Source organism: Coffea arabica, chromosome 7e (assembly GCF_036785885.1).
Source record: "Coffea arabica cultivar ET-39 chromosome 7e, Coffea Arabica ET-39 HiFi, whole genome shotgun sequence".
Classification (NCBI taxonomy): Eukaryota; Viridiplantae; Streptophyta; class Magnoliopsida; order Gentianales; family Rubiaceae; genus Coffea; species Coffea arabica.
This window is the reverse complement of record NC_092323.1, coordinates 31,772,948-31,917,126: the sequence shown is the minus strand read 5'-3', so window position 1 is coordinate 31,917,126 and position 144,179 is coordinate 31,772,948.

Genomic DNA, 144,179 nt, shown 5'->3' with positions numbered 1-144,179 from the left:
TTCATTGCTGCCACTTATGTTGGGTGATGCAGACAAGTGTGTCAATCAAGACCCGAATGTTGTTTTTACCTCACTGGTTCATTCTTCCACGGAAGTGCAACATGAATGGCTCATTGTTCTATCTCCAGATGGGCAAGTAGTGCCAAATCAGCAACAACTAGGGTCGAATTATACTACCTTGCACAATCAGATTCAAGATTTTTCTAAGCTGAATGAGAGTCATCATGAAGATCCCTATCTAGTGCATGTGAAACGTAAGTTGTCGAGTAGTATTAACCCTACATATACTAATTGTGTGATTTGTTTTATGGGTTTGAATTTGACATGCAAACGACCGAGGGTTGATGAGAGAGTTTTGGAGTGCTACATGGAATTTTCACAAGCTTTATACAAGGTGTTTCTTGTCTTGGCGAATGTCCTTGTTCAAGAGCATCATGAGGTTGTCCAAGCGACATGTGACGTGGCTGGTGCTCATTCATCTCGCTCCCACATTGCATGGAGTACCACTTTTTCCCAAGATTTAAGGACAAATCCTTTTCAAGAGGAGGGGAATGATACGAATGAGCAAGCCTCAAAGGGAGGATTGGGCCTCGATTAAGTAGCTCTTGTTGAGCTTAGCTTCGGCCATGTGGGCCTTAGGTCCAATAGTACTTTAGCTAGTCATTAAGCTAGTTAATTAGTAGGTTAGCTTTCGGCCAAGAGAGACCCAATGGGCTGGCCGATTTTCCCTTCATGCTTTCCAAGCTTTATTAGGTTTAGTCAAGGCTAGAAATAGCCCTAAAGCTGATGGTACATTTAGTTTTTGCGATGTTATTAATAACATTCCAGAATTTCGTCTTCCATTAAGCCAAATTCCTCTAGCTTGTGAAAGCTAAGTTGAACATCCTAGTGTGGTTCCTAGGTTGTTTATTGACTTATCAATCAAGCAAACACACTTGATTGTGGCATCCTCTGCCGTTGAATTCGTTCTTGAGTGGTCCGAGTTTGGGTTCAACTCCGTCGATTCCGTAACGTGTCCTCTAAGATCCTAAGTTGCTTCCGCGACCGGGCAGCGAGACCCTCGACAGCTCAGCGGAGGTCGAAGACCTGATTGACTAACACCAAAGCAACACCAAAATACCACCAAACCCCCGACCAAAAGGCCGAGGACCAGCACGCTCCGCAAATTCCAGAATTTTGGGTTGTCGGGTAGAGTACTTCTAGGATTTTCAAAAATTCAGCCTTGAAGGCATTTTGTCTTGCCTTCTTTTTCAGTCATTAGTCCTAATCTGAGTTTTAGATCGCGTCTAGGCCTTCATTCACCTCCATTCCTCGCTGCTGTCTTGTGTCACTTGTTGACTAGTCAAGAACGTACCTTGCGGTGACGCCTAATTTGTTCAACCCGAGCAACTAGCAAGCCAAGGAATTGCTTGGTGAGACTATTAGAGAGTGATACACTTGAGTGAAACACAAGCGTGAGTGACCTATACATTGTACCAAAAAAAAAAGAAGGAGAGAAGAGGTCGTTTGCTTATTTTCTTTTGGAGGTTTACCTAAGCATGTCTAGTGGAGTTGGTGACCAAACAATGGACTTTAAACTACACATGGTGGCCATGATGGAAGAATTCAAGCAGAGTTTGGATGAAGCTTTCGAGCCTCTTCATAGACGCCTTGACCGAATGGTGAATAAGGATGTCAAGAGGAGGGGTTCCCCACAATTTCATCCTGACGTCCAACCTACCTCTTCAAAGTCATTATATTCAAGGAGAAGGGAGGAGGTTCATTCGACAACAAAGCATGCAAATACTTTATCCATAGATGAAGGAGTTAGTTGAGTGCAGGAGACATGTCAACAACTCTCCTCCAACAAAAACTTGAAAAAGAGCGAGTTGAGTATGGTGGTGAGAGTGCACTTGAGGTAAAAGTTGAGGAATGTGAGATTGAAAAAGAGGTAAAAAAATCTGAGGAGATGAGTGAAGCATCAAGTGAGCTGATTGTGCATGGGAAGGCGAGTGTTTATAGTTTTCCTAACGAACTTAACTTTGCCTTGTTTAGTGTTTCTGCCTTTGTACAGATTGAGCGAAGTCGAGTGAAGTTAGTCATGCAATGTTCCATTCCAAAGTTGCTTGTACGATTCACTAGCTTCCATGGAGTTTGTCTTCTAGGAGATAGATCTATTTGGTATCACTTCATGGAACAACCCGAATCTGTCCGCACCAATGGAGAATTAATTCGAACTCCATATTTCTATTCTTGTTTGTTTCCCACGGTTCATTCATCATCTTTACCTTCTTTTGAGCATTATTTCCATCCTCACACATGTATTTCCTATGCAGATTTTGAAGGAAAATGTAAAGAGCCATCAATGCAGTCTCAAGTTGAATCGATTGATGGAAGGAATCACGTGTCACAGGGAGTTTTTGCATTTAACTCTTATTCTACACCTTCTTACCACTTAATTAATGACGTTCCATTGCTTATGTATCCAATTTCTGGTTCAAAACAAGCTGAGACTCATTTTGTTTTTGTAGGTTGTAAGGCTGCTCGAAATTTTCCAGCTTTGATTAAAGAGTTGCAACCTGGTTTCATGCTTGTGCCAGCTGCTTGTAATCTTCCATGCATATTCATACATCCAAAAGCTGGTCACCATGAGATCATTTTATCAACTCAAACTGGCGCAAATTCAAGTGACTCGTCTGGAGTGTGACCTTCACTTCATTGCTGCCACTTATGTTGGGTGATGCAGACAAGTGTGTCAATCAAGACCCGAATGTTGTTTTTACCTCACTGGTTCATTCTTCCACGGAAGTGCAACATGAATGGCTCATTGTTCTATCTCCAGATGGGCAAGCAGTGCCAAATCAGCAACAACTAGGGTCGAATTATACTACCTTGCACAATCAGATTCAAGATTTTTCTAAGCTGAATGAGAGTCATCATGAAGATCCCTATCTAGTGCATGTGAAACGTAAGTTGTCGAGTAGTATTAACCCTACATATACTAATTGTGTGATTTGTTTTATGGGTTTGAATTTGACATGCAAACGACCAAGGGTTGATGAGAGAGTTTTGGAGTGCTACATGGAATTTTCACAAGCTTTATACAAGGTGTTTCTTGTCTTGGCGAATGTCCTTGTTCAAGAGCATCATGAGGTTGTCCAAGCGACATGTGACGTGGCTGGTGCTCATTCATCTCGCTCCCACATTGCATGGAGTACCACTTTTTCCCAAGATTTAAGGACAAATCCTTTTCAAGAGGAGGGGAATGATACGAATGAGCAAGCCTCAAAGGGAGGATTGGGCCTCGATTAAGTAGCTCTTGTTGAGCTTAGCTTCGGCCATGTGGGCCTTAGGTCCAATAGTACTTTAGCTAGTCATTAAGCTAGTTAATTAGTAGGTTAGCTTTCGGCCAAGAGAGACCCAATGGGCTGGCCGATTTTCCCTTCATGCTTTCCAAGCTTTATTAGGTTTAGTCAAGGCTAGAAATAGCCCTAAAGCTGATGGTACATTTAGTTTTTGCGATGTTATTAATAACATTCCAGAATTTCGTCTTCCATTAAGCCAAATTCCTCTAGCTTGTGAAAGCTAAGTTGAACATCCTAGTGTGGTTCCTAGGTTGTTTATTGACTTATCAATCAAGCAAACACACTTGATTGTGGCATCCTCTGCCGTTGAATTCGTTCTTGAGTGGTCCGAGTTTGGGTTCAACTCCGTCGATTCCGTAACGTGTCCTCTAAGATCCTAAGTTGCTTCCGCGACCGGGCAGCGAGACCCTCGACAGCTCAGCGGAGGTCGAAGACCTGATTGACTAACACCAAAGCAACACCAAAATACCACCAAACCCCCGACCAAAAGGCCGAGGACCAGCACGCTCCGCAAATTCCAGAATTTTGGGTTGTCGGGTAGAGTACTTCTAGGATTTTCAAAAATTCAGCCTTGAAGGCATTTTGTCTTGCCTTCTTTTTCAGTCATTAGTCCTAATCTGAGTTTTAGATCGCGTCTAGGCCTTCATTCACCTCCATTCCTCGCTGCTGTCTTGTGTCACTTGTTGACTAGTCAAGAACGTACCTTGCGGTGACGCCTAATTTGTTCAACCCGAGCAACTAGCAAGCCAAGGAATTGCTTGGTGAGACTATTAGAGAGTGATACACTTGAGTGAAACACAAGCGTGAGTGACCTATACATTGTACCAAAAAAAAAAAGAAGGAGAGAAGAGGTCGTTTGCTTATTTTCTTTTGGAGGTTTACCTAAGCATGTCTAGTGGAGTTGGTGACCAAACAATGGACTTTAAACTACACATGGTGGCCATGATGGAAGAATTCAAGCAGAGTTTGGATGAAGCTTTCGAGCCTCTTCATAGACGCCTTGACCGAATGGTGAATAAGGATGTCAAGAGGAGGGGTTCCCCACAATTTCATCCTGACGTCCAACCTACCTCTTCAAAGTCATTATATTCAAGGAGAAGGGAGGAGGTTCATTCGACAACAAAGCATGCAAATACTTTATCCATAGATGAAGGAGTTAGTTGAGTGCAGGAGACATGTCAACAACTCTCCTCCAACAAAAACTTGAAAAAGAGCGAGTTGAGTATGGTGGTGAGAGTGCACTTGAGGTAAAAGTTGAGGAATGTGAGATTGAAAAAGAGGTAAAAAAATCTGAGGAGATGAGTGAAGCATCAAGTGAGCTGATTGTGCATGGGAAGGCGAGTGTTTATAGTTTTCCTAACGAACTTAACTTTGCCTTGTTTAGTGTTTCTGCCTTTGTACAGATTGAGCGAAGTCGAGTGAAGTTAGTCATGCAATGTTCCATTCCAAAGTTGCTTGTACGATTCACTAGCTTCCATGGAGTTTGTCTTCTAGGAGATAGATCTATTTGGTATCACTTCATGGAACAACCCGAATCTGTCCGCACCAATGGAGAATTAATTCGAACTCCATATTTCTATTCTTGTTTGTTTCCCACGGTTCATTCATCATCTTTACCTTCTTTTGAGCATTATTTCCATCCTCACACATGTATTTCCTATGCAGATTTTGAAGGAAAATGTAAAGAGCCATCAATGCAGTCTCAAGTTGAATCGATTGATGGAAGGAATCACGTGTCACAGGGAGTTTTTGCATTTAACTCTTATTCTACACCTTCTTACCACTTAATTAATGACGTTCCATTGCTTATGTATCCAATTTCTGGTTCAAAACAAGCTGAGACTCATTTTGTTTTTGTAGGTTGTAAGGCTGCTCGAAATTTTCCAGCTTTGATTAAAGAGTTGCAACCTGGTTTCATGCTTGTGCCAGCTGCTTGTAATCTTCCATGCATATTCATACATCCAAAAGCTGGTCACCATGAGATCATTTTATCAACTCAAACTGGCGCAAATTCAAGTGACTCGTCTGGAGTGTGACCTTCACTTCATTGCTGCCACTTATGTTGGGTGATGCAGACAAGTGTGTCAATCAAGACCCGAATGTTGTTTTTACCTCACTGGTTCATTCTTCCACGGAAGTGCAACATGAATGGCTCATTGTTCTATCTCCAGATGGGCAAGTAGTGCCAAATCAGCAACAACTAGGGTCGAATTATACTACCTTGCACAATCAGATTCAAGATTTTTCTAAGCTGAATGAGAGTCATCATGAAGATCCCTATCTAGTGCATGTGAAACGTAAGTTGTCGAGTAGTATTAACCCTACATATACTAATTGTGTGATTTGTTTTATGGGTTTGAATTTGACATGCAAACGACCGAGGGTTGATGAGAGAGTTTTGGAGTGCTACATGGAATTTTCACAAGCTTTATACAAGGTGTTTCTTGTCTTGGCGAATGTCCTTGTTCAAGAGCATCATGAGGTTGTCCAAGCGACATGTGACGTGGCTGGTGCTCATTCATCTCGCTCCCACATTGCATGGAGTACCACTTTTTCTCGAGATTTAAGGACAAATCCTTTTCAAGAGGAGGGGAATGATACGAATGAGCAAGCCTCAAAGGGAGGATTGGGCCTCGATTAAGTAGCTCTTGTTGAGCTTAGCTTCGGCCATGTGGGCCTTAGGTCCAATAGTACTTTAGCTAGTCATTAAGCTAGTTAATTAGTAGGTTAGCTTTCGGCCAAGAGAGACCCAATGGGCTGGCCGATTTTCCCTTCATGCTTTCCAAGCTTTATTAGGTTTAGTCAAGGCTAGAAATAGCCCTAAAGCTGATGGTACATTTAGTTTTTGCGATGTTATTAATAAAATTCCAGAATTTCGTCTTCCATTAAGCCAAATTCCTCTAGCTTGTGAAAGCTAAGTTGAACATCCTAGTGTGGTTCCTAGGTTGTTTATTGACTTATCAATCAAGCAAACACACTTGATTGTGGCATCCTCTGCCGTTGAATTCGTTCTTGAGTGGTCCGAGTTTGGGTTCAACTCCGTCGATTCCGTAACGTGTCCTCTAAGATCCTAAGTTGCTTCCGCGACCGGGCAGCGAGACCCTCGACAGCTCAGCGGAGGTCGAAGACCTGATTGACTAACACCAAAGCAACACCAAAATACCACCAAACCCCCGACCAAAAGGCCGAGGACCAGCACGCTCCGCAAATTCCAGAATTTTGGGTTGTCGGGTAGAGTACTTCTAGGATTTTCAAAAATTCAGCCTTGAAGGCATTTTGTCTTGCCTTCTTTTTCAGTCATTAGTCCTAATCTGAGTTTTAGATCGCGTCTAGGCCTTCATTCACCTCCATTCCTCGCTGCTGTCTTGTGTCACTTGTTGACTAGTCAAGAACGTACCTTGCGGTGACGCCTAATTTGTTCAACCCGAGCAACTAGCAAGCCAAGGAATTGCTTGGTGAGACTATTAGAGAGTGATACACTTGAGTGAAACACAAGCGTGAGTGACCTATACATTGTACCAAAAAAAAAAAGAAGGAGAGAAGAGGTCTATTGCTTATTTTCTTTTGGAGGTTTACCTAAGCATGTCTAGTGGAGTTGGTGACCAAACAATGGACTTTAAACTACACATGGTGGCCATGATGGAAGAATTCAAGCAGAGTTTGGATGAAGCTTTCGAGCCTCTTCATAGACGCCTTGACCGAATGGTGAATAAGGATGTCAAGAGGAGGGGTTCCCCACAATTTCATCCTGACGTCCAACCTACCTCTTCAAAGTCATTATATTCAAGGAGAAGGGAGGAGGTTCATTCGACAACAAAGCATGCAAATACTTTATCCATAGATGAAGGAGTTAGTTGAGTGCAGGAGACATGTCAACAACTCTCCTCCAACAAAAACTTGAAAAAGAGCGAGTTGAGTATGGTGGTGAGAGTGCACTTGAGGTAAAAGTTGAGGAATGTGAGATTGAAAAAGAGGTAAAAAAATCTGAGGAGATGAGTGAAGCATCAAGTGAGCTGATTGTGCATGGGAAGGCGAGTGTTTATAGTTTTCCTAACGAACTTAACTTTGCCTTGTTTAGTGTTTCTGCCTTTGTACAGATTGAGCGAAGTCGAGTGAAGTTAGTCATGCAATGTTCCATTCCAAAGTTGCTTGTACGATTCACTAGCTTCCATGGAGTTTGTCTTCTAGGAGATAGATCTATTTGGTATCACTTCATGGAACAACCCGAATCTGTCCGCACCAATGGAGAATTAATTCGAACTCCATATTTCTATTCTTGTTTGTTTCCCACGGTTCATTCATCATCTTTACCTTCTTTTGAGCATTATTTCCATCCTCACACATGTATTTCCTATGCAGATTTTGAAGGAAAATGTAAAGAGCCATCAATGCAGTCTCAAGTTGAATCGATTGATGGAAGGAATCACGTGTCACAGGGAGTTTTTGCATTTAACTCTTATTCTACACCTTCTTACCACTTAATTAATGACGTTCCATTGCTTATGTATCCAATTTCTGGTTCAAAACAAGCTGAGACTCATTTTGTTTTTGTAGGTTGTAAGGCTGCTCGAAATTTTCCAGCTTTGATTAAAGAGTTGCAACCTGGTTTCATGCTTGTGCCAGCTGCTTGTAATCTTCCATGCATATTCATACATCCAAAAGCTGGTCACCATGAGATCATTTTATCAACTCAAACTGGCGCAAATTCAAGTGACTCGTCTGGAGTGTGACCTTCACTTCATTGCTGCCACTTATGTTGGGTGATGCAGACAAGTGTGTCAATCAAGACCCGAATGTTGTTTTTACCTCACTGGTTCATTCTTCCACGGAAGTGCAACATGAATGGCTCATTGTTCTATCTCCAGATGGGCAAGTAGTGCCAAATCAGCAACAACTAGGGTCGAATTATACTACCTTGCACAATCAGATTCAAGATTTTTCTAAGCTGAATGAGAGTCATCATGAAGATCCCTATCTAGTGCATGTGAAACGTAAGTTGTCGAGTAGTATTAACCCTACATATACTAATTGTGTGATTTGTTTTATGGGTTTGAATTTGACATGCAAACGACCGAGGGTTGATGAGAGAGTTTTGGAGTGCTACATGGAATTTTCACAAGCTTTATACAAGGTGTTTCTTGTCTTGGCGAATGTCCTTGTTCAAGAGCATCATGAGGTTGTCCAAGCGACATGTGACGTGGCTGGTGCTCATTCATCTCGCTCCCACATTGCATGGAGTACCACTTTTTCCCAAGATTTAAGGACAAATCCTTTTCAAGAGGAGGGGAATGATACGAATGAGCAAGCCTCAAAGGGAGGATTGGGCCTCGATTAAGTAGCTCTTGTTGAGCTTAGCTTCGGCCATGTGGGCCTTAGGTCCAATAGTACTTTAGCTAGTCATTAAGCTAGTTAATTAGTAGGTTAGCTTTCGGCCAAGAGAGACCCAATGGGCTGGCCGATTTTCCCTTCATGCTTTCCAAGCTTTATTAGGTTTAGTCAAGGCTAGAAATAGCCCTAAAGCTGATGGTACATTTAGTTTTTGCGATGTTATTAATAACATTCCAGAATTTCGTCTTCCATTAAGCCAAATTCCTCTAGCTTGTGAAAGCTAAGTTGAACATCCTAGTGTGGTTCCTAGGTTGTTTATTGACTTATCAATCAAGCAAACACACTTGATTGTGGCATCCTCTGCCGTTGAATTCGTTCTTGAGTGGTCCGAGTTTGGGTTCAACTCCGTCGATTCCGTAACGTGTCCTCTAAGATCCTAAGTTGCTTCCGCGACCGGGCAGCGAGACCCTCGACAGCTCAGCGGAGGTCGAAGACCTGATTGACTAACACCAAAGCAACACCAAAATACCACCAAACCCCCGACCAAAAGGCCGAGGACCAGCACGCTCCGCAAATTCCAGAATTTTGGGTTGTCGGGTAGAGTACTTCTAGGATTTTCAAAAATTCAGCCTTGAAGGCATTTTGTCTTGCCTTCTTTTTCAGTCATTAGTCCTAATCTGAGTTTTAGATCGCGTCTAGGCCTTCATTCACCTCCATTCCTCGCTGCTGTCTTGTGTCACTTGTTGACTAGTCAAGAACGTACCTTGCGGTGACGCCTAATTTGTTCAACCCGAGCAACTAGCAAGCCAAGGAATTGCTTGGTGAGACTATTAGAGAGTGATACACTTGAGTGAAACACAAGCGTGAGTGACCTATACATTGTACCAAAAAAAAAAAGAAGGAGAGAAGAGGTCGTTTGCTTATTTTCTTTTTGAGGTTTACCTAAGCATGTCTAGTGGAGTTGGTGACCAAACAATGGACTTTAAACTACACATGGTGGCCATGATGGAAGAATTCAAGCAGAGTTTGGATGAAGCTTTCGAGCCTCTTCATAGACGCCTTGACCGAATGGTGAATAAGGATGTCAAGAGGAGGGGTTCCCCACAATTTCATCCTGACGTCCAACCTACCTCTTCAAAGTCATTATATTCAAGGAGAAGGGAGGAGGTTCATTCGACAACAAAGCATGCAAATACTTTATCCATAGATGAAGGAGTTAGTTGAGTGCAGGAGACATGTCAACAACTCTCCTCCAACAAAAACTTGAAAAAGAGCGAGTTGAGTATGGTGGTGAGAGTGCACTTGAGGTAAAAGTTGAGGAATGTGAGATTGAAAAAGAGGTAAAAAAATCTGAGGAGATGAGTGAAGCATCAAGTGAGCTGATTGTGCATGGGAAGGCGAGTGTTTATAGTTTTCCTAACGAACTTAACTTTGCCTTGTTTAGTGTTTCTGCCTTTGTACAGATTGAGCGAAGTCGAGTGAAGTTAGTCATGCAATGTTCCATTCCAAAGTTGCTTGTACGATTCACTAGCTTCCATGGAGTTTGTCTTCTAGGAGATAGATCTATTTGGTATCACTTCATGGAACAACCCGAATCTGTCCGCACCAATGGAGAATTAATTCGAACTCCATATTTCTATTCTTGTTTGTTTCCCACGGTTCATTCTGATACGCTCCTCGATCCACGGTCGAGACACGTAGCACGTTTGCCCAAGGATCTAGCGGGGATGTCCTACGCTTGGTGTGCGGAACCTCTAACCAAACGGACAACACGATTTGATTTGAAGGTGGTAGACGACACTCCAATGAAGGTGAATACTCCAGGGGAATAGGTCGGATGAACAATCAAGGACAGGACGCGAGATTGCTCAATAACCCTTGCCAAGCAAGTTAAAAGGCTCGAATTCTCTTTGAAAGAAAACGAATGCACTAAGAATTTTATTCATCAAAAACTAAGTTTTAACCTTACAAGACTAGCCTATTTATGGCTTAATGAAATAACAAAACCCTAAAGAAACCTAAAGGGGAGGTCGGCTACCTTGTCATCAAGGTGGGCCGGCCCATGCCTTCTACGAACAACGAATCCAACTAAATTGAAAACAATGACTAAGGCCCTACTCGGCCGCTTCGTAAGGAGGCCCACTGGGGTCTTCTTGGGCTTGGACCAAAGTGTAAGTTGCTTGATTGACCCTCTCCAAGCCTTCAATATCTCTATAGGCTCCATGTTGATCGTGGACAGCTCGAGCAAGGGCTTGGAGTGATTCCTTGAAGAGCTTGGCCCGTGCACGTGTGACTGGGCCCAATGGAACTTGGACTGGGCCCTGGCCCTGGTTCACATCAGTCCCCTCCTCTTGAGAAGGATTTGCCCTCAAATCTGGATCCTCCTCACCAAGAAACGGGCTCAAGTCCGCGACATTGAAGGTCGCGCTAACATTGTACTCCCCAGGTAGCTCCAATTTGTATGCGTTGTCATTGACCCGTTGGAGTACACGAAAAGGTCCATCCCCTCTGGGGGATAATTTGCTTTGTCGCTGCTTGGGGAACCTCTCTTTGCGTAAGTGTAACCAAACCCAATCACCAGGCTCGAAAATCATTTTGCGGCGGTGCTTGTTAGCCTGCTGGGTGTATTGCTGAGTACGCCTTTCAATGTTTGCTCGAGCGGCTTCATGTAACCTGCGTACAAAATCGGCCTTCTTTTTCCCATCTAAGCTTGTGTGCTCAGAGGAAGGTAAGGGTACTAAATCAAGAGGGGTCAGCGGGTTAAAGCCATAAACAATCTCAAAAGGTGAGTAGTGTGTAGCACTGTGAACAACTCGATTGTAGGCGAATTCAACATGAGGCAAACACTCTTCCCAAGTCTTAAGATTCTTTTTAATCAATGCCCGAAGTAGTGTGCCGAGTGTGCGATTGACAACTTCAGTTTGTCCATCGCTTTGTGGATGACTGGTGGTGGAGAATAGTAACCGAGTGCCAAGTTTAGACCACAGAGTCTTCCAAAAGTAACTTAGGAATTTCACATCCCTATCACTAACAATGGTCCTAGGCATACCATGCAGACGGACAATTTCCTTGAAGAATAGAGTAGCAATATGAGATGCATCATCAGTTTTGTGACAGGGGATAAAATGAGCCATCTTAGAAAACCTATCAACCACCACAAATATAGAATCATTACCCCTTGGTGATCGAGGCAAACCTAGTATGAAGTCCATAGACAAGTCAACCCAGGGATGGTGAGGGATAGGTAACGGGGTATATAAGCCATGTGGGTTTGTCTTGGACTTAGCTTTGTGACAAGTAGCACACCTACCAACCATGCGTTCAACATCCCTACGCATATGGGGCCAGTAAAAGTGCTCTTGTAACATAGCCAGAGTCTTGGCAATGCCAAAGTGGCCCATGAGACCACCACTATGTGCCTCGCGAATCAAAAGATCACGAATGGAAGAGTTAGGCACACATAGTTTATCTACATGGAATAGGAATCCATCATGCAAAAAGTACTTTCCCTGTGGATTCTTAACACACACAGCATAGATAGCACCAAAGTCATGATCATTGGTGTAGAGGTCTTTCACCATTTCGAACCCAAGTAACTTGGCATCAAGACAGACAAGTAAGGAGTGTCTACGTGACAAAGCATCAGCGACCACATTCGTCTTGCCAGTCTTGTACTTAATCACATAGGAGAAGGTGTCAATGAAGCTTACCCATTTGGCATGGCGCTTGCTTAGCTTGGGTTGGCCTTTGAGGTACTTCAATGACTCGTGATCAGTGTGGATCACGAACTCCCGAGGCCGAAGGTAGTGTTGCCAGGTTTCCAAGGCCCTCACTAAGGCGTACAACTCCTTGTCGTACGTGGGGTAGTTCAGTGCAGCTCCTCCCAATTTCTCGCTAAAGAAGGCGCACGGCCTCTTGTCTTGCATGAGGACTGCTCCAATACCTACACCAGAAGCATCACAGTCAATTTCAAACGTCTTATTAAAGTTTGGTAATGCTAACACAGGTGCATGTGTGAGTGTGTCCTTAAGGGCGAGAAACGCTTGTTCTTGTGATTCCCCCCAATGGAACTTGTCATCCTTCTTTGTCACGGCGGTCAATGGGGCGGCAATAGTGCTAAAGTTTTTAACAAATCGCCGATAAAAACCCGCCAGTCCAAGAAAGCTGCGCACGTCAGGAACGGATGTGGGAGTTGGCCATTGTTCGATGGCCTCAATCTTGGATTTGTCTACCTTGATGCCCTGCGAACTTACCACATAGCCTAAAAACACAAGCTCGTTAGTAAAAAAGGTGCACTTCTTGAGGTTAGCGTATAGACGCGCCTGTCGAAGTGTCTCAAGAACTAATCGTACATGCTCCAAGTGCTCATGCTCACTACGACTATAGATCAGGATGTCATCAAAGTAAACAATGACAAATTTACCAATAAAGTGTCTCAACACATGGTTCATGAGTCGCATGAAGGTGCTAGGGGCATTTGTCAAGCCAAAAGGCATGACCAACCACTCATAGAGACCATGCTTGGTTTTGAAGGCTGTCTTCCACTCATCGCCTTCCTTCATCCTAATTTGATGATAACCACTCCGCAAGTCAATTTTGGTGAAAATAATAGCTCCATCGAGCTCATCAAGCATATCATCAAGTCTGGGAATGGGATGACGATATTTGACAGTGATAGCGTTCACAGCCCGACAGTCAGTGCACATGCGCCAAGTACCGTCCTTCTTGGGAACAAGTATCACAGGTACCGCGCAAGGGCTTAGACTTTCCTTAACCCAACCCTTACCTAAGAGGCCATCAACTTGCCTTTGAAGCTCCTTGGTCTCCTCAGGGCCCATGCGGTAAGCAGGTTTGTTGGGCAATGGTGCTCCAGGGATGAGGTCGATTTGGTGTTCAATTCCCCGAATGGGTGGTAAACCGTCAGGGACCTCGTCAGGAAAAACATCTTCAAATTCCTGCAAAAGAGCAACTATGCTCGAGGGCAAAGCCTTGTCGAGCTCAGCAACATCTAAGAGCACATGCTTGCAAATCATGAGAAGTATAGGCTGATTAGAGTGCACCACTTTTCGAACATCTTTAGCCTTAATAATCATGTTGTGCTTGGGCGGAGCGGCCGGTGTTTTGTCGCGTATGCCCCTAGGTGTGCTCCCTTGACCCTTGGTTGGTGGCTCAGTCGTAGACGTGGAGTTGTCACCAGGGTCGACCGCCTTGAGTTTCCTCTTTTGACGGTCTTGTGCACACTCCCTTTGCAAAAGTAGTTGGTCCTCATAAACTTGTGCAGGTGTGAGAGGTGTAAGGACCTTACGTTTGCCATCGTGCAAAAGTGTGTACTTATTTGCTCTTCCATCGAATGTGACGTGTTTGTCGAATTGCCAGGGCCTTCCCAAAATGATATGGGTAGCATGCATTGGCACCACGTCGCACACGATTTCATCAGTGTAAGTACCAATGGAAAAGGGAATGCGTGCTTGCTTGAAGACTCGTACTTCACCATCCTCACTGAGCCATTGGAGGCGGTAAGGGTGTGGATGCCGGGTAGTGGTGAGTCCTAGACTTTCAACCATGAGCAAGCTGGCCACGTTCGTGCAACTCCCACCGTCGACGATGAGACTACACACTTTGTCGCCTACCTTACAGCGGGTGTAGAATAGGTTTTCGCGTTGTAGCTGCTCGTCCTCTTTGACGCGGGCGGTTAACACTCGTCGTGCTACCAAGCAACCTACTTCGCCACGTGTAGGCGAGCATGCCTCCCCAGCTGGCTCTACTTCTAGGCAGTCGTCTTCGACCAGTTCGGGCATGTCCTCACATTCGTCATCATCCGACACGATTTCGCCAGTGTGAGTGATCAGCATTACCCGTTGGTTTGGACATTGAGATTGAATATGCCCAAACCCTTGGCACTTAAAACACTTGATGTCCCTACTCCTAGCTTTAGGAGTCTCTTGCAGTGCCTTTGAGGTAGACCTGGACACATCAGAAACCTTGTTAGGTGTAGAATAGGCATTACGGGTAGAAGCATTACCTTGGAAGCGGTTAGAATAGGTTGGTGTTGTCGCATTTCCAACTTCGTGGGTCACTCTTCGTGGTTGGTTGCCTTTCCACGAGGTGGTGGTAGGAGATTGGAAAGTACGGGCTCCCCGTCTTAATTTCTTCCCCCGTTCGGCCTTAATGGCGAGTTCTAGAAGGTCGTGCATGTCCAAATAATGTTGAAGCTCCAAGGCATCCTGAAGGTCAGGATTGAGTCCCCTAAGAAACCTAGCCATTGTGGCTTCGTTGTCTTCTTGAATGTTGGCCCTCATCATGGCCATCTCGATTTCCTTGTGGTAATCCTCCACACTCATGTTGCCTTGCGTGAGTGTTTGAAGCTTAGAGTGGAGATCACGATTGTAGTAGCTAGGAACAAATCGCTTGCGCATTAGTGCCTTGAGTTCTCGCCAAGTCCGGACACGTGGTTCTCCCATCCTCCTCCTCGTGGTCCTCACTTGGTCCCACCAGACTAGTGCGTAGTCGGTGAACTCGACGGTGGCAACCTTCACTTTTTGCTCCTCGCTATAGTCATAGCAGTCGAAGACCATCTCGATACGGCCTTCCCACTCCAAGTAAGCCTCAGGGTCACTTTTGCCCTTGAATGCGGGAACTTGAATTTTAAGCCCCTTGATTTCGTTTTTGGGCATGTCCCTTGTAGGCCTCTCGGGTCGTTCCTCATCCTCACTAGCGGAGTAGTCTTCGCCATTTGTTTCTTTGGTGCCATGGTTACTCCGGTTATGGGACCTAGAACGAGAGCCTCGCGTAAGGCTCCTAGACAACTCCTCAAAACGAGTGTGTAACGTCTCCATTTGTTGCTCACTGATTCGTTTGAGCTCATGCCTCATGGCGGTGAACAATAGAGAGTAGTCTTTTGATGGTGGTTGTTGATCTTGCTCCATGTCTCTTTTGTGCCCCTGCAAAGGTTAGTAACAAGCAAGAAAGTGCAAATATAATCCTCACTTCACTCCCTGAGTGTATCTCTCGCGCTCGTGTATAGTGCTCAAGTCACTCTATAAAACTTACCAAGTACCTTACCTGTTGGTTTAGGTAGTTGAGTAATGTTGCTCGAGTCCAATAATTGTCTCCAACTTTTCCCACAAGAGTAAACAAGAGTGAAGGATGCAAGTGGATGATATTTTGGTGTAGGAAAGGACGGTTTTGGAAGGCTTAAAGGTGGTGGACAGATTTGGAAATATTGCCAAGAAAGGAAACTCCAAGAATTCCTAAGATGTAGGAGTGGTTTCCTAAAAAGGATGATAAAATATAGGAGGATATCCTAAAATGGAGGAGAAAGTGTAGGAAGGTGTCCAAGTGTTATCCAAGTGTGGTACTTAGTCTCCTAAACTAAGTTAGAAAACAAGTTAGAGTTGGTAATCCCCTTGAAGTCCTTCTTTAAGCAACTTCTAATCCCCCCCCAAACAGATTCGGTTCCCTCTCTCTCCTTTTACCGCAATTTTCCAGAAATCTTCCCTTTATTCCCTTGCCAAAGTCGGCTAAAAGAACCCTTATAACCCCCCCCTTGAGCAGCCGCACACTTTGCTCACAACACCAACCAGATTTGGAACTCTGAAATTTCCAGATTTCCTCCTCTTTGAAGGCCTTCCCAAAGTCGGTTATACTCCCTATAAGACTCCCTCTTCACAGCCGCAATTTACCCAAACAATTCGGCTCTCCCTCTACTCCAAGAACAAGAAGTTCGGCCCTCTCTCCTTCAAGGCAGATTCGGTTCTTGTGACTCCAGAAATTAACTCTTGTGATTCCAGAAATTCGGCTCTAATGGACTCCCAAGGGCATGCGAGTGATGCTACTCAAGAATCTCCCAAGAAATTCACCCCTCAACCAAGAAAGCCACGTATGGATGCAAGGGCTTACAAGAAACTCTTTGTGCGAAGGGAAGTGCAAGTGTTTAAAGTTCAAGATAATCAAGAACCTCAAACAAAGGTTGCTCAAGTGATCAAGGCTCAAGATAACCAAGAATTTCAAGAAGAGGTTGGCCAAAACTTTTGAATTCCTTTTCTTTTCTTGATGTAATTTTCTGGTTGGCCAAAAACTTTTGAATTCTTTTCTTTTCTTGATGTAATTTTCTGGTTTGAAACAAGAAATAACAAGACAGATTTGACAATAAAGAGTTACGGCTTCCTTCTTGGTTTCTTGTTGGCCGAATGTTCTTCTTGTTTCCCTCTTGCCTTTTGCGTTTCTGTTTTTTTTTTTTTTTTTTAACTTAACAACTGCAACTAAACCTGGACGGAAGAAAGGTTCACAAACCAGATTTCTGGGCAGCTCTACGTACTACAACTAATCAGCCAAAAACTCCAAGATTTCCCAAGAACTCCCAAGAACTTCAAGATTTAATTCCAAGAACTCAAGAAACCCTAGATGGTTGTAGTTTCCTTCAAGATTCTCAACTCCAACAAGTTTTAACCCCAAATCAGTTTAGACAAGATAAGTAAACAACTTGAATAAGCTACTAAGATTTGGACAGATTTGGCCACAAGGCAAAGCCCTAGCCGCAACTTGGAACCCTAGCCGCAACTTGCTTCTTCTTTTTTTTTTTTTTTTTTTTTTGCAGATTCGGCAAGGCTAATTGCTGGGCAGAATGGATGTCACTAGAGTATGAAATCTGGGCAGATTGGGACTATCGACAATAACACACAACTGTCCAGAAATTGACGCGACAAACAACGAGAACTAGCGGACAGAATTTTTTTTTCTCTTTGACAAGCGATGCAACAGATTTTGTGTGTTTTGTTTTTTTTTGTTTTTTTTTGACTAACAAAGCAGCAACGGACAGACTTGAAGACACAAACGGACGGACTCAATTAAGAAAAGCAATGACCAGAATTTCTAGACATCAAACGAAAGGAAACGGCACAACAAAATACCAAAGCTAGCGAACAGAATTTTTTTTTTTTAACAAGGCAGCGGAATTAATGAAAACTAAGACACAACTACGGATATAACGGAAGATACCTCCACCAAAGCTCTGAAGCCAACTGATACGCTCCTCGATCCACGGTCGAGACACGTAGCACGTTTGCCCAAGGATCTAGCGGGGATGTCCTACGCTTGGTGTGCGGAACCTCTAACCAAACGGACAACACGATTTGATTTGAAGGTGGTAGACGACACTCCAATGAAGGTGAATACTCCAGGGGAATAGGTCGGATGAACAATCAAGGACAGGACGCGAGATTGCACAATAACCCTTGCCAAGCAAGTTAAAAGGCTCGAATTCTCTTTGAAAGAAAACGAATGCACTAAGAATTTTATTCATCAAAAACTAAGTTTTAACCTTACAAGACTAGCCTATTTATAGGCTTAATGAAATAACAAAACCCCAAAGAAACCTAAAGGGGAGGTCGGCTACCTTGTCATCAAGGTGGGCCGGCCCATGCCTTCTACGAACAACGAATCCAACTAAATTGAAAACAATGACTAAGGCCCTACTCGGCCGCTTCGTAAGGAGGCCCACTGGGGTCTTCTTGGGCTTGGACCAAAGTGTAAGTTGCTTGATTGACCCTCTCCAAGCCTTCAATATCTCTATAGGCTCCATGTTGATCGTGGACAGCTCGAGCAAGGGCTTGGAGTGATTCCTTGAAGAGCTTGGCCCGTGCACGTGTGACTGGGCCCAATGGAACTTGGACTGGGCCCTGGCCCTGGTTCACATCACCCGAGCAACTAGCAAGCCAAGGAATTGCTTGGTGAGACTATTAGAGAGTGATACACTTGAGTGAAACACAAGCGTGAGTGACCTATACATTGTACCAAAAAAAAAAGAAGGAGAGAAGAGGTCGTTTGCTTATTTTCTTTTGGAGGTTTACCTAAGCATGTCTAGTGGAGTTGGTGACCAAACAATGGACTTTAAACTACACATGGTGGCCATGATGGAAGAATTCAAGCAGAGTTTGGATGAAGCTTTCGAGCCTCTTCATAGACGCCTTGACCGAATGGTGAATAAGGATGTCAAGAGGAGTGATTCCCCACAATTTCATCCTGACGTCCAACCTACCTCTTCAAAGTCATTATATTCAAGGAGAAGGGAGGAGGTTCATTCGACAACAAAGCATGCAAATACTTTATCCATAGATGAAGGAGTTAGTTGAGTGCAGGAGACATGTCAACAACTCTCCTCCAACAAAAACTTGAAAAAGAGCGAGTTGAGTATGGTGGTGAGAGTGCACTTGAGGTAAAAGTTGAGGAATGTGAGATTGAAAAAGAGGTAAAAAAATCTGAGGAGATGAGTGAAGCATCAAGTGAGCTGATTGTGCATGGGAAGGCGAGTGTTTATAGTTTTCCTAACGAACTTAACTTTGCCTTGTTTAGTGTTTCTGCTTTTGTACAGATTGAGCGAAGTCGAGTGAAGTTAGTCATGCAATGTTCCATTCCAAAGTTGCTTGTACAATTCACTAGCTTCCATGGAGTTTGTCTTCTAGGAGATAGATCTATTTGGTATCACTTCATGGAACAACCCGAATCTGTCCGCACCAATGGAGAATTAATTCGAACTCCATATTTCTATTCTTGTTTGTTACCCACGGTTCATTCATCATCTTTACCTTCTTTTGAGCATTATTTCCATCCTCACACATGTATTTCCTATGCAGATTTTGAAGGAAAATGTAAAGAGCCATCAATGCAGTCTCAAGTTGAATCGATTGATGGAAGGAATCACGTGTCACAGGGAGTTTTTGCATTTAACTCTTATTCTACACCTTCTTACCACTTAATTAATGACGTTCCATTGCTTATGTATCCAATTTCTGGTTCAAAACAAGCTGAGACTCATTTTGTTTTTGTAGGTTGTAAGGCTGCTCGAAATTTTCCAGCTTTGATTAAAGAGTTGCAACCTGGTTTCATGCTTGTGCCAGCTGCTTGTAATCTTCCATACATATTCATACATCCAAAAGCTGGTCACCATGAGATCATTTTATCAACTCAAACTGGCGCAAATTCAAGTGACTCGTCTGGAGTGTGACCTTCACTTCATTGCTGCCACTTATGTTGGGTGATGCAGACAAGTGTGTCAATCAAGACCCGAATGTTGTTTTTACCTCACTGGTTCATTCTTCCACGGAAGTGCAACATGAATGGCTCATTGTTCTATCTCCAGATGGGCAAGTAGTGCCAAATCAGCAACAACTAGGGTCGAATTATACTACCTTGCACAATCAGATTCAAGATTTTTCTAAGCTGAATGAGAGTCATCATGAAGATCCCTATCTAGTGCATGTGAAACGTAAGTTGTCGAGTAGTATTAACCCTACATATACTAATTGTGTGATTTGTTTTATGGGTTTGAATTTGACATGCAAACGACCAAGGGTGTCTTCCATTAAGCAAAATTCCTCTAGCTTGTGAAAGCTAAGTTGAACATCCTAGTGTGGTTCCTAGGTTGTTTATTGACTTATCAATCAAGCAAACACACTTGATTGTGGCATCCTCTGCCGTTGAATTCGTTCTTGAGTGGTCCGAGTTTGGGTTCAACTCCGTCGATTCCGTAACGTGTCCTCTAAGATCCTAAGTTGCTTCCGCGACCGGGCAGCGAGACCCTCGACAGCTCAGCGGAGGTCGAAGACCTGATTGACTAACACCAAAGCAACACCAAAATACCACCAAACCCCCGACCAAAAGGCCGAGGACCAGCACGCTCCGCAAATTCCAGAATTTTGGGTTGTCGGGTAGAGTACTTCTAGGATTTTCAAAAATTCAGCCTTGAAGGCATTTTGTCTTGCCTTCTTTTTCAGTCATTAGTCCTAATCTGAGTTTTAGATCGCGTCTAGGCCTTCATTCACCTCCATTCCTCGCTGCTGTCTTGTGTCACTTGTTGACTAGTCAAGAACGTACCTTGCGGTGACGCCTAATTTGTTCAACCCGAGCAACTAGCAAGCCAAGGAATTGCTTGGTGAGACTATTAGAGAGTGATACACTTGAGTGAAACAAAAGCGTGAGTGACCTATACATTGTACCAAAAAAAAAAAAAGGAGAGAAGAGGTCGTTTGCTTATTTTCTTTTGGAGGTTTACCTAAGCATGTCTAGTGGAGTTGGTGACCAAACAATGGACTTTAAACTACACATGGTGGCCATGATGGAAGAATTCAAGCAGAGTTTGGATGAAGCTTTCGAGCCTCTTCATAGACGCCTTGACCGAATGGTGAATAAGGATGTCAAGAGGAGGGGTTCCCCACAATTTCATCCTGACGTCCAACCTACCTCTTCAAAGTCATTATATTCAAGGAGAAGGGAGGAGGTTCATTCGACAACAAAGCATGCAAATACTTTATCCTTAATTAATGACGTTCCATTGCTTATGTATCCAATTTCTGGTTCAAAACAAGCTGAGACTCATTTTGTTTTTGTAGGTTGTAAGGCTGCTCGAAATTTTCCAGCTTTGATTAAAGAGTTGCAACCTGGTTTCATGCTTGTGCCAGCTGCTTGTAATCTTCCATGCATATTCATACATCCAAAAGCTGGTCACCATGAGATCATTTTATCAACTCAAACTGGCGCAAATTCAAGTGACTCGTCTGGAGTGTGACCTTCACTTCATTGCTGCCACTTATGTTGGGTGATGCAGACAAGTGTGTCAATCAAGACCCGAATGTTGTTTTTACCTCACTGGTTCATTCTTCCACGGAAGTGCAACATGAATGGCTCATTGTTCTATCTCCAGATGGGCAAGTAGTGCCAAATCAGCAACAACTAGGGTCGAATTATACTACCTTGCACAATCAGATTCAAGATTTTTCTAAGCTGAATGAGAGTCATCATGAAGATCCCTATCTAGTGCATGTGAAACGTAAGTTGTCGAGTAGTATTAACCCTACATATACTAATTGTGTGATTTGTTTTATGGGTTTGAATTTGACATGCAAACGACCGAGGGTTGATGAGAGAGTTTTGGAGTGCTACATGGAATTTTCACAAGCTTTATACAAGGTGTTTCTTGTCTTGGCGAATGTCCTTGTTCAAGAGCATCATGAGGTTGTCCAAGCGACATGTGACGTGGCTGGTGCTCATTCATCTCGCTCCCACATTGCATGGAGTACCACTTTTTCTCGAGATTTAAGGACAAATCCTTTTCAAGAGGAGGGGAATGATACGAATGAGCAAGCCTCAAAGGGAGGATTGGGCCTCGATTAAGTAGCTCTTGTTGAGCTTAGCTTCGGCCATGTGGGCCTTAGGTCCAATAGTACTTTAGCTAGTCATTAAGCTAGTTAATTAGTAGGTTAGCTTTCGGCCAAGAGAGACCCAATGGGCTGGCCGATTTTCCCTTCATGCTTTCCAAGCTTTATTAGGTTTAGTCAAGGCTAGAAATAGCCCTAAAGCTGATGGTACATTTAGTTTTTGCGATGTTATTAATAAAATTCCAGAATTTCGTCTTCCATTAAGCAAAATTCCTCTAGCTTGTGAAAGCTAAGTTGAACATCCTAGTGTGGTTCCTAGGTTGTTTATTGACTTATCAATCAAGCAAACACACTTGATTGTGGCATCCTCTGCCGTTGAATTCGTTCTTGAGTGGTCCGAGTTTGGGTTCAACTCCGTCGATTCCGTAACGTGTCCTCTAAGATCCTAAGTTGCTTCCGCGACCGGGCAGCGAGACCCTCGACAGCTCAGCGGAGGTCGAAGACCTGATTGACTAACACCAAAGCAACACCAAAATACCACCAAACCCCCGACCAAAAGGCCGAGGACCAGCACGCTCCGCAAATTCCAGAATTTTGGGTTGTCGGGTAGAGTACTTCTAGGATTTTCAAAAATTCAGCCTTGAAGGCATTTTGTCTTGCCTTCTTTTTCAGTCATTAGTCCTAATCTGAGTTTTAGATCGCGTCTAGGCCTTCATTCACCTCCATTCCTCGCTGCTGTCTTGTGTCACTTGTTGACTAGTCAAGAACGTACCTTGCGGTGACGCCTAATTTGTTCAACCCGAGCAACTAGCAAGCCAAGGAATTGCTTGGTGAGACTATTAGAGAGTGATACACTTGAGTGAAACACAAGCGTGAGTGACCTATACATTGTACCAAAAAAAAAAAGAAGGAGAGAAGAGGTCGTTTGCTTATTTTCTTTTGGAGGTTTACCTAAGCATGTCTAGTGGAGTTGGTGACCAAACAATGGACTTTAAACTACACATGGTGGCCATGATGGAAGAATTCAAGCAGAGTTTGGATGAAGCTTTCGAGCCTCTTCATAGACGCCTTGACCGAATGGTGAATAAGGATGTCAAGAGGAGGGGTTCCCCACAATTTCATCCTGACGTCCAACCTACCTCTTCAAAGTCATTATATTCAAGGAGAAGGGAGGAGGTTCATTCGACAACAAAGCATGCAAATACTTTATCCTTAGATGAAGGAGTTAGTTGAGTGCAGGAGACATGTCAACAACTCTCCTCCAACAAAAACTTGAAAAAGAGCGAGTTGAGTATGGTGGTGAGAGTGCACTTGAGGTAAAAGTTGAGGAATGTGAGATTGAAAAAGAGGTAAAAAAATCTGAGGAGATGAGTGAAGCATCAAGTGAGCTGATTGGGCATGGGAAGGCGAGTGTTTATAGTTTTCCTAACGAACTTAACTTTGCCTTGTTTAGTGTTTCTGCTTTTGTACAGATTGAGCGAAGTCGAGTGAAGTTAGTCATGCAATGTTCCATTCCAAAGTTGCTTGTACAATTCACTAGCTTCCATGGAGTTTGTCTTCTAGGAGATAGATCTATTTGGTATCACTTCATGGAACAACCCGAATCTGTCCGCACCAATGGAGAATTAATTCGAACTCCATATTTCTATTCTTGTTTGTTACCCACGGTTCATTCATCATCTTTACCTTCTTTTGAGCATTATTTCCATCCTCACACATGTATTTCCTATGCAGATTTTGAAGGAAAATGTAAAGAGCCATCAATGCAGTCTCAAGTTGAATCGATTGATGGAAGGAATCACGTGTCACAGGGAGTTTTTGCATTTAACTCTTATTCTACACCTTCTTACCACTTGATTAATGACGTTCCATTGCTTATGTATCCAATTTCTGGTTCAAAACAAGCTGAGACTCATTTTGTTTTTGTAGGTTGTAAGGCTGCTCGAAATTTTCCAGCTTTGATTAAAGAGTTGCAACCTGGTTTCATGCTTGTGCCAGCTGCTTGTAATCTTCCATGCATATTCATACATCCAAAAGCTGGTCACCATGAGATCATTTTATCAACTCAAACTGGCGCAAATTCAAGTGCCTCGTCTGGAGTGTGACCTTCACTTCATTGCTGCCACTTATGTTGGGTGATGCAGACAAGTGTGTCAATCAAGACCCGAATGTTGTTTTTACCTCACTGGTTCATTCTTCCACGGAAGTGCAACATGAATGGCTCATTGTTCTATCTCCAGATGGGCAAGTAGTGCCAAATCAGCAACAACTAGGGTCGAATTATACTACCTTGCACAATCAGATTCAAGATTTTTCTAAGCTGAATGAGAGTCATCATGAAGATCCCTATCTAGTGCATGTGAAACGTAAGTTGTCGAGTAGTATTAACCCTACATATACTAATTGTGTGATTTGTTTTATGGGTTTGAATTTGACATGCAAACGACCAAGGGTTGATGAGAGAGTTTTGGAGTGCTACATGGAATTTTCACAAGCTTTATACAAGGTGTTTCTTGTCTTGGCGAATGTCCTTGTTCAAGAGCATCATGAGGTTGTCCAAGCGACATGTGACGTGGCTGGTGCTCATTCATCTCGCTCCCACATTGCATGGAGTACCACTTTTTCTCGAGATTTAAGGACAAATCCTTTTCAAGAGGAGGGGAATGATACGAATGAGCAAGCCTCAAAGGGAGGATTGGGCCTCGATTAAGTAGCTCTTGTTGAGCTTAGCTTCGGCCATGTGGGCCTTAGGTCCAATAGTACTTTAGCTAGTCATTAAGCTAGTTAATTAGTAGGTTAGCTTTCGGCCAAGAGAGACCCAATGGGCTGGCCGATTTTCCCTTCATGCTTTCCAAGCTTTATTAGGTTTAGTCAAGGCTAGAAATAGCCCTAAAGCTGATGGTACATTTAGTTTTTGCGAAGTTATTAATAAAATTCCAGAATTTCGTCTTCCATTAAGCAAAATTCCTCTAGTTTGTGAAAGCTAAGTTGAACATCCTAGTGTGGTTCCTAGGTTGTTTATTGACTTATCAATCAAGCAAACACACTTGATTGTGGCATCCTCTGCCGTTGAATTCGTTCTTGAGTGGTCCGAGTTTGGGTTCAACTCCGTCGATTCCGTAACGTGTCCTCTAAGATCCTAAGTTGCTTCCGCGACCGGGCAGCGAGACCCTCGACAGCTCAGCGGAGGTCGAAGACCTGATTGACTAACACCAAAGCAACACCAAAATACCACCAAACCCCCGACCAAAAGGCCGAGGACCAGCACGCTCCGCAAATTCCAGAATTTTGGGTTGTCGGGTAGAGTACTTCTAGGATTTTAAAAAATTCAGCCTTGAAGGCATTTTGTCTTGCCTTCTTTTTCAGTCATTAGTCCTAATCTGAGTTTTAGATCGCGTCTAGGCCTTCATTCACCTCCATTCCTCGCTGCTGTCTTGTGTCACTTGTTGACTAGTCAAGAACGTACCTTGCGGTGACGCCTAATTTGTTCAACCCGAGCAACTAGCAAGCCAAGGAATTGCTTGGTGAGACTATTAGAGAGTGATACACTTGAGTGAAACACAAGCGTGAGTGACCTATACATTGTACCAAAAAAAAAAAGAAGGAAAGAAGAGGTCGTTTGCTTATTTTCTTTTGGAGGTTTACCTAAGCATGTCTAGTGGAGTTGGTGACCAAACAATGGACTTTAAACTACACATGGTGGCCATGATGGAAGAATTCAAGCAGAGTTTGGATGAAGCTTTCGAGCCTCTTCATAGACGCCTTGACCGAATGGTGAATAAGGATGTCAAGAGGAGGGGTTCCCCACAATTTCATCCTGACGTCCAACCTACCTCTTCAAAGTCATTATATTCAAGGAGAAGGGAGGAGGTTCATTCGACAACAAAGCATGCAAATACTTTATCCTTAGATGAAGGAGTTAGTTGAGTGCAGGAGACATGTCAACAACTCTCCTCCAACAAAAACTTGAAAAAGAGCGAGTTGAGTATGGTGGTGAGAGTGCACTTGAGGTAAAAGTTGAGGAATGTGAGATTGAAAAAGAGGTAAAAAAATCTGAGGAGATGAGTGAAGCATCAAGTGAGCTGATTGTGCATGGGAAGGCGAGTGTTTATAGTTTTCCTAACGAACTTAACTTTGCCTTGTTTAGTGTTTCTGCTTTTGTACAGATTGAGCGAAGTCGAGTGAAGTTAGTCATGCAATGTTCCATTCCAAAGTTGCTTGTACAATTCACTAGCTTCCATGGAGTTTGTCTTCTAGGAGATAGATCTATTTGGTATCACTTCATGGAACAACCCGAATCTGTCCGCACCAATGGAGAATTAATTCGAACTCCATATTTCTATTCTTGTTTGTTACCCACGGTTCATTCATCATCTTTACCTTCTTTTGAGCATTATTTCCATCCTCACACATGTATTTCCTATGCAGATTTTGAAGGAAAATGTAAAGAGCCATCAATGCAGTCTCAAGTTGAATCGATTGATGGAAGGAATCACGTGTCACAGGGAGTTTTTGCATTTAACTCTTATTCTACACCTTCTTACCACTTAATTAATGACGTTCCATTGCTTATGTATCCAATTTCTGGTTCAAAACAAGCTGAGACTCATTTTGTTTTTGTAGGTTGTAAGGCTGCTCGAAATTTTCCAGCTTTGATTAAAGAGTTGCAACCTGGTTTCATGCTTGTGCCAGCTGCTTGTAATCTTCCATGCATATTCATACATCCAAAAGCTGGTCACCATGAGATCATTTTATCAACTCAAACTGGCGCAAATTCAAGTGCCTCGTCTGGAGTGTGACCTTCACTTCATTGCTGCCACTTATGTTGGGTGATGCAGACAAGTGTGTCAATCAAGACCCGAATGTTGTTTTTACCTCACTGGTTCATTCTTCCACGGAAGTGCAACATGAATGGCTCATTGTTCTATCTCCAGATGGGCAAGTAGTGCCAAATCAGCAACAACTAGGGTCGAATTATACTACCTTGCACAATCAGATTCAAGATTTTTCTAAGCTGAATGAGAGTCATCATGAAGATCCCTATCTAGTGCATGTGAAACGTAAGTTGTCGAGTAGTATTAACCCTACATATACTAATTGTGTGATTTGTTTTATGGGTTTGAATTTGACATGCAAACGACCAAGGGTTGATGAGAGAGTTTTGGAGTGCTACATGGAATTTTCACAAGCTTTATACAAGGTGTTTCTTGTCTTGGCGAATGTCCTTGTTCAAGAGCATCATGAGGTTGTCCAAGCGACATGTGACGTGGCTGGTGCTCATTCATCTCGCTCCCACATTGCATGGAGTACCACTTTTTCCCAAGATTTAAGGACAAATCCTTTTCAAGAGGAGGGGAATGATACGAATGAGCAAGCCTCAAAGGGAGGATTGGGCCTCGATTAAGTAGCTCTTGTTGAGCTTAGCTTCGGCCATGTGGGCCTTAGGTCCAATAGTACTTTAGCTAGTCATTAAGCTAGTTAATTAGTAGGTTAGCTTTCGGCCAAGAGAGACCCAATGGGCTGGCCGATTTTCCCTTCATGCTTTCCAAGCTTTATTAGGTTTAGTCAAGGCTAGAAATAGCCCTAAAGCTGATGGTACATTTAGTTTTTGCGATGTTATTAATAAAATTCCAGAATTTCGTCTTCCATTAAGCAAAATTCCTCTAGCTTGTGAAAGCTAAGTTGAACATCCTAGTGTGGTTCCTAGGTTGTTTATTGACTTATCAATCAAGCAAACACACTTGATTGTGGCATCCTCTGCCGTTGAATTCGTTCTTGAGTGGTCCGAGTTTGGGTTCAACTCCGTCGATTCCGTAACGTGTCCTCTAAGATCCTAAGTTGCTTCCGCGACCGGGCAGCGAGACCCTCGACAGCTCAGCGGAGGTCGAAGACCTGATTGACTAACACCAAAGCAACACCAAAATACCACCAAACCCCCGACCAAAAGGCCGAGGACCAGCACGCTCCGCAAATTCCAGAATTTTGGGTTGTCGGGTAGAGTACTTCTAGGATTTTAAAAAATTCAGCCTTGAAGGCATTTTGTCTTGCCTTCTTTTTCAGTCATTAGTCCTAATCTGAGTTTTAGATCGCGTCTAGGCCTTCATTCACCTCCATTCCTCGCTGCTGTCTTGTGTCACTTGTTGACTAGTCAAGAACGTACCTAGCGGTGACGCCTAAGTTGTTCAACCCGAGCAACTAGCAAGCCAAGGAATTGCTTGGTGAGACTATTAGAGAGTGATACACTTGAGTGAGACACAAGCGTGAGTGACCTATACATTGTACCAAAAAAAAAAGAAGGAGAGAAGAAGTCGTTTGCTTATTTTCTTTTGCAGGTTTACCTAAGCATGTCTAGTGGAGTTGGTGACCAAACAATGGACTTTAAACTACACATGGTGGCCATGATGGAAGAATTCAAGCAGAGTTTGGATGAAGCTTTCGAGCCTCTTCATAGACGCCTTGACCGAATGGTGAATAAGGATGTCAAGAGGAGGGGTTCCCCACAATTTCATCCTGACGTCCAACCTACCTCTTCAAAGTCATTATATTCAAGGAGAAGGGAGGAGGTTCATTCGACAACAAAGCATGCAAATACTTTATCCTTAATTAATGACGTTCCATTGCTTATGTATCCAATTTCTGGTTCAAAACAAGCTGAGACTCATTTTGTTTTTGTAGGTTGTAAGGCTGCTCGAAATTTTCCAGCTTTGATTAAAGAGTTGCAACCTGGTTTCATGCTTGTGCCAGCTGCTTGTAATCTTCCATGCATATTCATACATCCAAAAGCTGGTCACCATGAGATCATTTTATCAACTCAAACTGGCGCAAATTCAAGTGACTCGTCTGGAGTGTGACCTTCACTTCATTGCTGCCACTTATGTTGGGTGATGCAGACAAGTGTGTCAATCAAGACCCGAATGTTGTTTTTACCTCACTGGTTCATTCTTCCACGGAAGTGCAACATGAATGGCTCATTGTTCTATCTCCAGATGGGCAAGTAGTGCCAAATCAGCAACAACTAGGGTCGAATTATACTACCTTGCACAATCAGATTCAAGATTTTTCTAAGCTGAATGAGAGTCATCATGAAGATCCCTATCTAGTGCATGTGAAACGTAAGTTGTCGAGTAGTATTAACCCTACATATACTAATTGTGTGATTTGTTTTATGGGTTTGAATTTGACATGCAAACGACCAAGGGTTGATGAGAGAGTTTTGGAGTGCTACATGGAATTTTCACAAGCTTTATACAAGGTGTTTCTTGTCTTGGCGAATGTCCTTGTTCAAGAGCATCATGAGGTTGTCCAAGCGACATGTGACGTGGCTGGTGCTCATTCATCTCGCTCCCACATTGCATGGAGTACCACTTTTTCCCAAGATTTAAGGACAAATCCTTTTCAAGAGGAGGGGAATGATACGAACGAGCAAGCCTCAAAGGGAGGATTGGGCCTCGATTAAGTAGCTCTTGTTGAGCTTAGCTTCGGCCATGTGGGCCTTAGGTCCAATAGTACTTTAGCTAGTCATTAAGCTAGTTAATTAGTAGGTTAGCTTTCGGCCAAGAGAGACCCAATGGGCTGGCCGATTTTCCCTTCATGCTTTCCAAGCTTTATTAGGTTTAGTCAAGGCTATAAATAGCCCTAAAGCTGATGGTACATTTAGTTTTTGCGAAGTTATTAATAAAATTCCAGAATTTCGTCTTCCATTAAGCCAAATTCCTCTAGCTTGTGAAAGCTAAGTTGAACATCCTAGTGTGGTTCCTAGGTTGTTTATTGACTTATCAATCAAGCAAACACACTTGATTGTGGCATCCTCTGCCGTTGAATTCGTTCTTGAGTGGTCCGAGTTTGGGTTCAACTCCGTCGATTCCGTAACGTGTCCTCTAAGATCCTAAGTTGCTTCCGCGACCGGGCAGCGAGACCCTCGACAGCTCAGCGGAGGTCGAAGACCTGATTGACTAACACCAAAGCAACACCAAAATACCACCAAACCCCCGACCAAAAGGCCGAGGACCAGCACGCTCCGCAAATTCCAGAATTTTGGGTTGTCGGGTAGAGTACTTCTAGGATTTTCAAAAATTCAGCCTTGAAGGCATTTTGTCTTGCCTTCTTTTTCAGTCATTAGTCCTAATCTGAGTTTTAGATCGCGTCTAGGCCTTCATTCACCTCCATTCCTCGCTGCTGTCTTGTGTCACTTGTTGACTAGTCAAGAACGTACCTTGCGGTGACGCCTAATTTGTTCAACCCGAGCAACTAGCAAGCCAAGGAATTGCTTGGTGAGACTATTAGAGAGTGATACACTTGAGTGAAACACAAGCGTGAGTGACCTATACATTGTACCAAAAAAAAAAAGAAGGACAGAAGAGGTCGTTTGCTTATTTTCTTTTGCAGGTTTACCTAAGCATGTCTAGTGGAGTTGGTGACCAAACAATGGACTTTAAACTACACATGGTGGCCATGATGGAAGAATTCAAGCAGAGTTTGGATAAAGCTTTCGAGCCTCTTCATAGACGCCTTGACCGAATGGTGAATAAGGATGTCAAGAGGAGGGGTTCCCCACAATTTCATCCTGACGTCCAACCTACCTCTTCAAAGTCATTATATTCAAGGAGAAGGGAGGAGGTTCATTCGACAACAAAGCATGCAAATACTTTATCCTTAGATGAAGGAGTTAGTTGAGTGCAGGAGACATGTCAACAACTCTCCTCCAACAAAAACTTGAAAAAGAGCGAGTTGAGTATGGTGGTGAGAGTGCACTTGAGGTAAAAGTTGAGGAATGTGAGATTGAAAAAGAGGTAAAAAAATCTGAGGAGATGAGTGAAGCATCAAGTGAGCTGATTGTGCATGGGAAGGCGAGTGTTTATAGTTTTCCTAACGAACTTAACTTTGCCTTGTTTAGTGTTTCTGCTTTTGTACAGATTGAGCGAAGTCGAGTGAAGCTAGTCATGCAATGTTCCATTCCAAAGTTGCTTGTACAATTCACTAGCTTCCATGGAGTTTGTCTTCTAGGAGATAGATCTATTTGGTATCACTTCATGGAACAACCCGAATCTGTCCGCACCAATGGAGAATTAATTCGAACTCCATATTTCTATTCTTGTTTGTTACCCACGGTTCATTCATCATCTTTACCTTCTTTTGAGCATTATTTCCATCCTCACACATGTATTTCCTATGCAGATTTTGAAGGAAAATGTAAAGAGCCATCAATGCAGTCTCAAGTTGAATCGATTGATGGAAGGAATCACGTGTCACAGGGAGTTTTTGCATTTAACTCTTATTCTACACCTTCTTACCACTTAATTAATGACGTTCCATTGCTTATGTATCCAATTTCTGGTTCAAAACAAGCTGAGACTCATTTTGTTTTTGTAGGTTGTAAGGCTGCTCGAAATTTTCCAGCTTTGATTAAAGAGTTGCAACCTGGTTTCATGCTTGTGCCAGCTGCTTGTAATCTTCCATGCATATTCATACATCCAAAAGCTGGTCACCATGAGATCATTTTATCAACTCAAACTGGCGCAAATTCAAGTGACTCGTCTGGAGTGTGACCTTCACTTCATTGCTGCCACTTATGTTGGGTGATGCAGACAAGTGTGTCAATCAAGACCCGAATGTTGTTTTTACCTCACTGGTTCATTCTTCCACGGAAGTGCAACATGAATGGCTCATTGTTCTATCTCCAGATGGGCAAGTAGTGCCAAATCAGCAACAACTAGGGTCGAATTATACTACCTTGCACAATCAGATTCAAGATTTTTCTAAGCTGAATGAGAGTCATCATGAAGATCCCTATCTAGTGCATGTGAAACGTAAGTTGTCGAGTAGTATTAACCCTACATATACTAATTGTGTGATTTGTTTTATGGGTTTGAATTTGACATGCAAACGACCAAGGGTTGATGAGAGAGTTTTGGAGTGCTACATGGAATTTTCACAAGCTTTATACAAGGTGTTTCTTGTCTTGGCGAATGTCCTTGTTCAAGAGCATCATGAGGTTGTCCAAGCGACATGTGACGTGGCTGGTGCTCATTCATCTCGCTCCCACATTGCATGGAGTACCACTTTTTCCCAAGATTTAAGGACAAATCCTTTTCAAGAGGAGGGGAATGATACGAACGAGCAAGCCTCAAAGGGAGGATTGGGCCTCGATTAAGTAGCTCTTGTTGAGCTTAGCTTCGGCCATGTGGGCCTTAGGTCCAATAGTACTTTAGCTAGTCATTAAGCTAGTTAATTAGTAGGTTAGCTTTCGGCCAAGAGAGACCCAATGGGCTGGCCGATTTTCCCTTCATGCTTTCCAAGCTTTATTAGGTTTAGTCAAGGCTATAAATAGCCCTAAAGCTGATGGTACATTTAGTTTTTGCGAAGTTATTAATAAAATTCCAGAATTTCGTCTTCCATTAAGCCAAATTCCTCTAGCTTGTGAAAGCTAAGTTGAACATCCTAGTGTGGTTCCTAGGTTGTTTATTGACTTATCAATCAAGCAAACACACTTGATTGTGGCATCCTCTGCTGTTGAATTCGTTCTTGAGTGGTCCGAGTTTGGGTTCAACTCCGTCGATTCCGTAACGTGTCCTCTAAGATCCTAAGTTGCTTCCGCGACCGGGCAGCGAGACCCTCGACAGCTCAGCGGAGGTCGAAGACCTGATTGACTAACACCAAAGCAACACCAAAATACCACCAAACCCCCGACCAAAAGGCCGAGGACCAGCACGCTCCGCAAATTCCAGAATTTTGGGTTGTCGGGTAGAGTACTTCTAGGATTTTCAAAAATTCAGCCTTGAAGGCATTTTGTCTTGCCTTCTTTTTCAGTCATTAGTCCTAATCTGAGTTTTAGATCGCGTCTAGGCCTTCATTCACCTCCATTCCTCGCTGCTGTCTTGTGTCACTTGTTGACTAGTCAAGAACGTACCTTGCGGTGACGCCTAATTTGTTCAACCCGAGCAACTAGCAAGCCAAGGAATTGCTTGGTGAGACTATTAGAGAGTGATACACTTGAGTGAAACACAAGCGTGAGTGACCTATACATTGTACCAAAAAAAAAAAGAAGGACAGAAGAGGTCGTTTGCTTATTTTCTTTTGCAGGTTTACCTAAGCATGTCTAGTGGAGTTGGTGACCAAACAATGGACTTTAAACTACACATGGTGGCCATGATGGAAGAATTCAAGCAGAGTTTGGATGAAGCTTTCGAGCCTCTTCATAGACGCCTTGACCGAATGGTGAATAAGGATGTCAAGAGGAGGGGTTCCCCACAATTTCATCCTGACGTCCAACCTACCTCTTCAAAGTCATTATATTCAAGGAGAAGGGAGGAGGTTCATTCGACAACAAAGCATGCAAATACTTTATCCTTAGATGAAGGAGTTAGTTGAGTGCAGGAGACATGTCAACAACTCTCCTCCAACAAAAACTTGAAAAAGAGCGAGTTGAGTATGGTGGTGAGAGTGCACTTGAGGTAAAAGTTGAGGAATGTGAGATTGAAAAAGAGGTAAAAAAATCTGAGGAGATGAGTGAAGCATCAAGTGAGCTGATTGTGCATGGGAAGGCGAGTGTTTATAGTTTTCCTAACGAACTTAACTTTGCCTTGTTTAGTGTTTCTGCTTTTGTACAGATTGAGCGAAGTCGAGTGAAGTTAGTCATGCAATGTTCCATTCCAAAGTTGCTTGTACAATTCACTAGCTTCCATGGAGTTTGTCTTCTAGGAGATAGATCTATTTGGTATCACTTCATGGAACAACCCGAATCTGTCCGCACCAATGGAGAATTAATTCGAACTCCATATTTCTATTCTTGTTTGTTACCCACGGTTCATTCATCATCTTTACCTTCTTTTGAGCATTATTTCCATCCTCACACATGTATTTCCTATGCAGATTTTGAAGGAAAATGTAAAGAGCCATCAATGCAGTCTCAAGTTGAATCGATTGATGGAAGGAATCACGTGTCACAGGGAGTTTTTGCATTTAACTCTTATTCTACACCTTCTTACCACTTAATTAATGACGTTCCATTGCTTATGTATCCAATTTCTGGTTCAAAACAAGCTGAGACTCATTTTGTTTTTGTAGGTTGTAAGGCTGCTCGAAATTTTCCAGCTTTGATTAAAGAGTTGCAACCTGGTTTCATGCTTGTGCCAGCTGCTTGTAATCTTCCATGCATATTCATACATCCAAAAGCTGGTCACCATGAGATCATTTTATCAACTCAAACTGGCGCAAATTCAAGTGACTTCATTGCTGCCACTTATGTTGGGTGATGCAGACAAGTGTGTCAATCAAGACCCGAATGTTGTTTTTACCTCACTGGTTCATTCTTCCACGGAAGTGCAACATGAATGGCTCATTGTTCTATCTCCAGATGGGCAAGTAGTGCCAAATCAGCAACAACTAGGGTCGAATTATACTACCTTGCACAATCAGATTCAAGATTTTTCTAAGCTGAATGAGAGTCATCATGAAGATCCCTATCTAGTGCATGTGAAACGTAAGTTGTCGAGTAGTATTAACCCTACATATACTAATTGTGTGATTTGTTTTATGGGTTTGAATTTGACATGCAAACGACCAAGGGTTGATGAGAGAGTTTTGGAGTGCTACATGGAATTTTCACAAGCTTTATACAAGGTGTTTCTTGTCTTGGCGAATGTCCTTGTTCAAGAGCATCATGAGGTTGTCCAAGCGACATGTGACGTGGCTGGTGCTCATTCATCTCGCTCCCACATTGCATGGAGTACCACTTTTTCCCAAGATTTAAGGACAAATCCTTTTCAAGAGGAGGGGAATGATACGAATGAGCAAGCCTCAAAGGGAGGATTGGGCCTCGATTAAGTAGCTCTTGTTGAGCTTAGCTTCGGCCATGTGGGCCTTAGGTCCAATAGTACTTTAGCTAGTCATTAAGCTAGTTAATTAGTAGGTTAGCTTTCGGCCAAGAGAGACCCAATGGGCTGGACGATTTTCCCTTCATGCTTTCCAAGCTTTATTAGGTTTAGTCAAGGCTATAAATAGCCCTAAAGCTGATGGTACATTTAGTTTTTGCGATGTTATTAATAAAATTCCAGAATTTCGTCTTCCATTAAGCCAAATTCCTCTAGCTTGTGAAAGCTAAGTTGAACATCCTAGTGTGGTTCCTAGGTTGTTTATTGACTTATCAATCAAGCAAACACACTTGATTGTGGCATCCTCTGCCGTTGAATTCGTTCTTGAGTGGTCCGAGTTTGGGTTCAACTCCGTCGATTCCGTAACGTGTCCTCTAAGATCCTAAGTTGCTTCCGCGACCGGGCAGCGAGACCCTCGACAGCTCAGCGGAGGTCGAAGACCTGATTGACTAACACCAAAGCAACACCAAAATACCACCAAACCCCCGACCAAAAGGCCGAGGACCAGCACGCTCCGCAAATTCCAGAATTTTGGGTTGTCGGGTAGAGTACTTCTAGGATTTTAAAAAATTCAGCCTTGAAGGCATTTTGTCTTGCCTTCTTTTTCAGTCATTAGTCCTAATCTGAGTTTTAGATCGCGTCTAGGCCTTCATTCACCTCCATTCCTCGCTGCTGTCTTGTGTCACTTGTTGACTAGTCAAGAACGTACCTTGCGGTGACGCCTAATTTGTTCAACCCGAGCAACTAGCAAGCCAAGGAATTGCTTGGTGAGACTATTAGAGAGTGATACACTTGAGTGAAACACAAGCGTGAGTGACCTATACATTGTACCAAAAAAAAAAAGAAGGAGAGAAGAGGTCGTTTGCTTATTTTCTTTTGGAGGTTTACCTAAGCATGTCTAGTGGAGTTGGTGACCAAACAATGGACTTTAAACTACACATGGTGGCCATGATGGAAGAATTCAAGCAGAGTTTGGATGAAGCTTTCGAGCCTCTTCATAGACGCCTTGACCGAATGGTGAATAAGGATGTCAAGAGGAGGGGTTCCCCACAATTTCATCCTGACGTCCAACCTACCTCTTCAAAGTCATTATATTCAAGGAGAAGGGAGGAGGTTCATTCGACAACAAAGCATGCAAATACTTTATCCTTAGATGAAGGAGTTAGTTGAGTGCAGGAGACATGTCAACAACTCTCCTCCAACAAAAACTTGAAAAAGAGCGAGTTGAGTATGGTGGTGAGAGTGCACTTGAGGTAAAAGTTGAGGAATGTGAGATTGAAAAAGAGGTAAAAAAATCTGAGGAGATGAGTGAAGCATCAAGTGAGCTGATTGTGCATGGGAAGGCGAGTGTTTATAGTTTTCCTAACGAACTTAACTTTGCCTTGTTTAGTGTTTCTGCTTTTGTACAGATTGTGCGAAGTCGAGTGAAGTTAGTCATGCAATGTTCCATTCCAAAGTTGCTTGTACAATTCACTAGCTTCCATGGAGTTTGTCTTCTAGGAGATAGATCTATTTGGTATCACTTCATGGAACAACCCGAATCTGTCCGCACCAATGGAGAATTAATTCGAACTCCATATTTCTATTCTTGTTTGTTACCCACGGTTCATTCATCATCTTTACCTTCTTTTGAGCATTATTTCCATCCTCACACATGTATTTCCTATGCAGATTTTGAAGGAAAATGTAAAGAGCCATCAATGCAGTCTCAAGTTGAATCGATTGATGGAAGGAATCACGTGTCACAGGGAGTTTTTGCATTTAACTCTTATTCTACACCTTCTTACCACTTAATTAATGACGTTCCATTGCTTATGTATCCAATTTCTGGTTCAAAACAAGCTGAGACTCATTTTGTTTTTGTAGGTTGTAAGGCTGCTCGAAATTTTCCAGCTTTGATTAAAGAGTTGCAACCTGGTTTCATGCTTGTGCCAGCTGCTTGTAATCTTCCATGCATATTCATACATCCAAAAGCTGGTCACCATGAGATCATTTTATCAACTCAAACTGGCGCAAATTCAAGTGACTCGTCTGGAGTGTGACCTTCACTTCATTGCTGCCACTTATGTTGGGTGATGCAGACAAGTGTGTCAATCAAGACCCGAATGTTGTTTTTACCTCACTGGTTCATTCTTCCACGGAAGTGCAACATGAATGGCTCATTGTTCTATCTCCAGATGGGCAAGTAGTGCCAAATCAGCAACAACTAGGGTCGAATTATACTACCTTGCACAATCAGATTCAAGATTTTTCTAAGCTGAATGAGAGTCATCATGAAGATCCCTATCTAGTGCATGTGAAACGTAAGTTGTCGAGTAGTATTAACCCTACATATACTAATTGTGTGATTTGTTTTATGGGTTTGAATTTGACATGCAAACGACCAAGGGTTGATGAGAGAGTTTTGGAGTGCTACATGGAATTTTCACAAGCTTTATACAAGGTGTTTCTTGTCTTGGCGAATGTCCTTGTTCAAGAGCATCATGAGGTTGTCCAAGCGACATGTGACGTGGCTGGTGCTCATTCATCTCGCTCCCACATTGCATGGAGTACCACTTTTTCCCAAGATTTAAGGACAAATCCTTTTCAAGAGGAGGGGAATGATACGAATGAGCAAGCCTCAAAGGGAGGATTGGGCCTCGATTAAGTAGCTCTTGTTGAGCTTAGCTTCGGCCATGTGGGCCTTAGGTCCAATAGTACTTTAGCTAGTCATTAAGCTAGTTAATTAGTAGGTTAGCTTTCGGCCAAGAGAGACCCAATGGGCTGGCCGATTTTCCCTTCATGCTTTCCAAGCTTTATTAGGTTTAGTCAAGGCTAGAAATAGCCCTAAAGCTGATGGTACATTTAGTTTTTGCGATGTTATTAATAAAATTCCAGAATTTCGTCTTCCATTAAGCAAAATTCCTCTAGCTTGTGAAAGCTAAGTTGAACATCCTAGTGTGGTTCCTAGGTTGTTTATTGACTTATCAATCAAGCAAACACACTTGATTGTGGCATCCTCTGCCGTTGAATTCGTTCTTGAGTGGTCCGAGTTTGGGTTCAACTCCGTCGATTCCGTAACGTGTCCTCAAAGATCCTAAGTTGCTTCCGCGACCGGGCAGCGAGACCCTCGACAGCTCAGCGGAGGTCGAAGACCTGATTGACTAACACCAAAGCAACACCAAAATACCACCAAACCCCCGACCAAAAGGCCGAGGACCAGCACGCTCCGCAAATTCCAGAATTTTGGGTTGTCGGGTAGAGTACTTCTAGGATTTTAAAAAATTCAGCCTTGAAGGCATTTTGTCTTGCCTTCTTTTTCAGTCATTAGTCCTAATCTGAGTTTTAGATCGCGTCTAGGCCTTCATTCACCTCCATTCCTCGCTGCTGTCTTGTGTCACTTGTTGACTAGTCAAGAACGTACCTTGCGGTGACGCCTAATTTGTTCAACCCGAGCAACTAGCAAGCCAAGGAATTGCTTGGTGAGACTATTAGAGAGTGATACACTTGAGTGAAACACAAGCGTGAGTGACCTATACATTGTACCAAAAAAAAAAAGAAGGAGAGAAGAGGTCGTTTGCTTATTTTCTTTTGGAGGTTTACCTAAGCATGTCTAGTGGAGTTGGTGACCAAACAATGGACTTTAAACTACACATGGTGGCCATGATGGAAGAATTCAAGCAGAGTTTGGATGAAGCTTTCGAGCCTCTTCATAGACGCCTTGACCGAATGGTGAATAAGGATGTCAAGAGGAGGGGTTCCCCACAATTTCATCCTGACGTCCAACCTACCTCTTCAAAGTCATTATATTCAAGGAGAAGGGAGGAGGTTCATTCGACAACAAAGCATGCAAATACTTTATCCTTAGATGAAGGAGTTAGTTGAGTGCAGGAGACATGTCAACAACTCTCCTCCAACAAAAACTTGAAAAAGAGCGAGTTGAGTATGGTGGTGAGAGTGCACTTGAGGTAAAAGTTGAGGAATGTGAGATTGAAAAAGAGGTAAAAAAATCTGAGGAGATGAGTGAAGCATCAAGTGAGCTGATTGTGCATGGGAAGGCGAGTGTTTATAGTTTTCCTAACGAACTTAACTTTGCCTTGTTTAGTGTTTCTGCTTTTGTACAGATTGTGCGAAGTCGAGTGAAGTTAGTCATGCAATGTTCCATTCCAAAGTTGCTTGTACAATTCACTAGCTTCCATGGAGTTTGTCTTCTAGGAGATAGATCTATTTGGTATCACTTCATGGAACAACCCGAATCTGTCCGCACCAATGGAGAATTAATTCGAACTCCATATTTCTATTCTTGTTTGTTACCCACGGTTCATTCATCATCTTTACCTTCTTTCGAGCATTATTTCCATCCTCACACATGTATTTCCTATGCCAATTTTGAAGGAAAATGTAAAGAGCCATCAATGCAGTCTCAAGTTGAATCGATTGATGGAAGGAATCACGTGTCACAGGGAGTTTTTGCATTTAACTCTTATTCTACACCTTCTTACCACTTAATTAATGACGTTCCATTGCTTATGTATCCAATTTCTGGTTCAAAACAAGCTGAGACTCATTTTGTTTTTGTAGGTTGTAAGGCTGCTCGAAATTTTCCAGCTTTGATTAAAGAGTTGCAACCTGGTTTCATGCTTGTGCCAGCTGCTTGTAATCTTCCATGCATATTCATACATCCAAAAGCTGGTCACCATGAGATCATTTTATCAACTCAAACTGGCGCAAATTCAAGTGACTCGTCTGGAGTGTGACCTTCACTTCATTGCTGTTGGGTGATGCAGACAAGTGTGTCAATCAAGACCCGAATGTTGTTTTTACCTCACTGGTTCATTCTTCCACGGAAGTGCAACATGAATGGCTCATTGTTCTATCTCCAGATGGGCAAGTAGTGCCAAATCAGCAACAACTAGGGTCGAATTATACTACCTTGCACAATCAGATTCAAGATTTTTCTAAGCTGAATGAGAGTCATCATGAAGATCCCTATCTAGTGCATGTGAAACGTAAGTTGTCGAGTAGTATTAACCCTACATATACTAATTGTGTGATTTGTTTTATGGGTTTGAATTTGACATGCAAACGACCAAGGGTTGATGAGAGAGTTTTGGAGTGCTACATGGAATTTTCACAAGCTTTATACAAGGTGTTTCTTGTCTTGGCGAATGTCCTTGTTCAAGAGCATCATGAGGTTGTCCAAGCGACATGTGACGTGGCTGGTGCTCATTCATCTCGCTCCCACATTGCATGGAGTACCACTTTTTCCCAAGATTTAAGGACAAATCCTTTTCAAGAGGAGGGGAATGATACGAATGAGCAAGCCTCAAAGGGAGGATTGGGCCTCGATTAAGTAGCTCTTGTTGAGCTTAGCTTCGGCCATGTGGGCCTTAGGTCCAATAGTACTTTAGCTAGTCATTAAGCTAGTTAATTAGTAGGTTAGCTTTCGGCCAAGAGAGACCCAATGGGCTGGCCGATTTTCCCTTCATGCTTTCCAAGCTTTATTAGGTTTAGTCAAGGCTAGAAATAGCCCTAAAGCTGATGGTACATTTAGTTTTTGCGATGTTATTAATAAAATTCCAGAATTTCGTCTTCCATTAAGCAAAATTCCTCTAGCTTGTGAAAGCTAAGTTGAACATCCTAGTGTGGTTCCTAGGTTGTTTATTGACTTATCAATCAAGCAAACACACTTGATTGTGGCATCCTCTGCCGTTGAATTCGTTCTTGAGTGGTCCGAGTTTGGGTTCAACTCCGTCGATTCCGTAACGTGTCCTCAAAGATCCTAAGTTGCTTCCGCGACCGGGCAGCGAGACCCTCGACAGCTCAGCGGAGGTCGAAGACCTGATTGACTAACACCAAAGCAACACCAAAATACCACCAAACCCCCGACCAAAAGGCCGAGGACCAGCACGCTCCGCAAATTCCAGAATTTTGGGTTGTCGGGTAGAGTACTTCTAGGATTTTAAAAAATTCAGCCTTGAAGGCATTTTGTCTTGCCTTCTTTTTCAGTCATTAGTCCTAATCTGAGTTTTAGATCGCGTCTAGGCCTTCATTCACCTCCATTCCTCGCTGCTGTCTTGTGTCACTTGTTGACTAGTCAAGAACGTACCTTGCGGTGACGCCTAATTTGTTCAACCCGAGCAACTAGCAAGCCAAGGTATTGCTTGGTGAGACTATTAGAGAGTGATACACTTGAGTGAAACACAAGCGTGAGTGACCTATACATTGTACCAAAAAAAAAAAGAAGGAGAGAAGAGGTCGTTTGCTTATTTTCTTTTGGAGGTTTACCTAAGCATGTCTAGTGGAGTTGGTGACCAAACAATGGACTTTAAACTACACATGGTGGCCATGATGGAAGAATTCAAGCAGAGTTTGGATGAAGCTTTCGAGCCTCTTCATAGACGCCTTGACCGAATGGTGAATAAGGATGTCAAGAGGAGGGGTTCCCCACAATTTCATCCTGACGTCCAACCTACCTCTTCAAAGTCATTATATTCAAGGAGAAGGGAGGAGGTTCATTCGACAACAAAGCATGCAAATACTTTATCCTTAGATGAAGGAGTTAGTTGAGTGCAGGAGACATGTCAACAACTCTCCTCCAACAAAAACTTGAAAAAGAGCGAGTTGAGTATGGTGGTGAGAGTGCACTTGAGGTAAAAGTTGAGGAATGTGAGATTGAAAAAGAGGTAAAAAAATCTGAGGAGATGAGTGAAGCATCAAGTGAGCTGATTGTGCATGGGAAGGCGAGTGTTTATAGTTTTCCTAACGAACTTAACTTTGCCTTGTTTAGTGTTTCTGCTTTTGTACAGATTGTGCGAAGTCGAGTGAAGTTAGTCATGCAATGTTCCATTCCAAAGTTGCTTGTACAATTCACTAGCTTCCATGGAGTTTGTCTTCTAGGAGATAGATCTATTTGGTATCACTTCATGGAACAACCCGAATCTGTCCGCACCAATGGAGAATTAATTCGAACTCCATATTTCTATTCTTGTTTGTTACCCACGGTTCATTCATCATCTTTACCTTCTTTCGAGCATTATTTCCATCCTCACACATGTATTTCCTATGCCAATTTTGAAGGAAAATGTAAAGAGCCATCAATGCAGTCTCAAGTTGAATCGATTGATGGAAGGAATCACGTGTCACAGGGAGTTTTTGCATTTAACTCTTATTCTACACCTTCTTACCACTTAATTAATGACGTTCCATTGCTTATGTATCCAATTTCTGGTTCAAAACAAGCTGAGACTCATTTTGTTTTTGTAGGTTGTAAGGCTGCTCGAAATTTTCCAGCTTTGATTAAAGAGTTGCAACCTGGTTTCATGCTTGTGCCAGCTGCTTGTAATCTTCCATGCATATTCATACATCCAAAAGCTGGTCACCATGAGATCATTTTATCAACTCAAACTGGCGCAAATTCAAGTGACTCGTCTGGAGTGTGACCTTCACTTCATTGCTGCCACTTATGTTGGGTGATGCAGACAAGTGTGTCAATCAAGACCCGAATGTTGTTTTTACCTCACTGGTTCATTCTTCCACGGAAGTGCAACATGAATGGCTCATTGCTCTATCTCCAGATGGGCAAGTAGTGCCAAATCAGCAACAACTAGGGTCGAATTATACTACCTTGCACAATCAGATTCAAGATTTTTCTAAGCTGAATGAGAGTCATCATGAAGATCCCTATCTAGTGCATGTGAAACGTAAGTTGTCGAGTAGTATTAACCCTACATATACTAATTGTGTGATTTGTTTTATGGGTTTGAATTTGACATGCAAACGACCAAGGGTTGATGAGAGAGTTTTGGAGTGCTACATGGAATTTTCACAAGCTTTATACAAGGTGTTTCTTGTCTTGGCGAATGTCCTTGTTCAAGAGCATCATGAGGTTGTCCAAGCGACATGTGACGTGGCTGGTGCTCATTCATCTCGCTCCCACATTGCATGGAGTACCACTTTTTCCCAAGATTTAAGGACAAATCCTTTTCAAGAGGAGGGGAATGATACGAATGAGCAAGCCTCAAAGGGAGGATTGGGCCTCGATTAAGTAGCTCTTGTTGAGCTTAGCTTCGGCCATGTGGGCCTTAGGTCCAATAGTACTTTAGCTAGTCATTAAGCTAGTTAATTAGTAGGTTAGCTTTCGGCCAAGAGAGACCCAATGGGCTGGCCGATTTTCCCTTCATGCTTTCCAAGCTTTATTAGGTTTAGTCAAGGCTAGAAATAGCCCTAAAGCTGATGGTACATTTAGTTTTTGCGATGTTATTAATAAAATTCCAGAATTTCGTCTTCCATTAAGCAAAATTCCTCTAGCTTGTGAAAGCTAAGTTGAACATCCTAGTGTGGTTCCTAGGTTGTTTATTGACTTATCAATCAAGCAAACACACTTGATTGTGGCATCCTCTGCCGTTGAATTCGTTCTTGAGTGGTCCGAGTTTGGGTTCAACTCCGTCGATTCCGTAACGTGTCCTCTAAGATCCTAAGTTGCTTCCGCGACCGGGCAGCGAGACCCTCGACAGCTCAGCGGAGGTCGAAGACCTGATTGACTAACACCAAAGCAACACCAAAATACCACCAAACCCCCGACCAAAAGGCCGAGGACCAGCACGCTCCGCAAATTCCAGAATTTTGGGTTGTCGGGTAGAGTACTTCTAGGATTTTCAAAAATTCAGCCTTGAAGGCATTTTGTCTTGCCTTCTTTTTCAGTCATTAGTCCTAATCTGAGTTTTAGATCGCGTCTAGGCCTTCATTCACCTCCATTCCTCGCTGCTGTCTTGTGTCACTTGTTGACTAGTCAAGAACGTACCTTGCGGTGACGCCTAATTTGTTCAACCCGAGCAACTAGCAAGCCAAGGAATTGCTTGGTGAGACTATTAGAGAGTGATACACTTGAGTGAAACACAAGCGTGAGTGACCTATACATTGTACCAAAAAAAAAAGAAGGAGAGAAGAGGTCGTTTGCTTATTTTCATTTGGAGGTTTACCTAAGCATGTCTAGTGGAGTTGGTGACCAAACAATGGACTTTAAACTACACATGGTGGCCATGATGGAAGAATTCAAGCAGAGTTTGGATGAAGCTTTCGAGCCTCTTCATAGACGCCTTGACCAAATGGTGAATAAGGATGTCAAGAGGAGGGGTTCCCCACAATTTCATCCTGACGTCCAACCTACCTCTTCAAAGTCATTATATTCAAGGAGAAGGGAGGAGGTTCATTCGACAACAAAGCATGCAAATACTTTATCCTTAGATGAAGGAGTTAGTTGAGTGCAGGAGACATGTCAACAACTCTCCTCCAACAAAAACTTGAAAAAGAGCGAGTTGAGTATGGTGGTGAGAGTGCACTTGAGGTAAAAGTTGAGGAATGTGAGATTGAAAAAGAGGTAAAAAAATCTGAGGAGATGAGTGAAGCATCAAGTGAGCTGATTGTGCATGGGAAGGCGAGTGTTTATAGTTTTCCTAACGAACTTAACTTTGCCTTGTTTAGTGTTTCTGCTTTTGTACAGATTGTGCGAAGTCGAGTGAAGTTAGTCATGCAATGTTCCATTCCAAAGTTGCTTGTACAATTCACTAGCTTCCATGGAGTTTGTCTTCTAGGAGATAGATCTATTTGGTATCACTTCATGGAACAACCCGAATCTGTCCGCACCAATGGAGAATTAATTCGAACTCCATATTTCTATTCTTGTTTGTTACCCACGGTTCATTCATCATCTTTACCTTCTTTCGAGCATTATTTCCATCCTCACACATGTATTTCCTATGCAGATTTTGAAGGAAAATGTAAAGAGCCATCAATGCAGTCTCAAGTTGAATCGATTGATGGAAGGAATCACGTGTCACAGGGAGTTTTTGCATTTAACTCTTATTCTACACCTTCTTACCACTTAATTAATGACGTTCCATTGCTTATGTATCCAATTTCTGGTTCAAAACAAGCTGAGACTCATTTTGTTTTTGTAGGTTGTAAGGCTGCTCGAAATTTTCCAGCTTTGATTAAAGAGTTGCAACCTGATTTCATGCTTGTGCCAGCTGCTTGTAATCTTCCATGCATATTCATACATCCAAAAGCTGGTCACCATGAGATCATCTTATCAACTCAAACTGGCGCAAATTCAAGTGACTCGTCTGGAGTGTGACCTTCACTTCATTGCTGCCACTTATGTTGGGTGATGCAGACAAGTGTGTCAATCAAGACCCGAATGTTGTTTTTACCTCACTGGTTCATTCTTCCACGGAAGTGCAACATGAATGGCTCATTGCTCTATCTCCAGATGGGCAAGTAGTGCCAAATCAGCAACAACTAGGGTCGAATTATACTACCTTGCACAATCAGATTCAAGATTTTTCTAAGCTGAATGAGAGTCATCATGAAGATCCCTATCTAGTGCATGTGAAACGTAATTTGTCAAGTAGTATTAACCCTACATATACTAATTGTGTGATTTGTTTTATGGGTTTGAATTTGACATGCAAACGACCAAGGGTTGATGAGAGAGTTTTGGAGTGCTACATGGAATTTTCACAAGCTTTATACAAGGTGTTTCTTGTCTTGGCGAATGTCCTTGTTCAAGAGCATCACGAGGTTGTCCAAGCGACATGTGACGTGGCTGGTGCTCATTCATCTCGCTCCCACATTGCATGGAGTACCACTTTTTCCCAAGATTTAAGGACAAATCCTTTTCAAGAGGAGGGGAATGATACGAATGAGCAAGCCTCAAAGGGAGGATTGGGCCTCGATTAAGTAGCTCTTGTTGAGCTTAGCTTCGGCCATGTGGGCCTTAGGTCCAATAGTGCTTTAGCTAGTCATTAAGCTAGTTAATTAGTAGGTTAGCTTTCGGCCAAGAGAGACCCAATGGGCTGGCCGATTTTCCCTTCATGCTTTCCAAGCTTTATTAGGTTTAGTCAAGGCTAGAAATAGCCCTAAAGCTGATGGTACATTTAGTTTTTGCGATGTTATTAATAAAATTCCAGAATTTCGTCTTCCATTAAGCAAAATTCCTCTAGCTTGTGAAAGCTAAGTTGAACATCCTAGTGTGGTTCCTAGGTTGTTTATTGACTTATCAATCAAGCAAACACACTTGATTGTGGCATCCTCTGCCGTTGAATTCGTTCTTGAGTGGTCCGAGTTTGGGTTCAACTCCGTCGATTCCGTAACGTGTCCTCTAAGATCCTAAGTTGCTTCCGCGACCGGGCAGCGAGACCCTCGACAGCTCTGCGGAGGTCGAAGACCTGATTGACTAACACCAAAGCAACACCAAAATACCACCAAACCCCCGACCAAAAGGCCGAGGACCAGCACGCTCCGCAAATTCCAGAATTTTGGGTTGTCGGGTAGAGTACTTCTAGGATTTTCAAAAATTCAGCCTTGAAGGCATTTTGTCTTGCCTTCTTTTTCAGTCATTAGTCCTAATCTGAGTTTTAGATCGCGTCTAGGCCTTCATTCACCTCCATTCCTCGCTGCTGTCTTGTGTCACTTGTTGACTAGTCAAGAACGTACCTTGCGGTGACGCCTAATTTGTTCAACCCGAGCAACTAGCAAGCCAAGGAATTGCTTGGTGAGACTATTAGAGAGTGATACACTTGAGTGAAACACAAGCGTGAGTGACCTATACATTGTACCAAAAAAAAAAGAAGGAGAGAAGAGGTCGTTTGCTTATTTTCTTTTGGAGGTTTACCTAAGCATGTCTAGTGGAGTTGGTGACCAAACAATGGACTTTAAACTACACATGGTGGCCATGATGGAAGAATTCAAGCAGAGTTTGGATGAAGCTTTCGAGCCTCTTCATAGACGCCTTGACCAAATGGTGAATAAGGATGTCAAGAGGAGGGGTTCCCCACAATTTCATCCTGACGTCCAACCTACCTCTTCAAAGTCATTATATTCAAGGAGAAGGGAGGAGGTTCATTCGACAACAAAGCATGCAAATACTTTATCCTTAGATGAAGGAGTTAGTTGAGTGCAGGAGACATGTCAACAACTCTCCTCCAACAAAAACTTGAAAAAGAGCGAGTTGAGTATGGTGGTGAGAGTGCACTTGAGGTAAAAGTTGAGGAATGTGAGATTGAAAAAGAGGTAAAAAAATCTGAGGAGATGAGTGAAGCATCAAGTGAGCTGATTGTGCATGGGAAGGCGAGTGTTTATAGTTTTCCTAACGAACTTAACTTTGCCTTGTTTAGTGTTTCTGCTTTTGTACAGATTGTGCGAAGTCGAGTGAAGTTAGTCATGCAATGTTCCATTCCAAAGTTGCTTGTACAATTCACTAGCTTCCATGGAGTTTGTCTTCTAGGAGATAGATCTATTTGGTATCACTTCATGGAACAACCCGAATCTGTCCGCACCAATGGAGAATTAATTCGAACTCCATATTTCTATTCTTGTTTGTTACCCACGGTTCATTCATCATCTTTACCTTCTTTTGAGCATTATTTCCATCCTCACACATGTATTTCCTATGCAGATTTTGAAGGAAAATGTAAAGAGCCATCAATGCAGTCTCAAGTTGAATCGCTTGATGGAAGGAATCACGTGTCACAGGGAGTTTTTGCATTTAACTCTTATTCTACACCTTCTTACCACTTAATTAATGACGTTCCATTGCTTATGTATCCAATTTCTGGTTCAAAACAAGCTGAGACTCATTTTGTTTTTGTAGGTTGTAAGGCTGCTCGAAATTTTCCAGCTTTGATTAAAGAGTTGCAACCTGGTTTCATGCTTGTGCCAGCTGCTTGTAATCTTCCATGCATATTCATACATCCAAAAGCTGGTCACCATGAGATCATTTTATCAACTCAAACTGGCGCAAATTCAAGTGACTCGTCTGGAGTGTGACCTTCACTTCATTGCTGCCACTTATGTTGGGTGATGCAGACAAGTGTGTCAATCAAGACCCGAATGTTGTTTTTACCTCACTGGTTCATTCTTCCACGGAAGTGCAACATGAATGGCTCATTGTTCTATCTCCAGATGGGCAAGTAGTGCCAAATCAGCAACAACTAGGGTCGAATTATACTACCTTGCACAATCAGATTCAAGATTTTTCTAAGCTGAATGAGAGTCATCATGAAGATCCCTATCTAGTGCATGTGAAACGTAAGTTGTCGAGTAGTATTAACCCTACATATACTAATTGTGTGATTTGTTTTATGGGTTTGAATTTGACATGCAAACGACCAAGGGTTGATGAGAGAGTTTTGGAGTGCTACATGGAATTTTCACAAGCTTTATACAAGGTGTTTCTTGTCTTGGCGAATGTCCTTGTTCAAGAGCATCATGAGGTTGTCCAAGCGACATGTGACGTGGCTGGTGCTCATTCATCTCGCTCCCACATTGCATGGAGTACCACTTTTTCCCAAGATTTAAGGACAAATCCTTTTCAAGAGGAGGGGAATGATACGAATGAGCAAGCCTCAAAGGGAGGATTGGGCCTCGATTAAGTAGCTCTTGTTGAGCTTAGCTTCGGCCATGTGGGCCTTAGGTCCAATAGTACTTTAGCTAGTCATTAAGCTAGTTAATTAGTAGGTTAGCTTTCGGCCAAGAGAGACCCAATGGGCTGGACGATTTTCCCTTCATGCTTTCCAAGCTTTATTAGGTTTAGTCAAGGCTATAAATAGCCCTAAAGCTGATGGTACATTTAGTTTTTGCGATGTTATTAATAAAATTCCAGAATTTCGTCTTCCATTAAGCCAAATTCCTCTAGCTTGTGAAAGCTAAGTTGAACATCCTAGTGTGGTTCCTAGGTTGTTTATTGACTTATCAATCAAGCAAACACACTTGATTGTGGCATCCTCTGCCGTTGAATTCGTTCTTGAGTGGTCCGAGTTTGGGTTCAACTCCGTCGATTCCGTAACGTGTCCTCTAAGATCCTAAGTTGCTTCCGCGACCGGGCAGCGAGACCCTCGACAGCTCAGCGGAGGTCGAAGACCTGATTGACTAACACCAAAGCAACACCAAAATACCACCAAACCCCCGACCAAAAGGCCGAGGACCAGCACGCTCCGCAAATTCCAGAATTTTGGGTTGTCGGGTAGAGTACTTCTAGGATTTTAAAAAATTCAGCCTTGAAGGCATTTTGTCTTGCCTTCTTTTTCAGTCATTAGTCCTAATCTGAGTTTTAGATCGCGTCTAGGCCTTCATTCACCTCCATTCCTCGCTGCTGTCTTGTGTCACTTGTTGACTAGTCAAGAACGTACCTTGCGGTGACGCCTAATTTGTTCAACCCGAGCAACTAGCAAGCCAAGGAATTGCTTGGTGAGACTATTAGAGAGTGATACACTTGAGTGAAACACAAGCGTGAGTGACCTATACATTGTACCAAAAAAAAAAAGAAGGAGAGAAGAGGTCGTTTGCTTATTTTCTTTTGGAGGTTTACCTAAGCATGTCTAGTGGAGTTGGTGACCAAACAATGGACTTTAAACTACACATGGTGGCCATGATGGAAGAATTCAAGCAGAGTTTGGATGAAGCTTTCGAGCCTCTTCATAGACGCCTTGACCGAATGGTGAATAAGGATGTCAAGAGGAGGGGTTCCCCACAATTTCATCCTGACGTCCAACCTACCTCTTCAAAGTCATTATATTCAAGGAGAAGGGAGGAGGTTCATTCGACAACAAAGCATGCAAATACTTTATCCTTAGATGAAGGAGTTAGTTGAGTGCAGGAGACATGTCAACAACTCTCCTCCAACAAAAACTTGAAAAAGAGCGAGTTGAGTATGGTGGTGAGAGTGCACTTGAGGTAAAAGTTGAGGAATGTGAGATTGAAAAAGAGGTAAAAAAATCTGAGGAGATGAGTGAAGCATCAAGTGAGCTGATTGTGCATGGGAAGGCGAGTGTTTATAGTTTTCCTAACGAACTTAACTTTGCCTTGTTTAGTGTTTCTGCTTTTGTACAGATTGTGCGAAGTCGAGTGAAGTTAGTCATGCAATGTTCCATTCCAAAGTTGCTTGTACAATTCACTAGCTTCCATGGAGTTTGTCTTCTAGGAGATAGATCTATTTGGTATCACTTCATGGAACAACCCGAATCTGTCCGCACCAATGGAGAATTAATTCGAACTCCATATTTCTATTCTTGTTTGTTACCCACGGTTCATTCATCATCTTTACCTTCTTTTGAGCATTATTTCCATCCTCACACATGTATTTCCTATGCCGATTTTGAAGGAAAATGTAAAGAGCCATCAATGCAGTCTCAAGTTGAATCGATTGATGGAAGGAATCACGTGTCACAGGGAGTTTTTGCATTTAACTCTTATTCTACACCTTCTTACCACTTAATTAATGACGTTCCATTGCTTATGTATCCAATTTCTGGTTCAAAACAAGCTGAGACTCATTTTGTTTTTGTAGGTTGTAAGGCTGCTCGAAATTTTCCAGCTTTGATTAAAGAGTTGCAACCTGGTTTCATGCTTGTGCCAGCTGCTTGTAATCTTCCATGCATATTCATACATCCAAAAGCTGGTCACCATGAGATCATTTTATCAACTCAAACTGGCGCAAATTCAAGTGACTCGTCTGGAGTGTGACCTTCACTTCATTGCTGCCACTTATGTTGGGTGATGCAGACAAGTGTGTCAATCAAGACCCGAATGTTGTTTTTACCTCACTGGTTCATTCTTCCACGGAAGTGCAACATGAATGACTCATTGTTCTATCTCCAGATGGGCAAGCAGTGCCAAATCAGCAACAACTAGGGTCGAATTATACTACCTTGCACAATCAGATTCAAGATTTTTCTAAGCTGAATGAGAGTCATCATGAAGATCCCTATCTAGTGCATGTGAAACGTAAGTTGTCGAGTAGTATTAACCCTACATATACTAATTGTGTGATTTGTTTTATGGGTTTGAATTTGACATGCAAACGACCAAGGGTTGATGAGAGAGTTTTGGAGTGCTACATGGAATTTTAACAAGCTTTATACAAGGTGTTTCTTGTCTTGGCGAATGTCCTTGTTCAAGAGCATCATGAGGTTGTCCAAGCGACATGTGACGTGGCTGGTGCTCATTCATCTCGCTCCCACATTGCATGGAGTACCACTTTTTCCCAAGATTTAAGGACAAATCCTTTTCAAGAGGAGGGGAATGATACGAATGAGCAAGCCTCAAAGGGAGGATTGGGCCTCGATTAAGTAGCTCTTGTTGAGCTTAGCTTCGGCCATGTGGGCCTTAGGTCCAATAGTACTTTAGCTAGTCATTAAGCTAGTTAATTAGTAGGTTAGCTTTCGGCCAAGAGAGACCCAATGGGCTGGCCGATTTTCCCTTCAAGCTTTCCAAGCTTTATTAGGTTTAGTCAAGGCTAGAAATTGCCCTAAAGCTGATGGTACATTTAGTTTTTGCGATGTTATTAATAAAATTCCAGAATTTCGTCTTCCATTAAGCAAAATTCCTCTAGCTTGTGAAAGCTAAGTTGAACATCCTAGTGTGGTTCCTAGGTTGTTTATTGACTTATCAATCAAGCAAACACACTTGATTGTGGCATCCTCTGCCGTTGAATTCGTTCTTGAGTGGTCCGAGTTTGGGTTCAACTCCGTCGATTCCGTAACGTGTCCTCTAAGATCCTAAGTTGCTTCCGCGACCGGGCAGCGAGACCCTCGACAGCTCAGCGGAGGTCGAAGACCTGATTGACTAACACCAAAGCAACACCAAAATACCACCAAACCCCCGACCAAAAGGCCGAGGACCAGCACGCTCCGCAAATTCCAGAATTTTGGGTTGTCGGGTAGAGTACTTCTAGGATTTTCAAAAATTCAGCCTTGAAGGCATTTTGTCTTGCCTTCTTTTTCAGTCATTAGTCCTAATCTGAGTTTTAGATCGCGTCTAGGCCTTCATTCACCTCCATTCACCTCCATTCCTCGCTGCTGTCTTGTGTCACTTGTTGACTAGTCAAGAACGTACCTTGCGGTGACGCCTAATTTGTTCAACCCGAGCAACTAGCAAGCCAAGGAATTGCTTGGTGAGACTATTAGAGAGTGATACACTTGAGTGAAACACAAGCGTGAGTGACCTATACATTGTACCAAAAAAAAAAGAAGGAGAGAAGAGGTCGTTTGCTTATTTTCTTTTGGAGGTTTACCTAAGCATGTCTAGTGGAGTTGGTGACCAAACAATGGACTTTAAACTACACATGGTGGCCATGATGGAAGAATTCAAGCAGAGTTTGGATGAAGCTTTCGAGCCTCTTCATAGACGCCTTGACCGAATGGTGAATAAGGATGTCAAGAGGAGGGGTTCCCCACAATTTCATCCTGACGTCCAACCTACCTCTTCAAAGTCATTATATTCAAGGAGAAGGGAGGAGGTTCATTCGACAACAAAGCATGCAAATACTTTATCCTTAGATGAAGGAGTTAGTTGAGTGCAGGAGACATGTCAACAACTCTCCTCCAACAAAAACTTGAAAAAGAGCGAGTTGAGTATGGTGGTGAGAGTGCACTTGAGGTAAAAGTTGAGGAATGTGAGATTGAAAATGAGGTAAAAAAATCTGAAGAGATGAGTGAAGCATCAAGTGAGCTGATTGTGCATGGGAAGGCGAGTGTTTATAGTTTTCCTAACGAACTTAACTTTGCCTTGTTTAGTGTTTCTGCTTTTGTACAGATTGTGCGAAGTCGAGTGAAGTTAGTCATGCAATGTTCCATTCCAAAGTTGCTTGTACAATTCACTAGCTTCCATGGAGTTTGTCTTCTAGGAGATAGATCTATTTGGTATCACTTCATGGAACAACCCGAATCTGTCCGCACCAATGGAGAATTAATTCGAACTCCATATTTCTATTCTTGTTTGTTACCCACGGTTCATTCATCATCTTTACCTTCTTTTGAGCATTATTTCCATCCTCACACATGTATTTCCTATGCCGATTTTGAAGGAAAATGTAAAGAGCCATCAATGCAGTCTCAAGTTGAATCGATTGATGGAAGGAATCACGTGTCACAGGGAGTTTTTGCATTTAACTCTTATTCTACACCTTCTTACCACTTAATTAATGACGTTCCATTGCTTATGTATCCAATTTCTGGTTCAAAACAAGCTGAGACTCATTTTGTTTTTGTAGGTTGTAAGGCTGCTCGAAATTTTCCAGCTTTGATTAAAGAGTTGCAACCTGGTTTCATGCTTGTGCCAGCTGCTTGTAATCTTCCATGCATATTCATACATCCAAAAGCTGGTCACCATGAGATCATTTTATCAACTCAAACTGGCGCAAATTCAAGTGACTCGTCTGGAGTGTGACCTTCACTTCATTGCTGCCATTGCTGCCACTCGTCTGGAGCTGTCGAGGGTCGCGGAAGCAACTTAGGATCTTAGAGGACACGTTACGGAATCGACGGAGTTGAACCCAAACTCGGACCACTCAAGATTGGGAAAAAGTGGTACTCCATGCAATGTGGGAGCGAGATGAATGAGCACCAGCCACGTCACATGTCGCTTGGACAACCTCGTGATGCTCTTGAACAAGGACATTCGCCAAGACAAGAAACACCTTGTATAAAGCTTGTGAAAATTCCATGTAGCACTACAAAACTCTCTCATCAACCCTTGGTCGTTTGCATGTCAAATTCAAACCCATAAAACAAATCACACAATTAGTATATGTAGGGTTAATACTACTTGACAACTTACGTTTCACATGCACTAGATAGGGATCTTCATGATGACTCTCATTCAGCTTAGAAAAATCTTGAATCTGATTGTGCAAGGTAGTATAATTCGACCCTAGTTGTTGCTGATTTGGCACTACTTGCCCATCTGGAGATAGAGCAATGAGCCATTCATGTTGCACTTCCATGGAAGAATGAACCAGTGAGGTATAAACAACATTCGGGTCTTGATTGACACACTTGTCTGCATCACCCAACATAAGTGGCAGCAATGAAGTGAAGGTCACACTCCAGACGAGTCACTTGAATTTGCGCCAGTTTGAGTTGATAAGATGATCTCATGGTGACCAGCTTTTGGATGTATGAATATGCATGGAAGATTACAAGCAGCTGGCACAAGCATGAAATCAGGTTGCAACTCTTTAATCAAAGCTGGAAAATTTCGAGCAGCCTTACAACCTACAAAAACAAAATGAGTCTCAGCTTGTTTTGAACCAGAAATTGGATACATAAGCAATGGAACGTCATTAATTAAGTGGTAAGAAGGTGTAGAATAAGAGTTAAATGCAAAAACTCCCTGTGACACGTGATTCCTTCCATCAATCGATTCAACTTGAGACTGCATTGATGGCTCTTTACATTTTCCTTCAAAATCTGCATAGGAAATACATGTGTGAGGATGGAAATAATGCTCAAAAGAAGGTAAAGATGATGAATGAACCATGGGTAACAAACAAGAATAGAAATATGGAGTTCGAATTAATTCTCCATTGGTGCGGACAGATTCGGGTTGTTCCATGAAGTGATACCAAATAGATCTATCTCCTAGAAGACAAACTCCATGGAAGCTAGTGAATTGTACAAGCAACTTTGGAATGGAACATTGCATGACTAACTTCACTCGACTTCGCTCAATCCGTACAAAAGCAGAAACACTAAACAAGGCAAAGTTAAGTTCGTTAGGAAAACTATAAACACTCGCCTTCCCATGCACAATCAGCTCACTTGATGCTTCACTCATCTCCTCAGATTTTTTTACCTCTTTTTCAATCTCATATTCCTCAACTTTTACCTCAAGTGCACTCTCACCACCATACTCAACTCGCTCTTTTTCAAGTTTTTGTTGGAGGAGAGTTGTTGACATGTCTCCTGCACTCAACTAACTCCTTCATCTATGGATAAAGTATTTGCATGCTTTGTTGTCGAATGAACCTCCTCCCTTCTCCTTGAATATAATGACTTTGAAGAGGTAGGTTGGACGTCAGGATGAAATTGTGGGGAACCCCTCCTCTTGACATCCTTATTCACCATTCGGTCAAGGCGTCTATGAAGAGGCTCGAAAGCTTCATCCAAACTCTGCTTGAATTCTTCCATCATGGCCACCATGTGTAGTTTAAAGTCCATTGTTTGGTCACCAACTCCACTAGACATGCTTAGGTAAACCTGCAAAAGAAAATAAGCAAACGACTTCTTCTCTCCTTCTTTTTTTTTTGGTACAATGTATAGGTCACTCACGCTTGTGTTTCACTCAAGTGTATCACTCTCTAATAGTCTCACCAAGCAATTCCTAGGCTTGCTAGTTGCTCGGGTTGGACAAATTAGGCGTCACCGCAAGGTACGTTCTTGACTAGTCAACAAGTGACACAAGATAGCAGCAAGGAATGGAGGTGAATGAAGGCCTAGACGCGATCTAAAACTCAGATTAGGACTAATGACTGAAAGAGAAGGCAAGACAAAATGCCTTCAAGGCTGAATTTTTGAAAATCCTAGAAGTACTCTACCCGACAACCCAAAATTCTGGAATTTGCGGAGCGTGCTGGTCCTCGGCCTTTTGGTCGGGGCTTTGGTGGTATTTTGGTGTTGCTTTGGTGTTAGTCAATCAGGTCTTCGACCTCCGCTGAGCTGTCGAGGGTCTCGCTGCCCGGTCGCGGAAGCAACTTAGGATCTTAGAGGACACGTTACGGAATCGACGGAGTTGAACCCAAACTCGGACCACTCAAGAACGAATTCAACGGCAGAGGATGCCACAATCAAGTGTGTTTGCTTGATTGATAAGTCAATAAACAACCTAGGAACCACACTAGGATGTTCAACTTAGCTTTCACAAGCTAGAGGAATTTGGCTTAATGGAAGACGAAATTCTGGAATTTTATTAATAACATCGCAAAAACTAAATGTACCATCAGCTTTAGGGCTATTTATAGCCTTGACTAAACCTAATAAAGCTTGGAAAGCATGAAGGGAAAATCGGCCAGCCCATTGGGTCTCTCTTGGCCGAAAGCTAACCTACTAATTAACTAGCTTAATGACTAGCTAAAGCACTATTGGACCTAAGGCCCACATGGCCGAAGCTAAGCTCAACAAGAGCTACTTAATCGAGGCCCAATCCTCCCTTTGAGGCTTGCTCATTCGTATCATTCCCCTCCTCTTGAAAAGGATTTGTCCTTAAATCTTGGGAAAAAGTGGTACTCCATGCAATGTGGGAGCGAGATGAATGAGCACCAGCCACGTCACATGTCGCTTGGACAACCTCGTGATGCTCTTGAACAAGGACATTCGCCAAGACAAGAAACACCTTGTATAAAGCTTGTGAAAATTCCATGTAGCACTCCAAAACTCTCTCATCAACCCTTGGTCGTTTGCATGTCAAATTCAAACCCATAAAACAAATCACACAATTAGTATATGTAGGGTTAATACTACTTGACAACTTACGTTTCACATGCACTAGATAGGGATCTTCATGATGACTCTCATTCAGCTTAGAAAAATCTTGGATCTGATTGTGCAAGGTAGTATAATTCGACCCTAGTTGTTGCTGATTTGGCACTACTTGCCCATCTGGAGATAGAGCAATGAGCCATTCATGTTGCACTTCCGTGGAAGAATGAACCAGTGAGGTAAAAACAACATTCGGGTCTTGATTGACACACTTGTCTGCATCACCCAACATAAGTGGCAGCAATGAAGTGAAGGTCACACTCCAGACGAGTCACTTGAATTTGCGCCAGTTTGAGTTGATAAGATGATCTCATGCTTTTGGATGTATGAATATGCATGGAAGATTACAAGCAGCTGGCACAAGCATGAAATCAGGTTGCAACTCTTTAATCAAAGCTGGAAAATTTCGAGCAGCCTTACAACCTACAAAAACAAAATGAGTCTCAGCTTGTTTTGAACTAGAAATTGGATACATAAGCAATGGAACGTCATTAATTAAGTGGTAAGAAGGTGTAGAATAAGAGTTAAATGCAAAAACTCCCTGTGACACGTGATTCCTTCCATCAATCGATTCAACTTGAGACTGCATTGATGGCTCTTTACATTTTCCTTCAAAATCTGCATAGGAAATACATGTGTGAGGATGGAAATAATGCTCAAAAGAAGGTAAAGATGATGAATGAACCATGGGTAACAAACAAGAATAGAAATATGGAGTTCGAATTAATTCTCCATTGGTGCGGACAGATTCGGGTTGTTCCATGAAGTGATACCAAATAGATCTATCTCCTAGAAGACAAACTCCATGGAAGCTAGTGAATTGTACAAGCAACTTTGGAATGGAACATTGCATGACTAACTTCACTCGACTTCGCTCAATCCGTACAAAAGCAGAAACACTAAACAAGGCAAAGTTAAGTTCGTTAGGAAAACTATAAACACTCGCCTTCCCATGCACAATCAGCTCACTTGATGCTTCACTCATCTCCTCAGATTTTTTTACCTCTTTTTCAATCTCACATTCCTCAACTTTTACCTCAAGTGCACTCTCACCACCATACTCAACTCGCTCTTTTTCAAGTTTTTGTTGGAGGAGAGTTGTTGACATGTCTCCTGCACTCAACTAACTCCGTCATCTATGGATAAAGTATTTGCATGCTTTGTTGTCGAATGAACCTCCTCCCTTCTCCTTGAATATAATGACTTTGAAGAGGTAGGTTGGACGTCAGGATGAAATTGTGGGGAACCCCTCCTCTTGACATCCTTATTCACCATTCGGTCAAGGCGTCTATGAAGAGGCTCGAAAGCTTCATCCAAACTCTGCTTGAATTCTTCCATCATGGCCACCATGTGTAGTTTAAAGTCCATTGTTTGGTCACCAACTCCACTAGACATGCTTAGGTAAACCTGCAAAAGAAAATAAGCAAACGACTTCTTCTCTCCTTCTTTTTTTTTTGGTACAATGTATAGGTCACTCACGCTTGTGTTTCACTCAAGTGTATCACTCTCTAATAGTCTCACCAAGCAATTCCTTGGCTTGCTAGTTGCTCGGGTTGGACAAATTAGGCGTCACCGCAAGGTACGTTCTTGACTAGTCAACAAGTGACACAAGATAGCAGCAAGGAATGGAGGTGAATGAAGGCCTAGACGCGATCTAAAACTCAGATTAGGACTAATGACTGAAAGAGAAGGCAAGACAAAATGCCTTCAAGGCTGAATTTTTGAAAATCCTAGAAGTACTCTACCCGACAACCCAAAATTCTGGAATTTGCGGAGCGTGCTGGTCCTCGGCCTTTTGGTCGGGGCTTTGGTGGTATTTTGGTGTTGCTTTGGTGTTAGTCAATCAGGTCTTCGACCTCCGCTGAGCTGTCGAGGGTCTCGCTGCCCGGTCGCGGAAGCAACTTAGGATCTTAGAGGACACGTTACGGAATCGACGGAGTTGAACCCAAACTCGGACCACTCAAGAACGAATTCAACGGCAGAGGATGCCACAATCAAGTGTGTTTGCTTGATTGATAAGTCAATAAACAACCTAGGAACCACACTAGGATGTTCAACTTAGCTTTCACAAGCTAGAGGAATTTGGCTTAATGGAAGACGAAATTCTGGAATTTTATTAATAACATCGCAAAAACTAAATGTACCATCAGCTTTAGGGCTATTTATAGCCTTGACTAAACCTAATAAAGCTTGGAAAGCATGAAGGGAAAATCGGCCAGCCCATTGGGTCTCTCTTGGCCGAAAGCTAACCTACTAATTAACTAGCTTAATGACTAGCTAAAGCACTATTGGACCTAAGGCCCACATGGCCGAAGCTAAGCTCAACAAGAGCTACTTAATCGAGGCCCAATCCTCCCTTTGAGGCTTGCTCATTCGAATCATTCCCCTCCTCTTGAAAAGGATTTGTCCTTAAATCTTGGGAAAAAGTGGTACTCCATGCAATGTGGGAGCGAGATGAATGAGCACCAGCCACGTCACATGTCGCTTGGACAACCTCGTGATGCTCTTGAACAAGGACATTCGCCAAGACAAGAAACACCTTGTATAAAGCTTGTGAAAATTCCATGTAGCACTCCAAAACTCTCTCATCAACCCTTGGTCGTTTGCATGTCAAATTCAAACCCATAAAACAAATCACACAATTAGTATATGTAGGGTTAATACTACTTGACAACTTACGTTTCACATGCACTAGATAGGGATCTTCATGGTGACTCTCATTCAGCTTAGAAAAATCTTGAATCTGATTGTGCAAGGTAGTATAATTCGACCCTAGTTGTTGCTGATTTGGCACTACTTGCCCATCTGGAGATAGAGCAATGAGCCATTCATGTTGCACTTCCGTGGAAGAATGAACCAGTGAGGTAAAAACAACATTCGGGTCTTGATTGACACACTTGTCTGCATCACCCAACATAAGTGGCAGCAATGAAGTGAAGGTCACACTCCAGACGAGTCACTTGAATTTGCGCCAGTTTGAGTTGATAAGATGATCTCATGCTTTTGGATGTATGAATATGCATGGAAGATTACAAGCAGCTGGCACAAGCATGAAATCAGGTTGCAACTCTTTAATCAAAGCTGGAAAATTTCGAGCAGCCTTACAACCTACAAAAACAAAATGAGTCTCAGCTTGTTTTGAACCAGAAATTGGATACATAAGCAATGGAACGTCATTAATTAAGTGGTAAGAAGGTGTAGAATAAGAGTTAAATGCAAAAACTCCCTGTGACACGTGATTCCTTCCATCAATCGATTCAACTTGAGACTGCATTGATGGCTCTTTACATTTTCCTTCAAAATCTGCATAGGAAATACATGTGTGAGGATGGAAATAATGCTCAAAAGAAGGTAAAGATGATGAATGAACCATGGGTAACAAACAAGAATAGAAATATGGAGTTCGAATTAATTCTCCATTGGTGCGGACAGATTCGGGTTGTTCCATGAAGTGATACCAAATAGATCTATCTCCTAGAAGACAAACTCCATGGAAGCTAGTGAATTGTACAAGCAACTTTGGAATGGAACATTGCATGACTAACTTCACTCGACTTCGCTCAATCCGTACAAAAGCAGAAACACTAAACAAGGCAAAGTTAAGTTCGTTAGGAAAACTATAAACACTCGCCTTCCCATGCACAATCAGCTCACTTGATGCTTCACTCATCTCCTCAGATTTTTTTACCTCTTTTTCAATCTCACATTCCTCAACTTTTACCTCAAGTGCACTCTCACCACCATACTCAACTCGCTCTTTTTCAAGTTTTTGTTGGAGGAGAGTTGTTGACATGTCTCCTGCACTCAACTAACTCCGTCATCTATGGATAAAGTATTTGCATGCTTTGTTGTCGAATGAACCTCCTCCCTTCTCCTTGAATATAATGACTTTGAAGAGGTAGGTTGGACGTCAGGATGAAATTGTGGGGAACCCCTCCTCTTGACATCCTTATTCACCATTCGGTCAAGGCGTCTATGAAGAGGCTCGAAAGCTTCATCCAAACTCTGCTTGAATTCTTCCATCATGGCCACCATGTGTAGTTTAAAGTCCATTGTTTGGTCACCAACTCCACTAGACATGCTTAGGTAAACCTGCAAAAGAAAATAAGCAAACGACTTCTTCTCTCCTTCTTTTTTTTTTGGTACAATGTATAGGTCACTCACGCTTGTGTTTCACTCAAGTGTATCACTCTCTAATAGTCTCACCAAGCAATTCCTTGGCTTGCTAGTTGCTCGGGTTGGACAAATTAGGCGTCACCGCAAGGTACGTTCTTGACTAGTCAACAAGTGACACAAGATAGCAGCAAGGAATGGAGGTGAATGAAGGCCTAGACGCGATCTAAAACTCAGATTAGGACTAATGACTGAAAGAGAAGGCAAGACAAAATGCCTTCAAGGCTGAATTTTTGAAAATCCTAGAAGTACTCTACCCGACAACCCAAAATTCTGGAATTTGCGGAGCGTGCTGGTCCTCGGCCTTTTGGTCGGGGCTTTGGTGGTATTTTGGTGTTGCTTTGGTGTTAGTCAATCAGGTCTTCGACCTCCGCTGAGCTGTCGAGGGTCTCGCTGCCCGGTCGCGGAAGCAACTTAGGATCTTAGAGGACACGTTACGGAATCGACGGAGTTGAACCCAAACTCGGACCACTCAAGAACGAATTCAACGGCAGAGGATGCCACAATCAAGTGTGTTTGCTTGATTGATAAGTCAATAAACAACCTAGGAACCACACTAGGATGTTCAACTTAGCTTTCACAAGCTAGAGGAATTTGGCTTAATGGAAGACGAAATTCTGGAATTTTATTAATAACATCGCAAAAACTAAATGTACCATCAGCTTTAGGGCTATTTATAGCCTTGACTAAACCTAATAAAGCTTGGAAAGCATGAAGGGAAAATCGGCCAGCCCATTGGGTCTCTCTTGGCCGAAAGCTAACCTACTAATTAACTAGCTTAATGACTAGCTAAAGCACTATTGGACCTAAGGCCCACATGGCCGAAGCTAAGCTCAACAAGAGCTACTTAATCGAGGCCCAATCCTCCCTTTGAGGCTTGCTCATTCGAATCATTCCCCTCCTCTTGAAAAGGATTTGTCCTTAAATCTTGGGAAAAAGTGGTACTCCATGCAATGTGGGAGCGAGATGAATGAGCACCAGCCACGTCACATGTCGCTTGGACAACCTCGTGATGCTCTTGAACAAGGACATTCGCCAAGACAAGAAACACCTTGTATAAAGCTTGTGAAAATTCCATGTAGCACTCCAAAACTCTCTCATCAACCCTTGGTCGTTTGCATGTCAAATTCAAACCCATAAAACAAATCACACAATTAGTATATGTAGGGTTAATACTACTTGACAACTTACGTTTCACATGCACTAGATAGGGATCTTCATGGTGACTCTCATTCAGCTTAGAAAAATCTTGAATCTGATTGTGCAAGGTAGTATAATTCGACCCTAGTTGTTGCTGATTTGGCACTACTTGCCCATCTGGAGATAGAGCAATGAGCCATTCATGTTGCACTTCCGTGGAAGAATGAACCAGTGAGGTAAAAACAACATTCGGGTCTTGATTGACACACTTGTCTGCATCACCCAACATAAGTGGCAGCAATGAAGTGAAGGTCACACTCCAGACGAGTCACTTGAATTTGCGCCAGTTTGAGTTGATAAGATGATCTCATGCTTTTGGATGTATGAATATGCATGGAAGATTACAAGCAGCTGGCACAAGCATGAAATCAGGTTGCAACTCTTTAATCAAAGCTGGAAAATTTCGAGCAGCCTTACAACCTACAAAAACAAAATGAGTCTCAGCTTGTTTTGAACCAGAAATTGGATACATAAGCAATGGAACGTCATTAATTAAGTGGTAAGAAGGTGTAGAATAAGAGTTAAATGCAAAAACTCCCTGTGACACGTGATTCCTTCCATCAATCGATTCAACTTGAGACTGCATTGATGGCTCTTTACATTTTCCTTCAAAATCTGCATAGGAAATACATGTGTGAGGATGGAAATAATGCTCAAAAGAAGGTAAAGATGATGAATGAACCATGGGTAACAAACAAGAATAGAAATATGGAGTTCGAATTAATTCTCCATTGGTGCGGACAGATTCGGGTTGTTCCATGAAGTGATACCAAATAGATCTATCTCCTAGAAGACAAACTCCATGGAAGCTAGTGAATTGTACAAGCAACTTTGGAATGGAACATTGCATGACTAACTTCACTCGACTTCGCTCAATCCGTACAAAAGCAGAAACACTAAACAAGGCAAAGTTAAGTTCGTTAGGAAAACTATAAACACTCGCCTTCCCATGCACAATCAGCTCACTTGATGCTTCACTCATCTCCTCAGATTTTTTTACCTCTTTTTCAATCTCACATTCCTCAACTTTTACCTCAAGTGCACTCTCACCACCATACTCAACTCGCTCTTTTTCAAGTTTTTGTTGGAGGAGAGTTGTTGACATGTCTCCTGCACTCAACTAACTCCGTCATCTATGGATAAAGTATTTGCATGCTTTGTTGTCGAATGAACCTCCTCCCTTCTCCTTGAATATAATGACTTTGAAGAGGTAGGTTGGACGTCAGGATGAAATTGTGGGGAACCCCTCCTCTTGACATCCTTATTCACCATTCGGTCAAGGCGTCTATGAAGAGGCTCGAAAGCTTCATCCAAACTCTGCTTGAATTCTTCCATCATGGCCACCATGTGTAGTTTAAAGTCCATTGTTTGGTCACCAACTCCACTAGACATGCTTAGGTAAACCTGCAAAAGAAAATAAGCAAACGACTTCTTCTCTCCTTCTTTTTTTTTTGGTACAATGTATAGGTCACTCACGCTTGTGTTTCACTCAAGTGTATCACTCTCTAATAGTCTCACCAAGCAATTCCTTGGCTTGCTAGTTGCTCGGGTTGGACAAATTAGGCGTCACCGCAAGGTACGTTCTTGACTAGTCAACAAGTGACACAAGATAGCAGCAAGGAATGGAGGTGAATGAAGGCCTAGACGCGATCTAAAACTCAGATTAGGACTAATGACTGAAAGAGAAGGCAAGACAAAATGCCTTCAAGGCTGAATTTTTGAAAATCCTAGAAGTACTCTACCCGACAACCCAAAATTCTGGAATTTGCGGAGCGTGCTGGTCCTCGGCCTTTTGGTCGGGGCTTTGGTGGTATTTTGGTGTTGCTTTGGTGTTAGTCAATCAGGTCTTCGACCTCCGCTGAGCTGTCGAGGGTCTCGCTGCCCGGTCGCGGAAGCAACTTAGGATCTTAGAGGACACGTTACGGAATCGACGGAGTTGAACCCAAACTCGGACCACTCAAGAACGAATTCAACGGCAGAGGATGCCACAATCAAGTGTGTTTGCTTGATTGATAAGTCAATAAACAACCTAGGAACCACACTAGGATGTTCAACTTAGCTTTCACAAGCTAGAGGAATTTGGCTTAATGGAAGACGAAATTCTGGAATTTTATTAATAACATCGCAAAAACTAAATGTACCATCAGCTTTAGGGCTATTTATAGCCTTGACTAAACCTAATAAAGCTTGGAAAGCATGAAGGGAAAATCGGCCAGCCCATTGGGTCTCTCTTGGCCGAAAGCTAACCTACTAATTAACTAGCTTAATGACTAGCTAAAGCACTATTGGACCTAAGGCCCACATGGCCGAAGCTAAGCTCAACAAGAGCTACTTAATCGAGGCCCAATCCTCCCTTTGAGGCTTGCTCATTCGTATCATTCCCCTCCTCTTGAAAAGGATTTGTCCTTAAATCTTGGGAAAAAGTGGTACTCCATGCAATGTGGGAGCGAGATGAATGAGCACCAGCCACGTCACATGTCGCTTGGACAACCTCGTGATGCTCTTGAACAAGGACATTCGCCAAGACAAGAAACACCTTGTATAAAGCTTGTGAAAATTCCATGAAGCACTCCAAAACTCTCTCATCAACCCTTGGTCGTTTGCATGTCAAATTCAAACCCATAAAACAAATCACACAATTAGTATATGTAGGGTTAATACTACTTGACAACTTACGTTTCACATGCACTAGATAGGGATCTTCATGGTGACTCTCATTCAGCTTAGAAAAATCTTGAATCTGATTGTGCAAGGTAGTATAATTCGACCCTAGTTGTTGCTGATTTGGCACTACTTGCCCATCTGGAGATAGAGCAATGAGCCATTCATGTTGCACTTCCGTGGAAGAATGAACCAGTGAGGTAAAAACAACATTCGGGTCTTGATTGACACACTTGTCTGCATCACCCAACATAAGTGGCAGCAATGAAGTGAAGGTCACACTCCAGACGAGTCACTTGAATTTGCGCCAGTTTGAGTTGATAAGATGATCTCATGGTGACCAGCTTTTGGATGTATGAATATGCATGGAAGATTACAAGCAGCTGGCACAAGCATGAAATCAGGTTGCAACTCTTTAATCAAAGCTGGAAAATTTCGAGCAACCTTACAACCTACAAAAACAAAATGAGTCCCAGCTTGTTTTGAAGCAGAAATTGGATACATAAGCAATGGAACGTCATTAATTAAGTGGTAAGAAGGTGTAGAATAAGAGTTAAATGCAAAAACTCCCTGTGACACGTGATTCCTTCCATCAATCGATTCAACTTGAGACTGCATTGATGGCTCTTTACATTTTCCTTCAAAATCTGCATAGGAAATACATGTGTGAGGATGGAAATAATGCTCAAAAGAAGGTAAAGATGATGAATGAACCATGGGTAACAAACAAGAATAGAAATATGGAGTTCGAATTAATTCTCCATTGGTGCGGACAGATTCGGGTTGTTCCATGAAGTGATACCAAATAGATCTATCTCCTAGAAGACAAACTCCATGGAAGCTAGTGAATTGTACAAGCAACTTTGGAATGGAACATTGCATGACTAACTTCACTCGACTTCGCTCAATCCGTACAAAAGCAGAAACACTAAACAAGGCAAAGTTAAGTTCGTTAGGAAAACTATAAACACTCGCCTTCCCATGCACAATCAGCTCACTTGATGCTTCACTCATCTCCTCAGATTTTTTTACCTCTTTTTCAATCTCACATTCCTCAACTTTTACCTCAAGTGCACTCTCACCACCATACTCAACTCGCTCTTTTTCAAGTTTTTGTTGGAGGAGAGTTGTTGACATGTCTCCTGCACTCAACTAACTCCTTCATCTATGGATAAAGTATTTGCATGCTTTGTTGTCGAATGAACCTCCTCCCTTCTCCTTGAATATAATGACTTTGAAGAGGTAGGTTGGACGTCAGGATGAAATTGTGGGGAACCCCTCCTCTTGACATCCTTATTCACCATTCGGTCAAGGCGTCTATGAAGAGGCTCGAAAGCTTCATCCAAACTCTGCTTGAATTCTTCCATCATGGCCACCATGTGTAGTTTAAAGTCCATTGTTTGGTCACCAACTCCACTAGACATGCTTAGGTAAACCTGCAAAAGAAAATAAGCAAACGACTTCTTCTCTCCTTCTTTTTTTTTTGGTACAATGTATAGGTCACTCACGCTTGTGTTTCACTCAAGTGTATCACTCTCTAATAGTCTCACCAAGCAATTCCTTGGCTTGCTAGTTGCTCGGGTTGGACAAATTAGGCGTCACCGCAAGGTACGTTCTTGACTAGTCAACAAGTGACACAAGATAGCAGCAAGGAATGGAGGTGAATGAAGGCCTAGACGCGATCTAAAACTCAGATTAGGACTAATGACTGAAAGAGAAGGCAAGACAAAATGCCTTCAAGGCTGAATTTTTGAAAATCCTAGAAGTACTCTACCCGACAACCCAAAATTCTGGAATTTGCGGAGCGTGCTGGTCCTCGGCCTTTTGGTCGGGGCTTTGGTGGTATTTTGGTGTTGCTTTGGTGTTAGTCAATCAGGTCTTCGACCTCCGCTGAGCTGTCGAGGGTCTCGCTGCCCGGTCGCGGAAGCAACTTAGGATCTTAGAGGACACGTTACGGAATCGACGGAGTTGAACCCAAACTCGGACCACTCAAGAACGAATTCAACGGCAGAGGATGCCACAATCAAGTGTGTTTGCTTGATTGATAAGTCAATAAACAACCTAGGAACCACACTAGGATGTTCAACTTAGCTTTCACAAGCTAGAGGAATTTGGCTTAATGGAAGACGAAATTCTGGAATTTTATTAATAACATCGCAAAAACTAAATGTACCATCAGCTTTAGGGCTATTTATAGCCTTGACTAAACCTAATAAAGCTTGGAAAGCATGAAGGGAAAATCGGCCAGCCCATTGGGTCTCTCTTGGCCGAAAGCTAACCTACTAATTAACTAGCTTAATGACTAGCTAAAGCACTATTGGACCTAAGGCCCACATGGCCGAAGCTAAGCTCAACAAGAGCTACTTAATCGAGGCCCAATCCTCCCTTTGAGGCTTGCTCATTCGTATCATTCCCCTCCTCTTGAAAAGGATTTGTCCTTAAATCTTGGGAAAAAGTGGTACTCCATGCAATGTGGGAGCGAGATGAATGAGCACCAGCCACGTCACATGTCGCTTGGACAACCTCGTGATGCTCTTGAACAAGGACATTCGCCAAGACAAGAAACACCTTGTATAAAGCTTGTGAAAATTCCATGTAGCACTCCAAAACTCTCTCATCAACCCTTGGTCGTTTGCATGTCAAATTCAAACCCATAAAACAAATCACACAATTAGTATATGTAGGGTTAATACTACTTGACAACTTACGTTTCACATGCACTAGATAGGGATCTTCATGATGACTCTCATTCAGCTTAGAAAAATCTTGGATCTGATTGTGCAAGGTAGTATAATTCGACCCTAGTTGTTGCTGATTTGGCACTACTTGCCCATCTGGAGATAGAGCAATGAGCCATTCATGTTGCACTTCCGTGGAAGAATGAACCAGTGAGGTAAAAACAACATTCGGGTCTTGATTGACACACTTGTCTGCATCACCCAACATAAGTGGCAGCAATGAAGTGAAGGTCACACTCCAGACGAGTCACTTGAATTTGCGCCAGTTTGAGTTGATAAGATGATCTCATGCTTTTGGATGTATGAATATGCATGGAAGATTACAAGCAGCTGGCACAAGCATGAAATCAGGTTGCAACTCTTTAATCAAAGCTGGAAAATTTCGAGCAGCCTTACAACCTACAAAAACAAAATGAGTCTCAGCTTGTTTTGAACCAGAAATTGGATACATAAGCAATGGAACGTCATTAATTAAGTGGTAAGAAGGTGTAGAATAAGAGTTAAATGCAAAAACTCCCTGTGACACGTGATTCCTTCCATCAATCGATTCAACTTGAGACTGCATTGATGGCTCTTTACATTTTCCTTCAAAATCTGCATAGGAAATACATGTGTGAGGATGGAAATAATGCTCAAAAGAAGGTAAAGATGATGAATGAACCATGGGTAACAAACAAGAATAGAAATATGGAGTTCGAATTAATTCTCCATTGGTGCGGACAGATTCGGGTTGTTCCATGAAGTGATACCAAATAGATCTATCTCCTAGAAGACAAACTCCATGGAAGCTAGTGAATTGTACAAGCAACTTTGGAATGGAACATTGCATGACTAACTTCACTCGACTTCGCTCAATCCGTACAAAAGCAGAAACACTAAACAAGGCAAAGTTAAGTTCGTTAGGAAAACTATAAACACTCGCCTTCCCATGCACAATCAGCTCACTTGATGCTTCACTCATCTCCTCAGATTTTTTTACCTCTTTTTCAATCTCACATTCCTCAACTTTTACCTCAAGTGCACTCTCACCACCATACTCAACTCGCTCTTTTTCAAGTTTTTGTTGGAGGAGAGTTGTTGACATGTCTCCTGCACTCAACTAACTCCGTCATCTATGGATAAAGTATTTGCATGCTTTGTTGTCGAATGAACCTCCTCCCTTCTCCTTGAATATAATGACTTTGAAGAGGTAGGTTGGACGTCAGGATGAAATTGTGGGGAACCCCTCCTCTTGACATCCTTATTCACCATTCGGTCAAGGCGTCTATGAAGAGGCTCGAAAGCTTCATCCAAACTCTGCTTGAATTCTTCCATCATGGCCACCATGTGTAGTTTAAAGTCCATTGTTTGGTCACCAACTCCACTAGACATGCTTAGGTAAACCTGCAAAAGAAAATAAGCAAACGACTTCTTCTCTCCTTCTTTTTTTTTTGGTACAATGTATAGGTCACTCACGCTTGTGTTTCACTCAAGTGTATCACTCTCTAATAGTCTCACCAAGCAATTCCTTGGCTTGCTAGTTGCTCGGGTTGGACAAATTAGGCGTCACCGCAAGGTACGTTCTTGACTAGTCAACAAGTGACACAAGATAGCAGCAAGGAATGGAGGTGAATGAAGGCCTAGACGCGATCTAAAACTCAGATTAGGACTAATGACTGAAAGAGAAGGCAAGACAAAATGCCTTAAAGGCTGAATTTTTGAAAATCCTAGAAGTACTCTACCCGACAACCCAAAATTCTGGAATTTGCGGAGCGTGCTGGTCCTCGGCCTTTTGGTCGGGGCTTTGGTGGTATTTTGGTGTTGCTTTGGTGTTAGTCAATCAGGTCTTCGACCTCCGCTGAGCTGTCGAGGGTCTCGCTGCCCGGTCGCGGAAGCAACTTAGGATCTTAGAGGACACGTTACGGAATCGACGGAGTTGAACCCAAACTCGGACCACTCAAGAACGAATTCAACGGCAGAGGATGCCACAATCAAGTGTGTTTGCTTGATTGATAAGTCAATAAACAACCTAGGAACCACACTAGGATGTTCAACTTAGCTTTCACAAGCTAGAGGAATTTGGCTTAATGGAAGACGAAATTCTGGAATTTTATTAATAACATCGCAAAAACTAAATGTACCATCAGCTTTAGGGCTATTTATAGCCTTGACTAAACCTAATAAAGCTTGGAAAGCATGAAGGGAAAATCGGCCAGCCCATTGGGTCTCTCTTGGCCGAAAGCTAACCTACTAATTAACTAGCTTAATGACTAGCTAAAGCACTATTGGACCTAAGGCCCACATGGCCGAAGCTAAGCTCAACAAGAGCTACTTAATCGAGGCCCAATCCTCCCTTTGAGGCTTGCTCATTCGTATCATTCCCCTCCTCTTGAAAAGGATTTGTCCTTAAATCTTGGGAAAAAGTGGTACTCCATGCAATGTGGGAGCGAGATGAATGAGCACCAGCCACGTCACATGTCGCTTGGACAACCTCGTGATGCTCTTGAACAAGGACATTCGCCAAGACAAGAAACACCTTGTATAAAGCTTGTGAAAATTCCATGTAGCACTCCAAAACTCTCTCATCAACCCTTGGTCGTTTGCATGTCAAATTCAAACCCATAAAACAAATCACACAATTAGTATATGTAGGGTTAATACTACTTGACAACTTACGTTTCACATGCACTAGATAGGGATCTTCATGATGACTCTCATTCAGCTTAGAAAAATCTTGGATCTGATTGTGCAAGGTAGTATAATTCGACCCTAGTTGTTGCTGATTTGGCACTACTTGCCCATCTGGAGATAGAGCAATGAGCCATTCATGTTGCACTTCCGTGGAAGAATGAACCAGTGAGGTAAAAACAACATTCGGGTCTTGATTGACACACTTGTCTGCATCACCCAACATAAGTGGCAGCAATGAAGTGAAGGTCACACTCCAGACGAGTCACTTGAATTTGCGCCAGTTTGAGTTGATAAGATGATCTCATGCTTTTGGATGTATGAATATGCATGGAAGATTACAAGCAGCTGGCACAAGCATGAAATCAGGTTGCAACTCTTTAATCAAAGCTGGAAAATTTCGAGCAGCCTTACAACCTACAAAAACAAAATGAGTCTCAGCTTGTTTTGAACCAGAAATTGGATACATAAGCAATGGAACGTCATTAATTAAGTGGTAAGAAGGTGTAGAATAAGAGTTAAATGCAAAAACTCCCTGTGACACGTGATTCCTTCCATCAATCGATTCAACTTGAGACTGCATTGATGGCTCTTTACATTTTCCTTCAAAATCTGCATAGGAAATACATGTGTGAGGATGGAAATAATGCTCAAAAGAAGGTAAAGATGATGAATGAACCATGGGTAACAAACAAGAATAGAAATATGGAGTTCGAATTAATTCTCCATTGGTGCGGACAGATTCGGGTTGTTCCATGAAGTGATACCAAATAGATCTATCTCCTAGAAGACAAACTCCATGGAAGCTAGTGAATTGTACAAGCAACTTTGGAATGGAACATTGCATGACTAACTTCACTCGACTTCGCTCAATCCGTACAAAAGCAGAAACACTAAACAAGGCAAAGTTAAGTTCGTTAGGAAAACTATAAACACTCGCCTTCCCATGCACAATCAGCTCACTTGATGCTTCACTCATCTCCTCAGATTTTTTTACCTCTTTTTCAATCTCACATTCCTCAACTTTTACCTCAAGTGCACTCTCACCACCATACTCAACTCGCTCTTTTTCAAGTTTTTGTTGGAGGAGAGTTGTTGACATGTCTCCTGCACTCAACTAACTCCGTCATCTATGGATAAAGTATTTGCATGCTTTGTTGTCGAATGAACCTCCTCCCTTCTCCTTGAATATAATGACTTTGAAGAGGTAGGTTGGACGTCAGGATGAAATTGTGGGGAACCCCTCCTCTTGACATCCTTATTCACCATTCGGTCAAGGCGTCTATGAAGAGGCTCGAAAGCTTCATCCAAACTCTGCTTGAATTCTTCCATCATGGCCACCATGTGTAGTTTAAAGTCCATTGTTTGGTCACCAACTCCACTAGACATGCTTAGGTAAACTTGCAAAAGAAAATAAGCAAACTACTTCTTCTCTCCTTCTTTTTTTTTTGGTACAATGTATAGGTCACTCACGCTTGTGTTTCACTCAAGTGTATCACTCTCTAATAGTCTCACCAAGCAATTCCTTGGCTTGCTAGTTGCTCGGGTTGGACAAATTAGGCGTCACCGCAAGGTACGTTCTTGACTAGTCAACAAGTGACACAAGATAGCAGCAAGGAATGGAGGTGAATGAAGGCCTAGACGCGATCTAAAACTCAGATTAGGACTAATGACTGAAAGAGAAGGCAAGACAAAATGCCTTCAAGGCTGAATTTTTGAAAATCCTAGAAGTACTCTACCCGACAACCCAAAATTCTGGAATTTGCGGAGCGTGCTGGTCCTCGGCCTTTTGGTCGGGGCTTTGGTGGTATTTTGGTGTTGCTTTGGTGTTAGCCAATCAGGTCTTCGACCTCCGCTGAGCTGTCGAGGGTCTCGCTGCCCGGTCGCGGAAGCAACTTAGGATCTTAGAGGACACGTTACGGAATCGACGGAGTTGAACCCAAACTCGGACCACTCAAGAACGAATTCAACGGCAGAGGATGCCACAATCAAGTGTGTTTGCTTGATTGATAAGTCAATAAACAACCTAGGAACCACACTAGGATGTTCAACTTAGCTTTCACAAGCTAGAGTAATTTGGCTTAATGGAAGACGAAATTCTGGAATTTTATTAATAACATCGCAAAAACTAAATGTACCATCAGCTTTAGGGCTATTTATAGCCTTGACTAAACCTAATAAAGCTTGGAAAGCATGAAGGGAAAATCGGCCAGCCCATTGGGTCTCTCTTGGCCGAAAGCTAACCTACTAATTAACTAGCTTAATGACTAGCTAAAGCACTATTGGACCTAAGGCCCACATGGCCGAAGCTAAGCTCAACAAGAGCTACTTAATCGAGGCCCAATCCTCCCTTTGAGGCTTGCTCATTCGTATCATTCCCCTCCTCTTGAAAAGGATTTGTCCTTAAATCTTGGGAAAAAGTGGTACTCCATGCAATGTGGGAGCGAGATGAATGAGCACCAGCCACGTCACATGTCGCTTGGACAACCTCGTGATGCTCTTGAACAAGGACATTCGCCAAGACAAGAAACACCTTGTATAAAGCTTGTGAAAATTCCATGTAGCACTCCAAAACTCTCTCATCAACCCTTGGTCGTTTGCATGTCAAATTCAAACCCATAAAACAAATCACACAATTAGTATATGTAGGGTTAATACTACTTGACAACTTACGTTTCACATGCACTAGATAGGGATCTTCATGATGACTCTCATTCAGCTTAGAAAAATCTTGGATCTGATTGTGCAAGGTAGTATAATTCGACCCTAGTTGTTGCTGATTTGGCACTACTTGCCCATCTGGAGATAGAGCAATGAGCCATTCATGTTGCACTTCCGTGGAAGAATGAACCAGTGAGGTAAAAACAACATTCGGGTCTTGATTGACACACTTGTCTGCATCACCCAACATAAGTGGCAGCAATGAAGTGAAGGTCACACTCCAGACGAGTCACTTGAATTTGCGCCAGTTTGAGTTGATAAGATGATCTCATGCTTTTGGATGTATGAATATGCATGGAAGATTACAAGCAGCTGGCACAAGCATGAAATCAGGTTGCAACTCTTTAATCAAAGCTGGAAAATTTCGAGCAGCCTTACAACCTACAAAAACAAAATGAGTCTCAGCTTGTTTTGAACCAGAAATTGGATACATAAGCAATGGAACGTCATTAATTAAGTGGTAAGAAGGTGTAGAATAAGAGTTAAATGCAAAAACTCCCTGTGACACGTGATTCCTTCCATCAATCGATTCAACTTGAGACTGCATTGATGGCTCTTTACATTTTCCTTCAAAATCTGCATAGGAAATACATGTGTGAGGATGGAAATAATGCTCAAAAGAAGGTAAAGATGATGAATGAACCATGGGTAACAAACAAGAATAGAAATATGGAGTTCGAATTAATTCTCCATTGGTGCGGACAGATTCGGGTTGTTCCATGAAGTGATACCAAATAGATCTATCTCCTAGAAGACAAACTCCATGGAAGCTAGTGAATTGTACAAGCAACTTTGGAATGGAACATTGCATGACTAACTTCACTCGACTTCGCTCAATCCGTACAAAAGCAGAAACACTAAACAAGGCAAAGTTAAGTTCGTTAGGAAAACTATAAACACTCGCCTTCCCATGCACAATCAGCTCACTTGATGCTTCACTCATCTCCTCAGATTTTTTTACCTCTTTTTCAATCTCACATTCCTCAACTTTTACCTCAAGTGCACTCTCACCACCATACTCAACTCGCTCTTTTTCAAGTTTTTGTTGGAGGAGAGTTGTTGACATGTCTCCTGCACTCAACTAACTCCGTCATCTATGGATAAAGTATTTGCATGCTTTGTTGTCGAATGAACCTCCTCCCTTCTCCTTGAATATAATGACTTTGAAGAGGTAGGTTGGACGTCAGGATGAAATTGTGGGGAACCCCTCCTCTTGACATCCTTATTCACCATTCGGTCAAGGCGTCTATGAAGAGGCTCGAAAGCTTCATCCAAACTCTGCTTGAATTCTTCCATCATGGCCACCATGTGTAGTTTAAAGTCCATTGTTTGGTCACCAACTCCACTAGACATGCTTAGGTAAACCTGCAAAAGAAAATAAGCAAACGACTTCTTCTCTCCTTCTTTTTTTTTTGGTACAATGTATAGGTCACTCACGCTTGTGTTTCACTCAAGTGTATCACTCTCTAATAGTCTCACCAAGCAATTCCTTGGCTTGCTAGTTGCTCGGGTTGGACAAATTAGGCGTCACCGCAAGGTACGTTCTTGACTAGTCAACAGGTGACACAAGATAGCAGCAAGGAATGGAGGTGAATGAAGGCCTAGACGCGATCTAAAACTCAGATTAGGACTAATGACTGAAAGAGAAGGCAAGACAAAATGCCTTCAAGGCTGAATTTTTGAAAATCCTAGAAGTACTCTACCCGACAACCCAAAATTCTGGAATTTGCGGAGCGTGCTGGTCCTCGGCCTTTTGGTCGGGGCTTTGGTGGTATTTTGGTGTTGCTTTGGTGTTAGTCAATCAGGTCTTCGACCTCCGCTGAGCTGTCGAGGGTCTCGCTGCCCGGTCGCGGAAGCAACTTAGGATCTTAGAGGACACGTTACGGAATCGACGGAGTTGAACCCAAACTCGGACCACTCAAGAACGAATTCAACGGCAGAGGATGCCACAATCAAGTGTGTTTGCTTGATTGATAAGTCAATAAACAACCTAGGAACCACACTAGGATGTTCAACTTAGCTTTCACAAGCTAGAGGAATTTGGCTTAATGGAAGACGAAATTCTGGAATTTTATTAATAACATCGCAAAAACTAAATGTACCATCAGCTTTAGGGCTATTTATAGCCTTGACTAAACCTAATAAAGCTTGGAAAGCATGAAGGGAAAATCGGCCAGCCCATTGGGTCTCTCTTGGCCGAAAGCTAATCTACTAATTAACTAGCTTAATGACTAGCTAAAGCACTATTGGACCTAAGGCCCACATGGCCGAAGCTAAGCTCAACAAGAGCTACTTAATCGAGGCCCAATCCTCCCTTTGAGGCTTGCTCATTCGTATCATTCCCCTCCTCTTGAAAAGGATTTGTCCTTAAATCTTGGGAAAAAGTGGTACTCCATGCAATGTGGGAGCGAGATGAATGAGCACCAGCCACGTCACATGTCGCTTGGACAACCTCGTGATGCTCTTGAACAAGGACATTCGCCAAGACAAGAAACACCTTGTATAAAGCTTGTGAAAATTCCATGTAGCACTCCAAAACTCTCTCATCAACCCTTGGTCGTTTGCATGTCAAATTCAAACCCATAAAACAAATCACACAATTAGTATATGTAGGGTTAATACTACTTGACAACTTACGTTTCACATGCACTAGATAGGGATCTTCATGATGACTCTCATTCAGCTTAGAAAAATCTTGAATCTGATTGTGCAAGGTAGTATAATTCGACCCTAGTTGTTGCTGATTTGGCACTACTTGCCCATCTGGAGATAGAGCAATGAGCCATTCATGTTGCACTTCCGTGGAAGAATGAACCAGTGAGGTAAAAACAACATTCGGGTCTTGATTGACACACTTGTCTGCATCACCCAACATAAGTGGCAGCAATGAAGTGAAGGTCACACTCCAGACGAGTCACTTGAATTTGCGCCAGTTTGAGTTGATAAGATGATCTCATGCTTTTTGATGTATGAATATGCATGGAAGATTACAAGCAGCTGGCACAAGCATGAAATCAGGTTGCAACTCTTTAATCAAAGCTGGAAAATTTCGAGCAGCCTTACAACCTACAAAAACAAAATGAGTCTCAGCTTGTTTTGAACCAGAAATTGGATACATAAGCAATGGAACGTCATTAATTAAGTGGTAAGAAGGTGTAGAATAAGAGTTAAATGCAAAAACTCCCTGTGACACGTGATTCCTTCCATCAATCGATTCAACTTGAGACTGCATTGATGGCTCTTTACATTTTCCTTCAAAATCTGCATAGGAAATACATGTGTGAGGATGGAAATAATGCTCAAAAGAAGGTAAAGATGATGAATGAACCATGGGTAACAAACAAGAATAGAAATATGGAGTTCGAATTAATTCTCCATTGGTGCGGACAGATTCGGGTTGTTCCATGAAGTGATACCAAATAGATCTATCTCCTAGAAGACAAACTCCATGGAAGCTAGTGAATTGTACAAGCAACTTTGGAATGGAACATTGCATGACTAACTTCACTCGACTTCGCTCAATCCGTACAAAAGCAGAAACACTAAACAAGGCAAAGTTAAGTTCGTTAGGAAAACTATAAACACTCGCCTTCCCATGCACAATCAGCTCACTTGATGCTTCACTCATCTCCTCAGATTTTTTTACCTCTTTTTCAATCTCACATTCCTCAACTTTTACCTCAAGTGCACTCTCACCACCATACTCAACTCGCTCTTTTTCAAGTTTTTGTTGGAGGAGAGTTGTTGACATGTCTCCTGCACTCAACTAACTCCGTCATCTATGGATAAAGTATTTGCATGCTTTGTTGTCGAATGAACCTCCTCCCTTCTCCTTGAATATAATGACTTTGAAGAGGTAGGTTGGACGTCAGGATGAAATTGTGGGGAACCCCTCCTCTTGACATCCTTATTCACCATTCGGTCAAGGCGTCTATGAAGAGGCTCGAAAGCTTCATCCAAACTCTGCTTGAATTCTTCCATCATGGCCACCATGTGTAGTTTAAAGTCCATTGTTTGGTCACCAACTCCACTAGACATGCTTAGGTAAACCTGCAAAAGAAAATAAGCAAACGACTTCTTCTCTCCTTCTTTTTTTTTTGGTACAATGTATAGGTCACTCACGCTTGTGTTTCACTCAAGTGTATCACTCTCTAATAGTCTCACCAAGCAATTCCTTGGCTTGCTAGTTGCTCGGGTTGGACAAATTAGGCGTCACCGCAAGGTACGTTCTTGACTAGTCAACAAGTGACACAAGATAGCAGCAAGGAATGGAGGTGAATGAAGGCCTAGACGCGATCTAAAACTCAGATTAGGACTAATGACTGAAAGAGAAGGCAAGACAAAATGCCTTCAAGGCTGAATTTTTGAAAATCCTAGAAGTACTCTACCCGACAACCCAAAATTCTGGAATTTGCGGAGCGTGCTGGTCCTCGGCCTTTTGGTCGGGGCTTTGGTGGTATTTTGGTGTTGCTTTGGTGTTAGTCAATCAGGTCTTCGACCTCCGCTGAGCTGTCGAGGGTCTCGCTGCCCGGTCGCGGAAGCAACTTAGGATCTTAGAGGACACGTTACGGAATCGACGGAGTTGAACCCAAACTCGGACCACTCAAGAACGAATTCAACGGCAGAGGATGCCACAATCAAGTGTGTTTGCTTGATTGATAAGTCAATAAACAACCTAGGAACCACACTAGGATGTTCAACTTAGCTTTCACAAGCTAGAGGAATTTGGCTTAATGGAAGACGAAATTCTGGAATTTTATTAATAACATCGCAAAAACTAAATGTACCATCAGCTTTAGGGCTATTTATAGCCTTGACTAAACCTAATAAAGCTTGGAAAGCATGAAGGGAAAATCGGCCAGCCCATTGGGTCTCTCTTGGCCGAAAGCTAACCTACTAATTAACTAGCTTAATGACTAGCTAAAGCACTATTGGACCTAAGACCCACATGGCCGAAGCTAAGCTCAACAAGAGCTACTTAATCGAGGCCCAATCCTCCCTTTGAGGCTTGCTCATTCGAATCATTCCCCTCCTCTTGAAAAGGATTTGTCCTTAAATCTTGGGAAAAAGTGGTACTCCATGCAATGTGGGAGCGAGATGAATGAGCACCAGCCACGTCACATGTCGCTTGGACAACCTCGTGATGCTCTTGAACAAGGACATTCGCCAAGACAAGAAACACCTTGTATAAAGCTTGTGAAAATTCCATGTAGCACTCCAAAACTCTCTCATCAACCCTTGGTCGTTTGCATGTCAAATTCAAACCCATAAAACAAATCACACAATTAGTATATGTAGGGTTAATACTACTTGACAACTTACGTTTCACATGCACTAGATAGGGATCTTCATGGTGACTCTCATTCAGCTTAGAAAAATCTTGAATCTGATTGTGCAAGGTAGTATAATTCGACCCTAGTTGTTGCTGATTTGGCACTACTTGCCCATCTGGAGATAGAGCAATGAGCCATTCATGTTGCACTTCCGTGGAAGAATGAACCAGTGAGGTAAAAACAACATTCGGGTCTTGATTGACACACTTGTCTGCATCACCCAACATAAGTGGCAGCAATGAAGTGAAGGTCACACTCCAGACGAGTCACTTGAATTTGCGCCAGTTTGAGTTGATAAGATGATCTCATGCTTTTGGATGTATGAATATGCATGGAAGATTACAAGCAGCTGGCACAAGCATGAAATCAGGTTGCAACTCTTTAATCAAAGCTGGAAAATTTCGAGCAGCCTTACAACCTACAAAAACAAAATGAGTCTCAGCTTGTTTTGAACCAGAAATTGGATACATAAGCAATGGAACGTCATTAATTAAGTGGTAAGAAGGTGTAGAATAAGAGTTAAATGCAAAAACTCCCTGTGACACGTGATTCCTTCCATCAATCGATTCAACTTGAGACTGCATTGATGGCTCTTTACATTTTCCTTCAAAATCTGCATAGGAAATACATGTGTGAGGATGGAAATAATGCTCAAAAGAAGGTAAAGATGATGAATGAACCATGGGTAACAAACAAGAATAGAAATATGGAGTTCGAATTAATTCTCCATTGGTGCGGACAGATTCGGGTTGTTCCATGAAGTGATACCAAATAGATCTATCTCCTAGAAGACAAACTCCATGGAAGCTAGTGAATTGTACAAGCAACTTTGGAATGGAACATTGCATGACTAACTTCACTCGACTTCGCTCAATCCGTACAAAAGCAGAAACACTAAACAAGGCAAAGTTAAGTTCGTTAGGAAAACTATAAACACTCGCCTTCCCATGCACAATCAGCTCACTTGATGCTTCACTCATCTCCTCAGATTTTTTTCCCTCTTTTTCAATCTCACATTCCTCAACTTTTACCTCAAGTGCACTCTCACCACCATACTCAACTCGCTCTTTTTCAAGTTTTTGTTGGAGGAGAGTTGTTGACATGTCTCCTGCACTCAACTAACTCCTTCATCTATGGATAAAGTATTTGCATGCTTTGTTGTCGAATGAACCTCCTCCCTTCTCCTTGAATATAATGACTTTGAAGAGGTAGGTTGGACGTCAGGATGAAATTGTGGGGAACCCCTCCTCTTGACATCCTTATTCACCATTCGGTCAAGGCGTCTATGAAGAGGCTCGAAAGCTTCATCCAAACTCTGCTTGAATTCTTCCATCATGGCCACCATGTGTAGTTTAAAGTCCATTGTTTGGTCACCAACTCCACTAGACATGCTTAGGTAAACCTGCAAAAGAAAATAAGCAAACGACTTCTTCTCTCCTTCTTTTTTTTTTGGTACAATGTATAGGTCACTCACGCTTGTGTTTCACTCAAGTGTATCACTCTCTAATAGTCTCACCAAGCAATTCCTTGGCTTGCTAGTTGCTCGGGTTGGACAAATTAGGCGTCACCGCAAGGTACGTTCTTGACTAGTCAACAAGTGACACAAGATAGCAGTAAGGAATGGAGGTGAATGAAGGCCTAGACGCGATCTAAAACTCAGATTAGGACTAATGACTGAAAGAGAAGGCAAGACAAAATGCCTTCAAGGCTGAATTTTTGAAAATCCTAGAAGTACTCTACCCGACAACCCAAAATTCTGGAATTTGCGGAGCGTGCTGGTCCTCGGCCTTTTGGTCGGGGCTTTGGTGGTATTTTGGTGTTGCTTTGGTGTTAGTCAATCAGGTCTTCGACCTCCGCTGAGCTGTCGAGGGTCTCGCTGCCCGGTCGCGGAAGCAACTTAGGATCTTAGAGGACACGTTACGGAATCGACGGAGTTGAACCCAAACTCGGACCACTCAAGAACGAATTCAACGGCAGAGGATGCCACAATCAAGTGTGTTTGCTTGATTGATAAGTCAATAAACAACCTAGGAACCACACTAGGATGTTCAACTTAGATTTCACAAGCTAGAGGAATTTGGCTTAATGGAAGACGAAATTCTGGAATTTTATTAATAACATCGCAAAAACTAAATGTACCATCAGCTTTAGGGCTATTTATAGCCTTGACTAAAACTAATAAAGCTTGGAAAGCATGAAGGGAAAATCGGCCAGCCCATTGGGTCTCTCTTGGCCGAAAGCTAACCTACTAATTAACTAGCTTAATGACTAGCTAAAGCACTATTGGACCTAAGGCCCACATGGCCGAAGCTAAGCTCAACAAGAGCTACTTAATCGAGGCCCAATCCTCCCTTTGAGGCTTGCTCATTCGTATCATTCCCCTCCTCTTGAAAAGGATTTGTCCTTAAATCTTGGGAAAAAGTGGTACTCCATGCAATGTGGGAGCGAGATGAATGAGCACCAGCCACGTCACATGTCGCTTGGACAACCTCGTGATGCTCTTGAACAAGGACATTCGCCAAGACAAGAAACACCTTGTATAAAGCTTGTGAAAATTCCATGTAGCACTCCAAAACTCTCTCATCAACCCTTGGTCGTTTGCATGTCAAATTCAAACCCATAAAACAAATCACACAATTAGTATATGTAGGGTTAATACTACTTGACAACTTACGTTTCACATGCACTAGATAGGGATCTTCATGATGACTCTCATTCAGCTTAGAAAAATCTTGAATCTGATTGTGCAAGGTAGTATAATTCGACCCTAGTTGTTGCTGATTTGGCACTACTTGCCCATCTGGAGATAGAGCAATGAGCCATTCATGTTGCACTTCCGTGGAAGAATGAACCAGTGAGGTAAAAACAACATTCGGGTCTTGATTGACACACTTGTCTGCATCACCCAACATAAGTGGCAGCAATGAAGTGAAGGTCACACTCCAGACGAGTCACTTGAATTTGCGCCAGTTTGAGTTGATAAGATGATCTCATGCTTTTGGATGTATGAATATGCATGGAAGATTACAAGCAGCTGGCACAAGCATGAAATCAGGTTGCAACTCTTTAATCAAAGCTGGAAAATTTCGAGCAGCCTTACAACCTACAAAAACAAAATGAGTCTCAGCTTGTTTTGAACCAGAAATTGGATACATAAGCAATGGAACGTCATTAATTAAGTGGTAAGAAGGTGTAGAATAAGAGTTAAATGCAAAAACTCCCTGTGACACGTGATTCCTTCCATCAATCGATTCAACTTGAGACTGCATTGATGGCTCTTTACATTTTCCTTCAAAATCTGCATAGGAAATACATGTGTGAGGATGGAAATAATGCTCAAAAGAAGGTAAAGATGATGAATGAACCATGGGTAACAAACAAGAATAGAAATATGGAGTTCGAATTAATTCTCCATTGGTGCGGACAGATTCGGGTTGTTCCATGAAGTGATACCAAATAGATCTATCTCCTAGAAGACAAACTCCATGGAAGCTAGTGAATTGTACAAGCAACTTTGGAATGGAACATTGCATGACTAACTTCACTCGACTTCGCTCAATCCGTACAAAAGCAGAAACACTAAACAAGGCAAAGTTAAGTTCGTTAGGAAAACTATAAACACTCGCCTTCCCATGCACAATCAGCTCACTTGATGCTTCACTCATCTCCTCAGATTTTTTTCCCTCTTTTTCAATCTCACATTCCTCAACTTTTACCTCAAGTGCACTCTCACCACCATACTCAACTCGCTCTTTTTCAAGTTTTTGTTGGAGGAGAGTTGTTGACATGTCTCCTGCACTCAACTAACTCCTTCATCTATGGATAAAGTATTTGCATGCTTTGTTGTCGAATGAACCTCCTCCCTTCTCCTTGAATATAATGACTTTGAAGAGGTAGGTTGGACGTCAGGATGAAATTGTGGGGAACCCCTCCTCTTGACATCCTTATTCACCATTCGGTCAAGGCGTCTATGAAGAGGCTCGAAAGCTTCATCCAAACTCTGCTTGAATTCTTCCATCAAGGCCACCATGTGTAGTTTAAAGTCCATTGTTTGGTCACCAACTCCACTAGACATGCTTAGGTAAACCTGCAAAAGAAAATAAGCAAACGACTTCTTCTCTCCTTCTTTTTTTTTTGGTACAATGTATAGGTCACTCACGCTTGTGTTTCACTCAAGTGTATCACTCTCTAATAGTCTCACCAAGCAATTCCTTGGCTTGCTAGTTGCTCGGGTTGGACAAATTAGGCGTCACCGCAAGGTACGTTCTTGACTAGTCAACAAGTGACACAAGATAGCAGCAAGGAATGGAGGTGAATGAAGGCCTAGACGCGATCTAAAACTCAGATTAGGACTAATGACTGAAAGAGAAGGCAAGACAAAATGCCTTCAAGGCTGAATTTTTGAAAATCCTAGAAGTACTCTACCCGACAACCCAAAATTCTGGAATTTGCGGAGCGTGCTGGTCCTCGGCCTTTTGGTCGGGGCTTTGGTGGTATTTTGGTGTTGCTTTGGTGTTAGTCAATCAGGTCTTCGACCTCCGCTGAGCTGTCGAGGGTCTCGCTGCCCGGTCGCGGAAGCAACTTAGGATCTTAGAGGACACGTTACGGAATCGACGGAGTTGAACCCAAACTCGGACCACTCAAGAACGAATTCAACGGCAGAGGATGCCACAATCAAGTGTGTTTGCTTGATTGATAAGTCAATAAACAACCTAGGAACCACACTAGGATGTTCAACTTAGATTTCACAAGCTAGAGGAATTTGGCTTAATGGAAGACGAAATTCTGGAATTTTATTAATAACATCGCAAAAACTAAATGTACCATCAGCTTTAGGGCTATTTATAGCCTTGACTAAACCTAATAAAGCTTGGAAAGCATGAAGGGAAAATCGGCCAGCCCATTGGGTCTCTCTTGGCCGAAAGCTAACCTACTAATTAACTAGCTTAATGACTAGCTAAAGCACTATTGGACCTAAGGCCCACATGGCCGAAGCTAAGCTCAACAAGAGCTACTTAATCGAGGCCCAATCCTCCCTTTGAGGCTTGCTCATTCGTATCATTCCCCTCCTCTTGAAAAGGATTTGTCCTTAAATCTTGGGAAAAAGTGGTACTCCATGCAATGTGGGAGCGAGATGAATGAGCACCAGCCACGTCACATGTCGCTTGGACAACCTCGTGATGCTCTTGAACAAGGACATTCGCCAAGACAAGAAACACCTTGTATAAAGCTTGTGAAAATTCCATGTAGCACTCCAAAACTCTCTCATCAACCCTTGGTCGTTTGCATGTCAAATTCAAACCCATAAAACAAATCACACAATTAGTATATGTAGGGTTAATACTACTTGACAACTTACGTTTCACATGCACTAGATAGGGATCTTCATGATGACTCTCATTCAGCTTAGAAAAATCTTGAATCTGATTGTGCAAGGTAGTATAATTCGACCCTAGTTGTTGCTGATTTGGCACTACTTGCCCATCTGGAGATAGAGCAATGAGCCATTCATGTTGCACTTCCGTGGAAGAATGAACCAGTGAGGTAAAAACAACATTCGGGTCTTGATTGACACACTTGTCTGCATCACCCAACATAAGTGGCAGCAATGAAGTGAAGGTCACACTCCAGACGAGTCACTTGAATTTGCGCCAGTTTGAGTTGATAAGATGATCTCATGCTTTTGGATGTATGAATATGCATGGAAGATTACAAGCAGCTGGCACAAGCATGAAATCAGGTTGCAACTCTTTAATCAAAGCTGGAAAATTTCGAGCAGCCTTACAACCTACAAAAACAAAATGAGTCTCAGCTTGTTTTGAACCAGAAATTGGATACATAAGCAATGGAACGTCATTAATTAAGTGGTAAGAAGGTGTAGAATAAGAGTTAAATGCAAAAACTCCCTGTGACACGTGATTCCTTCCATCAATCGATTCAACTTGAGACTGCATTGATGGCTCTTTACATTTTCCTTCAAAATCTGCATAGGAAATACATGTGTGAGGATGGAAATAATGCTCAAAAGAAGGTAAAGATGATGAATGAACCATGGGTAACAAACAAGAATAGAAATATGGAGTTCGAATTAATTCTCCATTGGTGCGGACAGATTCGGGTTGTTCCATGAAGTGATACCAAATAGATCTATCTCCTAGAAGACAAACTCCATGGAAGCTAGTGAATTGTACAAGCAACTTTGGAATGGAACATTGCATGACTAACTTCACTCGACTTCGCTCAATCCGTACAAAAGCAGAAACACTAAACAAGGCAAAGTTAAGTTCGTTAGGAAAACTATAAACACTCGCCTTCCCATGCACAATCAGCTCACTTGATGCTTCACTCATCTCCTCAGATTTTTTCCCCTCTTTTTCAATCTCACATTCCTCAACTTTTACCTCAAGTGCACTCTCACCACCATACTCAACTCGCTCTTTTTCAAGTTTTTGTTGGACGAGAGTTGTTGACATGTCTCCTGCACTCAACTAACTCCTTCATCTATGGATAAAGTATTTGCATGCTTTGTTGTCGAATGAACCTCCTCCCTTCTCCTTGAATATAATGACTTTGAAGAGGTAGGTTGGACGTCAGGATGAAATTGTGGGGAACCCCTCCTCTTGACATCCTTATTCACCATTCGGTCAAGGCGTCTATGAAGAGGCTCGAAAGCTTCATCCAAACTCTGCTTGAATTCTTCCATCATGGCCACCATGTGTAGTTTAAAGTCCATTGTTTGGTCACCAACTCCACTAGACATGCTTAGGTAAACCTGCAAAAGAAAATAAGCAAACGACTTCTTCTCTCCTTCTTTTTTTTTGGTACAATGTATAGGTCACTCACGCTTGTGTTTCACTCAAGTGTATCACTCTCTAATAGTCTCACCAAGCAATTCCTTGGCTTGCTAGTTGCTCGGGTTGGACAAATTAGGCGTCACCGCAAGGTACGTTCTTGACTAGTCAACAAGTGACACAAGATAGCAGCAAGGAATGGAGGTGAATGAAGGCCTAGACGCGATCTAAAACTCAGATTAGGACTAATGACTGAAAGAGAAGGCAAGACAAAATGCCTTCAAGGCTGAATTTTTGAAAATCCTAGAAGTACTCTACCCGACAACCCAAAATTCTGGAATTTGCGGAGCGTGCTGGTCCTCGGCCTTTTGGTCGGGGCTTTGGTGGTATTTTGGTGTTGCTTTGGTGTTAGTCAATCAGGTCTTCGACCTCCGCTGAGCTGTCGAGGGTCTCGCTGCCCGGTCGCGGAAGCAACTTAGGATCTTAGAGGACACGTTACGGAATCGACGGAGTTGAACCCAAACTCGGACCACTCAAGAACGAATTCAACGGCAGAGGATGCCACAATCAAGTGTGTTTGCTTGATTGATAAGTCAATAAACAACCTAGGAACCACACTAGGATGTTCAACTTAGATTTCACAAGCTAGAGGAATTTGGCTTAATGGAAGACGAAATTCTGGAATTTTATTAATAACATCGCAAAAACTAAATGTACCATCAGCTTTAGGGCTATTTATAGCCTTGACTAAACCTAATAAAGCTTGGAAAGCATGAAGGGAAAATCAGCCAGCCCATTGGGTCTCTCTTGGCCGAAAGCTAACCTACTAATTAACTAGCTTAATGACTAGCTAAAGCACTATTGGACCTAAGGCCCACATGGCCGAAGCTAAGCTCAACAAGAGCTACTTAATCGAGGCCCAATCCTCCCTTTGAGGCTTGCTCATTCGTATCATTCCCCTCCTCTTGAAAAGGATTTGTCCTTAAATCTTGGGAAAAAGTGGTACTCCATGCAATGTGGGAGCGAGATGAATGAGCACCAGCCACGTCACATGTCGCTTGGACAACCTCGTGATGCTCTTGAACAAGGACATTCGCCAAGACAAGAAACACCTTGTATAAAGCTTGTGAAAATTCCATGTAGCACTCCAAAACTCTCTCATCAACCCTTGGTCGTTTGCATGTCAAATTCAAACCCATAAAACAAATCACACAATTAGTATATGTAGGGTTAATACTACTTGACAACTTACGTTTCACATGCACTAGATAGGGATCTTCATGATGACTCTCATTCAGCTTAGAAAAATCTTGAATCTGATTGTGCAAGGTAGTATAATTCGACCCTAGTTGTTGCTGATTTGGCACTACTTGCCCATCTGGAGATAGAGCAATGAGCCATTCATGTTGCACTTCCGTGGAAGAATGAACCAGTGAGGTAAAAACAACATTCAGGTCTTGATTGACACACTTGTCTGCATCACCCAACATAAGTGGCAGCAATGAAGTGAAGGTCACACTCCAGACGAGTCACTTGAATTTGCGCCAGTTTGAGTTGATAAGATGATCTCATGCTTTTGGATGTATGAATATGCATGGAAGATTACAAGCAGCTGGCACAAGCATGAAATCAGGTTGCAACTCTTTAATCAAAGCTGGAAAATTTCGAGCAGCCTTACAACCTACAAAAACAAAATGAGTCTCAGCTTGTTTTGAACCAGAAATTGGATACATAAGCAATGGAACGTCATTAATTAAGTGGTAAGAAGGTGTAGAATAAGAGTTAAATGCAAAAACTCCCTGTGACACGTGATTCCTTCCATCAATCGATTCAACTTGAGACTGCATTGATGGCTCTTTACATTTTCCTTCAAAATCTGCATAGGAAATACATGTGTGAGGATGGAAATAATGCTCGAAAGAAGGTAAAGATGATGAATGAACCATGGGTAACAAACAAGAATAGAAATATGGAGTTCGAATTAATTCTCCATTGGTGCGGACAGATTCGGGTTGTTCCATGAAGTGATACCAAATAGATCTATCTCCTAGAAGACAAACTCCATGGAAGCTAGTGAATTGTACAAGCAACTTTGGAATGGAACATTGCATGACTAACTTCACTCGACTTCGCTCAATCCGTACAAAAGCAGAAACACTAAACAAGGCAAAGTTAAGTTCGTTAGGAAAACTATAAACACTCGCCTTCCCATGCACAATCAGCTCACTTGATGCTTCACTCATCTCCTCAGATTTTTTTACCTCTTTTTCAATCTCACATTCCTCAACTTTTACCTCAAGTGCACTCTCACCACCATACTCAACTCGCTCTTTTTCAAGTTTTTGTTGGACGAGAGTTGTTGACATGTCTCCTGCACTCAACTAACTCCTTCATCTATGGATAAAGTATTTGCATGCTTTGTTGTCGAATGAACCTCCTCCCTTCTCCTTGAATATAATGACTTTGAAGAGGTAGGTTGGACGTCAGGATGAAATTGTGGGGAACCCCTCCTCTTGACATCCTTATTCACCATTCGGTCAAGGCGTCTATGAAGAGGCTCGAAAGCTTCATCCAAACTCTGCTTGAATTCTTCCATCATGGCCACCATGTGTAGTTTAAAGTCCATTGTTTGGTCACCAACTCCACTAGACATGCTTAGGTAAACCTGCAAAAGAAAATAAGCAAACGACTTCTTCTCTCCTTCTTTTTTTTTTGGTACAATGTATAGGTCACTCACGCTTGTGTTTCACTCAAGTGTATCACTCTCTAATAGTCTCACCAAGCAATTCCTTGGCTTGCTAGTTGCTCGGGTTGGACAAATTAGGCGTCACCGCAAGGTACGTTCTTGACTAGTCAACAAGTGACACAAGATAGCAGCAAGGAATGGAGGTGAATGAAGGCCTAGACGCGATCTAAAACTCAGATTAGGACTAATGACTGAAAGAGAAGGCAAGACAAAATGCCTTCAAGGCTGAATTTTTGAAAATCCTAGAAGTACTCTACCCGACAACCCAAAATTCTGGAATTTGCGGAGCGTGCTGGTCCTCGGCCTTTTGGTCGGGGCTTTGGTGGTATTTTGGTGTTGCTTTGGTGTTAGTCAATCAGGTCTTCGACCTCCGCTGAGCTGTCGAGGGTCTCGCTGCCCGGTCGCGGAAGCAACTTAGGATCTTAGAGGACACGTTACGGAATCGACGGAGTTGAACCCAAACTCGGACCACTCAAGAACGAATTCAACGGCAGAGGATGCCACAATCAAGTGTGTTTGCTTGATTGATAAGTCAATAAACAACCTAGGAACCACACTAGGATGTTCAACTTAGCTTTCACAAGCTAGAGGAATTTGGCTTAATGGAAGACGAAATTCTGGAATTTTATTAATAACATCGGAAAAACTAAATGTACCATCAGCTTTAGGGCTATTTATAGCCTTGACTAAACCTAATAAAGCTTGGAAAGCATGAAGGGAAAATCGGCCAGCCCATTGGGTCTCTCTTGGCCGAAAGCTAATCTACTAATTAACTAGCTTAATGACTAGCTAAAGCACTATTGGACCTAAGGCCCACATGGCCGAAGCTAAGCTCAACAAGAGCTACTTAATCGAGGCCCAATCCTCCCTTTGAGGCTTGCTCATTCGTATCATTCCCCTCCTCTTGAAAAGGATTTGTCCTTAAATCTTGGGAAAAAGTGGTACTCCATGCAATGTGGGAGCGAGATGAATGAGCACCAGCCACGTCACATGTCGCTTGGACAACCTCGTGATGCTCTTGAACAAGGACATTCGCCAAGACAAGAAACACCTTGTATAAAGCTTGTGAAAATTCCATGTAGCACTCCAAAACTCTCTCATCAACCCTTGGTCGTTTGCATGTCAAATTCAAACCCATAAAACAAATCACACAATTAGTATATGTAGGGTTAATACTACTTGACAACTTACGTTTCACATGCACTAGATAGGGATCTTCATGATGACTCTCATTCAGCTTAGAAAAATCTTGAATCTGATTGTGCAAGGTAGTATAATTCGACCCTAGTTGTTGCTGATTTGGCACTACTTGCCCATCTGGAGATAGAGCAATGAACCATTCATGTTGCACTTCCGTGGAAGAATGAACCAGTGAGGTAAAAACAACATTCGGGTCTTGATTGACACACTTGTCTGCATCACCCAACATAAGTGGCAGCAATGAAGTGAAGGTCACACTCCAGACGAGTCACTTGAATTTGCGCCAGTTTGAGTTGATAAGATGATCTCATGCTTTTGGATGTATGAATATGCATGGAAGATTACAAGCAGCTGGCACAAGCATGAAATCAGGTTGCAACTCTTTAATCAAAGCTGGAAAATTTCGAGCAGCCTTACAACCTACAAAAACAAAATGAGTCTCAGCTTGTTTTGAACCAGAAATTGGATACATAAGCAATGGAACGTCATTAATTAAGTGGTAAGAAGGTGTAGAATAAGAGTTAAATGCAAAAACTCCCTGTGACACGTGATTCCTTCCATCAATCGATTCAACTTGAGACTGCATTGATGGCTCTTTACATTTTCCTTCAAAATCTGCATAGGAAATACATGTGTGAGGATGGAAATAATGCTCAAAAGAAGGTAAAGATGATGAATGAACCATGGGTAACAAACAAGAATAGAAATATGGAGTTCGAATTAATTCTCCATTGGTGCGGACAGATTCGGGTTGTTCCATGAAGTGATACCAAATAGATCTATCTCCTAGAAGACAAACTCCATGGAAGCTAGTGAATTGTACAAGCAACTTTGGAATGGAACATTGCATGACTAACTTCACTCGACTTCGCTCAATCCGTACAAAAGCAGAAACACTAAACAAGGCAAAGTTAAGTTCGTTAGGAAAACTATAAACACTCGCCTTCCCATGCACAATCAGCTCACTTGATGCTTCACTCATCTCCTCAGATTTTTTTACCTCTTTTTCAATCTCACATTCCTCAACTTTTACCTCAAGTGCACTCTCACCACCATACTCAACTCGCTCTTTTTCAAGTTTTTGTTGGAGGAGAGTTGTTGACATGTCTCCTGCACTCAACTAACTCCTTCATCTATGGATAAAGTATTTGCATGCTTTGTTGTCGAATGAACCTCCTCCCTTCTCCTTGAATATAATGACTTTGAAGAGGTAGGTTGGACGTCAGGATGAAATTGTGGGGAACCCCTCCTCTTGACATCCTTATTCACCATTCGGTCAAGGCGTCTATGAAGAGGCTCGAAAGCTTCATCCAAACTCTGCTTGAATTCTTCCATCATGGCCACCATGTGTAGTTTAAAGTCCATTGTTTGGTCACCAACTCCACTAGACATGCTTAGGTAAACCTGCAAAAGAAAATAAGCAAACGACTTCTTCTCTCCTTCTTTTTTTTTTGGTACAATGTATAGGTCACTCACGCTTGTGTTTCACTCAAGTGTATCACTCTCTAATAGTCTCACCAAGCAATTCCTTGGCTTGCTAGTTGCTCGGGTTGGACAAATTAGGCGTCACCGCAAGGTACGTTCTTGACTAGTCAACAAGTGACACAAGATAGCAGCAAGGAATGGAGGTGAATGAAGGCCTAGACGCGATCTAAAACTCAGATTAGGACTAATGACTGAAAGAGAAGGCAAGGCAAAATGCCTTCAAGGCTGAATTTTTGAAAATCCTAGAAGTACTCTACCCGACAACCCAAAATTCTGGAATTTGCGGAGCGTGCTGGTCCTCGGCCTTTTGGTCGGGGCTTTGGTGGTATTTTGGTGTTGCTTTGGTGTTAGTCAATCAGGTCTTCGACCTCCGCTGAGCTGTCGAGGGTCTCGCTGCCCGGTCGCGGAAGCAACTTAGGATCTTAGAGGACACGTTACGGAATCGACGGAGTTGAACCCAAACTCGGACCACTCAAGAACGAATTCAACGGCAGAGGATGCCACAATCAAGTGTGTTTGCTTGATTGATAAGTCAATAAACAACCTAGGAACCACACTAGGATGTTCAACTTAGCTTTCACAAGCTAGAGGAATTTGGCTTAATGGAAGACGAAATTCTGGAATTTTATTAATAACATCGGAAAAACTAAATGTACCATCAGCTTTAGGGCTATTTATAGCCTTGACTAAACCTAATAAAGCTTGGAAAGCATGAAGGGAAAATCGGCCAGCCCATTGGGTCTCTCTTGGCCGAAAGCTAATCTACTAATTAACTAGCTTAATGACTAGCTAAAGCACTATTGGACCTAAGGCCCACATGGCCGAAGCTAAGCTCAACAAGAGCTACTTAATCGAGGCCCAATCCTCCCTTTGAGGCTTGCTCATTCGTATCATTCCCCTCCTCTTGAAAAGGATTTGTCCTTAAATCTTGGGAAAAAGTGGTACTCCATGCAATGTGGGAGCGAGATGAATGAGCACCAGCCACGTCACATGTCGCTTGGACAACCTCGTGATGCTCTTGAACAAGGACATTCGCCAAGACAAGAAACACCTTGTATAAAGCTTGTGAAAATTCCATGTAGCACTCCAAAACTCTCTCATCAACCCTTGGTCGTTTGCATGTCAAATTCAAACCCATAAAACAAATCACACAATTAGTATATGTAGGGTTAATACTACTTGACAACTTACGTTTCACATGCACTAGATAGGGATCTTCATGATGACTCTCATTCAGCTTAGAAAAATCTTGAATCTGATTGTGCAAGGTAGTATAATTCGACCCTAGTTGTTGCTGATTTGGCACTACTTGCCCATCTGGAGATAGAGCAATGAACCATTCATGTTGCACTTCCGTGGAAGAATGAACCAGTGAGGTAAAAACAACATTCGGGTCTTGATTGACACACTTGTCTGCATCACCCAACATAAGTGGCAGCAATGAAGTGAAGGTCACACTCCAGACGAGTCACTTGAATTTGCGCCAGTTTGAGTTGATAAGATGATCTCATGCTTTTGGATGTATGAATATGCATGGAAGATTACAAGCAGCTGGCACAAGCATGAAATCAGGTTGCAACTCTTTAATCAAAGCTGGAAAATTTCGAGCAGCCTTACAACCTACAAAAACAAAATGAGTCTCAGCTTGTTTTGAACCAGAAATTGGATACATAAGCAATGGAACGTCATTAATTAAGTGGTAAGAAGGTGTAGAATAAGAGTTAAATGCAAAAACTCCCTGTGACACGTGATTCCTTCCATCAATCGATTCAACTTGAGACTGCATTGATGGCTCTTTACATTTTCCTTCAAAATCTGCATAGGAAATACATGTGTGAGGATGGAAATAATGCTCAAAAGAAGGTAAAGATGATGAATGAACCATGGGTAACAAACAAGAATAGAAATATGGAGTTCGAATTAATTCTCCATTGGTGCGGACAGATTCGGGTTGTTCCATGAAGTGATACCAAATAGATCTATCTCCTAGAAGACAAACTCCATGGAAGCTAGTGAATTGTACAAGCAACTTTGGAATGGAACATTGCATGACTAACTTCACTCGACTTCGCTCAATCCGTACAAAAGCAGAAACACTAAACAAGGCAAAGTTAAGTTCGTTAGGAAAACTATAAACACTCGCCTTCCCATGCACAATCAGCTCACTTGATGCTTCACTCATCTCCTCAGATTTTTTTACCTCTTTTTCAATCTCACATTCCTCAACTTTTACCTCAAGTGCACTCTCACCACCATACTCAACTCGCTCTTTTTCAAGTTTTTGTTGGAGGAGAGTTGTTGACATGTCTCCTGCACTCAACTAACTCCTTCATCTATGGATAAAGTATTTGCATGCTTTGTTGTCGAATGAACCTCCTCCCTTCTCCTTGAATATAATGACTTTGAAGAGGTAGGTTGGACGTCAGGATGAAATTGTGGGGAACCCCTCCTCTTGACATCCTTATTCACCATTCGGTCAAGGCGTCTATGAAGAGGCTCGAAAGCTTCATCCAAACTCTGCTTGAATTCTTCCATCATGGCCACCATGTGTAGTTTAAAGTCCATTGTTTGGTCACCAACTCCACTAGACATGCTTAGGTAAACCTGCAAAAGAAAATAAGCAAACGACTTCTTCTCTCCTTCTTTTTTTTTTGGTACAATGTATAGGTCACTCACGCTTGTGTTTCACTCAAGTGTATCACTCTCTAATAGTCTCACCAAGCAATTCCTTGGCTTGCTAGTTGCTCGGGTTGGACAAATTAGGCGTCACCGCAAGGTACGTTCTTGACTAGTCAACAAGTGACACAAGATAGCAGCAAGGAATGGAGGTGAATGAAGGCCTAGACGCGATCTAAAACTCAGATTAGGACTAATGACTGAAAGAGAAGGCAAGGCAAAATGCCTTCAAGGCTGAATTTTTGAAAATCCTAGAAGTACTCTACCCGACAACCCAAAATTCTGGAATTTGCGGAGCGTGCTGGTCCTCGGCCTTTTGGTCGGGGCTTTGGTGGTATTTTGGTGTTGCTTTGGTGTTAGTCAATCAGGTCTTCGACCTCCGCTGAGCTGTCGAGGGTCTCGCTGCCCGGTCGCGGAAGCAACTTAGGATCTTAGAGGACACGTTACGGAATCGACGGAGTTGAACCCAAACTCGGACCACTCAAGAACGAATTCAACGGCAGAGGATGCCACAATCAAGTGTGTTTGCTTGATTAATAAGTCAATAAACAACCTAGGAACCACACTAGGATGTTCAACTTAGCTTTCACAAGCTAGAGGAATTTGGCTTAATGGAAGACGAAATTCTGGAATTTTATTAATAGCATCGCAAAAACTAAATGTACCATCAGCTTTAGGGCTATTTATAGCCTTGACTAAACCTAATAAAGCTTGGAAAGCATGAAGGGAAAATCGGCCAGCCCATTGGGTCTCTCTTGGCCGAAAGCTAACCTACTAATTAACTAGCTTAATGACTAGCTAAAGCACTATTGGACCTAAGGCCCACGTGGCCGAAGCTAAGCTCAACAAGAGCTACTTAATCGAGGCCCAATCCTCCCTTTGAGGCTTGCTCATTCGTATCATTCCCCTCCTCTTGAAAAGGATTTGTCCTTAAATCTTGGGAAAAAGTGGTACTCCATGCAATGTGGGAGCGAGATGAATGAGCACCAGCCACGTCACATGTCGCTTGGACAACCTCGTGATGCTCTTGAACAAGGACATTCGCCAAGACAAGAAACACCTTGTATAAAGCTTGTGAAAATTCCATGTAGCACTCCAAAACTCTCTCATCAACCCTTGGTCGTTTGCATGTCAAATTCAAACCCATAAAACAAATCACACAATTAGTATATGTAGGGTTAATACTACTTGACAACTTACGTTTCACATGCACTAGATAGGGATCTTCATGATGACTCTCATTCAGCTTAGAAAAATCTTGAATCTGATTGTGCAAGGTAGTATAATTCGACCCTAGTTGTTGCTGATTTGGCACTACTTGCCCATCTGGAGATAGAGCAATGAGCCATTCATGTTGCACTTCCGTGGAAGAATGAACCAGTGAGGTAAAAACAACATTCGGGTCTTGATTGACACACTTGTCTGCATCACCCAACATAAGTGGCAGCAATGAAGTGAAGGTCACACTCCAGACGAGTCACTTGAATTTGCGCCAGTTTGAGTTGATAAGATGATCTCATGCTTTTGGATGTATGAATATGCATGGAAGATTACAAGCAGCTGGCACAAGCATGAAATCAGGTTGCAACTCTTTAATCAAAGCTGGAAAATTTCGAGCAGCCTTACAACCTACAAAAACAAAATGAGTCTCAGCTTGTTTTGAACCAGAAATTGGATACATAAGCAATGGAACGTCATTAATTAAGTGGTAAGAAGGTGTAGAATAAGAGTTAAATGCAAAAACTCCCTGTGACACGTGATTTCTTCCATCAATCGATTCAACTTGAGACTGCATTGATGGCTCTTTACATTTTCCTTCAAAATCTGCATAGGAAATACATGTGTGAGGATGGAAATAATGCTCGAAAGAAGGTAAAGATGATGAATGAACCATGGGTAACAAACAAGAATAGAAATATGGAGTTCGAATTAATTCTCCATTGGTGCGGACAGATTCGGGTTGTTCCATGAAGTGATACCAAATAGATCTATCTCCTAGAAGACAAACTCCATGGAAGCTAGTGAATTGTACAAGCAACTTTGGAATGGAACATTGCATGACTAACTTCACTCGACTTCGCTCAATCCGTACAAAAGCAGAAACACTAAACAAGGCAAAGTTAAGTTCGTTAGGAAAACTATAAACACTCGCCTTCCCATGCACAATCAGCTCACTTGATGCTTCACTCATCTCCTCAGATTTTTTTACCTCTTTTTCAATCTCACATTCCTCAACTTTTACCTCAAGTGCACTCTCACCACCATACTCAACTCGCTCTTTTTCAAGTTTTTGTTGGACGAGAGTTGTTGACATGTCTCCTGCACTCAACTAACTCCTTCATCTATGGATAAAGTATTTGCATGCTTTGTTGTCGAATGAACCTCCTCCCTTCTCCTTGAATATAATGACTTTGAAGAGGTAGGTTGGACGTCAGGATGAAATTGTGGGGAACCCCTCCTCTTGACATCCTTATTCACCATTCGGTCAAGGCGTCTATGAAGAGGCCCGAAAGCTTCATCCAAACTCTGCTTGAATTCTTCCATCATGGCCACCATGTGTAGTTTAAAGTCCATTATTTGGTCACCAACTCCACTAGACATGCTTAGGTAAACCTGCAAAAGAAAATAAGCAAACGACTTCTTCTCTCCTTCTTTTTTTTTTGGTACAATGTATAGGTCACTCACGCTTGTGTTTCACTCAAGTGTATCACTCTCTAATAGTCTCACCAAGCAATTCCTTGGCTTGCTAGTTGCTCGGGTTGGACAAATTAGGCGTCACCGCAAGGTACGTTCTTGACTAGTCAACAAGTGACACAAGATAGCAGCAAGGAATGGAGGTGAATGAAGGCATAGACGCGATCTAAAACTCAGATTAGGACTAATGACTGAAAGAGAATGCAAGACAAAATGCCTTCAAGGCTGAATTTTTGAAAATCCTAGAAGTACTCTACCCGACAACCCAAAATTCTGGAATTTGCGGAGCGTGCTGGTCCTCGGCCTTTTGGTCGGGGCTTTGGTGGTATTTTGGTGTTGCTTTGGTGTTAGTCAATCAGGTCTTCGACCTCCGCTGAGCTGTCGAGGGTCTCGCTGCCCGGTCGCGGAAGCAACTTAGGATCTTAGAGGACACGTTACGGAATCGACGGAGTTGAACCCAAACTCGGACCACTCAAGAACGAATTCAACGGCAGAGGATGCCACAATCAAGTGTGTTTGCTTGATTGATAAGTCAATAAACAACCTAGGAACCACACTAGGATGTTCAACTTAGATTTCACAAGCTAGAGGAATTTGGCTTAATGGAAGACGAAATTCTGGAATTTTTTTAATAACATCGCAAAAACTAAATGTACCATCAGCTTTAGGGCTATTTATAGCCTTGACTAAACCTAATAAAGCTTGGAAAGCATGAAGGGAAAATCGGCCAGCCCATTGGGTCTCTCTTGGCCGAAAGCTAACCTACTAATTAACTAGCTTAATGACTAGCTAAAGCACTATTGGACCTAAGGCCCACATGGCCGAAGCTAAGCTCAACAAGAGCTACTTAATCGAGGCCCAATCCTCCCTTTGAGGCTTGCTCATTCGTATCATTCCCCTCCTCTTGAAAAGGATTTGTAATTAAATCTTGGGAAAAAGTGGTACTCCATGCAATGTGGGAGCGAGATGAATGAGCACCAGCCACGTCACATGTCGCTTGGACAACCTCGTGATGCTCTTGAACAAGGACATTCGCCAAGACAAGAAACACCTTGTATAAAGCTTGTGAAAATTCCATGTAGCACTCCAAAACTCTCTCATCAACCCTTGGTCGTTTGCATGTCAAATTCAAACCCATAAAACAAATCACACAATTAGTATATGTAGGGTTAATACTACTTGACAACTTACGTTTCACATGCACTAGATAGGGATCTTCATGGTGACTCTCATTCAGCTTAGAAAAATCTTGAATCTGATTGTGCAAGGTAGTATAATTCGACCCTAGTTGTTGCTGATTTGGCACTACTTGCCCATCTGGAGATAGAGCAATGAGCCATTCATGTTGCACTTCCGTGGAAGAATGAACCAGTGAGGTAAAAACAACATTCGGGTCTTGATTGACACACTTGTCTGCATCACCCAACATAAGTGGCAGCAATGAAGTGAAGGTCACACTCCAGACGAGTCACTTGAATTTGCGCCAGTTTGAGTTGATAAGATGATCTCATGCTTTTGGATGTATGAATATGCATGGAAGATTACAAGCAGCTGGCACAAGCATGAAATCAGGTTGCAACTCTTTAATCAAAGCTGGAAAATTTCGAGCAGCCTTACAACCTACAAAAACAAAATGAGTCTCAGCTTGTTTTGAACCAGAAATTGGATACATAAGCAATGGAACGTCATTAATTAAGTGGTAAGAAGGTGTAGAATAAGAGTTAAATGCAAAAACTCCCTGTGACACGTGATTCCTTCCATCAATCGATTCAACTTGAGACTGCATTGATGGCTCTTTACATTTTCCTTCAAAATCTGCATAGGAAATACATGTGTGAGGATGGAAATAATGCTCGAAAGAAGGTAAAGATGATGAATGAACCATGGGTAACAAACAAGAATAGAAATATGGAGTTCGAATTAATTCTCCATTGGTGCGGACAGATTCGGGTTGTTCCATGAAGTGATACCAAATAGATCTATCTCCTAGAAGACAAACTCCATGGAAGCTAGTGAATTGTACAAGCAACTTTGGAATGGAACATTGCATGACTAACTTCACTCGACTTCGCTCAATCCGTACAAAAGCAGAAACACTAAACAAGGCAAAGTTAAGTTCGTTAGGAAAACTATAAACACTCGCCTTCCCATGCACAATCAGCTCACTTGATGCTTCACTCATCTCCTCAGATTTTTTTACCTCTTTTTCAATCTCACATTCCTCAACTTTTACCTCAAGTGCACTCTCACCACCATACTCAACTCGCTCTTTTTCAAGTTTTTGTTGGACGAGAGTTGTTGACATGTCTCCTGCACTCAACTAACTCCTTCATCTATGGATAAAGTATTTGCATGCTTTGTTGTCGAATGAACCTCCTCCCTTCTCCTTGAATATAATGACTTTGAAGAGGTAGGTTGGACGTCAGGATGAAATTGTGGGGAACCCCTCCTCTTGACATCCTTATTCACCATTCGGTCAAGGCGTCTATGAAGAGGCTCGAAAGCTTCATCCAAGCTCTGCTTGAATTCTTCCATCATGGCCACCATGTGTAGTTTAAAGTCCATTGTTTGGTCACCAACTCCACTAGACATGCTTAGGTAAACCTGCAAAAGAAAATAAGCAAACGACTTCTTCTCTCCTTCTTTTTTTTTTGGTACAATGTATAGGTCACTCACGCTTGTGTTTCACTCAAGTGTATCACTCTCTAATAGTCTCACCAAGCAATTCCTTGGCTTGCTAGTTGCTCGGGTTGGACAAATTAGGCGTCACCGCAAGGTACGTTCTTGACTAGTCAACAAGTGACACAAGATAGCAGCAAGGAATGGAGGTGAATGAAGGCCTAGACGCGATCTAAAACTCAGATTAGGACTAATGACTGAAAGAGAAGGCAAGACAAAATGCCTTCAAGGCTGAATTTTTGAAAATCCTAGAAGTACTCTACCCGACAACCCAAAATTCTGGAATTTGCGGAGCGTGCTGGTCCTCGGCCTTTTGGTCGGGGCTTTGGTGGTATTTTGGTGTTGCTTTGGTGTTAGTCAATCAGGTCTTCGACCTCCGCTGAGCTGTCGAGGGTCTCGCTGCCCGGTCGCGGAAGCAACTTAGGATCTTAGAGGACACGTTACGGAATCGACGGAGTTGAACCCAAACTCGGACCACTCAAGAACGAATTCAACGGCAGAGGATGCCACAATCAAGTGTGTTTGCTTGATTGATAAGTCAATAAACAACCTAGAAACCACACTAGGATGTTCAACTTAGCTTTCATAAGCTAGAGGAATTTGGCTTAATGGAAGACGAAATTCTGGAATTTTATTAATAACATCGCAAAAACTAAATGTACCATCAGCTTTAGGGCTATTTATAGCCTTGACTAAACCTAATAAAGCTTGGAAAGCATGAAGGGAAAATCGGCCAGCCCATTGGGTCTCTCTTGGCCGAAAGCTAACCTACTAATTAACTAGCTTAATGACTAGCTAAAGCACTATTGGACCTAAGGCCCACATGGCCGAAGCTAAGCTCAACAAGAGCTACTTAATCGAGGCCCAATCCTCTCTTTGAGGCTTGCTCATTCGTATCATTCCCCTCCTCTTGAAAAGGATTTGTCCTTAAATCTTGGGAAAAAGTGGTACTCCATGCAATGTGGGAGCGAGATGAATGAGCACCAGCCACGTCACATGTCGCTTGGACAACCTCGTGATGCTCTTGAACAAGGACATTCGCCAAGACAAGAAACACCTTGTATAAAGCTTGTGAAAATTCCATGTAGCACTCCAAAACTCTCTCATCAACCCTTGGTCGTTTGCATGTCAAATTCAAACCCATAAAACAAATCACACAATTAGTATATGTAGGGTTAATACTACTTGACAACTTACGTTTCACATGCACTAGATAGGGATCTTCATGATGACTCTCATTCAGCTTAGAAAAATCTTGGATCTGATTGTGCAAGGTAGTATAATTCGACCCTAGTTGTTGCTGATTTGGCACTACTTGCCCATCTGGAGATAGAGCAATGAGCCATTCATGTTGCACTTCCGTGGAAGAATGAACCAGTGAGGTAAAAACAACATTCGGGTCTTGATTGACACACTTGTCTGCATCACCCAACATAAGTGGCAGCAATGAAGTGAAGGTCACACTCCAGACGAGTCACTTGAATTTGCGCCAGTTTGAGTTGATAAGATGATCTCATGCTTTTGGATGTATGAATATGCATGGAAGATTACAAGCAGCTGGCACAAGCATGAAATCAGGTTGCAACTCTTTAATCAAAGCTGGAAAATTTCGAGCAGCCTTACAACCTACAAAAACAAAATGAGTCTCAGCTTGTTTTGAACCAGAAATTGGATACATAAGCAATGGAACGTCATTAATTAAGTGGTAAGAAGGTGTAGAATAAGAGTTAAATGCAAAAACTCCCTGTGACACGTGATTCCTTCCATCAATCGATTCAACTTGAGACTGCATTGATGGCTTTTTACATTTTCCTTCAAAATCTGCATAGGAAATACATGTGTGAGGATGGAAATAATGCTCAAAAGAAGGTAAAGATGATGAATGAACCATGGGTAACAAACAAGAATAGAAATATGGAGTTCGAATTAATTCTCCATTGGTGCGGACAGATTCGGGTTGTTCCATGAAGTGATACCAAATAGATCTTTCTCCTAGAAGACAAACTCCATGGAAGCTAGTGAATTGTACAAGCAACTTTGGAATGGAACATTGCATGACTAACTTCAGTCGACTTCGCTCAATCCGTACAAAAGCAGAAACACTAAACAAGGCAAAGTTAAGTTCGTTAGGAAAACTATAAACACTCGCCTTCCCATGCACAATCAGCTCACTTGATGCTTCACTCATCTCCTCAGATTTTTTTACCTCTTTTTCAATCTCACATTCCTCAACTTTTACCTCAAGTGCACTCTCACCACCATACTCAACTCGCTCTTTTTCAAGTTTTTGTTGGAGGAGAGTTGTTGACATGTCTCCTGCACTCAACTAACTCCTTCATCTATGGATAAAGTATTTGCATGCTTTGTTGTCGAATGAACCTCCTCCCTTCTCCTTGAATATAATGACATTGAAGAGGTAGGTTGGACGTCAGGATGAAATTGTGGGGAACCCCTCCTCTTGACATTTTTATTCACCATTCGGTCAAGGCGTCTATGAAGAGGCTCGAAAGCTTCATCCAAACTCTGCTTGAATTCTTCCATCATGGCCACCATGTGTAGTTTAAAGTCCATTGTTTGGTCACCAACTCCACTAGACATGCTTAGGTAAACCTGCAAAAGAAAATAAGCAAACGACCTTTTCTCTCCTTCTTTTTTTTTTTGGTACAATGTATAGGTCACTCACGCTTGTGTTTCACTCAAGTGTATCACTCTCTAATAGTCTCACCAAGCAATTCCTTGGCTTGCTAGTTGCTCGGGTTGAACAAATTAGGCGTCACCGCAAGGTACGTTATTGACTAGTCAACAAGTGACACAAGACAGCAGCGAGGAATGGAGGTGAATGAAGGCCTAGACGCGATCTAAAACTCAGATTAGGACTAATGACTGAAAGAGAAGGCAAGACAAAATGCCTTCAAGGCTGAATTTTTGAAAATCCTAGAAGTACTCTACCCGACAACCCAAAATTCTGGAATTTGCGGAGCGTGCTGGTCCTCGGCCTTTTGGTCGGGGGTTTGGTGGTATTTTGGTGTTGCTTTGGTGTTAGTCAATCAGGTCTTCGACCTCCGCTGAGCTGTCGAGGGTCTCGCTGCCCGGTCGCGGAAGCAACTTAGGATCTTAGAGGACACGTTACGGAATCGACGGAGTTGAACCCAAACTCGGACCACTCAAGAACGAATTCAACGGCAGAGGATGCCACAATCAAGTGTGTTTGCTTGATTGATAAGTCAATAAACAACCTAGGAACCACACTAGGATGTTCAACTTAGCTTTCACAAGCTAGAGGAATTTGGCTTAATGGAAGACGAAATTTTGGAATTTTATTAATAACATCGCAAAAACTAAATGTACCATCAGTTTTAGGGCTATTTATAGCCTTGACTAAACCTAATAAAGTTTGGAAAGCATGAAGGGAAAAATCGGCCTGCCCATTGGGTCTCTCTTGGCCGAAAGCTAACCTACTAATTAACTAGCTTAATGACTAGCTAAAGCACTATTGGACCTAAGGCCCACATGGCCGAAGCTAAGCTCAACAAGAGCTACTTAATCGAGGCCCAATCCTCCCTTTGAGGCTTGCTCATTCGTATCATTCCCCTCCTCTTGAAAAGGATTTGTCCTTAAATCTTGGGAAAAAGTGGTACTCCATGCAATGTGGGAGCGAGATGAATGAGCACCAGCCACGTCACATGTCGCTTGGACAACCTCGTGATGCTCTTGAACAAGGACATTCGCCAAGACAAGAAACACCTTGTATAAAGCTTGTGAAAATTCCATGTAGCACTCCAAAACTCTCTCATCAACCCTTGGTCGTTTGCATGTCAAATTCAAACCCATAAAACAAATCACACAATTAGTATATGTAGGGTTAATACTACTTGACAAATTACGTTTCACATGCACTAGATAGGGATCTTCATGATGACTCTCATTCAGCTTAGAAAAATCTTGAATCTGATTGTGCAAGGTAGTATAATTCGACCCTAGTTGTTGCTGATTTGGCACTACTTGCCCATCTGGAGATAGAGCAATGAGCCATTCATGTTGCACTTCCGTGGAAGAATGAACCAGTGAGGTAAAAACAACATTCGGGTCTTGATTGACACACTTGTCTGCATCACCCAACATAAGTGGCAGCAATGAAGTGAAGGTCACACTCCAGACGAGTCACTTGAATTTGCGCCAGTTTGAGTTGATAAGATGATCTCATGGTGACCAGCTTTTGGATGTATGAATATGCATGGAAGATTACAAGCAGCTGGCACAAGCATGAAATCAGGTTGCAACTCTTTAATCAAAGCTGGAAAATTTCGAGCAGCCTTACAACCTACAAAAACAAAATGAGTCTCAGCTTGTTTTGAACCAGAAATTGGATACATAAGCAATGGAACGTCATTAATTAAGTGGTAAGAAGGTGTAGAATAAGAGTTAAATGCAAAAACTCCCTGTGACACGTGATTCCTTCCATCAATCGATTCAACTTGAGACTGCATTGATGGCTCTTTACATTTTCCTTCAAAATCTGCATAGGAAATACATGTGTGAGGATGGAAATAATGCTCGAAAGAAGGTAAAGATGATGAATGAACCATGGGTAACAAACAAGAATAGAAATATGGAGTTCGAATTAATTCTCCATTGGTGCGGACAGATTCGGGTTGTTCCATGAAGTGATACCAAATAGATCTATCTCCTAGAAGACAAACTCCATGGAAGCTAGTGAATTGTACAAGCAACTTTGGAATGGAACATTGCATGACTAACTTTACTCGACTTCGCTCAATCCGTACAAAAGCAGAAACACTAAACAAGGCAAAGTTAAGTTCGTTAGGAAAACTATAAACACTCGCCTTCCCATGCACAATCAGCTCACTTGATGCTTCACTCATCTCCTCAGATTTTTTTACCTCTTTTTCAATCTCACATTCCTCAACTTTTACCTCAAGTGCACTCTCACCACCATACTCAACTCGCTCTTTTTCAAGTTTTTGTTGGACGAGAGTTGTTGACATGTCTCCTGCACTCAACTAACTCCTTCATCTATGGATAAAGTATTTGCATGCTTTGTTGTCGAATGAACCTCCTCCCTTCTCCTTGAATATAATGACTTTGAAGAGGTAGGTTGGACGTCAGGATGAAATTGTGGGGAACCCCTCCTCTTGACATCCTTATTCACCATTCGGTCAAGGCGTCTATGAAGAGGCTCGAAAGCTTCATCCAAACTCTGCTTGAATTCTTCCATCATGGCCACCATGTGTAGTTTAAAGTCCATTGTTTGGTCACCAACTCCACTAGACATGCTTAGGTAAACCTGCAAAAGAAAATAAGCAAACGACTTCTTCTCTCCTTCTTTTTTTTTTGGTACAATGTATAGGTCACTCACGCTTGTGTTTCACTCAAGTGTATCACTCTCTAATAGTCTCACCAAGCAATTCCTTGGCTTGCTAGTTGCTCGGGTTGGACAAATTAGGCGTCACCGCAAGGTACGTTCTTGACTAGTCAACAAGTGACACAAGATAGCAGCAAGGAATGGAGGTGAATGAAGGCCTAGACGCGATCTAAAACTCAGATTAGGACTAATGACTGAAAGAGAAGGCAAGACAAAATGCCTTCAAGGCTGAATTTTTGAAAATCCTAGAAGTACTCTACCCGACAACCCAAAATTCTGGAATTTGCGGAGCGTGCTGGTCCTCGGCCTTTTGGTCGGGGGTTTGGTGGTATTTTGGTGTTGCTTTGGTGTTAGTCAATCAGGTCTTCGACCTCCGTTGAGCTGTCGAGGGTCTCGCTGCCCGGTCGCGGAAGCAACTTAGGATCTTAGAGGACACGTTACGGAATCGACGGAGTTGAACCCAAACTCGGACCACTCAAGAACGAATTCAACGGCAGAGGATGCCACAATCAAGTGTGTTTGCTTGATTGATAAGTCAATAAACAACCTAGGAACCACACTAGGATGTTCAACTTAGCTTTCACAAGCTAGAGGAATTTGGCTTAATGGAAGACGAAATTCTGGAATTTTATTAATAACATCGGAAAAACTAAATGTACCATCAGCTTTAGGGCTATTTATAGCCTTGACTAAACCTAATAAAGCTTGGAAAGCATGAAGGGAAAATCGGCCAGCCCATTGGGTCTCTCTTGGCCGAAAGCTAATCTACTAATTAACTAGCTTAATGACTAGCTAAAGCACTATTGGACCTAAGGCCCACATGGCCGAAGCTAAGCTCAACAAGAGCTACTTAATCGAGGCCCAATCCTCCCTTTGAGGCTTGCTCATTCGTATCATTCCCCTCCTCTTGAAAAGGATTTGTAATTAAATCTTGGGAAAAAGTGGTACTCCATGCAATGTGGGAGCGAGATGAATGAGCACCAGCCACGTCACATGTCGCTTGGACAACCTCGTGATGCTCTTGAACAAGGACATTCGCCAAGACAAGAAACACCTTGTATAAAGCTTGTGAAAATTCCATGTAGCACTCCAAAACTCTCTCATCAACCCTTGGTCGTTTGCATGTCAAATTCAAACCCATAAAACAAATCACACAATTAGTATATGTAGGGTTAATACTACTTGACAACTTACGTTTCACATGCACTAGATAGGGATCTTCATGGTGACTCTCATTCAGCTTAGAAAAATCTTGAATCTGATTGTGCAAGGTAGTATAATTCGACCCTAGTTGTTGCTGATTTGGCACTACTTGCCCATCTGGAGATAGAGCAATGAGCCATTCATGTTGCACTTCCGTGGAAGAATGAACCAGTGAGGTAAAAACAACATTCGGGTCTTGATTGACACACTTGTCTGCATCACCCAACATAAGTGGCAGCAATGAAGTGAAGGTCACACTCCAGACGAGTCACTTGAATTTGCGCCAGTTTGAGTTGATAAGATGATCTCATGCTTTTGGATGTATGAATATGCATGGAAGATTACAAGCAGCTGGCACAAGCATGAAATCAGGTTGCAACTCTTTAATCAAAGCTGGAAAATTTCGAGCAGCCTTACAACCTACAAAAACAAAATGAGTCTCAGCTTGTTTTGAACCAGAAATTGGATACATAAGCAATGGAACGTCATTAATTAAGTGGTAAGAAGGTGTAGAATAAGAGTTAAATGCAAAAACTCCCTGTGACACGTGATTCCTTCCATCAATCGATTCAACTTGAGACTGCATTGATGGCTCTTTACATTTTCCTTCAAAATCTGCATAGGAAATACATGTGTGAGGATGGAAATAATGCTCAAAAGAAGGTAAAGATGATGAATGAACCATGGGTAACAAACAAGAATAGAAATATGGAGTTCGAATTAATTCTCCATTGGTGCGGACAGATTCGGGTTGTTCCATGAAGTGATACCAAATAGATCTATCTCCTAGAAGACAAACTCCATGGAAGCTAGTGAATTGTACAAGCAACTTTGGAATGGAACATTGCATGACTAACTTCACTCGACTTCGCTCAATCCGTACAAAAGCAGAAACACTAAACAAGGCAAAGTTAAGTTCGTTAGGAAAACTATAAACACTCGCCTTCCCATGCACAATCAGCTCACTTGATGCTTCACTCATCTCCTCAGATTTTTTTCCCTCTTTTTCAATCTCACATTCCTCAACTTTTACCTCAAGTGCACTCTCACCACCATACTCAACTCGCTCTTTTTCAAGTTTTTGTTGGAGGAGAGTTGTTGACATGTCTGCTGCACTCAACTAACTCCTTCATCTATGGATAAAGTATTTGCATGCTTTGTTGTCGAATGAACCTCCTCCCTTCTCCTTGAATATAATGACTTTGAAGAGGTAGGTTGGACGTCAGGATGAAATTGTGGGGAACCCCTCCTCTTGACATCCTTATTCACCATTCGGTCAAGGCGTCTATGAAGAGGCTCGAAAGCTTCATCCAAACTCTGCTTGAATTCTTCCATCATGGCCACCATGTGTAGTTTAAAGTCCATTGTTTGGTCACCAACTCCACTAGACATGCTTAGGTAAACCTGCAAAAGAAAATAAGCAAACGACTTCTTCTCTCCTTCTTTTTTTTTTGGTACAATGTATAGGTCACTCACGCTTGTGTTTCACTCAAGTGTATCACTCTCTAATAGTCTCACCAAGCAATTCCTTGGCTAGCTAGTTGCTCGGGTTGGACAAATTAGGCGTCACCGCAAGGTACGTTCTTGACTAGTCAACAAGTGACACAAGATAGCAGCAAGGAATGGAGGTGAATGAAGGCCTAGACGCGATCTAAAACTCAGATTAGGACTAATGACTGAAAGAGAAGGCAAGACAAAATGCCTTCAAGGCTGAATTTTTGAAAATCCTAGAAGTACTCTACCCGACAACCCAAAATTCTGGAATTTGCGGAGCGTGCTGGTCCTCGGCCTTTTGGTCGGGGCTTTGGTGGTATTTTGGTGTTGCTTTGGTGTTAGTCAATCAGGTCTTCGACCTCCGCTGAGCTGTCGAGGGTCTCGCTGCCCGGTCGCGGAAGCAACTTAGGATCTTAGAGGACACGTTACGGAATCGACGGAGTTGAACCCAAACTCGGACCACTCAAGAACGAATTCAACGGCAGAGGATGCCACAATCAAGTGTGTTTGCTTGATTGATAAGTCAATAAATAACCTAGGAACCACACTAGGATGTTCAACTTAGCTTTCACAAGCTAGAGGAATTTGGCTTAATGGAAGACGAAATTCTGGAATTTTATTAATAACATCGGAAAAACTAAATGTACCATCAGCTTTAGGGCTATTTATAGCCTTGACTAAACCTAATAAAGCTTGGAAAGCATGAAGGGAAAATCGGCCAGCCCATTGGGTCTCTCTTGGCCGAAAGCTAACCTACTAATTAACTAGCTTAATGACTAGCTAAAGCACTATTGGACCTAAGGTCCACATGGCCGAAGCTAAGCTCAACAAGAGCTACTTAATCGAGGCCCAATCCTCCCTTTGAGGCTTGCTCATTCGTATCATTCCCCTCCTCTTGAAAAGGATTTGTCCTTAAATCTTGGGAAAAAGTGGTACTCCATGCAATGTGGGAGCGAGATGAATGAGCACCAGCCACGTCACATGTCGCTTGGACAACCTCGTGATGCTCTTGAACAAGGACATTCGCCAAGACAAGAAACACCTTGTATAAAGCTTGTGAAAATTCCATGTAGCACTCCAAAACTCTCTCATCAACCCTTGGTCGTTTGCATGTCAAATTCAAACCCATAAAACAAATCACACAATTAGTATATGTAGGGTTAATACTACTTGACAACTTACGTTTCACATGCACTAGATAGGGATCTTCATGATGACTCTCATTCAGCTTAGAAAAATCTTGAATCTGATTGTGCAAGGTAGTATAATTCGACCCTAGTTGTTGCTGATTTGGCACTACTTGCCCATCTGGAGATAGAGCAATGAGCCATTCATGTTGCACTTCCGTGGAAGAATGAACCAGTGAGGTAAAAACAACATTCGGGTCTTGATTGACACACTTGTCTGCATCACCCAACATAAGTGGCAGCAATGAAGTGAAGGTCACACTCCAGACGAGTCACTTGAATTTGCGCCAGTTTGAGTTGATAAGATGATCTCATGCTTTTGGATGTATGAATATGCATGGAAGATTACAAGCAGCTGGCACAAGCATGAAATCAGGTTGCAACTCTTTAATCAAAGCTGGAAAATTTCGAGCAGCCTTACAACCTACAAAAACAAAATGAGTCTCAGCTTGTTTTGAACCAGAAATTGGATACATAAGCAATGGAACGTCATTAATTAAGTGGTAAGAAGGTGTAGAATAAGAGTTAAATGCAAAAACTCCCTGTGACACGTGATTTCTTCCATCAATCGATTCAACTTGAGACTGCATTGATGGCTCTTTACATTTTCCTTCAAAATCTGCATAGGAAATACATGTGTGAGGATGGAAATAATGCTCGAAAGAAGGTAAAGATGATGAATGAACCATGGGTAACAAACAAGAATAGAAATATGGAGTTCGAATTAATTCTCCATTGGTGCGGACAGATTCGGGTTGTTCCATGAAGTGATACCAAATAGATCTATCTCCTAGAAGACAAACTCCATGGAAGCTAGTGAATTGTACAAGCAACTTTGGAATGGAACATTGCATGACTAACTTCACTCGACTTCGCTCAATCCGTACAAAAGCAGAAACACTAAACAAGGCAAAGTTAAGTTCGTTAGGAAAACTATAAACACTCGCCTTCCCATGCACAATCAGCTCACTTGATGCTTCACTCATCTCCTCAGATTTTTTTACCTCTTTTTCAATCTCACATTCCTCAACTTTTACCTCAAGTGCACTCTCACCACCATACTCAACTCGCTCTTTTTCAAGTTTTTGTTGGACGAGAGTTGTTGACATGTCTCCTGCACTCAACTAACTCCTTCATCTATGGATAAAGTATTTGCATGCTTTGTTGTCGAATGAACCTCCTCCCTTCTCCTTGAATATAATGACTTTGAAGAGGTAGGTTGGACGTCAGGATGAAATTGTGGGGAACCCCTCCTCTTGACATCCTTATTCACCATTCGGTCAAGGCGTCTATGAAGAGGCTCGAAAGCTTCATCCAAACTCTGCTTGAATTCTTCCATCATGGCCACCATGTGTAGTTTAAAGTCCATTATTTGGTCACCAACTCCACTAGACATGCTTAGGTAAACCTGCAAAAGAAAATAAGCAAACGACTTCTTCTCTCCTTCTTTTTTTTTTGGTACAATGTATAGGTCACTCACGCTTGTGTTTTACTCAAGTGTATCACTCTCTAATAGTCTCACCAAGCAATTCCTTGGCTTGCTAGTTGCTCGGGTTGGACAAATTAGGCGTCACCGCAAGGTACGTTCTTGACTAGTCAACAAGTGACACAAGATAGCAGCAAGGAATGGAGGTGAATGAAGGCATAGACGCGATCTAAAACTCAGATTAGGACTAATGACTGAAAGAGAAGGCAAGACAAAATGCCTTCAAGGCTGAATTTTTGAAAATCCTAGAAGTACTCTACCCGACAACCCAAAATTCTGGAATTTGCGGAGCGTGCTGGTCCTCGGCCTTTTGGTCGGGGCTTTGGTGGTATTTTGGTGTTGCTTTGGTGTTAGTCAATCAGGTCTTCGACCTCCGCTGAGCTGTCGAGGGTCTCGCTGCCCGGTCGCGGAAGCAACTTAGGATCTTAGAGGACACGTTACGGAATCGACGGAGTTGAACCCAAACTCGGACCACTCAAGAACGAATTCAACGGCAGAGGATGCCACAATCAAGTGTGTTTGCTTGATTGATAAGTCAATAAACAACCTAGGAACCACACTAGGATGTTCAACTTAGATTTCACAAGCTAGAGGAATTTGGCTTAATGGAAGACGAAATTCTGGAATTTTTTTAATAACATCGCAAAAACTAAATGTACCATCAGCTTTAGGGCTATTTATAGCCTTGACTAAACCTAATAAAGCTTGGAAAGCATGAAGGGAAAATCGGCCAGCCCATTGGGTCTCTCTTGGCCGAAAGCTAACCTACTAATTAACTAGCTTAATGACTAGCTAAAGCACTATTGGACCTAAGGCCCACATGGCCGAAGCTAAACTCAACAAGAGCTACTTAATCGAGGCCCAATCCTCCCTTTGAGGCTTGCTCATTCGTATCATTCCCCTCCTCTTGAAAAGGATTTGTAATTAAATCTTGGGAAAAAGTGGTACTCCATGCAATGTGGGAGCGAGATGAATGAGCACCAGCCACGTCACATGTCGCTTGGACAACCTCGTGATGCTCTTGAACAAGGACATTCGCCAAGACAAGAAACACCTTGTATAAAGCTTGTGAAAATTCCATGTAGCACTCCAAAACTCTCTCATCAACCCTTGGTCGTTTGCATGTCAAATTCAAACCCATAAAACAAATCACACAATTAGTATATGTAGGGTTAATACTACTTGACAACTTACGTTTCACATGCACTAGATAGGGATCTTCATGGTGACTCTCATTCAGCTTAGAAAAATCTTGAATCTGATTGTGCAAGGTAGTATAATTCGACCCTAGTTGTTGCTGATTTGGCACTACTTGCCCATCTGGAGATAGAGCAATGAGCCATTCATGTTGCACTTCCGTGGAAGAATGAACCAGTGAGGTAAAAACAACATTCGGGTCTTGATTGACACACTTGTCTGCATCACCCAACATAAGTGGCAGCAATGAAGTGAAGGTCACACTCCAGACGAGTCACTTGAATTTGCGCCAGTTTGAGTTGATAAGATGATCTCATGCTTTTGGATGTATGAATATGCATGGAAGATTACAAGCAGCTGGCACAAGCATGAAATCAGGTTGCAACTCTTTAATCAAAGCTGGAAAATTTCGAGCAGCCTTACAACCTACAAAAACAAAATGAGTCTCAGCTTGTTTTGAACCAGAAATTGGATACATAAGCAATGGAACGTCATTAATTAAGTGGTAAGAAGGTGTAGAATAAGAGTTAAATGCAAAAACTCCCTGTGACACGTGATTCCTTCCATCAATCGATTCAACTTGAGACTGCATTGATGGCTCTTTACATTTTCCTTCAAAATCTGCATAGGAAATACATGTGTGAGGATGGAAATAATGCTCGAAAGAAGGTAAAGATGATGAATGAACCATGGGTAACAAACAAGAATAGAAATATGGAGTTCGAATTAATTCTCCATTGGTGCGGACAGATTCGGGTTGTTCCATGAAGTGATACCAAATAGATCTATCTCCTAGAAGACAAACTCCATGGAAGCTAGTGAATTGTACAAGCAACTTTGGAATGGAACATTGCATGACTAACTTCACTCGACTTCGCTCAATCCGTACAAAAGCAGAAACACTAAACAAGGCAAAGTTAAGTTCGTCAGGAAAACTATAAACACTCGCCTTCCCATGTACAATCAGCTCACTTGATGCTTCACTCATCTCCTCAGATTTTTTTACCTCTTTTTCAATCTCACATTCCTCAACTTTTACCTCAAGTGCACTCTCACCACCATACTCAACTCGCTCTTTTTCAAGTTTTTGTTGGACGAGAGTTGTTGACATGTCTCCTGCACTCAACTAACTCCTTCATCTATGGATAAAGTATTTGCATGCTTTGTTGTCGAATGAACCTCCTCCCTTCTCCTTGAATATAATGACTTTGAAGAGGTAGGTTGGACGTCAGGATGAAATTGTGGGGAACCCCTCCTCTTGACATCCTTATTCACCATTCGGTCAAGGCGTCTATGAAGAGGCTCGAAAGCTTCATCCAAACTCTGCTTGAATTCTTCCATCATGGCCACCATGTGTAGTTTAAAGTCCATTGTTTGGTCACCAACTCCACTAGACATGCTTAGGTAAACCTGCAAAAGAAAATAAGCAAACGACTTCTTCTCTCCTTCTTTTTTTTTTGGTACAATGTATAGGTCACTCACGCTTGTGTTTCACTCAAGTGTATCACTCTCTAATAGTCTCACCAAGCAATTCCTTGGCTTGCTAGTTGCTCGGGTTGGACAAATTAGGCGTCACCGCAAGGTACGTTCTTGACTAGTCAACAAGTGACACAAGATAGCAGCAAGGAATGGAGGTGAATGAAGGCATAGACGCGATCTAAAACTCAGATTAGGACTAATGACTGAAAGAGAAGGCAAGACAAAATGCCTTCAAGGCTGAATTTTTGAAAATCCTAGAAGTACTCTACCCGACAACCCAAAATTCTGGAATTTGCGGAGCGTGCTGGTCCTCGGCCTTTTGGTCGGGGCTTTGGTGGTATTTTGGTGTTGCTTTGGTGTTAGTCAATCAGGTCTTCGACCTCCGCTGAGCTGTCGAGGGTCTCGCTGCCCGGTCGCGGAAGCAACTTAGGATCTTAGAGGACACGTTACGGAATCGACGGAGTTGAACCCAAACTCGGACCACTCAAGAACGAATTCAACGGCAGAGGATGCCACAATCAAGTGTGTTTGCTTGATTGATAAGTCAATAAACAACCTAGGAACCACACTAGGATGTTCAACTTAGCTTTCACAAGCTAGAGGAATTTGGCTTAATGGAAGACGAAATTCTGGAATTTTATTAATAACATCGCAAAAACTAAATGTACCATCAGCTTTAGGGCTATTTATAGCCTTGACTAAACCTAATAAAGCTTGGAAAGCATGAAGGGAAAATCGGCCAGCCCATTGGGTCTCTCTTGGCCGAAAGCTAACCTACTAATTAACTAGCTTAATGACTAGCTAAAGCACTATTGGACCTAAGGCCCACGTGGCCGAAGCTAAGCTCAACAAGAGCTACTTAATCGAGGCCCAATCCTCCCTTTGAGGCTTGCTCATTCGTATCATTCCCCTCCTCTTGAAAAGGATTTGTCCTTAAATCTTGGGAAAAAGTGGTACTCCATGCAATGTGGGAGCGAGATGAATGAGCACCAGCCACGTCACATGTCGCTTGGACAACCTCGTGATGCTCTTGAACAAGGACATTCGCCAAGACAAGAAACACCTTGTATAAAGCTTGTGAAAATTCCATGTAGCACTCCAAAACTCTCTCATCAACCCTTGGTCGTTTGCATGTCAAATTCAAACCCATAAAACAAATCACACAATTAGTATATGTAGGGTTAATACTACTTGACAACTTACGTTTCACATGCACTAGATAGGGATCTTCATGATGACTCTCATTCAGCTTAGAAAAATCTTGAATCTGATTGTGCAAGGTAGTATAATTCGACCCTAGTTGTTGCTGATTTGGCACTACTTGCCCATCTGGAGATAGAGCAATGAGCCATTCATGTTGCACTTCCGTGGAAGAATGAACCAGTGAGGTAAAAATCCTCCCTTCTCCTTGAATATAATGACTTTGAAGAGGTAGGTTGGACGTCAGGATGAAATTGTGGGGAACCCCTCCTCTTGACATCCTTATTCACCATTCGGTCAAGGCGTCTATGAAGAGGCTCGAAAGCTTCATCCAAACTCTGCTTGAATTCTTCCATCATGGCCACCATGTGTAGTTTAAAGTCCATTGTTTGGTCACCAACTCCACTAGACATGCTTAGGTAAACCTGCAAAAGAAAATAAGCAAACGACTTCTTCTCTCCTTCTTTTTTTTTTGGTACAATGTATAGGTCACTCACGCTTGTGTTTCACTCAAGTGTATCACTCTCTAATAGTCTCACCAAGCAATTCCTTGGCTTGCTAGTTGCTCGGGTTGGACAAATTAGGCGTCACCGCAAGGTACGTTCTTGACTAGTCAACAAGTGACACAAGATAGCAGCAAGGAATGGAGGTGAATGAAGGCCTAGACGCGATCTAAAACTCAGATTAGGACTAATGACTGAAAGAGAAGGCAAGACAAAATGCCTTCAAGGCTGAATTTTTGAAAATCCTAGAAGTACTCTACCCGACAACCCAAAATTCTGGAATTTGCGGAGCGTGCTGGTCCTCGGCCTTTTGGTCGGGGCTTTGGTGGTATTTTGGTGTTGCTTTGGTGTTAGTCAATCAGGTCTTCGACCTCCGCTGAGCTGTCGAGGGTCTCGCTGCCCGGTCGCGGAAGCAACTTAGGATCTTAGAGGACACGTTACGGAATCGACGGAGTTGAACCCAAACTCGGACCACTCAAGAACGAATTCAACGGCAGAGGATGCCACAATCAAGTGTGTTTGCTTGATTGATAAGTCAATAAACAACCTAGGAACCACACTAGGATGTTCAACTTAGATTTCACAAGCTAGAGGAATTTGGCTTAATGGAAGACGAAATTCTGGAATTTTTTTAATAACATCGCAAAAACTAAATGTACCATCAGCTTTAGGGCTATTTATAGCCTTGACTAAACCTAATAAAGCTTGGAAAGCATGAAGGGAAAATCGGCCAGCCCATTGGGTCTCTCTTGGCCGAAAGCTAACCTACTAATTAACTAGCTTAATGACTAGCTAAAGCACTATTGGACCTAAGGCCCACATGGCCGAAGCTAAGCTCAACAAGAGCTACTTAATCGAGGCCCAATCCTCCCTTTGAGGCTTGCTCATTCGTATCATTCCCCTCCTCTTGAAAAGGATTTGTAATTAAATCTTGGGAAAAAGTGGTACTCCATGCAATGTGGGAGCGAGATGAATGAGCACCAGCCACGTCACATGTCGCTTGGACAACCTCGTGATGCTCTTGAACAAGGACATTCGCCAAGACAAGAAACACCTTGTATAAAGCTTGTGAAAATTCCATGTAGCACTCCAAAACTCTCTCATCAACCCTTGGTCGTTTGCATGTCAAATTCAAACCCATAAAACAAATCACACAATTAGTATATGTAGGGTTAATACTACTTGACAACTTACGTTTCACATGCACTAGATAGGGATCTTCATGGTGACTCTCATTCAGCTTAGAAAAATCTTGAATCTGATTGTGCAAGGTAGTATAATTCGACCCTAGTTGTTGCTGATTTGGCACTACTTGCCCATCTGGAGATAGAGCAATGAGCCATTCATGTTGCACTTCCGTGGAAGAATGAACCAGTGAGGTAAAAACAACATTCGGGTCTTGATTGACACACTTGTCTGCATCACCCAACATAAGTGGCAGCAATGAAGTGAAGGTCACACTCCAGACGAGTCACTTGAATTTGCGCCAGTTTGAGTTGATAAGATGATCTCATGCTTTTGGATGTATGAATATGCATGGAAGATTACAAGCAGCTGGCACAAGCATGAAATCAGGTTGCAACTCTTTAATCAAAGCTGGAAAATTTCGAGCAGCCTTACAACCTACAAAAACAAAATGAGTCTCAGCTTGTTTTGAACCAGAAATTGGATACATAAGCAATGGAACGTCATTAATTAAGTGGTAAGAAGGTGTAGAATAAGAGTTAAATGCAAAAACTCCCTGTGACACGTGATTCCTTCCATCAATCGATTCAACTTGAGACTGCATTGATGGCTCTTTACATTTTCCTTCAAAATCTGCATAGGAAATACATGTGTGAGGATGGAAATAATGCTCGAAAGAAGGTAAAGATGATGAATGAACCATGGGTAACAAACAAGAATAGAAATATGGAGTTCGAATTAATTCTCCATTGGTGCGGACAGATTCGGGTTGTTCCATGAAGTGATACCAAATAGATCTATCTCCTAGAAGACAAACTCCATGGAAGCTAGTGAATTGTACAAGCAACTTTGGAATGGAACATTGCATGACTAACTTCACTCGACTTCGCTCAATCCGTACAAAAGCAGAAACACTAAACAAGGCAAAGTTAAGTTCGTCAGGAAAACTATAAACACTCGCCTTCCCATGCACAATCAGCTCACTTGATGCTTCACTCATCTCCTCAGATTTTTTTACCTCTTTTTCAATCTCACATTCCTCAACTTTTACCTCAAGTGCACTCTCACCACCATACTCAACTCGCTCTTTTTCAAGTTTTTGTTGGACGAGAGTTGTTGACATGTCTCCTGCACTCAACTAACTCCTTCATCTATGGATAAAGTATTTGCATGCTTTGTTGTCGAATGAACCTCCTCCCTTCTCCTTGAATATAATGACTTTGAAGAGGTAGGTTGGACGTCAGGATGAAATTGTGGGGAACCCCTCCTCTTGACATCCTTATTCACCATTCGGTCAAGGCGTCTATGAAGAGGCTCGAAAGCTTCATCCAAACTCTGCTTGAATTCTTCCATCATGGCCACCATGTGTAGTTTAAAGTCCATTGTTTGGTCACCAACTCCACTAGACATGCTTAGGTAAACCTGCAAAAGAAAATAAGCAAACGACTTCTTCTCTCCTTCTTTTTTTTTTGGTACAATGTATAGGTCACTCACGCTTGTGTTTCACTCAAGTGTATCACTCTCTAATAGTCTCACCAAGCAATTCCTTGGCTTGCTAGTTGCTCGGGTTGGACAAATTAGGCGTCACCGCAAGGTACGTTCTTGACTAGTCAACAAGTGACACAAGATAGCAGCAAGGAATGGAGGTGAATGAAGGCATAGACGCGATCTAAAACTCAGATTAGGACTAATGACTGAAAGAGAAGGCAAGACAAAATGCCTTCAAGGCTGAATTTTTGAAAATCCTAGAAGTACTCTACCCGACAACCCAAAATTCTGGAATTTGCGGAGCGTGCTGGTCCTCGGCCTTTTGGTCGGGGCTTTGGTGGTATTTTGGTGTTGCTTTGGTGTTAGTCAATCAGGTCTTCGACCTCCGCTGAGCTGTCGAGGGTCTCGCTGCCCGGTCGCGGAAGCAACTTAGGATCTTAGAGGACACGTTACGGAATCGACGGAGTTGAACCCAAACTCGGACCACTCAAGAACGAATTCAACGGCAGAGGATGCCACAATCAAGTGTGTTTGCTTGATTGATAAGTCAATAAACAACCTAGGAACCACACTAGGATGTTCAACTTAGATTTCACAAGCTAGAGGAATTTGGCTTAATGGAAGACGAAATTCTGGAATTTTTTTAATAACATCGCAAAAACTAAATGTACCATCAGCTTTAGGGCTATTTATAGCCTTGACTAAACCTAATAAAGCTTGGAAAGCATGAAGGGAAAATCGGCCAGCCCATTGGGTCTCTCTTGGCCGAAAGCTAACCTACTAATTAACTAGCTTAATGACTAGCTAAAGCACTATTGGACCTAAGGCCCACATGGCCGAAGCTAAGCTCAACAAGAGCTACTTAATCGAGGCCCAATCCTCCCTTTGAGGCTTGCTCATTCGTATCATTCCCCTCCTCTTGAAAAGGATTTGTAATTAAATCTTGGGAAAAAGTGGTACTCCATGCAATGTGGGAGCGAGATGAATGAGCACCAGCCACGTCACATGTCGCTTGGACAACCTCGTGATGCTCTTGAACAAGGACATTCGCCAAGACAAGAAACACCTTGTATAAAGCTTGTGAAAATTCCATGTAGCACTCCAAAACTCTCTCATCAACCCTTGGTCGTTTGCATGTCAAATTCAAACCCATAAAACAAATCACACAATTAGTATATGTAGGGTTAATACTACTTGACAACTTACGTTTCACATGCACTAGATAGGGATCTTCATGGTGACTCTCATTCAGCTTAGAAAAATCTTGAATCTGATTGTGCAAGGTAGTATAATTCGACCCTAGTTGTTGCTGATTTGGCACTACTTGCCCATCTGGAGATAGAGCAATGAGCCATTCATGTTGCACTTCCGTGGAAGAATGAACCAGTGAGGTAAAAACAACATTCGGGTCTTGATTGACACACTTGTCTGCATCACCCAACATAAGTGGCAGCAATGAAGTGAAGGTCACACTCCAGACGAGTCACTTGAATTTGCGCCAGTTTGAGTTGATAAGATGATCTCATGCTTTTGGATGTATGAATATGCATGGAAGATTACAAGCAGCTGGCACAAGCATGAAATCAGGTTGCAACTCTTTAATCAAAGCTGGAAAATTTCGAGCAGCCTTACAACCTACAAAAACAAAATGAGTCTCAGCTTGTTTTGAACCAGAAATTGGATACATAAGCAATGGAACGTCATTAATTAAGTGGTAAGAAGGTGTAGAATAAGAGTTAAATGCAAAAACTCCCTGTGACACGTGATTCCTTCCATCAATCGATTCAACTTGAGACTGCATTGATGGCTCTTTACATTTTCCTTCAAAATCTGCATAGGAAATACATGTGTGAGGATGGAAATAATGCTCGAAAGAAGGTAAAGATGATGAATGAACCATGGGTAACAAACAAGAATAGAAATATGGAGTTCGAATTAATTCTCCATTGGTGCGGACAGATTCGGGTTGTTCCATGAAGTGATACCAAATAGATCTATCTCCTAGAAGACAAACTCCATGGAAGCTAGTGAATTGTACAAGCAACTTTGGAATGGAACATTGCATGACTAACTTCACTCGACTTCGCTCAATCCGTACAAAAGCAGAAACACTAAACAAGGCAAAGTTAAGTTCGTCAGGAAAACTATAAACACTCGCCTTCCCATGCACAATCAGCTCACTTGATGCTTCACTCATCTCCTCAGATTTTTTTACCTCTTTTTCAATCTCACATTCCTCAACTTTTACCTCAAGTGCACTCTCACCACCATACTCAACTCGCTCTTTTTCAAGTTTTTGTTGGACGAGAGTTGTTGACATGTCTCCTGCACTCAACTAACTCCTTCATCTATGGATAAAGTATTTGCATGCTTTGTTGTCGAATGAACCTCCTCCCTTCTCCTTGAATATAATGACTTTGAAGAGGTAGGTTGGACGTCAGGATGAAATTGTGGGGAACCCCTCCTCTTGACATCCTTATTCACCATTCGGTCAAGGCGTCTATGAAGAGGCTCGAAAGCTTCATCCAAACTCTGCTTGAATTCTTCCATCATGGCCACCATGTGTAGTTTAAAGTCCATTGTTTGGTCACCAACTCCACTAGACATGCTTAGGTAAACCTGCAAAAGAAAATAAGCAAACGACTTCTTCTCTCCTTCTTTTTTTTTTGGTACAATGTATAGGTCACTCACGCTTGTGTTTCACTCAAGTGTATCACTCTCTAATAGTCTCACCAAGCAATTCCTTGGCTTGCTAGTTGCTCGGGTTGGACAAATTAGGCGTCACCGCAAGGTACGTTCTTGACTAGTCAACAAGTGACACAAGATAGCAGCAAGGAATGGAGGTGAATGAAGGCATAGACGCGATCTAAAACTCAGATTAGGACTAATGACTGAAAGAGAAGGCAAGACAAAATGCCTTCAAGGCTGAATTTTTGAAAATCCTAGAAGTACTCTTCCCGACAACCCAAAATTCTGGAATTTGCGGAGCGTGCTGGTCCTCGGCCTTTTGGTCGGGGCTTTGGTGGTATTTTGGTGTTGCTTTGGTGTTAGTCAATCAGGTCTTCGACCTCCGCTGAGCTGTCGAGGGTCTCGCTGCCCGGTCGCGGAAGCAACTTAGGATCTTAGAGGACACGTTACGGAATCGACGGAGTTGAACCCAAACTCGGACCACTCAAGAACGAATTCAACGGCAGAGGATGCCACAATCAAGTGTGTTTGCTTGATTGATAAGTCAATAAACAACCTAGGAACCACACTAGGATGTTCAACTTAGATTTCACAAGCTAGAGGAATTTGGCTTAATGGAAGACGAAATTCTGGAATTTTTTTAATAACATCGCAAAAACTAAATGTACCATCAGCTTTAGGGCTATTTATAGCCTTGACTAAACCTAATAAAGCTTGGAAAGCATGAAGGGAAAATCGGCCAGCCCATTGGGTCTCTCTTGGCCGAAAGCTAACCTACTAATTAACTAGCTTAATGACTAGCTAAAGCACTATTGGACCTAAGGCCCACATGGCCGAAGCTAAGCTCAACAAGAGCTACTTAATCGAGGCCCAATCCTCCCTTTGAGGCTTGCTCATTCGTATCATTCCCCTCCTCTTGAAAAGGATTTGTAATTAAATCTTGGGAAAAAGTGGTACTCCATGCAATGTGGGAGCGAGATGAATGAGCACCAGCCACGTCACATGTCGCTTGGACAACCTCGTGATGCTCTTGAACAAGGACATTCGCCAAGACAAGAAACACCTTGTATAAAGCTTGTGAAAATTCCATGTAGCACTCCAAAACTCTCTCATCAACCCTTGGTCGTTTGCATGTCAAATTCAAACCCATAAAACAAATCACACAATTAGTATATGTAGGGTTAATACTACTTGACAACTTACGTTTCACATGCACTAGATAGGGATCTTCATGGTGACTCTCATTCAGCTTAGAAAAATCTTGAATCTGATTGTGCAAGGTAGTATAATTCGACCCTAGTTGTTGCTGATTTGGCACTACTTGCCCATCTGGAGATAGAGCAATGAGCCATTCATGTTGCACTTCCGTGGAAGAATGAACCAGTGAGGTAAAAACAACATTCGGGTCTTGATTGACACACTTGTCTGCATCACCCAACATAAGTGGCAGCAATGAAGTGAAGGTCACACTCCAGACGAGTCACTTGAATTTGCGCCAGTTTGAGTTGATAAGATGATCTCATGCTTTTGGATGTATGAATATGCATGGAAGATTACAAGCAGCTGGCACAAGCATGAAATCAGGTTGCAACTCTTTAATCAAAGCTGGAAAATTTCGAGCAGCCTTACAACCTACAAAAACAAAATGAGTCTCAGCTTGTTTTGAACCAGAAATTGGATACATAAGCAATGGAACGTCATTAATTAAGTGGTAAGAAGGTGTAGAATAAGAGTTAAATGCAAAAACTCCCTGTGACACGTGATTCCTTCCATCAATCGATTCAACTTGAGACTGCATTGATGGCTCTTTACATTTTCCTTCAAAATCTGCATAGGAAATACATGTGTGAGGATGGAAATAATGCTCAAAAGAAGGTAAAGATGATGAATGAACCATGGGTAACAAACAAGAATAGAAATATGGAGTTCGAATTAATTCTCCATTGGTGCGGACAGATTCGGGTTGTTCCATGAAGTGATACCAAATAGATCTATCTCCTAGAAGACAAACTCCATGGAAGCTAGTGAATTGTACAAGCAACTTTGGAATGGAACATTGCATGACTAACTTCACTCGACTTCGCTCAATCCGTACAAAAGCAGAAACACTAAACAAGGCAAAGTTAAGTTCGTTAGGAAAACTATAAACACTCGCCTTCCCATGCACAATCAGCTCACTTGATGCTTCACTCATCTCCTCAGATTTTTTTACCTCTTTTTCAATCTCACATTCCTCAACTTTTACCTCAAGTGCACTCTCACCACCATACTCAACTCGCTCTTTTTCAAGTTTTTGTTGGAGGAGAGTTGTTGACATGTCTCCTGCACTCAACTAACTCCTTCATCTATGGATAAAGTATTTGCATGCTTTGTTGTCGAATGAACCTCCTCCCTTCTCCTTGAATATAATGACTTTGAAGAGGTAGGTTGGACGTCAGGATGAAATTGTGGGGAACCCCTCCTCTTGACATCCTTATTCACCATTCGGTCAAGGCGTCTATGAAGAGGCTCGAAAGCTTCATCCAAACTCTGCTTGAATTCTTCCATCATGGCCACCATGTGTAGTTTAAAGTCCATTGTTTGGTCACCAACTCCACTAGACATGCTTAGGTAAACCTGCAAAAGAAAATAAGCAAACGACTTCTTCTCTCCTTCTTTTTTTTTTGGTACAATGTATAGGTCACTCACGCTTGTGTTTCACTCAAGTGTATCACTCTCTAATAGTCTCACCAAGCAATTCCTTGGCTTGCTAGTTGCTCGGGTTGGACAAATTAGGCGTCACCGCAAGGTACGTTCTTGACTAGTCAACAAGTGACACAAGATAGCAGCAAGGAATGGAGGTGAATGAAGGCCTAGACGCGATCTAAAACTCAGATTAGGACTAATGACTGAAAGAGAAGGCAAGACAAAATGCCTTCAAGGCTGAATTTTTGAAAATCCTAGAAGTACTCTACCCGACAACCCAAAATTCTGGAATTTGCGGAGCGTGCTGGTCCTCGGCCTTTTGGTCGGGGCTTTGGTGGTATTTTGGTGTTGCTTTGGTGTTAGTCAATCAGGTCTTCGACCTCCGCTGAGCTGTCGAGGGTCTCGCTGCCCGGTCGCGGAAGCAACTTAGGATCTTAGAGGACACGTTACGGAATCGACGGAGTTGAACCCAAACTCGGACCACTCAAGAACGAATTCAACGGCAGAGGATGCCACAATCAAGTGTGTTTGCTTGATTGATAAGTCAATAAACAACCTAGGAACCACACTAGGATGTTCAACTTAGATTTCACAAGCTAGAGGAATTTGGCTTAATGGAAGACGAAATTCTGGAATTTTTTTAATAACATCGCAAAAACTAAATGTACCATCAGCTTTAGGGCTATTTATAGCCTTGACTAAACCTAATAAAGCTTGGAAAGCATGAAGGGAAAATCGGCCAGCCCATTGGGTCTCTCTTGGCCGAAAGCTAACCTACTAATTAACTAGCTTAATGACTAGCTAAAGCACTATTGGACCTAAGGCCCACATGGCCGAAGCTAAGCTCAACAAGAGCTACTTAATCGAGGCCCAATCCTCCCTTTGAGGCTTGCTCATTCGTATCATTCCCCTCCTCTTGAAAAGGATTTGTCCTTAAATCTTGGGAAAAAGTGGTACTCCATGCAATGTGGGAGCGAGATGAATGAGCACCAGCCACGTCACATGTCGCTTGGACAACCTCGTGATGCTCTTGAACAAGGACATTCGCCAAGACAAGAAACACCTTGTATAAAGCTTGTGAAAATTCCATGTAGCACTCCAAAACTCTCTCATCAACCCTTGGTCGTTTGCATGTCAAATTCAAACCCATAAAACAAATCACACAATTAGTATATGTAGGGTTAATACTACTTGACAACTTACGTTTCACATGCACTAGATAGGGATCTTCATGGTGACTCTCATTCAGCTTAGAAAAATCTTGAATCTGATTGTGCAAGGTAGTATAATTCGACCCTAGTTGTTGCTGATTTGGCACTACTTGCCCATCTGGAGATAGAGCAATGAGCCATTCATGTTGCACTTCCGTGGAAGAATGAACCAGTGAGGTAAAAACAACATTCGGGTCTTGATTGACACACTTGTCTGCATCACCCAACATAAGTGGCAGCAATGAAGTGAAGGTCACACTCCAGACGAGTCACTTGAATTTGCGCCAGTTTGAGTTGATAAGATGATCTCATGCTTTTGGATGTATGAATATGCATGGAAGATTACAAGCAGCTGGCACAAGCATGAAATCAGGTTGCAACTCTTTAATCAAAGCTGGAAAATTTCGAGCAGCCTTACAACCTACAAAAACAAAATGAGTCTCAGCTTGTTTTGAACCAGAAATTGGATACATAAGCAATGGAACGTCATTAATTAAGTGGTAAGAAGGTGTAGAATAAGAGTTAAATGCAAAAACTCCCTGTGACACGTGATTCCTTCCATCAATCGATTCAACTTGAGACTGCATTGATGGCTCTTTACATTTTCCTTCAAAATCTGCATAGGAAATACATGTGTGAGGATGGAAATAATGCTCAAAAGAAGGTAAAGATGATGAATGAACCATGGGTAACAAACAAGAATAGAAATATGGAGTTCGAATTAATTCTCCATTGGTGCGGACAGATTCGGGTTGTTCCATGAAGTGATACCAAATAGATCTATCTCCTAGAAGACAAACTCCATGGAAGCTAGTGAATTGTACAAGCAACTTTGGAATGGAACATTGCATGACTAACTTCACTCGACTTCGCTCAATCCGTACAAAAGCAGAAACACTAAACAAGGCAAAGTTAAGTTCGTTAGGAAAACTATAAACACTCGCCTTCCCATGCACAATCAGCTCACTTGATGCTTCACTCATCTCCTCAGATTTTTTTCCCTCTTTTTCAATCTCACATTCCTCAACTTTTACCTCAAGTGCACTCTCACCACCATACTCAACTCGCTCTTTTTCAAGTTTTTGTTGGAGGAGAGTTGTTGACATGTCTCCTGCACTCAACTAACTCCTTCATCTATGGATAAAGTATTTGCATGCTTTGTTGTCGAATGAACCTCCTCCCTTCTCCTTGAATATAATGACTTTGAAGAGGTAGGTTGGACGTCAGGATGAAATTGTGGGGAACCCCTCCTCTTGACATCCTTATTCACCATTCGGTCAAGCCGTCTATGAAGAGGCTCGAAAGCTTCATCCAAACTCTGCTTGAATTCTTCCATCATGGCCACCATGTGTAGTTTAAAGTCCATTGTTTGGTCACCAACTCCACTAGACATGCTTAGGTAAACCTGCAAAAGAAAATAAGCAAACGACTTCTTCTCTCCTTCTTTTTTTTTGGGTACAATGTATAGGTCACTCACGCTTGTGTTTCACTCAAGTGTATCACTCTCTAATAGTCTCACCAAGCAATTCCTTGGCTTGCTAGTTGCTCGGGTTGGACAAATTAGGCGTCACCGCAAGGTACGTTCTTGACTAGTCAACAAGTGACACAAGATAGCAGCAAGGAATGGAGGTGAATGAAGGCCTAGACGCGATCTAAAACTCAGATTAGGACTAATGACTGAAAGAGAAGGCAAGACAAAATGCCTTCAAGGCTGAATTTTTGAAAATCCTAGAAGTACTCTACCCGACAACCCAAAATTCTGGAATTTGCGGAGCGTGCTGGTCCTCGGCCTTTTGGTCGGGGCTTTGGTGGTATTTTGGTGTTGCTTTGGTGTTAGTCAATCAGGTCTTCGACCTCCGCTGAGCTGTCGAGGGTCTCGCTGCCCGGTCGCGGAAGCAACTTAGGATCTTAGAGGACACGTTACGGAATCGACGGAGTTGAACCCAAACTCGGACCACTCAAGAACGAATTCAACGGCAGAGGATGCCACAATCAAGTGTGTTTGCTTGATTGATAAGTCAATAAACAACCTAGGAACCACACTAGGATGTTCAACTTAGATTTCACAAGCTAGAGGAATTTGGCTTAATGGAAGACGAAATTCTGGAATTTTATTAATAACATCGCAAAAACTAAATGTACCATCAGCTTTAGGGCTATTTATAGCCTTGACTAAACCTAATAAAGCTTGGAAAGCATGAAGGGAAAATCGGCCAGCCCATTGGGTCTCTCTTGGCCGAAAGCTAACCTACTAATTAACTAGCTTAATGACTAGCTAAAGCACTATTGGACCTAAGGCCCACATGGCCGAAGCTAAGCTCAACAAGAGCTACTTAATCGAGGCCCAATCCTCCCTTTGAGGCTTGCTCATTCGTATCATTCCCCTCCTCTTGAAAAGGATTTGTCCTTAAATCTTGGGAAAAAGTGGTACTCCATGCAATGTGGGAGCGAGATGAATGAGCACCAGCCACGTCACATGTCGCTTGGACAACCTCGTGATGCTCTTGAACAAGGACATTCGCCAAGACAAGAAACACCTTGTATAAAGCTTGTGAAAATTCCATGTAGCACTCCAAAACTCTCTCATCAACCCTTGGTCGTTTGCATGTCAAATTCAAACCCATAAAACAAATCACACAATTAGTATATGTAGGGTTAATACTACTTGACAACTTACGTTTCACATGCACCAGATAGGGATCTTCATGATGACTCTCATTCAGCTTAGAAAAATCTTGAATCTGATTGTGCAAGGTAGTATAATTCGACCCTAGTTGTTGCTGATTTGGCACTACTTGCCCATCTGGAGATAGAGCAATGAGCCATTCATGTTGCACTTCCGTGGAAGAATGAACCAGTGAGGTAAAAACAACATTCGGGTCTTGATTGACACACTTGTCTGCATCACCCAACATAAGTGGCAGCAATGAAGTGAAGGTCACACTCCAGACGAGTCACTTGAATTTGCGCCAGTTTGAGTTGATAAGATGATCTCATGCTTTTGGATGTATGAATATGCATGGAAGATTACAAGCAGCTGGCACAAGCATGAAATCAGGTTGCAACTCTTTAATCAAAGCTGGAAAATTTCGAGCAGCCTTACAACCTACAAAAACAAAATGAGTCTCAGCTTGTTTTGAACCAGAAATTGGATACATAAGCAATGGAACGTCATTAATTAAGTGGTAAGAAGGTGTAGAATAAGAGTTAAATGCAAAAACTCCCTGTGACACGTGATTCCTTCCATCAATCGATTCAACTTGAGACTGCATTGATGGCTCTTTACATTTTCCTTCAAAATCTGCATAGGAAATACATGTGTGAGGATGGAAATAATGCTCAAAAGAAGGTAAAGATGATGAATGAACCATGGGTAACAAACAAGAATAGAAATATGGAGTTCGAATTAATTCTCCATTGGTGCGGACAGATTCGGGTTGTTCCATGAAGTGATACCAAATAGATCTATCTCCTAGAAGACAAACTCCATGGAAGCTAGTGAATTGTACAAGCAACTTTGGAATGGAACATTGCATGACTAACTTCACTCGACTTCGCTCAATCCGTACAAAAGCAGAAACACTAAACAAGGCAAAGTTAAGTTCGTTAGGAAAACTATAAACACTCGCCTTCCCATGCACAATCAGCTCACTTGATGCTTCACTCATCTCCTCAGATTTTTTTCCCTCTTTTTCAATCTCACATTCCTCAACTTTTACCTCAAGTGCACTCTCACCACCATACTCAACTCGCTCTTTTTCAAGTTTTTGTTGGAGGAGAGTTGTTGACATGTCTCCTGCACTCAACTAACTCCTTCATCTATGGATAAAGTATTTGCATGCTTTGTTGTCGAATGAACCTCCTCCCTTCTCCTTGAATATAATGACTTTGAAGAGGTAGGTTGGACGTCAGGATGAAATTGTGGGGAACCCCTCCTCTTGACATCCTTATTCACCATTCGGTCAAGCCGTCTATGAAGAGGCTCGAAAGCTTCATCCAAACTCTGCTTGAATTCTTCCATCATGGCCACCATGTGTAGTTTAAAGTCCATTGTTTGGTCACCAACTCCACTAGACATGCTTAGGTAAACCTGCAAAAGAAAATAAGCAAACGACTTCTTCTCTCCTTCTTTTTTTTTGGGTACAATGTATAGGTCACTCACGCTTGTGTTTCACTCAAGTGTATCACTCTCTAATAGTCTCACCAAGCAATTCCTTGGCTTGCTAGTTGCTCGGGTTGGACAAATTAGGCGTCACCGCAAGGTACGTTCTTGACTAGTCAACAAGTGACACAAGATAGCAGCAAGGAATGGAGGTGAATGAAGGCCTAGACGCGATCTAAAACTCAGATTAGGACTAATGACTGAAAGAGAAGGCAAGACAAAATGCCTTCAAGGCTGAATTTTTGAAAATCCTAGAAGTACTCTACCCGACAACCCAAAATTCTGGAATTTGCGGAGCGTGCTGGTCCTCGGCCTTTTGGTCGGGGCTTTGGTGGTATTTTGGTGTTGCTTTGGTGTTAGTCAATCAGGTCTTCGACCTCCGCTGAGCTGTCGAGGGTCTCGCTGCCCGGTCGCGGAAGCAACTTAGGATCTTAGAGGACACGTTACGGAATCGACGGAGTTGAACCCAAACTCGGACCACTCAAGAACGAATTCAACGGCAGAGGATGCCACAATCAAGTGTGTTTGCTTGATTGATAAGTCAATAAACAACCTAGGAACCACACTAGGATGTTCAACTTAGCTTTCACAAGCTAGAGGAATTTGGCTTAATGGAAGACGAAATTCTGGAATTTTATTAATAACATCGCAAAAACTAAATGTACCATCAGCTTTAGGGCTATTTATAGCCTTGACTAAACCTAATAAAGCTTGGAAAGCATGAAGGGAAAATCGGCCAGCCCATTGGGTCTCTCTTGGCCGAAAGCTAACCTACTAATTAACTAGCTTAATGACTAGCTAAAGCACTATTGGACCTAAGGCCCACGTGGCCGAAGCTAAGCTCAACAAGAGCTACTTAATCGAGGCCCAATCCTCCCTTTGAGGCTTGCTCATTCGTATCATTCCCCTCCTCTTGAAAAGGATTTGTCCTTAAATCTTGGGAAAAAGTGGTACTCCATGCAATGTGGGAGCGAGATGAATGAGCACCAGCCACGTCACATGTCGCTTGGACAACCTCGTGATGCTCTTGAACAAGGACATTCGCCAAGACAAGAAACACCTTGTATAAAGCTTGTGAAAATTCCATGTAGCACTCCAAAACTCTCTCATCAACCCTTGGTCGTTTGCATGTCAAATTCAAACCCATAAAACAAATCACACAATTAGTATATGTAGGGTTAATACTACTTGACAACTTACGTTTCACATGCACTAGATAGGGATCTTCATGATGACTCTCATTCAGCTTAGAAAAATCTTGAATCTGATTGTGCAAGGTAGTATAATTCGACCCTAGTTGTTGCTGATTTGGCACTACTTGCCCATCTGGAGATAGAGCAATGAGCCATTCATGTTGCACTTCCGTGGAAGAATGAACCAGTGAGGTAAAAACAACATTCGGGTCTTGATTGACACACTTGTCTGCATCACCCAACATAAGTGGCAGCAATGAAGTGAAGGTCACACTCCAGACGAGTCACTTGAATTTGCGCCAGTTTGAGTTGATAAGATGATCTCATGCTTTTGGATGTATGAATATGCATGGAAGATTACAAGCAGCTGGCACAAGCATGAAATCAGGTTGCAACTCTTTAATCAAAGCTGGAAAATTTCGAGCAGCCTTACAACCTACAAAAACAAAATGAGTCTCAGCTTGTTTTGAACCAGAAATTGGATACATAAGCAATGGAACGTCATTAATTAAGTGGTAAGAAGGTGTAGAATAAGAGTTAAATGCAAAAACTCCCTGTGACACGTGATTCCTTCCATCAATCGATTCAACTTGAGACTGCATTGATGGCTCTTTACATTTTCCTTCAAAATCTGCATAGGAAATACATGTGTGAGGATGGAAATAATGCTCAAAAGAAGGTAAAGATGATGAATGAACCATGGGTAACAAACAAGAATAGAAATATGGAGTTCGAATTAATTCTCCATTGGTGCGGACAGATTCGGGTTGTTCCATGAAGTGATACCAAATAGATCTATCTCCTAGAAGACAAACTCCATGGAAGCTAGTGAATTGTACAAGCAACTTTGGAATGGAACATTGCATGACTAACTTCACTCGACTTCGCTCAATCCGTACAAAAGCAGAAACACTAAACAAGGCAAAGTTAAGTTCGTTAGGAAAACTATAAACACTCGCCTTCCCATGCACAATCAGCTCACTTGATGCTTCACTCATCTCCTCAGATTTTTTTCCCTCTTTTTCAATCTCACATTCCTCAACTTTTACCTCAAGTGCACTCTCACCACCATACTCAACTCGCTCTTTTTCAAGTTTTTGTTGGAGGAGAGTTGTTGACATGTCTCCTGCACTCAACTAACTCCTTCATCTATGGATAAAGTATTTGCATGCTTTGTTGTCGAATGAACCTCCTCCCTTCTCCTTGAATATAATGACTTTGAAGAGGTAGGTTGGACGTCAGGATGAAATTGTGGGGAACCCCTCCTCTTGACATCCTTATTCACCATTCGGTCAAGCCGTCTATGAAGAGGCTCGAAAGCTTCATCCAAACTCTGCTTGAATTCTTCCATCATGGCCACCATGTGTAGTTTAAAGTCCATTGTTTGGTCACCAACTCCACTAGACATGCTTAGGTAAACCTGCAAAAGAAAATAAGCAAACGACTTCTTCTCTCCTTCTTTTTTTTTGGGTACAATGTATAGGTCACTCACGCTTGTGTTTCACTCAAGTGTATCACTCTCTAATAGTCTCACCAAGCAATTCCTTGGCTTGCTAGTTGCTCGGGTTGGACAAATTAGGCGTCACCGCAAGGTACGTTCTTGACTAGTCAACAAGTGACACAAGATAGCAGCAAGGAATGGAGGTGAATGAAGGCCTAGACGCGATCTAAAACTCAGATTAGGACTAATGACTGAAAGAGAAGGCAAGACAAAATGCCTTCAAGGCTGAATTTTTGAAAATCCTAGAAGTACTCTACCCGACAACCCAAAATTCTGGAATTTGCGGAGCGTGCTGGTCCTCGGCCTTTTGGTCGGGGCTTTGGTGGTATTTTGGTGTTGCTTTGGTGTTAGTCAATCAGGTCTTCGACCTCCGCTGAGCTGTCGAGGGTCTCGCTGCCCGGTCGCGGAAGCAACTTAGGATCTTAGAGGACACGTTACGGAATCGACGGAGTTGAACCCAAACTCGGACCACTCAAGAACGAATTCAACGGCAGAGGATGCCACAATCAAGTGTGTTTGCTTGATTGATAAGTCAATAAACAACCTAGGAACCACACTAGGATGTTCAACTTAGCTTTCACAAGCTAGAGGAATTTGGCTTAATGGAAGACGAAATTCTGGAATTTTATTAATAACATCGCAAAAACTAAATGTACCATCAGCTTTAGGGCTATTTATAGCCTTGACTAAACCTAATAAAGCTTGGAAAGCATGAAGGGAAAATCGGCCAGCCCATTGGGTCTCTCTTGGCCGAAAGCTAACCTACTAATTAACTAGCTTAATGACTAGCTAAAGCACTATTGGACCTAAGGCCCACGTGGCCGAAGCTAAGCTCAACAAGAGCTACTTAATCGAGGCCCAATCCTCCCTTTGAGGCTTGCTCATTCGTATCATTCCCCTCCTCTTGAAAAGGATTTGTCCTTAAATCTTGGGAAAAAGTGGTACTCCATCCAATGTGGGAGCGAGATGAATGAGCACCAGCCACGTCACATGTCGCTTGGACAACCTCGTGATGCTCTTGAACAAGGACATTCGCCAAGACAAGAAACACCTTGTATAAAGCTTGTGAAAATTCCATGTAGCACTCCAAAACTCTCTCATCAACCCTTGGTCGTTTGCATGTCAAATTCAAACCCATAAAACAAATCACACAATTAGTATATGTAGGGTTAATACTACTTGACAACTTACGTTTCACATGCACTAGATAGGGATCTTCATGATGACTCTCATTCAGCTTAGAAAAATCTTGAATCTGATTGTGCAAGGTAGTATAATTCGACCCTAGTTGTTGCTGATTTGGCACTACTTGCCCATCTGGAGATAGAGCAATGAGCCATTCATGTTGCACTTCCGTGGAAGAATGAACCAGTGAGGTAAAAACAACATTCGGGTCTTGATTGACACACTTGTCTGCATCACCCAACATAAGTGGCAGCAATGAAGTGAAGGTCACACTCCAGACGAGTCACTTGAATTTGCGCCAGTTTGAGTTGATAAGATGATCTCATGCTTTTGGATGTATGAATATGCATGGAAGATTACAAGCAGCTGGCACAAGCATGAAATCAGGTTGCAACTCTTTAATCAAAGCTGGAAAATTTCGAGCAGCCTTACAACCTACAAAAACAAAATGAGTCTCAGCTTGTTTTGAACCAGAAATTGGATACATAAGCAATGGAACGTCATTAATTAAGTGGTAAGAAGGTGTAGAATAAGAGTTAAATGCAAAAACTCCCTGTGACACGTGATTCCTTCCATCAATCGATTCAACTTGAGACTGCATTGATGGCTCTTTACATTTTCCTTCAAAATCTGCATAGGAAATACATGTGTGAGGATGGAAATAATGCTCAAAAGAAGGTAAAGATGATGAATGAACCATGGGTAACAAACAAGAATAGAAATATGGAGTTCGAATTAATTCTCCATTGGTGCGGACAGATTCGGGTTGTTCCATGAAGTGATACCAAATAGATCTATCTCCTAGAAGACAAACTCCATGGAAGCTAGTGAATTGTACAAGCAACTTTGGAATGGAACATTGCATGACTAACTTCACTCGACTTCGCTCAATCCGTACAAAAGCAGAAACACTAAACAAGGCAAAGTTAAGTTCGTTAGGAAAACTATAAACACTCGCCTTCCCATGCACAATCAGCTCACTTGATGCTTCACTCATCTCCTCAGATTTTTTTACCTCTTTTTCAATCTCACATTCCTCAACTTTTACCTCAAGTGCACTCTCACCACCATACTCAACTCGCTCTTTTTCAAGTTTTTGTTGGAGGAGAGTTGTTGACATGTCTCCTGCACTCAACTAACTCCTTCATCTATGGATAAAGTATTTGCATGCTTTGTTGTCGAATGAACCTCCTCCCTTCTCCTTGAATATAATGACTTTGAAGAGGTAGGTTGGACGTCAGGATGAAATTGTGGGGAACCCCTCCTCTTGACATCCTTATTCACCATTCGGTCAAGGCGTCTATGAAGAGGCTCGAAAGCTTCATCCAAACTCTGCTTGAATTCTTCCATCATGGCCACCATGTGTAGTTTAAAGTCCATTGTTTGGTCACCAACTCCACTAGACATGCTTAGGTAAACCTGCAAAAGAAAATAAGCAAACGACTTCTTCTCTCCTTCTTTTTTTTTTGGTACAATGTATAGGTCACTCATCTTGAAAAGGATTTGTCCTTAAATCTTGGGAAAAAGTGGTACTCCATGCAATGTGGGAGCGAGATGAATGAGCACCAGCCACGTCACATGTCGCTTGGACAACCTCGTGATGCTCTTGAACAAGGACATTCGCCAAGACAAGAAACACCTTGTATAAAGCTTGTGAAAATTCCATGTAGCACTCCAAAACTCTCTCATCAACCCTTGGTCGTTTGCATGTCAAATTCAAACCCATAAAACAAATCACACAATTAGTATATGTAGGGTTAATACTACTTGACAACTTACGTTTCACATGCACCAGATAGGGATCTTCATGATGACTCTCATTCAGCTTAGAAAAATCTTGAATCTGATTGTGCAAGGTAGTATAATTCGACCCTAGTTGTTGCTGATTTGGCACTACTTGCCCATCTGGAGATAGAGCAATGAGCCATTCATGTTGCACTTCCGTGGAAGAATGAACCAGTGAGGTAAAAACAACATTCGGGTCTTGATTGACACACTTGTCTGCATCACCCAACATAAGTGGCAGCAATGAAGTGAAGGTCACACTCCAGACGAGTCACTTGAATTTGCGCCAGTTTGAGTTGATAAGATGATCTCATGCTTTTGGATGTATGAATATGCATGGAAGATTACAAGCAGCTGGCACAAGCATGAAATCAGGTTGCAACTCTTTAATCAAAGCTGGAAAATTTCGAGCAGCCTTACAACCTACAAAAACAAAATGAGTCTCAGCTTGTTTTGAACCAGAAATTGGATACATAAGCAATGGAACGTCATTAATTAAGTGGTAAGAAGGTGTAGAATAAGAGTTAAATGCAAAAACTCCCTGTGACACGTGATTCCTTCCATCAATCGATTCAACTTGAGACTGCATTGATGGCTCTTTACATTTTCCTTCAAAATCTGCATAGGAAATACATGTGTGAGGATGGAAATAATGCTCAAAAGAAGGTAAAGATGATGAATGAACCATGGGTAACAAACAAGAATAGAAATATGGAGTTCGAATTAATTCTCCATTGGTGCGGACAGATTCGGGTTGTTCCATGAAGTGATACCAAATAGATCTATCTCCTAGAAGACAAACTCCATGGAAGCTAGTGAATTGTACAAGCAACTTTGGAATGGAACATTGCATGACTAACTTCACTCGACTTCGCTCAATCCGTACAAAAGCAGAAACACTAAACAAGGCAAAGTTAAGTTCGTTAGGAAAACTATAAACACTCGCCTTCCCATGCACAATCAGCTCACTTGATGCTTCACTCATCTCCTCAGATTTTTTTCCCTCTTTTTCAATCTCACATTCCTCAACTTTTACCTCAAGTGCACTCTCACCACCATACTCAACTCGCTCTTTTTCAAGTTTTTGTTGGAGGAGAGTTGTTGACATGTCTCCTGCACTCAACTAACTCCTTCATCTATGGATAAAGTATTTGCATGCTTTGTTGTCGAATGAACCTCCTCCCTTCTCCTTGAATATAATGACTTTGAAGAGGTAGGTTGGACGTCAGGATGAAATTGTGGGGAACCCCTCCTCTTGACATCCTTATTCACCATTCGGTCAAGCCGTCTATGAAGAGGCTCGAAAGCTTCATCCAAACTCTGCTTGAATTCTTCCATCATGGCCACCATGTGTAGTTTAAAGTCCATTGTTTGGTCACCAACTCCACTAGACATGCTTAGGTAAACCTGCAAAAGAAAATAAGCAAACGACTTCTTCTCTCCTTCTTTTTTTTTTGGTACAATGTATAGGTCACTCACGCTTGTGTTTCACTCAAGTGTATCACTCTCTAATAGTCTCACCAAGCAATTCCTTGGCTTGCTAGTTGCTAGGGTTGGACAAATTAGGCGTCACCGCAAGGTACGTTCTTGACTAGTCAACAAGTGACACAAGATAGCAGCAAGGAATGGAGGTGAATGAAGGCCTAGACGCGATCTAAAACTCAGATTAGGACTAATGACTGAAAGAGAAGGCAAGACAAAATGCCTTCAAGGCTGAATTTTTGAAAATCCTAGAAGTACTCTACCCGACAACCCAAAATTCTGGAATTTGCGGAGCGTGCTGGTCCTCGGCCTTTTGGTCGGGGCTTTGGTGGTATTTTGGTGTTGCTTTGGTGTTAGTCAATCAGGTCTTCGACCTCCGCTGAGCTGTCGAGGGTCTCGCTGCCCGGTCGCGGAAGCAACTTAGGATCTTAGAGGACACGTTACGGAATCGACGGAGTTGAACCCAAACTCGGACCACTCAAGAACGAATTCAACGGCAGAGGATGCCACAATCAAGTGTGTTTGCTTGATTGATAAGTCAATAAACAACCTAGGAACCACACTAGGATGTTCAACTTAGATTTCACAAGCTAGAGGAATTTGGCTTAATGGAAGACGAAATTCTGGAATTTTATTAATAACATCGCAAAAACTAAATGTACCATCAGCTTTAGGGCTATTTATAGCCTTGACTAAACCTAATAAAGCTTGGAAAGCATGAAGGGAAAATCGGCCAGCCCATTGGGTCTCTCTTGGCCGAAAGCTAACCTACTAATTAACTAGCTTAATGACTAGCTAAAGCACTATTGGACCTAAGGCCCACGTGGCCGAAGCTAAGCTCAACAAGAGCTACTTAATCGAGGCCCAATCCTCCCTTTGAGGCTTGCTCATTCGTATCATTCCCCTCCTCTTGAAAAGGATTTGTCCTTAAATCTTGGGAAAAAGTGGTACTCCATGCAATGTGGGAGCGAGATGAATGAGCACCAGCCACGTCACATGTCGCTTGGACAACCTCGTGATGCTCTTGAACAAGGACATTCGCCAAGACAAGAAACACCTTGTATAAAGCTTGTGAAAATTCCATGTAGCACTCCAAAACTCTCTCATCAACCCTTGGTCGTTTGCATGTCAAATTCAAACCCATAAAACAAATCACACAATTAGTATATGTAGGGTTAATACTACTTGACAACTTACGTTTCACATGCACCAGATAGGGATCTTCATGATGACTCTCATTCAGCTTAGAAAAATCTTGAATCTGATTGTGCAAGGTAGTATAATTCGACCCTAGTTGTTGCTGATTTGGCACTACTTGCCCATCTGGAGATAGAGCAATGAGCCATTCATGTTGCACTTCCGTGGAAGAATGAACCAGTGAGGTAAAAACAACATTCGGGTCTTGATTGACACACTTGTCTGCATCACCCAACATAAGTGGCAGCAATGAAGTGAAGGTCACACTCCAGACGAGTCACTTGAATTTGCGCCAGTTTGAGTTGATAAGATGATCTCATGCTTTTGGATGTATGAATATGCATGGAAGATTACAAGCAGCTGGCACAAGCATGAAATCAGGTTGCAACTCTTTAATCAAAGCTGGAAAATTTCGAGCAGCCTTACAACCTACAAAAACAAAATGAGTCTCAGCTTGTTTTGAACCAGAAATTGGATACATAAGCAATGGAACGTCATTAATTAAGTGGTAAGAAGGTGTAGAATAAGAGTTAAATGCAAAAACTCCCTGTGACACGTGATTCCTTCCATCAATCGATTCAACTTGAGACTGCATTGATGGCTCTTTACATTTTCCTTCAAAATCTGCATAGGAAATACATGTGTGAGGATGGAAATAATGCTCAAAAGAAGGTAAAGATGATGAATGAACCATGGGTAACAAACAAGAATAGAAATATGGAGTTCGAATTAATTCTCCATTGGTGCGGACAGATTCGGGTTGTTCCATGAAGTGATACCAAATAGATCTATCTCCTAGAAGACAAACTCCATGGAAGCAAGTGAATTGTACAAGCAACTTTGGAATGGAACATTGCATGACTAACTTCACTCGACTTCGCTCAATCCGTACAAAAGCAGAAACACTAAACAAGGCAAAGTTAAGTTCGTTAGGAAAACTATAAACACTCGCCTTCCCATGCACAATCAGCTCACTTGATGCTTCACTCATCTCCTCAGATTTTTTTCCCTCTTTTTCAATCTCACATTCCTCAACTTTTACCTCAAGTGCACTCTCACCACCATACTCAACTCGCTCTTTTTCAAGTTTTTGTTGGAGGAGAGTTGTTGACATGTCTCCTGCACTCAACTAACTCCTTCATCTATGGATAAAGTATTTGCATGCTTTGTTGTCGAATGAACCTCCTCCCTTCTCCTTGAATATAATGACTTTGAAGAGGTAGGTTGGACGTCAGGATGAAATTGTGGGGAACCCCTCCTCTTGACATCCTTATTCACCATTCGGTCAAGGCGTCTATGAAGAGGCTCGAAAGCTTCATCCAAACTCTGCTTGAATTCTTCCATCATGGCCACCATGTGTAGTTTAAAGTCCATTATTTGGTCACCAACTCCACTAGACATGCTTAGGTAAACCTGCAAAAGAAAATAAGCAAACGACTTCTTCTCTCCTTCTTTTTTTTTTGGTACAATGTATAGGTCACTCACGCTTGTGTTTCACTCAAGTGTATCACTCTCTAATAGTCTCACCAAGCAATTCCTTGGCTAGCTAGTTGCTCGGGTTGGACAAATTAGGCGTCACCGCAAGGTACGTTCTTGACTAGTCAACAAGTGACACAAGATAGCAGCAAGGAATGGAGGTGAATGAAGGCCTAGACGCGATCTAAAACTCAGATTAGGACTAATGACTGAAAGAGAAGGCAAGACAAAATGCCTTCAAGGCTGAATTTTTGAAAATCCTAGAAGTACTCTACCCGACAACCCAAAATTCTGGAATTTGCGGAGCGTGCTGGTCCTCGGCCTTTTGGTCGGGGCTTTGGTGGTATTTTGGTGTTGCTTTGGTGTTAGTCAATCAGGTCTTCGACCTCCGCTGAGCTGTCGAGGGTCTCGCTGCCCGGTCGCGGAAGCAACTTAGGATCTTAGAGGACACGTTACGGAATCGACGGAGTTGAACCCAAACTCAGACCACTCAAGAACGAATTCAACGGCAGAGGATGCCACAATCAAGTGTGTTTGCTTGATTGATAAGTCAATAAACAACCTAGGAACCACACTAGGATGTTCAACTTAGCTTTCACAAGCTAGAGGAATTTGGCTTAATGGAAGACGAAATTCTGGAATTTTATTAATAACATCGGAAAAACTAAATGTACCATCAGCTTTAGGGCTATTTATAGCCTTGACTAAACCTAATAAAGCTTGGAAAGCATGAAGGGAAAATCGGCCAGCCCATTGGGTCTCTCTTGGCCGAAAGCTAACCTACTAATTAACTAGCTTAATGACTAGCTAAAGCACTATTGGACCTAAGGCCCACATGGCCGAAGCTAAGCTCAACAAGAGCTACTTAATCGAGGCCCAATCCTCCCTTTGAGGCTTGCTCATTCGTATCATTCCCCTCCTCTTGAAAAGGATTTGTCCTTAAATCTTGGGAAAAAGTGGTACTCCATGCAATGTGGGAGCGAGATGAATGAGCACCAGCCACGTCACATGTCGCTTGGACAACCTCGTGATGCTCTTGAACAAGGACATTCGCCAAGACAAGAAACACCTTGTATAAAGCTTGTGAAAATTCCATGTAGCACTCCAAAACTCTCTCATCAACCCTTGGTCGTTTGCATGTCAAATTCAAACCCATAAAACAAATCACACAATTAGTATATGTAGGGTTAATACTACTTGACAACTTACGTTTCACATGCACTAGATAGGGATCTTCATGATGACTCTCATTCAGCTTAGAAAAATCTTGAATTTGATTGTGCAAGGTAGTATAATTCGACCCTAGTTGTTGCTGATTTGGCACTACTTGCCCATCTGGAGATAGAGCAATGAGCCATTCATGTTGCACTTCCGTGGAAGAATGAACCAGTGAGGTAAAAACAACATTCGGGTCTTGATTGACACACTTGTCTGCATCACCCAACATAAGTGGCAGCAATGAAGTGAAGGTCACACTCCAGACGAGTCACTTGAATTTGCGCCAGTTTGAGTTGATAAGATGATCTCATGCTTTTGGATGTATGAATATGCATGGAAGATTACAAGCAGCTGGCACAAGCATGAAATCAGGTTGCAACTCTTTAATCAAAGCTGGAAAATTTCGAGCAGCCTTACAACCTACAAAAACAAAATGAGTCTCAGCTTGTTTTGAACCAGAAATTGGATACATAAGCAATGGAACGTCATTAATTAAGTGGTAAGAAGGTGTAGAATAAGAGTTAAATGCAAAAACTCCCTGTGACACGTGATTCCTTCCATCAATCGATTCAACTTGAGACTGCATTGATGGCTCTTTACATTTTCCTTCAAAATCTGCATAGGAAATACATGTGTGAGGATGGAAATAATGCTCAAAAGAAGGTAAAGATGATGAATGAACCATGGGTAACAAACAAGAATAGAAATATGGAGTTCGAATTAATTCTCCATTGGTGCGGACAGATTCGGGTTGTTCCATGAAGTGATACCAAATAGATCTATCTCCTAGAAGACAAACTCCATGGAAGCTAGTGAATTGTACAAGCAACTTTGGAATGGAACATTGCATGACTAACTTCACTCGACTTCGCTCAATCCGTACAAAAGCAGAAACACTAAACAAGGCAAAGTTAAGTTCGTTAGGAAAACTATAAACACTCGCCTTCCCATGCACAATCAGCTCACTTGATGCTTCACTCATCTCCTCAGATTTTTTTACCTCTTTTTCAATCTCACATTCCTCAACTTTTACCTCAAGTGCACTCTCACCACCATACTCAACTCGCTCTTTTTCAAGTTTTTGTTGGACGAGAGTTGTTGACATGTCTCCTGCACTCAACTAACTCCTTCATCTATGGATAAAGTATTTGCATGCTTTGTTGTCGAATGAACCTCCTCCCTTCTCCTTGAATATAATGACTTTGAAGAGGTAGGTTGGACGTCAGGATGAAATTGTGGGGAACCCCTCCTCTTGACATCCTTATTCACCATTCGGTCAAGGCGTCTATGAAGAGGCTCGAAAGCTTCATCCAAACTCTGCTTGAATTCTTCCATCATGGCCACCATGTGTAGTTTAAAGTCCATTATTTGGTCACCAACTCCACTAGACATGCTTAGGTAAACCTGCAAAAGAAAATAAGCAAACGACTTCTTCTCTCCTTCTTTTTTTTTTGGTACAATGTATAGGTCACTCACGCTTGTGTTTCACTCAAGTGTATCACTCTCTAATAGTCTCACCAAGCAATTCCTTGGCTTGCTAGTTGCTCGGGTTGGACAAATTAGGCGTCACCGCAAGGTACGTTCTTGACTAGTCAACAAGTGACACAAGATAGCAGCAAGGAATGGAGGTGAATGAAGGCATAGACGCGATCTAAAACTCAGATTAGGACTAATGACTGAAAGAGAAGGCAAGACAAAATGCCTTCAAGGCTGAATTTTTGAAAATCCTAGAAGTACTCTACCCGACAACCCAAAATTCTGGAATTTGCGGAGCGTGCTGGTCCTCGGCCTTTTGGTCGGGGCTTTGGTGGTATTTTGGTGTTGCTTTGGTGTTAGTCAATCAGGTCTTCGACCTCCGCTGAGCTGTCGAGGGTCTCGCTGCCCGGTCGCGGAAGCAACTTAGGATCTTAGAGGACACGTTACGGAATCGACGGAGTTGAACCCAAACTCGGACCACTCAAGAACGAATTCAACGGCAGAGGATGCCACAATCAAGTGTGTTTGCTTGATTGATAAGTCAATAAACAACCTAGGAACCACACTAGGATGTTCAACTTAGATTTCACAAGCTAGAGGAATTTGGCTTAATGGAAGACGAAATTCTGGAATTTTTTTAATAACATCGCAAAAACTAAATGTACCATCAGCTTTAGGGCTATTTATAGCCTTGACTAAACCTAATAAAGCTTGGAAAGCATGAAGGGAAAATCGGCCAGCCCATTGGGTCTCTCTTGGCCGAAAGCTAACCTACTAATTAACTAGCTTAATGACTAGCTAAAGCACTATTGGACCTAAGGCCCACATGGCCGAAGCTAAGCTCAACAAGAGCTACTTAATCGAGGCCCAATCCTCCCTTTGAGGCTTGCTCATTCGTATCATTCCCCTCCTCTTGAAAAGGATTTGTAATTAAATCTTGGGAAAAAGTGGTACTCCATGCAATGTGGGAGCGAGATGAATGAGCACCAGCCACGTCACATGTCGCTTGGACAACCTCGTGATGCTCTTGAACAAGGACATTCGCCAAGACAAGAAACACCTTGTATAAAGCTTGTGAAAATTCCATGTAGCACTCCAAAACTCTCTCATCAACCCTTGGTCGTTTGCATGTCAAATTCAAACCCATAAAACAAATCACACAATTAGTATATGTAGGGTTAATACTACTTGACAACTTACGTTTCACATGCACTAGATAGGGATCTTCATGGTGACTCTCATTCAGCTTAGAAAAATCTTGAATCTGATTGTGCAAGGTAGTATAATTCGACCCTAGTTGTTGCTGATTTGGCACTACTTGCCCATCTGGAGATAGAGCAATGAGCCATTCATGTTGCACTTCCGTGGAAGAATGAACCAGTGAGGTAAAAACAACATTCGGGTCTTGATTGACACACTTGTCTGCATCACCCAACATAAGTGGCAGCAATGAAGTGAAGGTCACACTCCAGACGAGTCACTTGAATTTGCGCCAGTTTGAGTTGATAAGATGATCTCATGCTTTTGGATGTATGAATATGCATGGAAGATTACAAGCAGCTGGCACAAGCATGAAATCAGGTTGCAACTCTTTAATCAAAGCTGGAAAATTTCGAGCAGCCTTACAACCTACAAAAACAAAATGAGTCTCAGCTTGTTTTGAACCAGAAATTGGATACATAAGCAATGGAACGTCATTAATTAAGTGGTAAGAAGGTGTAGAATAAGAGTTAAATGCAAAAACTCCCTGTGACACGTGATTCCTTCCATCAATCGATTCAACTTGAGACTGCATTGATGGCTCTTTACATTTTCCTTCAAAATCTGCATAGGAAATACATGTGTGAGGATGGAAATAATGCTCGAAAGAAGGTAAAGATGATGAATGAACCATGGGTAACAAACAAGAATAGAAATATGGAGTTCGAATTAATTCTCCATTGGTGCGGACAGATTCGGGTTGTTCCATGAAGTGATACCAAATAGATCTATCTCCTAGAAGACAAACTCCATGGAAGCTAGTGAATTGTACAAGCAACTTTGGAATGGAACATTGCATGACTAACTTCACTCGACTTCGCTCAATCCGTACAAAAGCAGAAACACTAAACAAGGCAAAGTTAAGTTCGTTAGGAAAACTATAAACACTCGCCTTCCCATGCACAATCAGCTCACTTGATGCTTCACTCATCTCCTCAGATTTTTTTACCTCTTTTTCAATCTCACATTCCTCAACTTTTACCTCAAGTGCACTCTCACCACCATACTCAACTCGCTCTTTTTCAAGTTTTTGTTGGACGAGAGTTGTTGACATGTCTCCTGCACTCAACTAACTCCTTCATCTATGGATAAAGTATTTGCATGCTTTGTTGTCGAATGAACCTCCTCCCTTCTCCTTGAATATAATGACTTTGAAGAGGTAGGTTGGACGTCAGGATGAAATTGTGGGGAACCCCTCCTCTTGACATCCTTATTCACCATTCGGTCAAGGCGTCTATGAAGAGGCTCGAAAGCTTCATCCAAACTCTGCTTGAATTCTTCCATCATGGCCACCATGTGTAGTTTAAAGTCCATTGTTTGGTCACCAACTCCACTAGACATGCTTAGGTAAACCTGCAAAAGAAAATAAGCAAACGACTTCTTCTCTCCTTCTTTTTTTTTTGGTACAATGTATAGGTCACTCACGCTTGTGTTTCACTCAAGTGTATCACTCTCTAATAGTCTCACCAAGCAATTCCTTGGCTTGCTAGTTGCTCGGGTTGGACAAATTAGGCGTCACCGCAAGGTACGTTCTTGACTAGTCAACAAGTGACACAAGATAGCAGCAAGGAATGGAGGTGAATGAAGGCATAGACGCGATCTAAAACTCAGATTAGGACTAATGACTGAAAGAGAAGGCAAGACAAAATGCCTTCAAGGCTGAATTTTTGAAAATCCTAGAAGTACTCTACCCGACAACCCAAAATTCTGGAATTTGCGGAGCGTGCTGGTCCTCGGCCTTTTGGTCGGGGCTTTGGTGGTATTTTGGTGTTGCTTTGGTGTTAGTCAATCAGGTCTTCGACCTCCGCTGAGCTGTCGAGGGTCTCGCTGCCCGGTCGCGGAAGCAACTTAGGATCTTAGAGGACACGTTACGGAATCGACGGAGTTGAACCCAAACTCGGACCACTCAAGAACGAATTCAACGGCAGAGGATGCCACAATCAAGTGTGTTTGCTTGATTGATAAGTCAATAAACAACCTAGGAACCACACTAGGATGTTCAACTTAGATTTCACAAGCTAGAGGAATTTGGCTTAATGGAAGACGAAATTCTGGAATTTTTTTAATAACATCGCAAAAACTAAATGTACCATCAGCTTTAGGGCTATTTATAGCCTTGACTAAACCTAATAAAGCTTGGAAAGCATGAAGGGAAAATCGGCCAGCCCATTGGGTCTCTCTTGGCCGAAAGCTAACCTACTAATTAACTAGCTTAATGACTAGCTAAAGCACTATTGGACCTAAGGCCCACATGGCCGAAGCTAAGCTCAACAAGAGCTACTTAATCGAGGCCCAATCCTCCCTTTGAGGCTTGCTCATTCGTATCATTCCCCTCCTCTTGAAAAGGATTTGTAATTAAATCTTGGGAAAAAGTGGTACTCCATGCAATGTGGGAGCGAGATGAATGAGCACCAGCCACGTCACATGTCGCTTGGACAACCTCGTGATGCTCTTGAACAAGGACATTCGCCAAGACAAGAAACACCTTGTATAAAGCTTGTGAAAATTCCATGTAGCACTCCAAAACTCTCTCATCAACCCTTGGTCGTTTGCATGTCAAATTCAAACCCATAAAACAAATCACACAATTAGTATATGTAGGGTTAATACTACTTGACAACTTACGTTTCACATGCACTAGATAGGGATCTTCATGGTGACTCTCATTCAGCTTAGAAAAATCTTGAATCTGATTGTGCAAGGTAGTATAATTCGACCCTAGTTGTTGCTGATTTGGCACTACTTGCCCATCTGGAGATAGAGCAATGAGCCATTCATGTTGCACTTCCGTGGAAGAATGAACCAGTGAGGTAAAAACAACATTCGGGTCTTGATTGACACACTTGTCTGCATCACCCAACATAAGTGGCAGCAATGAAGTGAAGGTCACACTCCAGACGAGTCACTTGAATTTGCGCCAGTTTGAGTTGATAAGATGATCTCATGCTTTTGGATGTATGAATATGCATGGAAGATTACAAGCAGCTGGCACAAGCATGAAATCAGGTTGCAACTCTTTAATCAAAGCTGGAAAATTTCGAGCAGCCTTACAACCTACAAAAACAAAATGAGTCTCAGCTTGTTTTGAACCAGAAATTGGATACATAAGCAATGGAACGTCATTAATTAAGTGGTAAGAAGGTGTAGAATAAGAGTTAAATGCAAAAACTCCCTGTGACACGTGATTCCTTCCATCAATCGATTCAACTTGAGACTGCATTGATGGCTCTTTACATTTTCCTTCAAAATCTGCATAGGAAATACATGTGTGAGGATGGAAATAATGCTCGAAAGAAGGTAAAGATGATGAATGAACCATGGGTAACAAACAAGAATAGAAATATGGAGTTCGAATTAATTCTCCATTGGTGCGGACAGATTCGGGTTGTTCCATGAAGTGATACCAAATAGATCTATCTCCTAGAAGACAAACTCCATGGAAGCTAGTGAATTGTACAAGCAACTTTGGAATGGAACATTGCATGACTAACTTCACTCGACTTCGCTCAATCCGTACAAAAGCAGAAACACTAAACAAGGCAAAGTTAAGTTCGTTAGGAAAACTATAAACACTCGCCTTCCCATGCACAATCAGCTCACTTGATGCTTCACTCATCTCCTCAGATTTTTTTACCTCTTTTTCAATCTCACATTCCTCAACTTTTACCTCAAGTGCACTCTCACCACCATACTCAACTCGCTCTTTTTCAAGTTTTTGTTGGAGGAGAGTTGTTGACATGTCTCCTGCACTCAACTAACTCCTTCATCTATGGATAAAGTATTTGCATGCTTTGTTGTCGAATGAACCTCCTCCCTTCTCCTTGAATATAATGACTTTGAAGAGGTAGGTTGGACGTCAGGATGAAATTGTGGGGAACCCCTCCTCTTGACATCCTTATTCACCATTCGGTCAAGGCGTCTATGAAGAGGCTCGAAAGCTTCATCCAAACTCTGCTTGAATTCTTCCATCATGGCCACCATGTGTAGTTTAAAGTCCATTGTTTGGTCACCAACTCCACTAGACATGCTTAGGTAAACCTGCAAAAGAAAATAAGCAAACGACTTCTTCTCTCCTTCTTTTTTTTTTGGTACAATGTATAGGTCAC